The sequence below is a fragment of the Hyaena hyaena genome, unplaced genomic scaffold, assembly GCF_003009895.1.
Source record: "Hyaena hyaena isolate Hyena2069 unplaced genomic scaffold, ASM300989v1 scaffold_107, whole genome shotgun sequence".
Classification (NCBI taxonomy): domain Eukaryota; kingdom Metazoa; phylum Chordata; class Mammalia; order Carnivora; family Hyaenidae; genus Hyaena; species Hyaena hyaena.
The window spans coordinates 1,322,967-1,467,145 of NW_024080739.1; the positions used below are offsets into that span (position 1 = coordinate 1,322,967).

Consider the following 144,179-nt stretch of genomic DNA (forward strand, 5'->3'; position numbering starts at 1 on the left):
TATGTGTTTCTATTTCAGGGAGGTTCTTTAAAATTTTCTTTAATGTTGTTATTTTTGAGAGAGTGAGAGAGAGAGACAGAGCATGAGAGGGGTGGGGGGACAGAGAGAGAGAGGGACTGAGAATTCAAAGCAGGCTTCAGACCATGAGCATCAGCACAGAATCCGATACAGGGCTCAAACCCATGAACTGTGAGATCATGACCTGAGCTGAAGTTGGATGCTTAGCCACCTGAGCAGCCTGGGTGCCCCTTGGGGAGGCTCTTTAAACTGATAAGAACAGATACTACACTTGATCTTAGCCAAAAGGCTGAGAAGCGATCAGGGAGGCTCTTTAAAAGGGACTGTAAACCGCTTCTAGGTCACCTGGACATTGACCCTGCTATTCAGTCTGGCCACATTGTTATGGTCCCGGGTTTGCATGGGAATTTATGCTCACGCTGCGCACAAGGGGAGGCTGTTGACCTCCCATCCCAGGGTAGATATAAGAGAAAACATGGTGTGGAATTTGAGTCTTCCAAAGGCCCACAGACAGAGCCGTTTCAAACTCAAAAGCCTGGTGTGATTGTTACCTTTTTTCATTATAGGCAGAGCTTGTAGGTTCCAAATTCATGAGGATTTTTTCCTTGAATAGAATTTCTTTGGTCTTGTATTTTAGGATGCCTCCTTAAATTGATGAGAACAAAATAATGGAACATAAGTTAAAAAGAGTTTATTATAAAAAAGGCCAAATTACAACAATGGTAATAATAATTTATGAGGTCCATTGTATGTACTGGGCACTGGGCTAAGTACTTCCCTCATATTGTTGCACATAATCCTCACAACAGCCCTCATTTGGGATTCATTCTCTTCATTTTATTTTACTATTACTATTTTTAAAATGTTTATTTATTTATTTTAATAGAGAGAAAGAGAGAGAGAGAGAGAGAATGGGGGAGGTGCAGAAGGAGGGAGAGAGAAATCCCAAAAGCGGACAGCACAGAGCCTGATGCAGGGCTTGATCCCGTGAACTGTGAGATCATGACATGAGCCAAAACCAAGAGTCAGACACTTACCACCCGAGCCACCCAGGTGCCCCACTCTCTTCATTTTAGAGCAGATGGGGTGGAGACTTTAAGAGGTTAAGCACTTGCCCAAATCACACAGTGGGATTTCAACCCAAGCCACCTGACCCCACACCCACTGCTCTGAGCCTCCTCTAGTGAAAGAAAAAAAAAACACAACAATATTTTTCTGCTCTTAGGCACAATTTTAGCCAAGTTCTCTCAGCAAAGTAGCATTGTCTGCTACATTTTTGTCTACATGTTAGATTTTATTGGTATTATTATTTGGCTTATAATTTCTTTATAAGTAAATCATAAATATTTGTGGATGTTTTGGTTTAATAATTGTGTCAAAACTATAAGCCTAAGAGTTTATACCTAGTTTTATGTATTTGTGTGTATTTAAGTAATATTATAATAAAAATGGCTTAGGTCAACACTGGCAGCCCACAGTCTTAAGTCATTAACACCCTCAGCACATTAACACTGTTTACTTTAAATAAAATCCCTTAATAGCCTAAGAGACTGGACATATTTGATGGACCGGGAGTGAAGAGGTAACAAGGAGGCTCAAAACGGAAGGTGTGTTCAGAAAGAGGCCCGCGGCTGGTTGGAAGGGACTGAGGAGGGGTGGAGATCTATTTTCTCACAGCACCTTGAAGACCAGATTCTCCTCTCTTTTGGCCGCTGCTGTCGTGCTGGAAAGTCTGCTGCCAGTGTAAATGCCACTTTGTAGGCAGTCGTCTTTCCTCTAGCTGTTTTTAAGATACTCTCTGTGGTTCTCTATCTTCACAACTGTTCGTCCAGATGTGGCTGTGGTTCTCTTTCCACTGCACAGGACTCCGCGTGCTTCCTGAAAACTTAGGATTCCCATCTTTCATCAACACTGGGAAAGCCTTGGTAAAAACCTCTTCAGATACCATCCGTCCCTATTTCTGCTGGTCTCTCGTATTGTAGCCCCTTTCATTCTCTTCTCCCTGGTTCTTGACCTCTTGTTGATCTCACCATGTTACATTCTGGTTAGTTTCTCCAGATGTATTTTTCTCTTTACCCACATTCTCTCCTCGGGTATGTCCACTATAATAGTTAGCCCATTTGTTAGGATTTTTTTTAATGTTTATTTATTTATTTTGAGAGAGAAAGCATGAGCAGGGGGGTGGCAGAGAAAGAGAGAGAAAGAGAGAGAATCCTAAGCAGGCTCTGTGCTTTCAGTGCACATCCCGACACGGAGCTCAAACTCAAGAACCGTGAAATCATGACCTGAGCCACAGTCAAGAGTCAGACGCTTAACTGACTGAGCCACACAAGCATCCCAGGATTTCTTTTGGGTGGAAGAGAGAGGAATAGTTCATCATTTACATTTTTAAACAACTTTATTGAGATATCATTTATGTACAGTAAAGCACACCCACTTAAACTGTATTAGATGAATTCTGATTACTGTATATGCCCGTGAAATCCCAACCACAGTCAAAATACAGAACATTTGTATCACTAAGACTTTCCTTGTACCCCTTTGGGAAGTTTTCAGCAATTACTTCTTCATATATTTTTTCTTTCTCCTCTTCCTTTGGAATTCCAGCTATATGCGTATTGAAGATTTGAATATTGTTCCCTTGGGTCTCTGCGGTTCTTCTCAGTCTTTATTCTTTCTGTGACTCTGTCTTCGAGTTCATCGAATGTTTTTTCTGCCATCCTCAATGGATAATTGAGCCCACTTAATAAACTTTTTAAATCTCAGTTTTTGTGCTTTTCAGATCTAGACTTCCCCCCTCCCCCTTTTTTTTTTTCCAGTTTCCGTGTTTTGATTGAGAATTCCTACCTGTCCGTTCAATACAATACCATATTTTCCTTTACTTCTTTCAACATTTTTATAATAACTGCTTTCACGTCTGCTAAATTACACATCTGGAGGCATTCAGAGTCAGTTTCTATTGGCTGCCTTTTCCCCTGCATACAGAACACACTTTAATGTTTTTTTTTTTTTTACCACAAGTCTAGTAATTTCTGGTTGACTATTGAGCCCTATAGATGTACATTATGGCAACTCTAGATTCTCTTGCAGTCTTCTGAAGTTTTTTTTTTTTGTTTTTTTGTTTTTTTTATAGTTAGGCAGTTAACTTGTCTGTACTCCAGTGTTGCTTTTGTCATCTTTAGGACATGTAGCATTAAGTATCTCTGTTCTTATGACATCTTGTTGTTTCACCTGGCTCTTTGGGAGTTTTCCTGCTTTCTGTAATTCAGTGGCTAGTCAAGGATTTCAACATAGATGGAGGCCACTCTCTTTGGATTCCTTTGCTTCTTCTAGGGGTTCTCCTCTCCCTAATTTCTAGCTCTTTGGCTGGTTGAGGGCTCTGTCTCTGACCTTTCAAGCCTGTAAGATTCAACTTTCTGGCACCCAACTTGTGCATGTTTGGGAAGTTAACTCAGTTAAAAAAAAAGAAAAGAAAAGAAAGGGCAGCAAACTCACAGAAAGAGCCACACACAGCTTTCTTATTCAAGAGCTCATTGCCTTCTGGTTTCTGCCTACCTTTTCTCTAGGCCCCTTAGTGCCTCTTCCCACACATGCGTAGTTTAGCTCTTGGCCAGGGATTTGAGCAGTTTTATACTTCTGTGGTTTTTCTGCTGCCAGTACTTTTCCTGTAGATTTCTACCTACGTTTTCAGCCTTGAACTCTGATCTCTGGCACCTAATGGTAAGGCTGTGGTTTTCCATTTTTTTTTTTTTTTTTTTTTTTTTTTTTCACAGCTCGAGCTGTAAGGGTTGGGCCTCACCCTAAGTCCAGGAAGATATAAACTCTCAATTCGGAGCCCTTCCTCTGGCAGTTTTTTGAGATTAAACTTTCTTGCTTCCGTCAGGTTTTGGACTCTCTCCAGGGTCCAAATTATCTTTAAATAGTTGCCCTTTAAGAAATATTTCTTTAATCTTATTTTTATTATTGTTATCTATGGGAGGGCCTCATGTCAACTTCACTCCTCTGACATTTCTGGAAGCAGTCCATCTATTAGGTTTTTAATTTCAGTATCTCTATTGTTCATTTGAAGTTTTGTTCCATTCCTATCTGAGTTAAATCTCCCTGGTGTTCATGATAGTCTTTTTATTTATCACACTGTAAGTCTCTTTTGAAAAATGTATTTGGCCATTTTAAATGTACCTATTTCTGCTCTTTATCCAGTTAGTAGCCAATAATTACAGCATCTGAAGTTCTTATCGACCAAATTCCTCTTGTTCAACTTTTTATAAACAATTTTTGGGTTGTTTACTTGTACTTGGTGTCTAAAGAATACTGTGGCCTATTGTATTACATTAATTTCTAAGGCTAGAAGTTCCTAGGTGAGGCAGGTAGTGTAAATTTGTAGCCTAGTTCTGCTTGAGGCCAGGCTCATGATTATGGATTCCTAGACGGATACCTTCCTTTCTCATAATACAGAGCCGAGGACAGCCATATCCCCAGCTCTACGAATAGACTTTTCCTCCCCGATCCATCCTTTTGCTGACAGTACAGCTCTTTGAAACTCCTGGTTAGCAATAGGTTCAGTTATAGTTTCTGCATGCCTCCAGCTCAAGACCTCTCCTGTGCCACCACACTCCCAATGAATTTTAAAACTTAATTTGCCTGTTTACCATGAGAAATGAGATGAACTCCCATTATTGTCAGTTCCCACTTATTACTCTGGTTTTTTATTTTCTAATTGATTTGACTTTCTACTCAGAAAGGCTTTGAACAGAAAAAATTTAAAAAGAGTACAATAAACTCACATACACTTATATTTGTTGTTAACATTTTGCCTATTTGCTTGTGTGTGTGTGTGTGTGTGTGTGTGTGTTTGCCGAACCATAGTAAATTATATACATCATGACATTATACCCCTAAATACATTTTCATGCATCTCTAAAAATGAGGCTTTTGTTATGAAATTGTAGTACTATTTGAATACTTAACAAATTGTGTCAAGCAGGGCTCTCCAGGGAAATAGAACTAAGGGAGAGGGAGGGGGAGGGGGAGGGAACATGTATTTGTAGAGGGAGTAGAAGAGAAAAAGAATTGTCTAAGAAATTTTCCCAGAAAAATCTCTAGAACCAAAAGTCATGTGTTTCTAGACTGAAAGTGTCCACCACTAACCTAGCACAATGTATAACAAGAGCCACACCAAGGCACATTATTCCAATGTTTCAAATACCGGAGCCTGAGAAGATTGTGAAAACTTCCGGAGAAGAAAAGAGGTAACATTCAGTTCATCAGGAATCAGAATGGCATTATACCTCTTCACAGCAGCACTGTAGCTTAGGGGACAACAGAGTAATGCCTTCATATTTGTGAGGGAGAATAATTTACAACTGAGACTTCCATACCCAGCTAGACTGCCAAATGAAGACAGAAGACAGAAATGCCTTCTAAAAAGAAACTTTCTATTTACCATTTGAGAAAAAAGATACTGGAGGAAATATTAAACAGAAAGGAGCTAAGTCAAGAAAGAAGGTTGCCTGGGATGCTGAAATAGTAAATCTAAAACAGAAAGAGGCGTAAGGAGTTCCAGGAAAATAATGGCAGGAAGCCGTAAGGTGATAGTACCACCAAAGGTCCTCACAGATCTGAGGGCTACAGGGGGGACATCTCAATGAAAACTAAACTGATAAAAAAAAAAAAGGTAGTTGATTATATTTAGAGGCTTTTTAGAGTTTGTCAGGAAGTTTGGGGTTAAATTAGTGATGAATAAGTTGTAAATGGAGGAAATGAAAGACACTTGTACGAAAAATGACAAAATCATCCACTGGCTTATATGTAACTAATGGTTTCAATGTGTTACTAATATAAACAATGAATCTTGAACTGACCAGTGACGTGACTATAAAGGGAGGATGAGAGGGCTTCGTGATGGGGTGGAGGTTATGTATATGGCTGGCGGTGTATAGTGTAAAAAGCTAAATCTGCTATCTTCCATAGAATGAAACTAGTAGATACTGTTAAATAGATACTGTTTAGAAATACAAAGTTAAGTATCAGGAGAAATTTCTAGAAGAAATAAAAGTTGTTGTGTATGCAGAGCAGGAACCAGGAATACAATGGGAAGGGGTACTACTATTATAACTTTTCTAATACTGTATTTTTAAACTATGTCCCTGCATTAGTTTGATGTTATAATTTTTAATTAGAGATAAAAAATTCATTAATTACAGAATTTTAAATACTCTTTGTAATTAACTGACCATGACACATGGCAAGATGCATCATAGTATCACCATAGTGGTAAAGGTATAAGTATTCCTCGCCTTCTTCAGGGACAGGGTATTCCTCCACCTAAATTTGCACTGTCCCACGCAGTAGTCACTTGGCATGCATCACTATTTTAATTAAAATGAAATAAAATTCAAACTTCAGTGTTTTACTTTTGGTAGTCACATTTCCAGGTGTTCAATAGCCACATGTGGCTAGTAGCCGTTGTATTGGACCACACTGTCCCAAATCATTCTCAGATTCATCTCCTCCTCCCAGCTCATTGCCAGTCTTTGAGGCAGTGTACAGTAGTGATTGAAATTAATGCCCAGGAGTCAGACTCCATGAGCTCAGGCATGGGCTTCAGCCCCTCCTGGCTATGTAGCTGTGGGCACATCATATACCTCTCAGTGCTTCATTTTCCCCAGCTGTAGCATGGGGATAGTAATTGTACCAGCACCTTCTAAGGGTGGTAAGGCTAGCCTGTGATAATAGATTTAAATGAAATGCTTAGCATTGTACCTAGCCCAGGGTAAGCACTTGGGAAAGGTTACCTACTGCAGAGAGTATCATCATCATCATCGTCATGGTCTTCATTATCATCATGCCCTGCTGCATGTCTCTTTAGCCACTTCTGAGCTTACATGTAGCCCCATTGGGTAGTCTCCATACAAACCAACACTTTCTCCTCAAGAGCTTGTCTCTCTCTCTTTCTTTCTCTCTTTTTTCCCCTGCTCCAGGACTTCCTTGGATGTTATAGAAGTTTGCTCAGTATGGAGACACGCAGCCCATAAGTGCTGGGATTTACACCTCCAGGCAGGGGAAGCCCTCAACTGGAGAAGGATGGCCTCATTTGGAGAAGGATTCCACTTCCATTACTGGGGCAATTCTGAGGTGTCTTCTCCACAGCCCTCTAGAGGCCGCTAGTGGAACTGAGACTTATTTATCCATAGTCGGCCCTTATCCCATCCCTGTCTTATTTCCCCCTCCCTCACCTGTGCTTCTTGGGAACTTCTCCCAGCCTGCGTCCAAGTCGTGGTCTAAGGGTCCACCTGGGAGAACCAACACTGAGAAAATCATCACCATCACCACTGTCATCAATTCAGGATCTCCTCAGCCCAAGACCACAGTCTCACGGTACCTTTCCGACCGGTTTTCCCACCTTTTCCACTCGACATCCAGAGCCACTGAGTTTAATGGCAATGTGGAGAGATGACCTACCTGCAGAATGTTCTGTCGGTTCCTTCTTGCCCAAACGTAGAGGTTCCACTTCATCTGGCAGTAAAGCACCTTCGCAGATCCCCCAGAATCTACCTCACGGAGTCACTCCTGGATGCTGCTTACTATCCTTGAAACACACCATTCTCCTTTGTGTTTCTGTGTCCTAACGTGTGTTGCCTCCTCTCCTCTGACTGGAGTGATCATAACAGCGGTAATGGTTAGACACTTACCCTGAGTTCTGTGCCGTCTGTACTAATTAGTTCATTTAAGCCTCACAGTAACCTTATGAGGGAGGTTTTAATAGTCTCCCAGTATCAGAGATATGGAAACCACATAATGAAGAGTGGAGTTGGGGCACTCCAAGCTTGTGCCCCATACCTGGAAGGAAAGTGACATCATATACACCCAGTTAACTGAAAAGAAATCACCTTTACCAACTCAGGAGATAGAGGGGGTGGTGAAGGAGGGAGGAAGGAGAAAGATTACAGTAAACAGTGTGGGTGAGCTGCTGACATTCCACTCCATGCATATGTGCTTCCCAAGGGAGTGAGAGGAGGCAGGCATCTGCTTTATTCCCTGTTTTCCAGGATTCTTGTACTGGGAGCACGTGGCTGGACAAATGTGATCACAGGGCTTCATTATTCACAGTGTTCATATGACACAGGTGCCTCTCAAATGCATGCCAGTTACTCACTGAGAGATGGTACCTCCACCTCCCAGGGCTTTTCAGGGCTGACTTTGACTCTTCGTTATGAGTGGAGTCTCCAGTTCCTAATCAGTGAGTGAGGTGACACTCCATTGTCCTGCTTCCCCCCCCCCCCCCCCCCCCCCCCCCCCCCCCGCCATGTCCCGATGATCCTCCTTCCTTTTCCCACTTCCCCACCTGGTACACACCTGCTCATCTCTTCTGACGCAAGTTGAACATCACTTCCTCTGGAAAGCTTTCCCTGACTCCCCGGGAAGAATTTTTCCTCCCACCTGTGCTTTTCTGTAGCATCCTGCGTGTGTTTCTTTCAGTGCTTTCTTATGTTGCATTCTGATGATATGTTTATAAACCATGTTCCCCAGCTAAGTGGTGGAGTCTTCAATGGAGCCTTTTATTCCCTTCATTCCCCGATGTCTGTTTCAGTAACCTCCATAGCGGAGATTCAGGAACTGTCTTCTATGTTTGCTTGTCAGGAAGGCAGATTTCTGTGTCTTCCAGAAAAAGGAATGAGATAGATTCAGAATGGCTATTATAAAGAATCATTTATATTTCTTACAGAATCTGGAGCCCCCAAAATAATCTATTCTGTCTCCATTCACTTTCTGTGTCTTTGGTTTCTTTGTTTTTCCCACAAGGTCACTGTTTGACTGTCGGACTTTAAGAAGCCACTTTCTACAGGGCAGTGTGGTCTGTTGAGTTTTCCTCATTGGATCTGAGTAAATATATTTATGTTCTTTATTTTCATCCCCAGATTAAGACCCCTCCACCAGCCAGCCAAACCCCCTCCAAACCCTGAAATTGGCACCATTTCCGAAGAGTTTCCAAGTTGCCTTTATGGTTTTTTTATTTTTTAATCTTATGAAGGATGTGGTTTTTGGTTATGTGATTCTTTTTTAAGCCGCTTCATTTGTGTTTGGACTGATTAATAGAACAGCTCCCCAAACTTGGACAGAAACATCAAATTCAGAATCTCTAGAAGCACAACAGTAAGAAGCTAATTAATTAGTTCATGTTTTCCATATGAATGAGACTCAAATACACAATCACTGCTTCCTTGTTCTATCTTTCACCCTTGACTATGCTGGCAAACCTTGCTTTTAGATATAAGGGGATTTGTTGGGAACAAAAAGCATTTTCCTGTACTCCACCTGCTGGATGGAATGAACAAAAGCCTCCAGGAAAGGTCGAAATACTTAGCAAATATGACCTCAGCCCCCCCAAGTTTCAAGTCTGGATTACATTTAACAGTCCCAGGCCAGAAGCATGCGTGTTGATGCTGCTTATTTGTGTCCTTTGGCAGAGGGTCTAGAGAAGCGTTACAGTTCAGTACCCTAGGGCAGAGAATGAGGGAGAGAGAATAATTATATATATATAGTTTCACCTTGGTTATCTACAGATGGTGGAAAATGCAATCCACCTAACTGCCCTATTCCATCACTGGCCTCTACTTTGCCAGCTAGCCTCAATTTACAACATGCTCCCTATTCCTTGGTCACCACACTTGAGTCTCATTGGCATTGTGTTCCTTCCTGTCACGGGACTTTAGCACATGCTGTTGCCTCTATCTGGAATGTCCTTCACAACACACACTCCATCTATTTACCTAGTTAACTCTGACTCTTCTTTCAGATGGCAACTCGCTTGCCCTGGGAAGTCCTTAAGTAAGTTAACTCCCCTTGTTATATATTCTGAAGATACTGGATACTTCTCCTTTGTAAGCACCTGTTGCACTTAGAATTTTACATTTCTCTGCATGGTCCTTTGTATAAACTCCTTCCTAAAGTATGGTACACATATGGCACAAATGATATGTGGTACACATATGGCACAAACGACTTTGGAAGCAGTATTCAAATAAAGTTATGTGTTTATTTAATTAATTAGTTTTTTTAATAGTTTATTTATTTTTGAGAGAGACAGAGTACGAATGGGGGAGAAGCAAAGAGAGAATGAGACACAGAATCTGAAACAGGCTCCAGGCTCTGAGCTGTTAGCACAGAACCTGAGGCAGGGGTCAAACCCACGAACCACGAGATCATGACCTGAGCTGAAGTTGGAGGCTTAACTGACTGAACCACCCAGGCACCCCATTATGTGTTTATTTTAATGTGTATTTAAAAATAGGTACTAATAGCTTATTCTTTTGTGAACACTTTATCTTCCATTGGGCCTACCGTAGGTAAACTGTGAATCTACCATTCATAACCAGAGGAAGTAGAAGTGCAGTGATTGGTCCATAGGCATAGAGGCAATGATTTTGGAAGCAGTATTCAAATAACTTAAATTTGGGGGAAATGTTGATATGTTTCTCCTCACTAGAACATAAGTTCCAGGAAAGAGATCTTTTGTGCACCACTGTCCCTACCAGGCTTGGGGCATATTTGGGCCTTGATATGTGTTTGTTGAAAGACGTGACAAGTGATTGAATGAACGGTGTAATAACTCAACACACACCCCTCCTGAGTGATATCAGGCCGACCATAGATGAGACAATGTGAAAGAAGGTTGAGATTTCTCCTGAGGATAGTCCATTTGGATTGCACACAGTGGAGACAGATTGGATCTTTGTAGACTTAGAACGTTCGGCTTCAGGTGCCTCAGGGGTCTGTAAAGTCCCAGGGCTGTAGGGGACTTTTGCAGTTACCCTGCTTGGAGTAGTGCCTCGAGCATCCTGGGCAGGTCCTGTCCCAGCCTGGGCTCCCTGAGAAGCAGCCTCCGAGGTCAAGATTAGCCCTGCTGGAAGTCATTAGGGATTCAACTAATGAATCAACTCCTGGGGAAGGGAAGGGAAGGGAAGGAAGTAGGATAGGGCAGAAGGAGAAGTGAGACCATCTCAGTAGGAGCCTCGGCACACATTATGAGAAGTTCTGAAGTCGGAATAATCCTTTAGCGCTGTCCAGAGCTGAAGCAAAGGAGCCAGGCAATTAGGCCCCATGCAGACCATGGCAGAGGGGTGTGCCCTCAGGCAAGGCATCTCTCTTCACCTAAGCTGTCCCTGAAGGGTGCTGAAGGCTTCGTCTCTGGAGGGAGACCTGGGCAATGAGTCCCAGCATCTGCCACCGGTGCCTGTCCCGTCTCTGAATCCAGGAGTGGCAGAGATCAACTACTAAATGTGTCTTGCTTCAGCCATGGCTGGAATGGCTGTAGTTGTCAGAAGTTTTGGGTTTTTTCTACTTTATATTGAACCCAAACACCTTCCTTGTCAAGTTCTAAATCCTGTATTCATTTTGACTACTGGAGCAAGAAAACCAAAATAACCCTTGACCTATCTGAGGATAGCTAGAGCATCTGTCTCATTTTAAATCTCTTAACCAATCACACGTAGTTTCTTCATCTCTGTTATTGTCTGTGGTTTTCTGACCCCTCACTATTCATTTGCTGTCTTCTATATGACTTTTTTTAATTTGTAAAACTTTATTTTTTTTAATGTTTGTTTATTTTTGAGAGACAGAGACAGAGTGCGAGCAGGGGAGAGGCAGAGAGAGGGAGACACAGAATCCTAAGCAGGCTGTAGGCTCTGAGCTGTCAGCACAGAGCCCGATGCGGGGCTTGAACTCATGAGCCTTCAGATCATGACCTGAGCTGAAGTCGGACGCTTAACCGACTGAGCTGCCCAGGTGCCCCTGTACACCTTCAATTAAGGGATATCATATCCAACTAAGCTTGGGGGTCAATCAAAACTTTTACATCTGCTTCCAATGAATTGCTATCAAGCAAGATCCCTCTAAATGTAAGTTCATGAAAACAATCACTAGGAATCGAAGTGGAGACTCTAAAAGATCATTGTGAGCCCTATCTTATTATAATGTGTATAATTATGTTTATTGTAAGATAATTGCAAACTTTTATTATTCCTTTTTGTATACCAGATATAGTGTTAAAAATACTTGCATGCCTCCATCTCATTTGATCCTCTCAATAAGCCTGTGAGGCTGATACTGTTTGGATCCTCGTTTTATGGAGGAAGACATGGAGGGCAGCTAGACCGAATCATTTGCCCAAAGTCACCAAGTCAGTACAAGGAGGAACCAGGATTGCAACTGCTCATCTGACTCCAAAGCTACCTTCTTTCTCTATATATGTGTTACGCTGATTTGGGTTCATTTAAAATAGCAAATCATCATATTATTTCACTGAAAAGGATAAGATAAAATAGCAAATAGAAGACTTAACATTTACAGAAAGTACCTTGAATGTACATGATGGTCTTTGGAGAGAGGCCCAGGGGGCTTAGAAAATAGTGATTTTTTTTTTTAAAGGGAGTAAAGTCAAAAATATTGATGCCTTCATTGAGGGACTGTCTCCATCCTCTCCTACAATAAGCTTTTAAAGGGCAAGGACCACATTTATTCATCCATGTCTAGTGGAGCAGCTACATCATCTTCTTTACATTTTCTTTTGTCAGTCTATTGCCTGGCTGCTCCTAATGCATTCTTTGCCTTGTTTTTGTGACACGGCAGCTGGGCCCTGTAAACACTTCTTCTTTACCAGCTGATGTAACTTAGGGTTTGTCAGCAGAGGGCACTGGAGGGACACCTTAGGGGGAAGGGGCTTGTCTTTGGGGTTCTTGTGCTTTTCTCCTTGCTCCTCTGGCATGGTGGCCACCCGGCAGCCTCCTGCACAACCCTGGCTCTGCAGCAAACTGTTTCCAGAAGGTTCCATTATCACCCCAGTGGAATGCTCCCTGAGCCACCACAGTCCCTGGGCCACAGCCACCCTCTTCACCTATGAAGCTGAATCTCATCCCTGAGAGAAGGCCCTCTGTCAAGTTTCTTCCTGCTGTGATTAATTTCCTTCGCCTTGAGATAGGAGCCTCTCCCTACATCTGCGATCCCAGTATTGCATAGAGATCCCTTAACACCTCAGTAGTTAATCCCTTTTTATTAGTTAATAATTCTTGCCATTAGAACTTCTCTGTTCACATCGTTGGTGTGGTTTCAGTTTCCTGATCGGACTCTCACTGTCACAATGCTAGATACTCAATAAATGATCAACGAATGAATGTGTTGGTGAGAGAATTGAGGAAAAACGCTTCATTTTCACTTTATTGCTCTTGTTTTTTCTTGAGGACTCAACTGTATGGAGTAGCTGTCTGCCCTATCAAACTCTTTCCAAATGTTCAAGTTGGTTGAGAGTTACACATTTTCAAGAAATCTATAAAACCCATGTCTCTTCTTCACTTGGATTAAATATTCTAGGACAGTTTCTGGTAGCAGCAAGGGTAAGGAAGCCGTTTCTCTCCCATCTGCCCCCTCTGCACAACCACCTTGCATTGGTGATTTTATTGTATATTATCAGAAGTAATCTGGCCAGTCCTTAAACCTGCACTGTTTCCCTGGTCAGACCCCAGGCTCCTAATCCAAGTGTTGTGTTTTGAGAAAGCCATAGGTCATTCTGTTCATTTTTCCAGGAGCCTGCTGAACTCTCAGCATGGTTGACATCTCAGACTATGAAAGTCTTGTTTTTACAATCCAAACAAAGCAAGTTAGTATATGATGACAGTCCTATAATTTATTTTGGAGAAAAAAATTTTGGCTCAAGGCCTATCAGTAAAATAACCTAACATCTTGCTCTTCTATATCCCTGGGTAAGACTAAAAAAATTTCTCTTCAGGCAGGAAAATATGAAATATGAAAATCACAATGATATGCATCTCTGTCATGACTTGCACAAATTGCCTGTCTACACCTACATCCCCAAACACTGCGACCAAGTGAACCAAATCCTGAAATTGAACACACTTCCAAACAAGGAATGCCCAAGCCTTCATTAAGGCTCATAGAAAAACCCATCAAGGACATGGTGAAATTTGGCTTAGTTATGTGATAAAATAGACACTCGTGTTTAGCTGCTAAATGCGTAAATTTAGCCTGTGTGACAGTGGGTAGCTAAGAGGGAAGGAAGCAGTTTAGGAAATACCGCTTTCCCACATCACAGACATGCTCAGACCCGTCAGAAGACCACCAAACTAGGTCCTAAAAAGCATGCATTTTATAAAGCAAACCCACCCACCAGCTTCAGGCTTTGTGTGACCTGGTTTCTCTTTTTAATTTTATAACTAGGGTGGAAAGCTAACAGTGTAGTTTGTCATGGTCAATATATCAACCGCAAAGTGGGTACAATGTTACAGAAAGATCCCAGTAGGCATTCAGTACATTTCCCCTGTAACTTGAGAGACTGTTTGATGAATCACTAGGCTCCAGAGTGTCCTCTGTCAGATACCCACATCTCAAGCTCTTACATTCTCTGTCTGGATTTTAGAGTAAATTTTATGTACAATAACAAGGGAGTTTTTTTCCGGGGGTAGAGGATGGGTTTAAGGAGTGGAGTAGGAAGGAGGGGGTGTGCCACTTTTCACAAGCCATTGTTTCAGTTTTAATGGTTGTCCAACAAATACCTAGTGATTTTGAAATGGAAAAGATACAAGTCCCACTGCTAGGTTGGGCTTAAGTATTCCCATATTGTACTACTGCTCCTACAGATAATTTTTATTAATTTATGAAAGTGCAGTTTTTTGATGTGCCACTATTACCATACTCTTCAATATGACAGTGACACAAGAGTGCTTAGGGTTAGAATTCCTCTCCCCTCCACACCCCATGGCAGATAGGACAGCATTCAGATAAATATGGAAGACAGTGACTTCATTTACATGTTTCCCTTTTGCTGTCAAGGTCACCCATAAGAGGCCAATTCTCAGCCAGCCTAACCCTTTCAGACACTTAGGGCACAGAGTTACTGTTTTCATTTGGTTCAACAAAGATGAAAACTTTCAGATCCCTGTAGAAGAGACATTCCAGTAGCAATGGTGTTTATCTTATCACTGAGTTATGGATGGCAAACTCTTAGGTAGATGAGAGAGCAACTAATTGCCAGAAAGTGATGGAGGCTGGGGAGGATGCCCAGAGACCTTGGGCATCTAGCATTCTCCTGGCTCAGTCTACTTTTCCTGACTTGTTTGGAAATGGCTGTAGAGATGCCTGGATGGCTCAGTCACTTAAGCGTCCAACTTCAGCTCAGGTCATGATCTCATTGTTCGAGCCCCGTGTCGGGCTCTGTGCTGATAGCTCAGAACCTGGAGCCTGCTTTGGATTCTGTGTCTCCCTCTCTGTCCCTCCCCACTCATGCTCTGTCTCTCAGAAATGAATAAATGTTAAAAAAAAAAAAAAAAAGTAAAGAAGTGATTATATGATAGGAATTTGGGGGTCAGGGAGCAAGTGAAGTGCTTGAAGTGAAGACTGCAGAAATTGGGGAGGGGATGACCTCTAGCCCCAACAGTGACCAGAATTCCAAAGGAGGGGAGGGGGCCAAAGTCCTCTGGGCTGTGCAGACAGAAGAGCTTTGGGGGCAATGGAGGCAGCAGCGTGTGCATGTGGCACCGGCATCCTCACACTCATTTTGCAGGATTAGAAGCAAACCAACGAAAAGAACTTACCAGTCCCTCTGAACAGATGGTTCCTGGGTAGCAGGATGTTCCCCTTGTCTTTGAACAAACCGCATCTTTGAAAACACTGAAGTAATAATACAGGATTCTAATTGGGCCTCATCATCTTCGGGAAGGAGGCCAGTTGCTTTAAGCCAGTGTCTTTCAGAAAACTGTGGTCATGACCTATTAAGTTATGACCCAGTTTAATGCATCTTTGGCCAATATGTTGTAGTGGAAAGCAATAGAAACAAATGCTGCTCATATATATGAGCTATATATATATATATATATATATATATATATATATATAGCTTCTTGACCTTCTTTGTATCAGTTGTATGACCAAGGGTAGGCATGTGGTGGGTTGTGATGGAAAATATAGTTCTTACAGCAGATCAGACTCCAAAAAGCAGAAAATAGGGGGTTTAAAAGTGACTTTAAAAGGAAGAGGAGGGATTGATTTTGTCATGTAATTCGTAGAAGGAACAAACACCTCACAACACTTTTTAATACATGCACATGCTTGTGTGAGTGTACGTATGTGAGAGCCAGCATAAATGTGTGTGTATATGTGTCAGTGTTTGTGTGTATGATCTGGTGCCACAAGGTCTAGGCAACAGTATACTTTCTTCTAAGAATAAGAAGTCTTAAGTTTGACAAGTTCACTTAAGGAGATGTTGCGTAGTACGATAACAATTTCAGAAGATCTGATGGGCAAACCTATCACCCTTCATCAAGATGCTTGAGATGCAAGAGATAACCCTTTTGCCCTTGACTTAAAGTTGTAAGTCCTTAATTTTTGCCCCAGGTCATAGTATGTTTGCTTTAGCACAAACTGGTCAACTGTACAATAGTAGCATAATTTCTCATAGCTTGTACTATGAAGAAAGAGTGTCATTTAATTATGGTGCTTGGTTCTTTAGGAGGTAAATTCCCTGAATGTATTTCACTGATGTATCCCTAGAAAAACACCAGTACTGCCTTAGGTTTCCAAACACAGTGAAAAATGTTGCTACCTTAGCTTTTCCTGTCAGCCTTTAAGGTCTCCCATCTAAGTGACAAGCTCTGTGTGGAACACAAAACAGCCACACCTGATGGATGCCGGGGACAGAGCTTCCACAGGAATATGAGACATTGTGGTGTTCCAAAACTCAGAGACATTATCGTCTTTTAGTGGAACATTTATTAATACTTGTAAGGTGCCCAAAATAAAGAGACAGGGATGTAATGTGGCAGCTGTCTTCTTCATCAGAGGTCTGCTTCGCAGCCCATGGGCTCGGTTGGTTTAGGCAGTATGTTCTAACAAGGCTGGGGAGCTGGGCTCCATAATCTCGGACACAAAGCAAGGACCATCTTTAGTAACTAACATAGGATGCTGCAGTCAGTTTTTGGTTAGTACACACTGTTGGCCAGGGGAGGCTCTGATGATCATCCCTTCCAAGGAAATAGATCACTGCCACCTCCGTCTCCATATTGCAAACACTTCCAAAGCATAAATGCTCCTGATGCTGTACGGAATGTCAGGCAGTTCGTAACAGTTGGCCTGAAAATGAATCCACACGAGAGACACAGGACAAGCAGATGGCTATACCTCACTTGCTCAAGGAAAAGAGAGAGCAACAGGAACGCTCCATGTGTAAGGAACGAGAGTGTGTGAGGAGCTAGAATGGAGCAGGCGACTGCCACCTTACAAAATCTGACAGGCTCTTTCCCCAATTTGAAACTGGTCCTCCTGAAGCTGACATGGTTCTACAGTTGAAAGTCGTGGGTTCACCCAGCCATGTCCTCTGATACTTTCATGGGGGCTTATTTTACACTGGGTATTGCTAATTCTTCCAAAACCTGGGTTTCTGGGACTGGCTGTTTATTTAGCAGGAAACCACACAGTCTCTGTTTTTGACTCGACTGAAATAAATGAATCCACAGCATCTTTCATCATAAATATAATGCCCTGGGAGAGAATACAGCAGCAAACCAGACAGACAATATTTTCGGGTGCCCCAGTACACAGTACAGTGCCTGGCACACAGTAGGCACTGAACAACTATTCAGTGAACAAATATATGAATGGCAACCAGCTGGAGACTGGGAAGCCACAATAGTGTTTCTTCTAACTGCTTTGGGTCTTTGAAACCACAGGCTTCTGTCTCATCTGTTAGCAACATTTAATTTTTTCTTGGCCAGTGTTATGTTCGAATTTGATTCATACACTAAATATTATGGACCATGATGTATCTTAGATTTCCTCTCTGTGTATGCTTTTCTGGCCAAATCTTCATAGTAAAGAAATGTTAAACCACCCTGCACTATCCCCAACTTGCCTGGAAGGATTTATTAAAATAAAATAGAACTGTCTTATCCAAGTTACAAAAACAAAGTTCTGAAATGGTTTTTCTGTACAAATGCAGAATGATACTATTAACCATAGTGCTAACTTCGTTTGGTTCCTTAATTGCACCATATTGCTTTGAACTTTCACAAACTGTCTTTTTTTTCATCATAAATATGACAATCTAATTAATATAGAGTTACTTTTCTGTTAATAATGTCAGTTCCTTCGAGCATGAGCTAATATTCTTATCAGTTTTTATCCACAGCTACCCTATCGTTGCTTAAAAGTTCCCATATTCAAAGGAAAACTTGTAATAGCACAATTGAAAACGAAGTTCAATCTCTTTTTATAGGTAAATGCAGTATATGTAGTAGATAATTGAAGAGCTTCTGCATCATATCCTATGATTATCATTCTCAGTGGCTGAATGCTAATCAGTTAACTGCCTTTGAGCTATATATTTATAAATGTGATTAAAACATACCATCTCACAGTAAATTTAAATGGCTTATTAAAGACCTTTACATGGCAACAGTATCATATGTCAGAGATGAATGGTGTTTCTAATTTGCTAGCCACTTGGGTCAAGTTTACTTTAAGCAGGAAGCATATTTATACAAGTAATCGTAACACAAATGGTCTCTTGAGAAAAGCTGTTTGTGAGGGTTTAACATTTTTGAAGTATGCTTTCGTATACCTTCTAAATGGGTATTTTATAGGCACTGGGCCAAAGCGCCTCAAACCCATGTTCCTTAACGCAGGCATAACTGCTGCTGATGCCGCCTGAGTGTTCAGGAAGGCTTGTGGGTATGTGATTTTTAAGGGCAAGGTGAGAGAGGCTCGGGGGCCTGGGCCCCCCTTCCTTTGGACAGCTTGCTTCAGAACTCTGCTACTTAAAGTGTGGGGGGCGGCTAGGGAAAGCAGCAGCATCCGCAGCACCTGGGGGCTCGTTAGAAATGCAGACTGCACCCCAGACCCACTGAACCAGAACCCACACTCAAACACCATCTGCATGTGATTTGTAAGCATTGCCTGGGACCCCCAAAGCCTCTGCTTTCTGGGGAACAGGCACAAGTCATGGCATCCCTCTGTCTTTCCTTCTCACTTCTAAAATCAATCTCTTTGGAAGAAGATGTCCCCTTAGCCCACATTTCCTTTGTTTCTCAGCACTCCCACACCCCAGACCCAAATGAATTTGCCAGCATCTGATGTTTTTGCTTTTTATCAAGAAGACCCACCTCTCATGTTGTCCATCTGACATCATCCAGGAGCTTCCTCCTGCCAAATTATCTTGGGAAAGTCATGGCATTGGAATGACTCTGTGCGCTATGCATTTATTCTGCTTTGCTGTGGGCTGAGCCTCCCATCCTTCACTGATTCCGCCCTGAGAGCCCAGCCTTTTAAACTGTCCACCAGAACCCAATCTCCCCTTGCCATTATTTAATCCCTTTGTTCACCAGGGGGAATTTTCTTCATCCTAGTTTCTACTCATGGAACACTGCCTTCCCCTAACCCGGCCATAAGCTTCTCTGCTAATATTTGTGGGGTGTTGAAAGGACACAGGGGCATCAAGCCAGGTGTTTCGGGGAATCACAGACAGGATTTACTCAGTAGAGGGAATTGTATGCAGTTACTCATGACCCCGTGGCAGCTCCCTGAACACACTTCATTTGGCCCCACCTTTGCATTGAGAGGCTCAGCCTACAGCAGGTGCCCACAGGCAACCGGGCATCCACACACCCAGACCGGCCAGCCAGATGGCCCCTAGGAGCTATCTGATCCCTCTGTTCGAAACCGTGCTGGGGTAAAATGCTCTGCAAAAAAGTGAACTGGGCATTTAGAAGCGCACTGCTTACAAATTCAGGCTCTGTGGGCCAGGGGTTAGCGCAGCCAAAAGTCAGGGGAACAACCTGGGGTCAGCTGGGTGAGGACCCCCTCAGCCTCCTCTGGAGTGGTCGGCACCCAGAAGAGATTTCTTTAATCAGAGGAGACTGGCAGGGGGAGAAACAAAATTGCCTTCTGGCCATAGTGAGTCCGGGGACCGCGTTTGCAGCTTCCGTTCTTCTTGAGACCCACAAACCAATTCTTTTCTGCGTGCTTCTTGGATGTGTAGGTGTTGTAATGGTTTTCTTCCAGCCTTTCCAGGAACAGACATTCCTCACTTGGTGTCTGCTAAAAAGATACAACGGCAAGAGAGTAGAATTATTAGTGATTGGTTTTTCAATGAGGTTCCTCTGTTTACTAGCCTTGTGGTCCTGGGCGAGTTTACTGAAGCTATGCTTCAGTTTCTTCTTTAGGAAAATTGAGATACAAGTGGAACCTATATCTGAGGGTAGTAATGAGGACTTAGAATAGGACCCAGTGCATAATGAGCCTTTAAAATACATATGCCGTCGGGGCACCTGGGTGGCTCAGTCAGTTAAGTGTCTGACTTTGGCTCAGATCATGATCTCACAGTTCCTGGGTTCGAACCCCATGTTGGGCTCTGCACTGACAGTGTGGAGTCTGCATGGGATTCTCTCTCTCTCTCTCTCTCTCTCTCTCTCCTCCCCATCCCCCCGTCTCTCTCTGCCCCTCCCTGACTTGTACTTTCTCTATTTCTCAAAATAAATAAACTTAAAAAAAATAAGAGGAGCTAGCTTAGTGTTAAAATACATTTGCTGTTTTTTTAAGCTCCCCTAACATTTGCTGTCCTCAGGACCCTAAAGTTTCCCACAGGGTAGACCCTGAATGACCATGAGCATGTTAAGGGCAAGGCTGGTACTTTTGTCTTTGTAAAGTCCTGGCACATGGACATGACCATGAAAAATAGCCCAAATAGGTCAAACCAGACTATGATGTGGTGAGGAGTTTGAAGTTTAGGCTTGAAGAATAAATGAAAGCCTACTAATATTATTTTATGTCCTGATGATTTTCACTAACAATACCAGGATTTTTACCTTAGGGTTGTCATGAATATACACGCTTACACACAATGTGTCCTAATCATAAAACATATCCTGGAACTTGAAGTTTCTAAAAAATGAAAATAGCTTTATTTTTTCCTATGTATAAAAAGATCTACTTATACGAAGAACTGTACTTTTTAAAAATTACAACTTTAGTTTAAAAAAAAGAAAAAAGATTAAAAACCACCCCAAAGCCACCCACCCAGATATAGGGAGCCGGTAACAGTTGATGAACATACTTCCTCATGTCTTTACATATGAATTTACAGACAGACATAGATAAGGCCAAATGGATACAGACTGATGATATTATCAAAATGGCCTGGTATTTCTGCTTTTTCTAATGTTTGTTTATTTTGAGAGAGAGAAAGAGAGAGACAGAAAGAGACAGAGCACAAGCCAGGGGAGGGGCAGAGAGAGAGGGAGACACAGAATCTGAAGCAGGCTCCAGGCTCTGAGCTGCCAGCACAGAGCCCAGTGCGGGGTTCAAACTCACAAACGGTGGGATCATGACCTGAGCCAAAGTCTGATGCTCAACCGACTGACTGAGCCACCTAGGCACCCCTTTATCTGCTTTCTTTAAGTTTATTTATTTATTTTGAGAGAGAGAGAACACAAGCAGAGGAGGGGCAGACAGAGGGAGAGAGAGAGAGAATCCCCAACAGGCTTTGCACTGTCAGTGCGGAGACCAGCTCAGGGCTCAGACTCACAAACGGTGAGATCCTGACCTGAGCCGAAACCAAGAGTCAGATGCTTAACCAACTGAGCCACCCAGGCACCCCTGCTCTAATTTCTTTTTTAAAAAATCGAAAATAAAGCTATGAAAACATTCAGTCTCACAAGAAAATGCAAGTTAAAAATGATTTAACATGTTGGCTATAATATCTGCAAAGAACAGAAGGGTTTACGATGCTTAGTATTGGTGAGAACATAGGAGATAGACATTTTCCTGCACTGTTGGTGAGATACATTGGTGGAAATTTTGTGAGGGTAGTTAGGCGGTATGTATTACCTTTGACCCAGCAATTTCACGTGTACGAACTGACCCTTAGGAGATAGTTGGGCAAGTGTAAAACGGTATTTTCAATGATGGTCTTTACAGTACTGCACATAATGGTAACGAATTCGAAGCAATCTAAATCTTCATGGAAAGGCGATTGGTTCGGGTAGATAGTGGTTCATCTCTACAGTGGAATTGAGGACAGCTGCAAATTTATTAAGCTGGAAAGATTGCTAGAACATATTAAATATTACAGTTGGTTTAAAAATATCTACCAACAGTTACTGTTTCACTTGGAGTTCATCTGTTGGAGAGTGGGAAGAACCCCAGGAATTTGAACTTCCTATTCATCAAGATTTTAGAATATCTTTGTTATATTTGGATATAAAATACTTATGCTGTGTATTGACTTTGCTCCCATTCCAAGTCATGTGATCTCTGTATTATCTCTTCATCCACAGTGGTTGGTGATTCTCTTTCTGGTGGTTTCTAGGCTTGTTCTTCATTATTCTTTATTTGTGGGCATGTTTGTGTACTTGACTCTGAGCCCCACTTAGGGAGAGGTGGAGTCTAGTCAGCCTTACGGTCTCCCCCGCCCCCACCAGACACAGAACCTTGCAAATGATAGGAGCTTGCCAGCTAGGTGGTGAGTTTAACTTGATTCTTGAGATCATGGAAAGCAGTCAGTAAAGTTCCCGTTGACTAGTAAGGAACGATGTAACAGGAAGTTTCCTGCTTATTCATTTGTAGTCTAGGGCATTGACAGCTGGGTGAGACACTTTGGGTCATTTTAGAATAATACGGGGCCCAGCTGTAATATTTAAGTGGGTGACTCTGCTGCGTCTGGAGGAACTTATTCAGACATTGGTGTTTGATGCACACGGCCGGGTGTGGGAGGACGTAGGAAGTTTGGGACCTGTGTGGGCTGCCCCCTCCCCTGTAGGAAAGGTACCCCATGACACCCCTGAGTGGGTGTCAGGCCTGTGTTCTCTGACGAAGCTGAGGGCGGCCACGTCCCTCACCTGATGTTGCCATTGAACTAGAGCGGTTGACACACTCAGAATGGCCGAGTCACAGGCTGAGTCACAAGCCAAATCAGAGGTGCTCCATCCCTCCCTCCACCAGCCTTTGTCAGGGCTTGTTATGCGCTTGCTGCAGTGCCCACAGCTTGGAGAGGAGCAGTTGATTCATGACTATTTTAAAAATCATTTTCTTTTTTTATACTTTAGCATGCTTTTTTCCCCCTCAACTATTTGGGTGACATATATCCACTGCAGGAAGTTTGGAAAATACAGGAAGGCACTGACATTTTATAAAATCAGCCACTTACACCCCATAGAGATAAATGCATTAGTATTTTGATATATAACCTTTCACTAATGTTTTGATATATATATGTATATATGTCCTTTCATTATTAAATATAACATATTTCATTCTTTTATATAGGCTTTCATTAATAATATAAAATATTTCATTATTTTTAAAAATGATATGTCCTTTCTTTAGACATAAAAATTTGTATCAGGATAGATTAATACCTAGAACTGCGTAAGAGGATGAGGTAGATCTCTGAGATATTTTAGAAATTCTCATTTATTAATGGAAAAGTGTATCAATTATTAGGCATCATATATTAAGGTTACCCTCTGAGTATTTCAGGTGAAGTACAGTGATGGCCAGGACTATGGTGGGAGCCTAGAGGAAATTGGATTTGGGGTTCTTCCTCAGTATTTTTATACAAATAAAAGAAGCTTATAAAAAGTATCAAAACTGACTTAAAAGAGGAAAAACCGTAAACTGTAAATATAACCTAGGAAATAATGAGGAAAAGAAATTTATAAACTTATTATTTGTCTTATGCTCCCACTGATGGAGCACGTGCCTTTATCAGCAACATAGGCGGATGGGTTCCGTGCGTTGTCTCTCTGACCCCTCTTAGCCCCTGTATGTGGGAGTGACCATCCATTGCTGTCCTCATTTTAGACAAGGCTCAGGGTAGGCAAGAAACGTGCTGAAGTTGCAGTGAATTGAGATTCAGTTTTGAGTCCGAGATTCAGTGATTGGCCGGTTGATTGATTTTATGACCACGCAGCAGAACCACCTTTCAGAAAAATCTACTTCCAGGGGCTCCTGGGTGGCTCAGTTTGTTGAACATCTGACTCTTGCTTTTGACTTGGGTCATGATCCTGGGGTTGTGGGATTGAGCCATGGGACTGAGTTCCACATTGGGCTCTGCCCTGAGTATAGAGCCTGCTTGAGATTTTCTCTCTCTTTTCCTCTCTCTCTCTCCTCACCGCCCCCTTTTCTGACCCTCTACCCCACTTTTTGTCTCTGTCTTTCTTGAAAGGAAGGAAGAAAAGCAAAGAGAAAAGAAAAATGTGCCTCCTACGTAGCAGTCAAAGCCTACCTCCAAACCCTTTAATGTTGTCCCATTTGATACAGATTTCAGCAAACAGCCTACAGGAGGCTGTCCATTGCTCTGACCATCTTATCTCCTGACTTGTAGCAGGCATCATGAGAAACCAAACCCAACCCTTGGCTGAAGTCACAACTTCAGGAGACAGTTTTCTGTGCCCGTTGCCAGTTGGCAATTTGATGTAAGTTAAAGGGAGCCTCAGACCAGCCCATCCTAGCTGCCTTTTTTGTAGATGTCTACAAGAGTGAAAAAGAAGGGCTTGGCCAAGCCTCAGTGATCGGTTGTTAGGATAAAGAGAGAGGCTCATTGAAATTGAGAAATAATTTCAAAACTTGGGTCCATTGGCTTTAGTTCTGTTTCCATTGAAATCTCTTACCAGAGATACCAAAAGGGGCAGAATTAGATTGTCTGTTTCTATTCCTTTCTTACAAAGATCAGTATATGCTGAGTCAAAGCTGTATAAAACATTAACCAGGAGACAGATGGAGCAGAAGATGTTGAGGACTTTTAGCTCTTGAATAAACTTTCAGACTGTGCTTGTCAAGGACAGGGATATGGCTCATTTGTCTTCACAGCCCTCTGTACTTAGACACAGGAGGCACTTGGTAAATGTTTGTTGGATGGTGTATCTCATGCTAGAGTCTGGGCTCTGTAATTTTGTGAAAAACACAGAGAACACACTTCGAGTGTGTGCTGATGCTCAAGAAACGTGTTTGGAATGAATGAATGAAATGGGAGTAGGTATTCCGAAATGACTGACCGATGCGTTACTAAAATTTCAATCAATGTCTCTTCTGTGTCTCTGTGATAATTCGTTCGAGTCTTTTGAGAGAATCAAGGAGCTCTTTCATGTCTGAGCCTAAAATAAGGCAGGGTAGAGGGTGGGAATCCTGCTGGAAAAAATAACAAACAGAGACTAATTGCTGCTTTATACTTTGCATCACTCAACGTAACACGATTTCTGGAAACCTCCAACCCTGGTCGTGTCTGGAAGCATGTCAGCCTCATACTTACTGAGCCGTACAAAAGCCCGTCGGTGTCCATGGCCAAGTACTGGCCAGTCTCGGTACTCTTTATATACACCTCCCCCACGCTTTCCGCACTGAGCTGCAGCTGAACTGAAATAAAAATAACACGAGCAAAAGTAAATAAACACTAAACCTTTGCCGATAGGGCCTGGCGGCCAGGACAGTTAGCCATGGAAAATTCTGCTCATTCATTTTGCAGTGCCCTCAGGGATGAGCCTCAAATTAATCAAAACATCGAAATACAGTTCCTTTTTCTTTGCCCTCCAAAGAAAGCTGTCCTTTGGGAATTATGTTCTGGAGAGAAGGAGAGATGACGGCGGGCGTGCCCAGCACCCCCATGTTTGTTACACAATGACCCCTCATGCACTTCCTCTGTCTCTGTCCCCTGGCAGGAAATAACCATAGGGGGAGGCGACATTCGCTTTCCTAGGTGCTGTAGCGTGGGCAGCTGGCTAGCCTGAGTGTGTACTACTTCGATTATCAGCCTGCTTTGGGGGTGCCTTTTTATGGCCCCAGCCTGTTGGGCATGGGAGCTTCTTGTGGATAGGTTATTATTTTAAAAAATCTGATACCGCTAGCTTGCCATTCAGAGGGGGTTCCCAGGAAGTTGGGTTGGTTGGTGTATCTGAAACTCAGGGAACTCTCCCACAGTGAAATTCAGTCAACTCCCAGCCTCCGTGGTGGTCCAGCTGGGATAGAGGCAGAGGGGGACCCCAGCTTCTCACTGGGAAGACAAAGCAGTCACCTGGAAATGCAAGGATGGGACCAGTGGTCCTCACCCTGGGGTGATTTTGTTTATCAAGCGACAGTTGACCGTGTCCAGGGACATTTTGGGTTGTGCTGGCTGCAGTGAGGGTGATGGCACTGGTGTCTGGTACACAGAGGCCAAGGATATTATGACATGCTCTACAATGCACAAGGCAGCCCCCACAATAAGAAATTATTCAGCCCAGAAGGTCAGTAGTGCTGAGGTTGAGAAACTATGGAGTTCAGGGCAAGGGCATGAATTCCTCAGAGCTAGACTCCCCGTTTACACTGATTGCTACCCCAGAGGAGATTTACCCACTGCTGGACAACTAACTGGAGGGTGATACCCATTCAATAATTATTCATTTGTTCATTCTTCCCATGGTAGTTCTGGAGGGAGAGATCCTTTGATGGCTTGCATCTGAGAATCAAAGTTAATTTTGGACTCTCTGGAAAAATTTCTTTGGTCACTAGACTGTCATAACCATTGTTAGGAGTGAAACCTCCCTAAGGACCAGCGAGCATCCAGTTCTCTAAAAGGACAAGCTGACCACCCTCAAGGTCAGCTTATTCAGGGGCCAAGGGGCAGGGTGGGCTGAAAGGAACATTGACGTTTGCTTGGCAGATGGAGACTCCTCATTGCCTTTTCTTTGTTTTCATGTTTTATTTAATTTCTTTGAATAAGAAATACATTCGCTTGTGTCAGACTTGAAAACCGTGTAAGAGGAGATTTTGAGGATTCTCCCATTGCCTGTACCCCCCAGCCCTCACTTGCAGCTGACGGGGATACAGTGACAAACAGGACAGATGAGACTCTTGTCCTTCCTCCAGGGATACAGTTATTCTCAAGGGGTGGGGGAGCCAGAGACAAACAAGTAAACCCCTCCTAGATATATTTTATGTGTATCCTTCTAGAGAGAACTTATGTGTATATGAGCAAATACATATTATCCTGCCTCCCCCTTTTTCTCCAAATGAACGATATGGTACACATACAACTGTATACCTTGTTTTGTTTTACGTGTTTGTTTGCTTAGAAACTAACCAGAGATCTTTCCAGTTCAGTACTGAAAGCGTTAACCTCGTTCTTTTTGCCATTTGAATTGTGTTCTGCCATGTGGCTATACCATAACCATTTAACCACTTCCTTAGTAATCTGTCTGTATTTTCTCATTTCCCTCTGTTTTCTCTATCTTCTGATTCATCCCAAGGGTGATACACAGTTACATCACCCTTACCCAAGGTGCGGTTCTCTTTGGAGGTGTTTGCTACAGGCACTCGGGTCTCCTGTAGCTTCCCGTGGACAGTGGAGTTATCTAATTCACTGGAAGGAAACCGGAAGCCACTGATCTTTCCCACGGGTCCTCCTGACTTACTCTGAGAGGGTAGTCATGGGAGAATGGGCCAAAAGGCCACCATCCAGACCGGGGCCTCCCCTCTAGCCTCACACCACACCCCCCGCTCACTCACCTCGCCCCGCTCACTTAGCTCTCCTAACACATCAGGCTAGTTCCCACCTCAGGGTTCTTGCATGCATTCTACCCTTCATCCGGCAGTGTCTTCCTCCCAGTATTGGCAGTTGGTCCTTCTCTTCTTCCAGGCCCAGCCTGAAGCTCCCAACTCAGAGAGGCCTTCCCCACCCAAATCCCCTGTGACTGTCTGTACAGAGACCCTCCACTTGCTGCCCCTGCCAATGCCACCTCAGTCTTCACATGATCACCTGACTCAGTCCTTGGTTTGTTTCCTTCACGGCACTGTATAAAGCATACAGATATTTTTGCCACTTAACTGCTTACTGTTTTTTTTTTTTTAATGTTTTATTTATTTCTGAGAAAGAGAGAGAGACCGCACGAGCAGGGGAGGGTCAGAGAGAGAAGGAGACACAGAATCCAAAACAGGCTCCAGGCTCTGAGCTGGATGTCAGCACAGAGCCCGACGCGGGGCTCAAACCCACGAACAGCGAGCCCAAGTTGGACGCTCAACCGACTGAGCCACCCAGGTGTCCCTGCTGCTTACTGGTTTATTTCTGCCTCCCAGGAGAGTGTATCCCTGGGGAAAAGGGCAGGGATTTTCTCTGGCCTGTTCCTCACAGGTCTGCCGCACCTCACTCAGCGCCTTGCCCAGCGGTTCAGTCAATATATATGTGCCAAAGGAATGATGTTAGGCCGGTATTTGCAGAATGATTCCACTGGTCCATCATCAATAAGCCGTGCACTTTGAATTATGTTTCCAAACATGCTTTGTGGAGTGAAGTAAGAGGGACCAAGCTGAGAGCTTTACAGGCTCTCCCAGCAGCCAGCTGGGTGACCTTGGCAAGGCTCCTTCATCTCAAGGCCACAGTCTCTTTATCAGTATCCCCGGTAGGGTTTGTATTCAGTCTCTAAAGGTTTTCCCAGCTCTTAACAGTCTCTGAAAGCAAGTAAATGCCTTTAATAGCGATGCTGCGCACAACCAAATAGTGTGTGGCCATAAAAGGGAATGAAGTACTGATACATGCTGCAATGTGGATGGACCTTGAAAACATGCTCAGTGAAAGAAGCTGATCACAAAGGACCACATATTTTTATGACTCTAATTATGACTAATCTATGTCCTATCTCTGTGGGTCTTTCCATTCTGGAGATTTCATGTAAATAGAGTCATAAAAATATGTGGTCCTTCGTGATAGGCAGGGGCTGAGGAGGAAAGTGGAGAGAGTAAAGGGGCCATTATGGTTGAGAGGTGTAGGGTTTCTTTTGAGGGTGATGAAAATGTTCTAAAATTGATTGTAGAGATAGTCACAACTCTGTGGACATAAGAAAACCATTGAATTGTATACTGTAAGTGGGTTAATTCTATGGTATATGAATAATATCTTAATAACACTGTTTTGTTTCTTAGTACCCTGTATTTTCATTGGATTTTACGGTTTTCAGAGAAGTTGGACATACGTTTTTCTGTCAATTTATCATCATAGTCCTGTATGTTTACGAGAGACCAAAGGAAGGGGCTAACTGTGTAGTGATTACCTACAATGTGCCAGGCATTGTGCTAGTTTCTATTCTGGTATAAATCATGTAAAATAGTGTGGGTTCCAGAATCAAACTGCATGAATTCCAATACTGGCTTGGCTGTGTCTCTGCTGTGTGATCACTTGTCAAGTTACTTAGCTCTGTTACCTTATGCATAACGATAGTGCCTGCTTCATGGAGTTGTTCTGGGGATTAAATGATCTAATATATGGAGAGTGCCAAGGACCGTTACTGTCATTTCCGCTGAGCTGTTGTCATTGCTTCTCACGGCATTCCCTGGAGGAAGAGGGCTGTGGCTTTGTCCTATAGCTGAGGAGACTGAAGCTTGCTGAAATCATATTTTACTCAACATTATACTTATAATCAGGAATAAAATCATGACCAGCGCCCAGCTTTGAGTATTTCAAGTATCCTGCTTTTTCTTCTCCTTCGTACACATCTTGGGCTCTAGTGATGGGAAGGAAGGGTCCAAATCCAGCCAGATTCCCTTTCTTGCACCCCCTTGTGTTCAAACAAGATGTACAAGGTGGCAGACGGTAATCCAGGATCCCATTTGTAGCTCCAGAATGGAATGAGGTTGGGGCACCTGGGTGGCTCAGTCGGTCAAGCGTCTGACTTCAGCTCAGGTCATGATCTCACGGTTCGTGGGTTCGAGCCCCGCATCGCGCTCTGTGCTGAAGCTAGTTCAGAGCCTGGGGCCTGCTTCAGATTCTGTGTCTCCCTCTCTCTCTGACCCTCCCCTGCTCATGCTGTCTCTCTCTCTAAAAAATAAATAAAATATTAAAAAAAAAAAAGAATGGAATGATGTTGGTTGCTTGGGGCGTTTTTCCACCCACCACCCGTATATGTAGGTACTGATTCAGTCACATTGCAGACGATACAGGAACCCCACAGGACGGGTCCTTTTGGGTAATCAAAGAAGATTTTTTAAAAGATAGACTTTGTATTTTGGGGCAGTTTTCAGTTCACAGCAAAAATGAAGAGAAGATACTGTGATTTCTCATGTACCCCCAGCCGTCACACACATCCATAGCGCCCCTGCTGTCAACTCCTCCATCTCAGTGGCGCGTTGGTTACAACTGATGAACCTATACACTGACAGCAGTATTGTCAAGGAGGGTTTTTAAAAAGCTCTTCATTTCCTAGTTCCTTTGTGTTCCCTGCCTTACAGAGCCTGCGTTTGTGTTTCTGTGGGGGTAGCTAGAGCCGACTTTGGCGTCTTTGGACTCCCATCTTGGCCGTGTGAGGGCCTCACGGAGGTAAACACGAGCCAGGGCTGCTTGGCACGGGGATGCCGTCCTCGGCCGTGAGCCCCCACACCAGGGCTGTTGCGCTGGTGAGAGTTCGTCTCAAGAGTTTCCTCTGTAAATATTATTTCTCCAGGATGTCCAAGTTTCGTAGCTCATTTTCACTGGATTTCTTTCTGGCGAAGTTTCTTAAACATATATCCTCGGCGAGCAGGCCTGGCAGGAAGGAGTAACACCCAGCCCGGGCCGCTCGTGTAACTGAGAGGCGTCCAGCTCCCCAGGGTGACTTCATTCCAGTTTTCTAAACTTCCAGTCTCCCGCAGCTGCTGCCGAGAGCCGGGGGGGCACTGAAGGAGGGGGGGCCCGGCCCCACAGCCCAGCTAACGGGCCGCTCCTCCCTCTCGGAGCAGCGCCAGGGCCTGGGAAGCTCGGTCCACACCCGCTCACCGGCGGTCCACTGCGTGCCGGGACCGTGCCCCGTGCCACACACGGACCCTGCCCCCGGAGCCTGGGGGTTGAGACCCTGCAGTGATAAAGCCACACAAGAGAACTCCCCGCTCCTCGCTTCTGAGCTACAAGTGAACACAAGCGCAACGACTGCAGTAGAAACTCTTTCTTTCTCATGTATAGATATTAGGTATTATTAGAGCGGATATACCTACTTATGGGGTAGAAGCAAAGGCTCACAACAATGTGTGGTGAAAACAGCAAGTTGCAAGAGAATATTTCCAGTAAATCCTTGATGAAATTCTATAAAAAACACAAAACAGTGTGCATCGCTCATGACGATATAGGGAGTAAGATAGGAGAATGTGTATTAGATTCAGACCAGATTCATAGCAGTTGCTGCCATGGGGAGGGTGAGAAGAAGGGCTAAGTCTGGGGAGGGCCGGTGGGGGAACTTCCCCTTTGTCTTAGCTCTTCACTTCCCTACAAACACAGTTTTGTTTTTTTTTTTAAATATTTTTTAATGTTTATTCGTTTTTGAGAGAGCATGAGCATGAGCCGGGGAGGTGCACACAGACAGTGAGGAGACACAGAGTTCCAAGCAGACTCTCGGCTCTGGAGCACAGAGCCTGATGCGGGGCTTGAACCCATGAACCGGGAGATCATGACCTGAGCTGATGTTGGATGTTTAACCAACTGAGCCACCCAAGTGCCCCTGACCTTTCAGTATTTTGACATTTATTTTTGATAAATAGGCCGTTCCCAAGCCAGCACTCCCTAATGCATTCCTAGTAAAGACGCGGGACTCTGGATACTATTGGAGACCTGATGGTCCCAAATCCACCAAGCAAGCACTTAGGACTTCCTTGTAGCACATTTTTAAACAATGCTTTGTAAATCCGAGTTTCTCTGAGAAACTTATGTCTAGAGTATCTTTCAAAAAATTGTTGACGAGTCGGGGCAGAGAAGAGGCCGGCTGGGAATAGAGAAGGCAGGAGCCCAGGCAGGGGCAGGGCTTCTGTGCTTGTGCGGGCCCTGGGGGCTGTGTGAACTGGCGGCCTTAAAGCAATTTAAAAATAAATAAATAGGGGTGCCTGGGTGGCTCGGTCGGGTTAGGTGTCCGACTTCAGCTCAGGTCATGATCTCACAGTTTGTGGGTTCGAGCCCCGCATCGGGCTCTGTGCTGACAGGCAGCTCAGAGCCTGGACCCTGTTTCTGATTCTGTATCTCCCTCTCTTTGACCCTCCCCTGCTCACGCTGTCTCTCTCTCTCTCTCTCAAAAATAAATTAAAAACATAAATAAATAAAATAACAAATTAAAAAACATTTTTTTAATTAAAAACTGCTTCTGTTTCTTCTGCTAATTCAAAGGTTCCTATCCCAGTTCAGAAGTGTGGAACAATACGTACCCTGTGAACTAAATGACTTGTCTCATTTTTCGAAAAGTCCTTGCCCCTTTATCCTTGGGATGCGGGAGAGCCAAGGACCCTCCTGTCACAGAGAGCAAGTCCTAAAGTCCCTGCATGGGATAAAGAAAAGGTGTTCCTTCCCTTTTGCTCAGGTGTTAGTTAACCTGGTGGAAGGTGCTGGAAAAGGAAACTGAGCAGAGAATGTATGGCCCTAGAGGCCCGTTACCCCTGTCCTGCCTTATCAGCTTTTCTGGCCCCTGTCAACCCCCAAAGGGGTCACCTTCATGGATGCCTACGTTCAGGTCTACATGGTGCTTGTGTCAAGCCTGAGCTGGGCTATAGAGCATGGCAGCGGTCATCAGAGGCTCAGGTCATTATCTCGTGATTTGTGAATTTGAGCGCTGTGTCGGGCTCCACACTGACAGCTCAGAGCCTGGAGCCTGCTTCAGATTCTGTGTCTCCCTCTCTCTCTGTCCCTCCTCCACTCTTCTCTCTCTCAGGAAATGAATAAACATAAATTTTTTAAAAAATATTGAAATGTCATTTCCTCCTTCGTGGATCATGCTCCTCCCTGCCCTGTGTTTATAGTTTGGACCCCTTCGTGGATCGTTACTTGGAGGAGTCTATGTAGAGAGGAACCGAGACCTTCTGGGTGGATATGCGAGCCCCTAACTAGGCAGTCTACTTTTATCTTCTGCACTGCTGTGTCTGTATGTCTGGTTTTCTCTTCTCCCCAGTACCTTCCATTAGCTCTTCGCAGTACTTAATTTACAATAGCTGCACATGATTCTTACTTTCCAAAGATAGAAAGAAGCAAGAGGTGTTAGGAGCCTGCCACTACCAAGGTCATTGAGCTTTCACTGCAGCACAGTTCCAAGCCCCAGGCCGTGCCAGCGTCTTCCTCTCCTGCCCTAGGAGTTTGTATTTTAGTTTCATTTTCAGTTAATTGATTAATTTTTAAATGTACATCCAAGTTAGTTAGCATATACTGCAATAATAATTTCAGGAGTAGAATCCAGTGATTTATCCCCTATGTATAACACCCAGTGCTCATCCCAGTAAATGTCTTCCTTGAAATTTTTAAAGATAAGATTATAGCTGGTTAGTTCGGGGCGGGGGTGGGGGACAAATGAGTTCAGAGAGAGGTGCTTTCTGCTTTGGTAGCATGCCAGTGGCCTTTAAGCCTGCTTTCCACCTCTGCTCTCCAAAGAGAGGCCAGAAGAGATTACGTGCCTGCTTTATTCTGGGTTGGAGACTTCCCGTCCTTTGCCGTGTTTACCCAAAGTGAGGTCAGCCTCATTCAGAACTCGGTGAGGTTGTTTTATGTCAGTGGCATTTATAATTAAAATGTAACCACAAGCTGGGCTCCCAAAGCATTAGAGAAAGATGGAGAAGAAAAAGAAATTGAGTTTGTGGAAAAAAAATATCAGTGGTTTGGAATATATATATATATATATATATATATACATACACATATACACATCTATATATATACACACACACATATATATGTATATATATATGTATATATATATATATATGAAAAAGACTTTTCTAAGAATGTGTAAAGGTGTCTGCTTCTGCTACAGGGGCTGGAGAAAAAGGTGCCTGGAAAATTTTGATCTAGTCCACGGACTGTGTGATATTTAAAAAAAAAAGTTTATCTAGAAAAATCCCTTCTGTATAACCAGATAAGGGGTGAGTGCGGGAGAGGGACAGGGACCCCTCTGGCATCACATGGCACCAGGGTGGGAATACCCTGCTGAGGGGAGCATTTCTGCCTGAAGACAGGCCCTGCGGTCTGGCATGGGCAGCAGGGCCCAGCTCTGACCACCTTGGTGATGTGAAAGCTTTCTTGACTTTCAGCCCCGGCCGGGGAGGAACAAAGTGCCTTTACCATCAGGTGCCGAGTCAGAGTAAACTAGTAACTGGGAGTCTGGACTGCCCCCAGGACAAGGAGGCGGGAGGGAGCGCACCGAAGAGGAGTCTGCCCTTTATGAAGGGTCGCCAAGTAGGATTCCTTTGACCAGTGAACTCCAGTAGTGCCTTTAGGATGTGGTTTGACTTATAAATATTTGATTGGCACACACTTTGCTAAGGAACATTTCCATTTGTGCGGTGAGCACTGCCAGTAATCCTCCCCACACAGCCGTCCTGTGTGCTTGGGGAGGCCAGGGGGCATCGGTCACAGAGAAGGCTGCAGATTGGGGGTGCTCGTGAGCTTATTCTTCTCCAGCTCCTGCTGTAGGCATTCATCCCATCAAGGAACAAGTCAAGTCCCCTTAGCCTGAGAGGAAACTCCAGCAGAAAGAGCAGAATCAAACATGGGGCTCCTCCTTGCTTTGCCCAAGACAGCGCCCTCTGCTGGAGAAGTTACACAGGGCGGGACTTGCCCAGCCAGGAGCTCGCCACATTTTTTCTACATGCGAGCTCTTGAGAGCTCCAAACCTAGATAGTCCCAGCGACACTGAGATGAAGATAGGTAAGGTCAAGTTAGGAGGAAGGTCAAGTAAGCCTAGGCGTCAAATAAGCCAGGAGGAGGGTCAAATAAGCCTAGGGATGATAAGGATAATAAATAACATTTTTTGAGCACCTACTGTGCGCCTGGTGGTATGTATAACATTTTTAAGCTTCCTACTTTCCTGTGACATGGGAACTGTTGTCATCCTCAGAGGAAACTGAGGCATGTGGGGCAGTAACTTCCTCACGGTGACAAGGACCTAGTAGACAGAGACCTGGATCTACACCTACCTGACCCACACAACAGGCTGTGCGAATCCAGGATGTTTATTTGATCAGTTTGTGGGGCGAGACCACCATCACAGCATTGATGTCAGTGGCGGTAGTGGTATGTGGAAGGAACCTTAGTCTTAGAAAAGAGCTATAAATCTGTGCCACCCTTGCTGGTTACTAGTTGGTCACGGGTCCTGTTAACTCAGTGTTTGCAGAGGGATGACAGTTCATAACCTTGTGGGTTACGTGGAAATGAAAGAATCTAACACAACAGGATAACTGGGTGGCTCAGTTAGTTAAAGGTCCAACTTCAGCTCAGGTCATGATCTCACGATTTGTGAGTTCGAGCCCTGCGTCAAGTTCTGTGCTGACAGCTCAGAGCCTGTTTGGGATTCTGTGTCTCCCTCTCTCTCTGCTCCTCCCCCATTTGTGCTCTGTCTTTCTTTGTCCCTCAAAAATAAAGAAACATAAAAAAATGAAAAAAAAAAAAAAAAAGAACCTAACATAATGCCTGGTGTATATCAGGGACTCGATAGGTATTTACTGAATATATTTGAATTTATCTGCCATCAATACAGTGCATTCATTCATCAAATTAAGATTTATTGGGCATTATACCAAATCCCAGTTAATGGACTGGATGCAGAATTGCAGTGTTGAGCTGTAAGAAACAGTCTCCATCTTCAGGGAGCCCAATGGGGGAGAAAACCATTTATTGATCACACAAACAAATGTGGAATTACCACTACAGGGAGATATGCATGGCACACAGGTCACTCCTCAAACACCCTGTGTCTGAAATGGAAATGGTCATTTTTCCCTGTGCCTGTCCCTTCCAGAATCCTCCCTCAGAAGGTGATACCACCTGCTACTCATCTTCCAGAGGAAATCACTGGGGGTCACCATGGATCTTCCTACAACTTTGCCTGGCTTTCCTAGAGTGGCAGTGTAACAGATGGTCACAGCCTCCAGTGATGATCGCCTGTGGCCACAGTATGAGGAGTTGGTATGGGACAAACCAAGAGTTTCTTCTCTATGGGCCAGAGACTCCCACCAGTGGGGACCACTTACTCAGAGCTACCTTACAGTGGGCTGCACACATGCATCCATTGTAGGTATATACCACTTCAAGAGAGGCTTTGTGTGAGGTACTTGGAAACTTACTCTCTGGGAGATATGAGGAAGATAAGTTTTGGAAGCATCCCAATTTTTGCCAGGGCAGATCTGCTGACTGGGGACAAAGAGAAATTATGAAAAGAGTTATTTTTTTACCTTGTAGAACTGGACGGGGTACGGTTTTATTTTGTAGGATTTATGTGGATTTGCTTCAATATTTGGCCATTAGAAATATTCTTCTGATGCAAGTCTTAGAGTGTAGCTCTATACCTGTGACCACAGTCTCCACTCGTGTTCAAACTAATGACCAGGGAGCATCTGTGCTAATCATTTAGCCCGGGTCATCTCACCCTGTCCAACCCTACCTGTCCAGATTGATCCTGATTCAGAATAACCCTTGGCATTAAGATGGGCTGTGGCAGTACCGCCACTGGGCAGTAGAGGGCGACAGAACCACACCCAGTGGGTGCATCCATGCCAGGGAATCCTATGGCTGCAGGACTTTTCAGCCTTGTCAGACACACAGGAAAGTGATATTATTCCCATTCCCTGGGCGAGGAAGCTGAGTCTCAGTATTTTCTCCAAGATTAGACAGTTGGGAACACTGGAGACCTCTAAATTTCTAGACAGGAGAGGATAATTGTACGGGTCCTCAGGTTGAGAACTTGACGTTTATTTTTTTTTTTTTTAATTTTTTAAATATTTATTTAATTTTGAGAGAGAGAGAGAGACAGAGGTGAGCAGGGGAGGGGCAGAGAGAGGGAGACACAGAACCTGAAGCAGGCTCCAGGCTCTGAGCTGTCAGCACAGAGCCCGACGTGGGGCTCGAACTCACAAATGGTGAGGTCGTGACCTGAGCCCAAGTCGGTTGCCCAACCGACTGAGCTACCCAGACGCCCTTTGACGTTTATTTTGCAGAGTTCTTTATGCAAAATGGAGAGAATGATTGTTTAGCACTGCTCCTGACAGTGTGGGAATATGAATCCATGCTCTCCAACTCTAAATCTAGGGCCCCCTACGTCTGCAGATAGTATGTGGATTATCCCATTCTCCAGACATTGATTGACAGGTGCAGGGATGGATTTCTGCTCACTCACCCCACGTACTCTGATTTCTGTCCTCCTCAGTCTTTGTTCTTAGTTCTAGAATAAATAAATAGGCCAACACAATTCTGCATGTTGCCAGAGAGGCCCTGAATCAAAACCTGAATCTAGCCCATTGGCCTTCCTGGGAGACAGTGTTATAGAAGCGATGAAGGGAAGGTGCCCAGATATTACACTGTATTTCCACATGCTGGGTGACTATCTGGAAGTCTTAATGAGGGTGATGACAGCAGCAGCAAGAGTGATCCCCGTGTGCCGAGCCGTTCCCCTGAACCGCACACTGTGCCAGCCACTTTCCCTAGATTATCTCATTTCATCCTCCCAAGAAACCTGTGTGGCAAGTAATATTATTCTTATTTTACCCGTGAGAAAAGGGAGGCCAGAAAGCTTACGTAACTAGCCCGAGTCCACTTGGCAGAGTCGACGCAGCAGTGCTTGGAAGTAGCCCTCCTCACACGCGCCTCCCGCTTTCTTATGCTGCGTTCCAAGGGTTTCTGACATCGTAGGTCAGGCGGCCGAACTCACAGCACATTCAGAAGTTGTCCCCATGTTACATACCCAGAATGCAGTCCGTAATGCTAATGACGGATGACAACAGTGAAGCTGCATGCCATTTGTACTAAAATTCCAGTGCTTGGAAGTCCTAATTATTGTGTCTTGTTTTCTCAGAATGCAAGATTTCCCAGAAAAGCCAGCCTAACCCCGAGGAACACATCATCATCGTTGTCTTTCCCTTGGGATTCTTTGCACCAGAGAGCATCCCCATTGGTTCAGAAAATGGGTAAGATTTATCAGAAACATTTACAACCCCAGAGGCATTATGGGGCATCTGGGTGGCTCAGTAGGTTAAGCGTCCAACTCTTGATTTCTGCACAGGTCATGATCTCATGGTGTGTGGGTTCGAGCCCATATTGGTCTCCATGCGGACTGTACAGAGCCTGCTTGGGATTCTCTCTCTCCCTCTCTGCCCTTCCCCAACGTGGGCATGCTCGCTCTCTCTCTCTCTCTCTCTGTCTCTCAAAATAAATAAATAAACTTTTAAAAAAAAAAACCTAGAGGAAATAAAGCTTCTTTCCCTTGTATTGTGTGGGGCAGATCACATGAATTTTATAGCTTGCCTCACACAGTGGGCTACAGTCTAAGTTCATTTGTTTGCAGTAAATGTTACTTATACACATGTTTGATGTACTAAGTAGAGTCTTTTTTTTTACTCACTCTGGTACCTAGTTTTCATCAAATAGAAGGCATTCACTAGGCCTCTGAAGACAAACCACCAAAACAAAGCCTCTCCAAATCTAACCCCTAAGCACCCGAGGCTTGGATGTAAGCCTCAACATAAGCCTTCTTGCAAGGATCTGCCTGGTGGGTGGGAAGGAAGAGACGATGCCTTCTGGTCCATAAACGCCGGCTTCCAACGCCATGACCTTGGCATCTGAGAGTAGCATGAGCACCACTGAGAAGGTCATCTGTGCTTACAGGCTGCAACCTTTGGTGCATATCGCATGAATGATGAACACTCTCTGGTAAATAAACCATCACATCAAAGCCTGTATTTTGCCTTCCATTTTGAAGCTACTTCTGCAGAGCCTCGCCTTCTACCTGGGCTGTGATGATGCACCTCCTGGTTTCCTCTTTGCTTTTCTTGTCTCGATTCACAGTGTGTTTTAGCTGGTAGATCCCTGACCCTCTAAGCAGTAACTAGGGCTGGCTTCTGGCTCCTCTACAACAGCTAATGTTTCAGAGGTGCTCAGGGAATCCCTGTTAACATTGCAGCAGGACGCAGCCACCTCAGAGCAAACATCCACGCCACGGCAAGAAGTACTAAAGCAGAAGGGAAAGATTTTTATTCTTACATAGTCAGGAAGAGTCTTTTCTCTAAAACCATCCCCCCATCCGTCAGTACCATCTGAGAGCTAAGCTGGCGGGAAACCCCGGAAGAGCTATTCGGCATTCTGCTCCAGCCCCTCCCACCTTCCAGTTTCTGTAAGGTCTGGAGAATGACTTTACCTCTCCCGGTTACCACAACCCCATCCACAGGACACGCAGAACGAAAGCTGCATAATTTATGATGTGTAAGACATCGTGATTGTGAACTAGGATCTCACAAATCAAGCTCAGTGGAAACATGAGCTGGAGAGCCCGTTCCCATGAAACGGAGCCCACGTCTGGGTGTAGGGTGGACCGCCCCCGCCCTGTGTGGCCCCTCCTGTCATAGAACAGGCGGGGCCCTAAGCAGCCTTGGGGGCCCCGCCTTTCTTCACTAAAGTACAGAAGCCCCGAAGAGCCGAACACTGGCAGCCACATCTGATCTCAAGCAATTGTGTTAGGTCAACAGGAAGTCCTTCTACAATCTTGAAATAGGACCCCTTTCGGCAGCCCGTAGCTGTCACAGCTCCTTGTTTTCCACACCTACACCCTGTGCACGTTTATGTCACCCTCCCCCTGAGTGTGTCCTGCCTGAACGGAACCTTGGAGGAAAGGGTACCTGCACCCAGACGCCCTCCCTTCATGCACCCTTGACTCAGGAAGGCACCAGAAAGGCATGGGGCTACAAGAGAGATGGGTGCTTACTGTGCTGGTCGCTCCTGTCCCTTGTCCCATCCACTGTGCCATCGGGAAGGATCCTCAGGAAGTGGCCCCCGTTGCTACAGTAGAGGAGTTTGGGCTTCTTGTAATTCCCCGGAGGCAGATTGAACTTCTCCGTCAGGGCCGTGAAGGTTGTGATTTCCCCTTCAGCCATGGCTCAGTGGCTGCTGCTCGGGTGTGTTCTCAAGGCTGCAAGAAATTAGACAACCCTGTAGAATGTCCCACCAGCAAAGGTGTCGCGTCCCTTTCCGAGATGGGAAGGAGAGCCTCGGGGCCCGGGGCTCCTGCTTGGGTAGCAAACCACAACGTGCCCAGGCGATGCCCACAGCAAACGGGCCAGTGCGGTGGGCAGCGGTTAAGGAAGAAAGGTCGCTGGCATGGGAGGGACCCTCAGGACATGTCTAACTTCCCAATTGGCCACGACTTCGGACCAAGCTATGCATTTTTTAGAACTTCAAATTTAATCATTTGGCAGAGGGAGGGAAAAAAAAATAATGTTTTGGTCCCTCCTTCTGATCCACACACATCCTCAAATTAAACACTGAAGTTGTACTAAAATAACACCTGGGCTCTGGCTGAAACCCACAAAAGCTGAGAGGCCGGCACTGAGGTTTTGCTCTCTTCCTCCCACTGTTCTAGCCACGGACTGCCCGCCCCGTGCACGCAGATAGCTCAGATAGCCCGACCGGGGCCTGGAGGAAAAGGCATGCAGGCCTTTCAGACCGGCTACGGTGGAGGCAGCCAAGGGTTAATGTGTAACGGGAAATTCTGGGTGTGCTGGCGGGAACAGACCCAGAACCGGGGAACAAACACTTGGGGGTGTTATGCGGGGATTTAAAGGGCAGACACTGTCCCAAAGGAAACTGTATGAGACAGATCATTAGGGAGGGTCTGCCGGTCATTGCCTGCTTCCCTAGCTTTCCTCGCATCCTCCTGTCACACAAAGCAGGTGAGCCTGGCCCTTGTACAAAAGCCAGCTTCATTCTAGTTATTTGCTAATGAAACGTACTTACTGTGACACAGAAACCACCATATTGCACATTATACTCCTCTACGATCGTGTACACCCACTCTGGAGAGATTTATAGTATCAGTGTTAAAACACCTCAGTGACAGGAATCTAAGCTTTAAAAGCCAAACTAATAGGGGTGCCCAGGTGGCTCAGTCTGTTGAGTGTCTGACTTTGGCTCAGGTCGTGATCTGACAGTTCGTGAGTTTGAGCCCCACGTTGGGCTCTGTGCTGATAGCTCGGAGCCTGGAGCCTGTTTCAGACTCTGTGTCTCCCTCTCTCTCTGCCCCTCCCCTGCTCATGCTCTGTCTGTCTCTCTCTCAAAAATAAATTAAAAAGAATTTTTAAGTCAAACTAGTAAACAGAATTTTAAAACATCTTCTTGCCCCACCATTTAGGAGAACAAAGCGCTGGTGACTCCAAGGACACACAAGGAAGTGGCGAAAAAGAGCCGAGGAACTAGTGCAAGAACTTGCTTACAAGTGTGAGTAGGTCCTGATGGCGTACACGGATTATCGAGTGGCCTCATAATAGTAGTGATCATCAACATTAGCATTAACTTGTCATCTGGGCTACAAGTTAACTCAGGTCACCTTCATCGTTACTATTGGAGACAGATGCTCATATTATCCCCATTTTTTCCTAAAATGACACCAAGGCTTACAGACATTCGATGGCTTGTGCATGGCCTCCCAAGGAGGGGTGTTGAAACAAAGCATCACTTCCCTTTGCACCAGGAAACGGTGAGGTGACGTCACTGATACTGCAATACCATTGACAGAAGTGGGATTCTCCCCCCAGCCCTCGTCTGGCACGTACACCTGCCCCCATGGGCTCATTATTGGTTATGTTATTCATTTGTGACCCAGAGGTTGGCTGTCACCACCAACACCTTCCACTTTTGTCCCTGTCAACCTTCAAGTGGGTCTCCAGTCATCTCATTTCTCAGGAGACCCCTCATCACTGGGTGTTAGGGAGCACTGTGAACTTCACCAAAGGCCTGCCAGCCTCCCACATCCCCATGGTAACCATCCCTTCATCCGTTCGTCCATCCATCCATCCATCCATCCATCCATCCATCCAACCATCCGTCCATCCATCCATCCATCCATCTGTCCAACCATCTGTCCATCCATCCATTCATCCTTCCATCTATCCACCCACCCATCCAACCTTCTGTCCATCCATCCACCTATCTGTCCCTCCGTCCATCCATCCGTCCATCCATCCATCCATCCATCCATCTATCCATCCATCCCCAGAGCAACCTCATAAAGTTGCTCACATGGAAAGCAATTTCATTATAAATTGAGGCAACAATTTGAATAATTTGTCCTGGTGACTTTGGAATTACAGTTCATGCTGGAAGCATCCAATTGTTTCTTTTGCTCCAGGCATTTTAATGTCTGTAGTATGTGTCTTCCAGTCTATAGTCACATGAGCCACTCACTGTCCCCACTTCTAGCCATGATTTGCAGTCCCTCTGAGTACCCCTAAAGGGAATTTTGCATACACTGTATAAACTATATTTAAAGTGAGGACATCTCAAATATCCCCTTCACATGTGGAGAAACTCTGTCTAGATCTTTTCAGATAATACAGTGACAGATTGAAAGTGTTATTTGCATCTGCAGACTTTATCTTGTGTGACACATTATGTTTCCTTCCCAAGCCCACACTCTATCTTCCATCCCCTTGTTATTCATCCATAAGCCTCTATGTCTCTGGGCCTACCTTTTTCTCTCACATCTCTCTGTCTGTCTTTCTGCTCAGCCCTTCTTCACTCAGCTTCTCAATCTCCCTCTCATCCCACTCACTTCTGGATCCCCTTCTGATATAAAGCACTGCAACAGTTTCCAACTTTGACATCTTCACCCATCACCTCTCCATTGACATGCAACAGTGATCAGTTCCCCGTTCCTTCAAGTACAGCCGAGAGATAAAAAATATTTTTTGTTCCTTTGTTTTCCCAAGCACTCGCTAAGTTATATACTTAATTTGGTACAGGAGAAAATAATTATATACTGGTGGATATATATTTAGCATTTAACTGTACAAATAGCCATTCGTGTTGTCAGTCTTTGGTGGGCAGGCTTTTGTTTCTTGTTGTCTCTGGTTTCCTCAAGTGGAGGTCCACGTGCGCCCCTGACTGTGCATCAGGTGCATGTGAGGGATGGCCTCCCTTCTAGATCCAGCACCGTGGAGGAGTCTCCATTAAGTTGTTGTCTATGTGTTGGGTGTATATTTGGCTGTATCTGTTTGCATTCATGTTTCCATCCCTTTGGGATGAAGGGGAACAGATAGAACAGAAGGTTCCTCAGGGTGGAGGCAGCAGTCCTGGCCAAGGATTGTACCTGTGCTCACATGCTCATGTGTGTATAAGCCACACAGCCTGGACTTCACCACTGAGGAGCTCTCCCCAGATTAGCAACCTTGGGCAGAGACCAGCAGGCCCTCGGGTGTCCCCTCCTCTCCATCACAGTGCCATCTGTGGTTATAGAGTCACAATTCTGCTCTTTGCCTGCCCCGCATGCCCCCAGTAAGAGGGAAGTAATGGGGGTTGCTGTATGAACTTGAGATTACTCCAATGACCGTGCGGTTCACATCCGTATCTGGAAACCTCAGGGTTGGGGGTGAGGGAACACGTTAACTCCTGAAAATAAGCCTCTAGTCAACCTGAAGCTGACAGTCTGGGGCAGTGGGATCTGTGGATCAGCTGAAACATACAAAAAATGAAATCCATTTTTGTTGCTGGAAGAAACCCCAGAGGCACAAAAAGCCCTTATTTTTTAGGCTCTATTTACAATTTACCTACCTTTATAGCAGTATTTAGTCCTGATTTCCTTGCCTATTCAGGATTTGTTAGAACATAGGGATAAAGGAAGTCTATGACATGATAAAACCATTAAGCAGTAGCCTTTGTGGGCCCTTGGAGATTTTCACAAATTGCTCTAATAAATGAGTCCACTAAGAACATGAAATCAGGCATTAAGCATAATGGAAATTTATAAATTCTGCTTCTTGTTACTATTCTTTTCTCGCTGGCTATCATAGGTGGGGACTATCTGTGTGTATTTGTTGGGACATGGGAAAAATCAAGCGCAGTGGACTCCTTGTCATCACTGGGTGCTAAACCCAGCCCTTTGAGATTCAGGGCACTGGTGAGTTTTAGGGGAAAAGCCAGAAGATTCTCTTGACTTATCAGCAACACCAAAGTAAGGACAACACAAAGCTTATTAGAACATCTGTGGTAAGGCTGGCATGTTTTGTCAGCTGCAGCCACTTGAAGAGAACCTGAACTCTGACACACAAACAGAATGATAAATATATACTCTTGGTGGCAACACAAGAGTCATGTCTCAATCTGGGATGGTGAGCAGCACCGTACAGCCCCAGCTATGCACAAATCGATTCCAGGGACCTAGGCAACTCATTCACTCCTTCTGAGATGTTCCCTCTAATAATCCCCATCCTTTGTACCTCACAGAGTTGTCTGAAGGGTTAATAATCCTTCACAGTATTCGTAACAGCACTTGGAAAGTAGAAACATGTGATATGACCTACAGGAGATGCGAGTAACTAGTTACATTAAACTAGTGAAGCCTGGTGTGGTCTAGGTCAGTGGCTGCTGAATGCTTAATGTAATTTTCCAATTGGTATGAAAATAGAATTTTTCATTCCGTCTCATATGTGGGAGAAATTAGTTAAGCTCTTTCCCCCATCATGTAAGCTGCAAACACAGCAGAGAGGATGAAGGAAGTAAAGGTAAGCTATGGTTATGTAGCAGAGAATCCTGGTCACCACTTCAACTCTGTTCTCAGCGCATCGAGAGTTGTTGAAGTGACCTTTATCAAGTCCACTATTTAGGAGACATGTGTGTTCAGTTTGGCCCTGGAAACTAAACTAACAGGAAAAATTTAGGGTTCTAAGGAAAGGTCCACACTGATGTGTAGGTTTTTTTAAAAATTTGTAACCCCTGTCACTGCTCAAGTAATGCAGAATGCCCATGACGGAGAATATTTTACAAATATTCTACCAAATCTACAATGCTTCCAAAGGTAGATATATAGGCATCTGTCAAGGCAATGATTGGAAAAGTGTCCTCCGACCAAGCATATGTAAAATAGGTCTCACCTTTGCTTCCAAATAGGCTCTAAGTTCTTGCTCCCTGTCTCCATCAATGGCATCACCCAGAAGCATTAACCCTTAGTTAATATTAATTAACCTTACATTTTATTGAGTCAGATATGCATATTAAATGTTAAGAGTAACTACTAAAAAGGGGCACCTGGGTGGCTCTGTCGATTCAGCGTCTGACTCTTCATTTTAGCTTGGGTCATGATCTCACGGTTCATGAATTTGAGCCCCATGTTGGGCTCTGTGCTGACAGCATGGCGTTTTCTTGGGATTCTCTCTCTTCCTCTCTCTCGGCCCTCCCCCACTCATGCTCTCTCCCTCTCTCTCTCTCTCTCAAAGTAAATAAATAAACTTTTAAAAAATTTAGGGGCACCTGGATAGCTCAGTTAGTTAGGCATCTGACTTCAGTTCAGGTCATGATATCACAGTCAAGGAGTTCACACCTAGCGTTGGGCTCTGTGCTGACAGCTCAGAGCCTGGAGCCTGCTTCAGATTCTATATCTCCCTCTCTCTCTGCCTCTCCCCTGCTTGCATGCTGTTACTCTCTCTCAAAAATAAATAATAACCATCAAAATTATTTTTAATTAAAAAAAATAAAAAAAGAGTGACCACAAAAAAGAGAGCAAATGCAGTGATTCCAACCAGCAACTGGTAAGAATAAGGGAAATGAGGTTAAAAAAATCTGTACTTACCGAAAAGAATTAGAAAAAGAATAGAAGATCAAAAGTAGTATTCAAAATTAGGTGGCAGATATAAATCCAAATATATTTATATTTATAATAAATGTAAGTGGGATAAATTTACTAGCTACTGTATTTTTTTAAGTTTGTTTATTATCAGAGAGAGAGAGAGAGAGAGAGAGCAAGCATGAGCTGGGGAGGAGCAGAGAGAGAGAGGGAGAGAGAGTATCCCAAGCAGGCTCTGAGCTGTCAGCACAGAGCCTGATGTGGGGTTCAGTCTCACAAACTGTGAGATCATGACCTGAGCCGAAATCAAGTGTCAGATGCTGAACCAACTGAGCTACCCAGGCACCTTGCTACTGGATTTTTAAAAATTACACCTACACTCTGATTACAAGAGACATGTTTAAAACATAAGGACACAGAAAGAATGATCAAGGGTAAAAGGGAACACTGCATAATGATAAATAGAATAATTCAACAGAAAGATATAAAACTTTAAACCTGTGTATAATTACATAGCCTTACAGTCTCAAAATATATGAAACAAAAATTAACAAAATTAAGAGAACTTGGCAAATGCACCTTGATGGTGGGAGATTTTAGAAACTTTCTGTCATAAATGATAAAGCAAACAGACAAAAATATTAATAAAGGCGTAGATTGAAATGCATACTTAACAAGTTTAATTGAATGAACATATCAGGGAACCCTGCATCCAACAGTTAGTAAGCACTGTTCTTCTCAAGGATGCATGGAACGTTTTCGCAAACTGACTGTGTACCAGGTCATAAAGCAAGACTCGACACAGTAGAAGAATCCATTTTGTTCAGACTATTCTGTGGGGATAGTAGAAATCACTCCCATGCATCCCCTTAGTGACAAAGCCCTCTCACCTGTGCCTTTTTAATGTCTGTTAAAGTCATCCTCTCTTCTCCATTCTCACTGTGGCTGCTCACTGCAGATGCAACACCTTGTCTCACCGGGGCTGCTAAAGCCACACAGAGGGTCTGTCTTCTCCAACTCTGCAACCTTCCACCCACTTTCAATTCTGCTGCTAGTATCCTGTCTAAGGCCTGAGTGTAATCCGCGTTCTCCTGCTGAAGATCTGTGACCGTGTCATTGGGTTCTCTGCTACCATCAGGGTAAAACCCAGACTCCACCATGACCTGTGAGGTGTTCGTCTAACCTCCCTATTTTTCCTCCACCCCCTGCTCCCCCCAGTTTAGATTTTAGTTGATTTTCTAGTGCTCCTACAGCAGCCCTTCTTTTACCCTGTGGAAGCACTGGGTGTCGTTGCTATGTATGTTTCCCACCTAAATCATTCACTGGTTTCCCATTGCTCGTGGGATAAGGACTAAGGCCTTATCCTTCTCTCTCTGTAATGTATATAATGTTGAATCACTATATTGTACACTTGAAACTAATGGAATGTATGTCAGTTATACTTCATTTACAAAAAGTACAGTAGTTAAAGTTCCTATTTACTTAAAAAAATAAGTTCTACCTGCAGGGCTCTGAGGACTAGCCTGGGCTTCCTCCCCTGCCTCCTTTTCCCATCATGTTCTCTGCCCAAACTGGCCTTCCTTTTCCTTGAAACCGCTGTGCCCCTTTTCACCCTAGGCTCATTGCCTATACTGCTCCCTCTCTCTAGAGCGCTCTTTCTTGCTTTCCCTCTACCCTACTCGCCCGGTTAACTCCTACGTTTTGTTCAAGCCTTAGTTCTACTGCCAATTCCGCAAAGAAGACTTTCCTGACTTGGCTTAACTGGGTCAGGCTCCTCCAGTTCTCAAAGGACCATTTAACACTTCCTCAGTCCTCTTACTTCATTTTTTAATTACTCATTCATTCTTGTGATTATTTAATTAATGTCTCCCTTTATGACTGGACTGTCAGCTCCATAATAGTTCAAACCAATCTGTCTTGTTCACCATGGTCTCTCGGTGCCTGGCAGAATGCCTGGCATCTAATGGGCCCTTGATAAATATTTGTTGAATGAGTGAATAAATATAATGTGACTAAGATTACCTACCTGACTGTTTCCTTCATTAGTCCCGGAAACTCTGGAACAAAAGCTATGCCTTATTTTTTCTAGGCCTTGCACTTAGCATATGCCTCCACAGAATCATTGTCCTCTGCACGTTTGTTGATTGAATACCAGGCCAGTTCCTTCTTGGGAGGCTCTAGTGGAAACATGTTATCAGGGGACCTATTTAGTAGGTGGGGTCTTTGAGGTATTAACAGAGAGGCTAAACCAAGAGCCTAAATGTATTTTAAGTGGGTTCAAACTAGGCTGGAAATACTGTCTCTTAGTTTAAAGCTGACCCAGGGAGCCAAGGTGGCCTAGTCAGTTAAGCATCCGAATCCTGATTTTGGCTCAGGTCATGATCTCACAGTTGTGAAACCTGTGCTAGGGGTGCCATGGAGCCTGCTTGGGATTCTCCCTCTCCTCTCTCTCTCTCTGCCCCTCCCCCACATACTCTCTCTCTCAAAATAAATAAATGAACATTATTTTTAATTTAAAAAAACAGTCTTTTTTCCATCTTGTAGAAGATAACTTCTTCTTTGAAGGCAATATTATGGAATTTAAGGATCTCAGGGAAAGATCAGATCATTTAGCCTCAAGTCTGAGCTCTCTATCTAACCACGAACAAATTTATAGGGCCTAAAAAAGAATTCTAGGTATTCTTATTTCTGCCTGGGAGTGCCAGGTTGGCAGGAGCCCACTTCACAATCTCTGGTGAAGGAAAACTTGGCTGAAGAGAGAGAGACAGAGCATTCTTCTGTCTTTTCCCCCTCCTCTACCTGCAGTGATGTGAAGCAGGTCTGGGGAAGGAATGTAGCCGTGGTGGACTGGCGGGACTACCACCTTGGTTGCATCTCCCAGGCCAGTTCTGTTCCACGAGCTGCAATCTCACCTTCCAGAGCTGGCAGCAAGGTGTGGACATGGCCTTGGGGTAGGCTTGATAGTGTCATACAGGAGATGGTTCCTACAGATTGGTGAAAGCCAGTTTTTGAATATTCAGGAATTATGCAAGCTGGCTATTGACGTTTATTTTTGAGAGAGTGGGAAACAGAGTGTGAGCAGGGAAGAGGCAGAGAGGGAGACACAGACTCCGAAGCAGGCTCCAGGCTCTGAGCTGTCAACACAGAGCCCGATGCGGGGCTTGAACCCAACGAACCGTGAGATCATGACCTGAGCTGAAGTCAGATGCTTAACTAACTGGGCCCCCCAGGAGCCCCTGCAAGCTGGTGCTTAGACCATTAGTAGCTTGAAATCAATCACTGGTGAGAGAATGTATAGCACAGAAATTGGCAAACGCTATAAATCAAAGCTTTTTTTCTCTTTTTCTTGTCTTCTTTCTCTTTCTCATATACTTACCTTCCTTCCTTCCTTCCTTCCTTCCTTCCTTCTTTCCTCCCTCCCTCCCTCCCTTCCTTCCTTCCTTCCTTCCCTCCCTCCCTCCCTCCCTTCCTTCCTTCCTTTCTCTGATAGCTGGTTTACCAGTAAACTGCTAGACTCGGGTTTCAGTCCTGACTGGACACTCACTAGCAAACTCACTCAGTTTCACAGAGCCTCAGTTTCTTCATCTGCAGAATAGGACCCCATAACAGTAGCTCCCACATGGTTGCTCTAAGTGTTAAATGATGAGGCATGTAAAGCCCTAAGCCTAGCCCTTGAAAATCTGTAAGCATTCGTAGATGTTAGCTTGATTATCATTCTCCATGTCTTGTTGTCTTTTGCAAATCACCTGTGCTATTGATTTAGGATTGAACAAACTTGGTTTTTGACATTTAGTACTATTTTAGCAATATTTTAAAAATATCATTTTCTAAGTGATAGGTTAAAACTTGCCATTAGCACCGATGTGCGGTGATGCCCTCTTCTGAGCTGCTGAACGTGATATACTAGTGGCCATCCTCAGTGTGTTTCCTGGCTTTGTGTGTTACCGTCCCGGATGGCAGAGAACCTATAGATTCAGTAGTCTCTCCCTCCTGTTCTTTAATTTAGAATCTTTCTAATCCTCAAGAAGCCCCAAGTCACTGAGAATAAACTGTCCCCTGGCTTCCAGAATCAAATATTCTCTGAGGGAGATCGAGATGTCATACTCTAGATGCCAGCCATTCTACTCAGCACCTGCCACAGGCAGACTGCTGGGGAGATTTCAAAAAGAAAATAAGGAGAAAGAAAAGGAAATTAAAAGAAAGACCTCAAATCCCTAATCTACATTCTGAAATGCAACATGGTCGGAAAACTAGACATTCTTTCGTAAGTCACATCATGGCAAAACCTGACCCAGGCTGTCCTGAGACTACTTAGAGTCTTTATTTATCACCTAGGTGTTAATAGGTGTGTAATCTGGTGCGGAATCACCTCAGTGTTTGATTATAGGGGACTGCTCCGGACCCCATGGGAGCTGTTCCTTAACATACAATATATGCAACAAATTGCCTTTCTAAAATCCCCCAGATGCCTGGTCCAGAAACGTGTCTAGCTTTTCAGATAAGGGATTCCGGGCCTGCAGCACAAATAACAGTGTCTGTCTTTAAGGCAGTTAGAATCTGGCCGTACCAGGTCAGGAAAGCCGAGCTTCCAGTAAGGGCACAAATGCTTGGATCAGGAAGTGCACCCTGTAAACCCGGTCGGGCGGTATCACCCAACAGCTCAATCCCAGTCTTATTTCTCACGCTCGTTTATGAGGGAGTAGAAAACACAAGCAGACACACCCACATCCCCAGGGATCTCCACTATCCATTATTTGCTCACTGGGCTCTGGCTCTTTAATTCTCTGAACTGTGGCTTCTCCACTCCCAAAATCCTGCCCCCGCCCCGCCCCCCCATAGAGCATCATTCCATTGGAGGTCAGGAATTATTTTACTGCTTAGAGAAAACACTCCAAGAGGAACCAGAGAGCACTCCTTGGCATACTGGCATGCCGCGAAGGCCCCAGCTCTGCCTGATCTTTAACGGTACACCCTGGTCCGGAGCGACCCGCAGGCTCTTGGCCATGCTGAAGCCCCGCACACATCTTACCCGGAAGTATCCCTCCTACACACTGATGCTCTGAAGGCCCGGGCTTGGAGCCAAATACAAAGTGATTCTGCAGGAGCTCTGGCAGCCCTCCTCCCTCCCTCTAGCCAACCCCTACTCATGTGCCTCCCCAAATCTTTTGAAAATGTTGTGCAAGTTACAATCTCCAGGACCAGCCCACAAGGACATTCCTTTCTCAAAGCCAGAAGACCTTCTAACTCAAAGTAAGATGGTTTGTTTGCTAGGCCTTTTTTCTTCCCTCCTGACCTACAAATTTAGGCTTCTCCAAGCTTGGTCTTTTGAAGTAGGTGTTTGTTATCTCTTTGGAAATGCTGAGGGCTTGCCCTAACATATGTTTCCTTCCTAAAAGCCTATTCTGGACATACCCATAAATAATCAAATAAGCCCCTCAATAATAAAATAGTGACTTTTTCTGGAACATTTACTGTGTACCAGATCCTGTCCTTAGTGCTTTACATCCATTATTTTAACTAATCCTCAGAGAAGTTCTGTGAGATAGGCATGGCTTTTCTCTCTCTTTCTTTCTTTCTTTCTTTCTTTCTTTCTTTCTTTCTTTCTTTCTTTCTTTCTTTCTTTCTTCCTCTTTCTCTCTCTCTGTCTCTGTCTCTGTCTCTCTCTCCCTCCCTCCCTCTCTCCTTCCCTCTCTCTGTTTTTTCTTTCTTTTGTAGGCTGGGGAATCAATGAATAGAGTGATATCTTTTATATAATCATCTACCCTAGCCTGGTCATGTCCCAAAGTTTAATGAACTCAACAGGGAGGTTTGCCCTGAACTGAACTCAAGGCGTTGCTTTTTTTATCCCCAGTTTGCAGCTGAGGACACCAAGCCTCGGAGAGTTTAAACAGTTTGTCTAAGATCATACAGATAAATCAGTGTTAGAACTGCAGTCTGAAGGTAGGGTTTTCTGACTGTAGCGTCCATGATTTTAACTGCCAAAGAAATATGGGAAAAAGAAAAAAATGCCTTTCATTGAGGGATCCTTAGCTTCTCTATTCTGTTTATCCCCCAGTCCCCTGGCCCACATAACTCAGGTAGCCCCATCGACAGATGGTTGTGTCTCTAGAATGGAGTCTTTGCAAGTTCCTCCCCGACACAGAACTGTCCCCTTTTGAAGCACTATAATGGCCTCACCAGCCCTTTCCTGATTGGCCCAGTGACAGTCAAGTTGCTCTTGGCTTTTGTCACAGTAGAATCATTTGCCATTGCTTTTAAAGGGCTGCGGTGAGCTCAGAGCCCACTCTGGGAACCCAGTGGATAGTCCTACTTCAGACTGAGATGGAAAGGCTATGAAAAAGGGAGGTTCTCATAGAGCTGGGCTTTGGTTTCTACTCTGTCCTTAACTATTTGCATGACTGGGCAGGTCATTTAACCTCTCTCCTCCTCAGCTGCCTCTGTCAAATGAAGCTGATCTCATCACAATAGAGAAAGGCAGGCCTGGCAAGGGCCTCACATACAGTGAGTGCCTAGGAAATAGAAAGTGTTGTTATGGTTGTTAATAAGAGCCTATGTTAAAAAAACCAAAACTTTTTTTTAATGTTTATTTATTTTTGAAAGAGAGAGAGACAGAAAGAATATGAGCAGGAAAGGGGCAGAGAGAGAGAGGGAGACACAGAATCCGAAGCAGGCTCCAGGCTCTGAACTGTCAGCACAGAGCCTGACGCAGGGCTCAAACTCACAAACCGTGAGATCGTGACCTGAGCCGAAGTCGGACACTCTACCAACTGAGCCACCCAGGCGCCCTTATAGGAGCCCTCGATTAATTGCATTTTTATGGCCCTTGGAGTTCCACAAAGCAGTTTATGTGGGTAAGCAGGCATCTCTAGGTGTCTGTGGTGTAGATAATCCATGAGGTACTTTATAATCATTTTGTGTTTTTTATTCCTCCTAGTCCATGGGATAGGTGAACACTTTGTCTGTTTCTCTAGCCAAGAGAAGTGTGACCCAGAGAGGCTGAACAGCTTATCAACGCAAATCTGTGGCTCAGCCACGAGCGAAACCCCGAGTCCCAAGACATCACTGTATTATGTCACGCCTCCGCCGGGCAGCCCCATCTCCAAGGGCCCCGTGCTTATTCAAAACATTGAAAAGTAAAAAAAGACAAAACTCACATTTCTGCCAGACAGATGATATCCAGGCGTTTCTGGAAGAATGGTTACCAATCCCGGTGTGAGGTTTTGTGTTGAAGGTGCTTGGATACGAAGGAGGAATGTAAAACCCCACGGAGCTCGTTTCACATGTCAGGGTCTATTCTGGATCTTGAAAGTGGGCCTCGGAGGCCCCAGCTGTGCCCCAAGAGAACCGCATTCCTGCAGAGCCTTCCAGCACCAAGCAGGAGGCAAGGGGTGGGGAGCAGGGCCCAGGATTTCCAAAGGGACCCAGTGGGTGGCTCAGCCAAAGGGCAGAAAGACAATAATAAGCTGCCCCAGCGCCAGCCTTCCAGGGCTTAGTTTTTGCAGAGCCTACATTAGGACAGTATAAACCTTGTTTTCTTTTGCATTATTTCTTTTTAAGGACTTGGGCTATTTTTAGCAGTTCCTTCCACTTGCCAGCTCTCTTTGAGCCCACACCAAAAGGGACCATTCTCCCATCTCCCCAGTTTGCCCTGTTGCAGCATGCCTGGTGCTCCCGCGGTCCTGTGACCATGTCATCGGTATTCCACACACAGGCCTCCACACACCCCAGCTGTTGGCAGGAAGCAGGTGGGTTTTATGGGAAGGAGATGGAGTAAGAGAATATCACCGAAGGCTCTGGGCAAGGACTGGTATTTGATGAGGGATGAAAGAGCTTGGAAGTGTGTTGAAATCTTGTATCCAAGACGGCAAACTCAGAGATAAATCTGCCCCCGGTATCTGGCATCTCCAGGAAGGTGCACACGTATGTCCCAAACATAGATAGGTACTGGGAAGCTCGGCAATGTGCTCATCTCTCAAACGTGGCCTCTCACGGGAGTTGGCTTTCATTTTGGCAGGCAGTTCAAAGCATGGTTTGCTTTCACCCCTGCAACTCCTCATGGTTTCTCTTCTTGTTTATTTCTTTTTTTTACATAACCTTTCCAAGCCATTTATACTCCACACCATCCACTGCTCCCCCCTCATGCTTTTGAGATCAAAGTGCTACTTCATTGGGTGGGGTTGTTTCAGAAATGAAGAATTGCTACATTATTGGCCTTTGAGAGTAGATTAGTCAATAGGAGGTAAGAAGAAACGTCAGATGGACTTCTCCTTACCTCTCTAGGCTGCCATCTTTTTGTACATAATTTCTGCTGGCTTTCAAAAGCCTTACATTCCTTGGTTCCTCCTCAGTATTGCCAGGTTCAAGGGGCTCCTCTGCAATTCCATAAATCTAGACATTTAGATGGGTGTGGGGCAGACCGAAGGCACAACATTTTCCAATGTTTTCCAATATTGTGCTCTTTTTAAAAAACAATGTTTATTTTTGATAGGAGGGGCAAGGGCAGACAGAGGGTGATGGAGGGGCCGAAGCAGGCTCTTTGCTGATGGCAGCAAGCCTGATAAGGAGCTTGAACTCACAAACCGTGAAGTCATGACCTGAGCTGAAGTCGGATGCTTAACCGACTGAGCTGCCCAAGTGGCCCACCAGCATTGTATCCTTGACCCCTCAGTGGTGAGAACACCTTTTCCATAGATGTGTTTGTGTAGAAAATAAGTCAGTGGTGTTGTTTCTCCAAGACTGTTCTCCATAGGAGTAAGTCATTAGGTTGTCAGGTTTCACACTCTGTAGTGGGAGTTTGGTTGATCTGATTTGCAGAACTTCTCAACACTACATTTTTGACAACATAAGTATTATGTGAGGCAGGACATCTGCCTCCTTGTGCCTAATTGTGTCACGCCCCCACCCCCCCAACCCTGGTCTAGGGTAGCTCCCTGTACTTCCCTGTGTATACTTCCTGTATAACACTTAGGAAAATTTATGCCTATGTATATGTTTGCTCACTAGTTATTGACTGTCTCATGCCAACCTCCCCTCCCAAACACACAGACACATATACACACACTGGACTGCAATCTCATGAGGATCCACATTCAGGTTCGTTTTGCTCACATATGTTAGCACCTAGATCTGTGCCTCATATCTAGGAATTTTGCTCAATAAATATCCTTGAATGGTTGAATTCAAGAAATATTTCCTCAGAAGAGCTGTTAGGTTTAAAAAACCGAACTTAGGAAAAGTAATCCCTATGGGGAAAGGTGATATTTAAGTGTGGTTCCCTTTTGGTGCAGGTCTGGTTAAGTGTGGTGATGAGTGTTTGTCAGGAAACGCTGTTTGCCCAGGGAGTTGGAATCACTGTGATCCACACGGGGCTCATAGGGAATAGGAGGAGGCTTGCCACTTCCTTTTCTCTCATCTTCCCTTCCATCTATACATCCTTTGTTTCTTCCTGTATTTACTAAATGCTAATCAAGTATATGCCAGTCATGATGGGGGAGGGATAATGTCATACCTACCTCACAGGATAGGCGTGAAGATAAAATGCTGCCATTGTATTTACCGGCTTGTAAATACATTTATCGCCATTAACATTATCAGAAATATTTATGGAGCAACTATTATGTACTTTCTGCCTCAGAGTCTCCAGAATCAGGGAAAAGAATAGCATCACAGGGGGCTTGTGATGATTTATGTCCTCCGTTTTCTTCATATAGCATTTATTTGAAGAGCTGAGGAGTACATGGTGGCCCCCTGGTTTACAGGTGGGGACGGTCATCTAGCTAGAACCACAGTGAGGAAATGAACAAAATATCAAAATTTTGAATACAGACAGGATCAGTACTACAGAGTTTTTCTTTTGCCCCAGGCTCCTTATGTGACTTGGCACAGTACCATTGCCGATCCTGTCTTTTTAAAAGAAATTTGATTTTTTTGTTCATCAAGGATTGTTTTGCTCTAAGCTTGATTTCCTAAAAAAAAAATCTTGCACTAAAGGGGTAACTGGCTCACAGGAGCATGCAACTCTTGATCTCGAGGTCATGAGTTTGAGACCTACATTGGATGTAGGGATGACTTGAATGAATGAATGAATGAATGAATAAACCTAAAATATATTGCACTAAAATATTATTTATCTTGGTTTCTGAGTAAATTCTGCACCCGAAGCAAGTACCTCCCTTGCCTTGCCTTAGACCCAGCCCTGTGTGCCGGCCAACTTTCTAAACTCTTAGGTTCCAGTGAAAGGCTGTCACATTTGTGTACTTAGTACCTACTGTCAATGCCCAGTCCAGGCCACTGTCTTCACTTCTAACGTAGCCTCCTCTTTTGTCCTTAGCACCCCTCCCCCATCATCTTTATGCACAGAGGCAGAAGGATTCTTGAAAACCTACCTAAGCAGGGGTGACCTGCTTCCAACTTCCCGTGGCTTTTCATGTCCGTAAAGTAAGATCTGAATCCTTCCTGTGGCCTGTGAGACCTTCTGTGGCCTGGCCTGAGCTCCCTCCACTCCTCCCCTTTGCCCCTCTGCTCCAGCTGCCCCTCCAATCCTGTCTGCTCTTGGCTCCTTGAGTCCAGTGTGGTCTCTTCTACACACCTGCCTTCATACAAACCGTTCGCTTTCTGGCACTTTCTCCTGGCTGGCACCTACTCACTCTTCGGATGGTAGCCGAAGCCAGCTCCTCAAGGTCTTCCCGCACCTCGCCATCTAAGTTCTGTTCCCCCTACCCTCCATTATTCTCTTTTGTACTTGCTCTTCTTCGCTTCCCAGTGCTCCCCACCATTTGTGATTAGGTATCTATCCATACCCCATGTGCTGCTGGCCTGTCGGATGCCTTCCCCACCAGGAGACAGAAAGCGTCCGGAAGGCAGAAGCCATGTTTATGTACCGTCTTCTCCACAGCCTCTAAACAGTGCCTGGCACAGAGCAGTTGCTCGGGTTAGTTGTTGAATAAAAGGGAATGAGTGAATAAACCAATCTTCAGCATTCAAAATCTTAACCTGAGGACTCTGTCGCACACGAAGGGACTTTCGTGCCCTGTTCTGCTCTTTGTTGTCCTGAACTTTGCTCTTCTAGAGCCAGCGTTTTTCCCCTGGATTATTTTTATTGGAAAAAGCGAAGCAAATATAGACATAATTATTGATTGTCGCTCATCAAGTCTCGGCTACCTATCGCCAACATCCTCCTGGGAGCCTGCTGCAGGATTCCTGGGAACCACAGGAAATAAGTCCACTAACCACTTGAAATGCTTTTATAAAAATAGACCGGACTTGACCTTCTTCCTGTGGAAGGGCCTCTTTCCACTGGGCAAACATTGCAGAGAAATGTTATCTGCTCTTAGAAACCTCCCACGTCAGTCATCTCTCAGCAGGATTTATCTGGACTCGGAATCCTGTTCTGAAATCGTCTCCTGACTGCCTGGGTCATCAGGTGAGCAAATTGCTCATTTATTATGTCCGTGCTGTTGTTGTTATATTAAAATGACAAGATTGAAGTCAAAGTCTGGAGGAGCTATGGGGATATCCTGGTACACCCTGATATCCTGGAGGCCTTTCGCCCTCACAGAGGTTACCACCGCTTTCCTTGGACTTGAGTACCGTGTGCTAGCTTCAGCATTTTGATCTCTAGTACCATACTAAATTCCTTATTTTTTAATTTTACTTAAATTACTGTCATGTGGTTTTCCTTAAATTTAATTTCCTTATTTAAAGGAAGATGTATCTCTTGAGTATAATTGCAAAAGCATCCCATGCACAGAAGGCAGTCCTCAAGATAAATACAGTGCAAGAGCGGCTGTGGTTAACTTCTGCTCACGTGCTGTCTCCTGCCTCCCACCTCCTTTGCTTACAAAGAGAGAAAAGCAATTGAAAACCTAATTGCAAGTAACCAAAGCTGTCTCCTTGACTACAATCAAAATGAATGAAGGAAATTTCAAAAGGGGCTCCCTTTCTGTCTGCAGTGTTATTTAAGAGATCTTCATACCACTCAGAACTTCCATATCAACGGGGTACATGCCACTACTTTGGGAAACAAAGGGTCAATAGTTAGGGTGTGTTGCTTTACTGTTCTAGCAATTCAGCAAATAAGCAGAGGATGTCAGTCCCCTTAGAGGCTCTCAAATATAAAAGAGGGAAAGAAAAAAAAGGTTATACAGATAAACATCAATAACATTTTTTAAAGATTGTTCCTGATCCTATCAGCTGAAGAGAACTTGTGGGGAACCTGTCAGTTTGGAGTTATAGACTTTTACAAAGTGGCTCATATATAGGAATATTTCAGGTTTCCTGAAACTCAAAGACAGCTTTCTGCTTTGTTAGGTTTCTACATTGTTTGCCTGATTTCTATTTTGTTGCTATCTTTATTTCTAATTTTTCTTGTTTCTGCTTACTTTTAGTTTATCTTGCCCTTTTATTTATTTATTTTCATGTAGAATCTTGGATCATTAGTTTTAGTTAGAGCCTCAAAATTTTTTTGATATGAACAGGTAAAAATGAAAGTTCCCCTTTAATAATTGTTTTAGCTGCCTTCCCAAATTTCCATATACTGTATTTTATATACTGTTCAGTTTAAACTACTTTATCATTTCTCCTTTTTTTGGTGGATTGTTTCAAAGTGTGTTGTTTAACTGAAAATGTTTGCAGTTTTCCAGGACACCTGGGTGGCTCAGTTGGTTAAGCATCTCTTGATTTCGGCTCAGGTCATGATCTTACAGTTCATGTGTTCAAGTCCCGTATCAGGCCCCATGTACTGATAATGCAGAGCCTGCTTGGGATTCTCTCTCTCTCTCTCTCTCTCTCTCTCTGCGCCCCTCCTCTACTTGCTCTCTCTCTCTCCAAATAAATTAATTAAAAAATATATTTGCAGTTTATCCTAGATATATTTTGGTTATTGATATCTAAGTTAATTACATTGTGATCAGAGAATTTATTCCATATGATTTCAATTCTTTTAAATTGATTCAGGCGTGGTCTGAAGAATCACATGATTCCTCTTTGTAAAATTTCTATACATAGATTGTTTTATAATCTGCTTATTTATAACTAGACTTTAGTAAATACATTAGGATTTTTTTCTCATTAATAAATGTAAATCTCCATCTCCATTTGTAATGGCTACATAGGATTATAGGATGCCATTGTGTGGACATGCAAAGAGAGGGTTCTTATCCTCTCTCCTTTGTCACCATTATAAACAAAATTGCTGTTACTTCCCTGGGGAGGATTTATGGAAGTGGAATTACTGGGGAAAGCACATGCCTTTTGTTAAGGTTTTTATTCAGAATATTCAGAAAGTTTCTGCCTGTTATGGGTTTAAGTTCCATTTCCACTCCTTGACTTACATGTCCTTCCTTTCTGGTGTAGAGGTCTGCTCTTTGAAGCAGAGGAGAAATTGATTTGAAAGTTTCAGACCTGCTGACTTTGGTTTCAAAGTCACCTCATAAAACGGGAGCCTTGCTGCCTTTGCCTAAAGTTGCTCTGAGGATGCATTTTACCCTTCGTAGGATTTCACTGCCGGCGTTTCTGGACACGTGACCCAACCCAAGGCTTACTTTTCCAGTGTGGGCTTGACAGAGTCCAGTGGGCCTGGACTCAGGGGGAACAGAGTGCCCCGAGGCAGCCTGGGAGTTTTCTTCTGACTGACCCTTCCGCCCCTTCACTTCTTTGCTCCCCCACCCTTACTTCTCCGCTCTGACAAAGCAGCCCTGACCTCTGTCCCGAGCTCACCTCCTCCACAGATCCCAAGGTATTGATGACTTCGTTTAATCCAGCAATTCCCAGACCTCTGGTAAAATCACCTGTAAATGCTTTATGTCTGTCCCTTTAATCCATTGTAAATTTGTAAATTCCCAGTAAATTCTTGCAAAGGGGACCTCATCTCCTGCTTAGTAAATGTGGGGCCTGGCATGGAGCACAGTGTATTGATAGCAGTCGGTAAACCCTTACTGAAATAAGAACCCAGCTTGTCTCCCAGGCTGTGGTGAGTCTTGGCACAGCCAAATAAAAATGGCAGACAACTGAGAATTCTTGCTCATGTAAGCATTCCAAATGTCCTTGTATTTAAAATAACAGACAGCCAAGATACTAGCTAAGAGCTCCCTGTGATTCAGACTAACTCGTACCATCTCTGACTCATCCCTTTATAGATGTGTGACTGCCGGCAAGTCGCTAAGGTTCTCTGAATCTGTTTCCACACGGGCATAGTACCTGCTCCTAGGGCTGTTGTCAAGATCAGAGTTGATAGGAGCATGTAAAGTGAAATGCACACAGTATCTAGCAAGTGATCAGCTTTCCACGAATGGTATTATTAATGTCTTTAATATTTTGGGAATTCACAGAAGACCCAGCCTCCCTCCTGGGTTTGGGCTGTGGAACTTTGCCTCTTCTCTTGTGTGCTATGGGGGGTCATGCCGTGAAGGCTGCCTGGCTTTCTCTAAAGTACCCTTACTCCACACTAGAGGGGTAGGAGGAGGGAGATGGTTGCTTTGGTAAGAGGACTTTGCTTTCCTTTCAGGACTCCTGAAGGGTGAATAACCAAAACAGGATAAGACTCACCAGGGGTCCACAGGTTGACTGCTCATTGTTTCCTAATGCTGTATAATTTGCAAAAATTCTTCTGATTTTCTTAGGCCATTTGCATTCATTGGAATCACCAGAAGGCAAGGGCTGGGCATCTTAAGGGAAACGCATACTGTAACACTTAAGACCAGAGACTGCAGTTCACAAGACCTGGGTCCCAATGTGGATCTGCACTTATTTGCTGGGTGACTTTAGGCAAGTCAGCCCACTTCCCTGTGCTTTGAATTTTCTCATGCATTGAATGGAGATAATAATAATACCTCATAGGGTGGTCTGGAGGATTATTGAGATAATGTGTGTAAAACACCTAGCAGGTACTAAGGTGTCAGTGAATGTGAGGTGCTGCCATCATCATGCTTAATTGCTGTCATCACCTTTCCATCGGACCTAGCGCAGGTCCTTGCCTATGGCTCAGCTCAGGACTTTAAATGAATACCCACCCCGCAGAATATGTGCCCTATCCCGCCTCCTGCCAGAAGGTGAAATCAGAAATCGTAGTTCTGCAGATCCTAACTGTAGTTTGTAGCATTTTACTTTGAACAAGCTTTTGAGTCCCTGAGTCTGGGGCCCCCAGGAGCACATCTGAGTTTCTTACCTAAGCTGTGCCTTCTGTCACCAGGCATAGGGCATGGCTCTGCCTTTGCCTCCTGAGCTTAGTTCCTGAGTGGGTCCCCCCTGTGTGGGGATCATGGGAGGGCCCCTCCTCTAGGGGTTCGTATCCACTGGGCCTCAGTTGGGAGAATCTGATGCAGGCCAGATTGAGAACCTCTGGTCTGGGAAATCATTTCTTCCTACATCAAGAGAGAGAGAAGGGGGTGCCTGAGTGCCTCAGTTGACTAAGTGTCTGAGTTTGGCTCAGGTCATGATCTCATGGTTCATGGGTATGAGCTCTGCATTGTGCTCTCTGCATCAGAAAGGAGCCTGCTTCAGATCCTCTGTCTCTCTCTCTGCCCCTCCCCCACTCGTGATCCCATGCGTTCTGTGTGTGTGTGTGTGTGTCTCTCTCTCCCTCCCTTCCTCTCTTTCTGACTCTCCTCCTCTCATGATCTCTCTCTCTCTCTTTCTCATCGCCCCTCAAAAATAAATAAACATTTAAAAAATTTTTTAAAGAAAGAGATAAGAAATTGAGCATAGAAGGGAGAGGCCAGCTTGATTATTTTCCTCCTTTTTAGCAAAGTCATTGAACTATGTCCAAATCTACTCTCCTTGTTTTCTTTAAAAGCAGTGTCCTGAGGGACACTGCCCATTTTGATATGTTTATTTTTTCCTCTTTCTTTCCATTACTCATATTTCCTTTACTGAATTATTGTTTGTTCTTGCTGGGGGGGGGGGCGGTGGAGACAATAAAACAGAGGGTAAGGCACAATGAGTGAAGGTTCCAGGTCCCTGTACCCTTGTTCTGCTGTGTGATGCAGGGCAGAAGGGCCGCCTGTCTCTACAGCGAGAGGCGCAGGCTGCCAGGAGGCTCACCAGTGCACCGCGACTCGATTCGGATTGTTGCGAAGCTCTGGGTTAGTGATCGCAGTGACACGGGGTGGCAAGGCCCATCGTTCTCCACACCAAACCAGAAGCCAGTTCTCAAGGATAAACTGAGGCTTAATCATAGTACACAAGCCCATAATAAGATGAGATCAAGCCTCCAGGGTGAGGAAGGCCATCTGGTTTAGGACTGTACTGAGGTTCTGTTATGTTTCCGTTTCTCTCTGCCTCTTATTTTAATGGGTAAAGTTGTTCCCAACAGTTCACAGACTGAGGCACTCATGTATTCACTTGTTGAGCTTCCACATGTGCCAGCCACGAGGAGCAGAGTGGGAAACACGGCAGATGCATTGAGGACCTCCTGGAGCTCACACGCTGGTGAGGAAGACCCACCATAAAAGGGCTTCCCAGTGAACTGAGGGTTGCAGCGAAGCCCAGGGCACCATGGGAGTTAGATGATAGGGACCTATGGAGCCTGAGAGATGGGAAGGCTTCCCAGAAGAGATGGAGTGTATATTCCTAGTGAGTAGGGAAAAGAAGGTAGCAGGAAGAGCATGTGCAAAGGTCCTGAGTCCAGAAAAAGCATGTTTCACTGGGGGAAAAAAGAGTCAGCTATAGATGAGGAAAGACAGTGTGGCTGGAGCAGCTGGCAGGGTGAGCCTGTGCAGAGCCATGGAGACTTTTATCTCAAGGACTGTGGAAAACTACTGAACGATGCAGACTGGAGTATAACATGACCGGATTAGCTTTTTTTTTTTTTTTAATGTCCCTTGACTCCTTAATGAAGAAGTACGGGAGGAGAGGCAGAAGCAGGGAGTAGGTGCGGTAGCCCAAGTAAGCGGCAGCAGGACCTCAGATGGAGTGATAGATGTGGGCATAAGCCAACATGTGGTGTCCATTCTTCACGGCTTCCCAGCCAGGATATCTTGGATCTCAAGCACAGTAGCTTCCTCTGAGAGAGCTGGCAGCGTTCAGCCAGTGCATGGTACTGAGAGGTGAGATAGACTTGGATTTGAAATTCCTCACTGCCAAATATACCAGGAAATGTGATTTCCACATGAGCTGGTACTGCTTGGAGAATGTGGGGCTCACTGATCTTCAGTAGCAGATTCGGAAGTAAGGCACCGTGGTACCTTAATAAGATGACAGATAATGCGGGGAAGCCAGAGCACCTTCACAGCCTGGCCTGCTGGTCTGGGCATTAAGGACTATCGTCCCTGCTCCTGTTCATCCTGCAGTGACTCACCCAAATGACTGGACACATCATCTGTCTCTCACTTGCATGTGTATGACCTCAAGAACTGCATTTCCGAGTCATGCTACTATACTGTATGAAATATACAAGATCGTGTCATCTCTGAGAGTTTTAAGAGCAGGTCAGGCAGCCTGGGGGGTGGGGTGAGTGGACTAGCCAGCTCTCAAGATGCTTTCTGCTCTTATGACGCTTGGGGCTTAGTGACACCAGAGAAGATGGCTGAGGTCATTCTCGGGCACTTCATTCATTTACTCAGCAAATGCTTATTAAGAATCTGCTGTGTTCCTGGCTGCATTCTCAAGTGATGAACAAAGCTAGCAGTGTCTTTACCCTGTGGAGCTTAAATTCCAGTAATTTCCTGAGCACAACCAGTGACCCACACTGCTTCCATCTCTCTTGGTCTTAGTGTTGAATAAGAAGGCCCACATTCCCTGGCATGGGACCCTCCAGTGGCCTCAACCAAGAGTGAACTACCATTTTGCAAATGTGCCAAGCTCGCTCTCCCCTCCAGGCCTTTCAGTTGCTTTCCCCTTGGCCTGGAGCTCTCTTTGTCCACATTGCCTCCCACCCCCAAGATAGCCCTACTTCTCCTCCAGACTTCCCCTGGAATATTACTCAGATAAGCCATCCTGTACCACCAGCCCCAGGTCCGGGCCCAGCGCTGTGGGGTGGGGGGGTGTCCCTTATTCTCCTCTGTTTTTCACTGGTGCTTTGACTAAACTGTTTCTCCCTCTCAATTTTGCACCCTTAGGGCAGAGTCCTTGTCTCTGGTGCTCAGCTTTTTATCCGCAGTGCCTTGCACAGTCCTGGTACATAATATGTGCTTAATAAATATTTGTTGAAAGCAATGAGGGAGGGAGGGGAATGATGCTCTGTGCTGTATCAGTTTTGCTTCATGAAAAGACACGCACTGTGCTTAGAAACCCCTCATGAAGCAAAGGCTGAGAAACTCCGCTAATTAGCCACCTGCTATCCTGAGCCTAAGTATGAATATCATTTTTTAAGATTTTATTTTTAAGTAATCTGAACACCCAACGTGGGGCTTGAACTCACAGCCCTGAGATCAAAATTTGCATGGTCTACCGACTGGGCCAGCCAGGCACCCCCAAGTAGGAGTCTTTTTGATTGATTACATCCGTATGACATGAATCCTACACATTTTCTAAAACATTGATCTCTCCTGACCAAAACGAACAGATCAGAGAGATGATAAAACCAGGGAGAGAGATGAGAGTCACCACAGTCCCTGCATTCACCTCAGAGAGATGAGTTGAATTAATCTATTATTATTCATGAATTTATTCAACAAATACTTATTAAACACTATGATTTATGAGGCACTAAGGACTCAGAGGCAAAAGAAAAGCCAAGTTCCCTGATTAAGTTCCTGATTAAGAAAAGCCAAGTTCCTGATTAAGAAAATCTGAAGCAGGACCAATTCCTGTTTCCCTCTGTCAAAATCAGATACCCCCAGAAAGGGGAAGTACACCAGTACGCGGAGAGTGGTCTGGTGCCTCTGAGGAGGTAACATTGAGCTGCGACCTTCGAGGATGAGCAGGAGTTCAGCGGGCGGGGTCAGGGATGTGTGCAGGGCTCCATCCACCAGCTGGAGGAGACTGAGTGATCCCCACGAGCAAGCTGGCCCATTTTCAGGAAGAAAAGTCAGGATGCTAAACTTTCTTCCAGCTGTTAGTCCAGAAGAGACAAAAGACTCAAAAACAATTCACCAATGGGGGCCCGGGTGTGCCCTTGGGGCAGGTGCACAAGACTTCATGTAATCTTTTCAAAGGACAGATGCTTCTCTGAGGGCCAGTGCTGCCTCCATCCTGAACCTGTCCTCATCCTTACCAAGCTCAAAATCAGTGTTTCCTCCTGCAGTGTGTTGGCTGGAGCTGTTTGTGGCAGTCGCTGTGTTCTACCCAGCAGTTACAGTTATTTGCATCCAGTTTTTGGCCTCCCTAGTGACTTTTCAGCTTTGTGAGGACAGGCATTGGACCTTACCACTTCCCTTCCCCTGTGGACACACGCTTGCCTCGCGCTTATGGACACTCGGTGAATGTCTGCTGAAATTTATTAAATTGAATAACTCAGATTTCTGTCTAATACTTTGAAAACATACCTCTTTTAAAAATAATGTTGATTTGGGTCACGTTGGGTCTTTTTTTCTAATGTTTATTTATTTTTGAGAGAGAGAGAGAGAGAGCACGTGTGTGAGCCAGGCAGAGAGAGGGGGGACAGAGGATCTGAAGCGAACTCTGTGCTGACAGCAGAGAGCCCGACATTGGGCTTGAACCCACGAACTGTGAGATTATGACCTGAGCCAAAATCGACACTCAACCGAATGAGCCACCCAGGTGCCCCTGGAGCATAGAACTCTTGAGGGATACCCACACTTGGATGGTTCTAGTCAAGAACATTGAGTGCCTTGAGGCTTCCCAGTGGAGGGGAAAAGATAAGAAAAGAAAGTTGTGAGGGGCACAGAAAGAAGCAGGGTAGAGAGGACTAAATGGCTATTTTGGCTGTTTTGTTCTTCTTGGTGGTAAAAAGCCATTGAAAATCACCTTATATGTTCCCTTTAGCCCTGTGCCACAGATGTCTGTGTGTGCCCAGAGATTGCTGCTGCCTGGGTTTGTTGGTTGATTTAGGGGTTGGTTGGGGTTTCTTATTTCCTTGCTCATTTCTTCCTTTGAGTTCATTTTCCATATATACAGAATGTTTTTTCCTGATCAATCTAGATATATGCAGCTAATGTATTTTTAATGATCACTTAATTAGTATTTTTCAAGTTGAATTAGTGTTCAAACTGGAATTTACATCAAATAGAAAATTGGTATTGCTACTGAAAATATAAAACCAGTACGAGCTGCCACAGAACAGAATTATAAAAGCAAGTGTGATCAAAATATAGCATAGTAGGAAATTTTAAAAATAACAAGCCTATAACTATAAAGTCTAATTCGTATGTGCTGTCTTATTAAGTGCTTCCTAGGTTTCATCTCATGATTTCATATAGCGGCACTTCGACATAAATACTGTTATTCTCGTTTTCATAGATGAAAACACTGAGCTCTTGAGAAATTAAGAAATTAAGTAGGTCCCAGAGTTAGGAGGTCTTTCGATCTGGATTATTACTTTGGTTTTCCTTTTTGTTTGCGAATGGAATATGGAAAGAGAAATGTGTGAATTTCTTGGAGCTAAAAAGGAGAATAGATGGTGGGGCCAAATGTTATTAACTTTTAAAACATAAATTTATGTGTTAACTGTTTGCTTTTGTAAGTAATCTAACGAAGCATGGAAATGCAAAGCTGAAAAGCAAGGGTAGAAAGGAGCTGTGTACCGGAAGGGTTGGAGGAAAGCGCCTGCTGTTAGCCGAGGAGCCGCTAACCCTTGGCTCCTTGGGTCACCACGTGGGTTGGTTGGCAATGATGGCGCCCGAGTTGAGGATGAAGAGTGGCCCAGCAAGGAAAGGGTTATGTGGAGACGGAGCAGGAAAGAGACATGAGGGCTATGCTTCTCATTTGGCTGTAGCTTATTAACTAAACCAAAATTTATTTTCCTTGTCCCCTCGGACTAGGGTTAAAATCCTGATGGAGGCCTGAGGGGATGGTCCTCTGGGGCCTTTTCAGGGTCAGGAAACTCACATGCAAGCTACTTTGTTTACACCAGCAAGTCCAGCTGCATCGTGCAAGTGCTTGACCGGCCACTGACTCCCAACTCAAAACAGATGTGTGGGCTGCACAGAGGAAACCCACAGGCCTCCTGAGCTGGTAGCACTTGGTCTTGATGAGTTGGGGAAAGGACAAGAGATGGCTGGCACCAGGGGTGCCAAGAGGTGACAAGAGCAGCGACCTGGTAGACCTGGCCGTGTGCTGGCTTGAGCCACGTGGGCTCCCAGAGGAGATGCTCAGAAAGGCCTGGAAAGGCCAAGCTGCTTTTATGCCTGAGAATGCGAAATTTCTGTGTGCGTTGGACTGTGGGGTTCTGCACCGCCTTTGGCGGGGATGCGGAAGGAGATGAGGTCCCCCAGGCTAGAGAAAGTGGGCTTAGAACCAGGATTCCAATTGGAACTGCTCTTCTAATTTCTGCCCACATAACGTTTGTTTTTGGACATTATCCATATGGTAGATGGTGAAATAAATCTCTCGTAAAAAAATAAGTGGTTATCTAATAAATGATCAGGTTAATCATTATGTTAGACTTATTTCAGGTAATGTTTACCAGTTAGAAATGTTAGTAAATGATGAAAAACCAAGTCCTCCTTAAAGAACTGGGCACTTAGGAGCACCTGGGTGGCCCAGTTGGTTAAGCATCCAACTCTTGATTTCAGTTCAGGTCAAGTTCTCATGGTTTGTGGGTTTGAGCCCTGCATCGGGCTCCAAGCTTGACAGTACAGAGCCTGATTGGGATTCTCTCTTTCTCCCTCTCTCTGACCCTCCCCTGCTTGCGCACTCTCTCTCTCTCTCTCTGTCTCAAAATAAATAAACTTAAAACAACAACAACAACAACAACAACAAGAACCAGGCACTTTCACATACACTGTACCCAGTACATCCCAGCAAAGCCCATATCATCCATCTTACTTGAACAAATTATCTTGGATTCCATACCATGCTCTACTCTGTGAATTGATACCCACTTAGTAGATTTGCAAAATTGAATACTGTGATACAATTCTTCCTTGAGAAAAAGGATGAAATCAAGGCAATAACAATTATATCAAATATGAAGAACTGATTTTAAAAGACAGTACTACATATATATGCATTGGAAAGTGAGAGTACAAATTACACATACACACCCCCCACATATGCACACACACCCCCAAATGTGACAACGGCCATCGCTAAGTGGTAAGGTTGCAGGTGGTTTTTGTTTTTTTCATTATATTTTCCACATTTCCCTAAGTTTTGTATTATTTGCATAATTCCCTAAGTAGCAGGTATTATTTGTATAATTAGAGAAATTTCTATTTCAAAACTCCATTAAAAATGCTACATGTCACTGGCTGTTATATGGAAACCAACTTGACAATAAACTATTTAAGGGAAAAAAATGCTACATGTACCTCTTGCTGTAGTTTAGGAGTCAATACCTTGAATTATTGCTGAACGCTCCTCACTCAATGCTCCTCCTAGAAATATAGACCTTTTCCCCTTGAGATAAAATTGAAAATTTCTCAGTAGGGAGTACTTGCTAAACTTAAGATTCAAAATGGTACCCATAGGACAGGTAATAGCTAAGGGACTAGGCTTCCAATACCTCATGATATATTTAGCATAGAAAAAAAGTGATTTCTCCTTCTAGAAACATGGCCATTTTTCTGCATCTGACCTTTCTGTTCATGTGGCCCCTGTCAAGAGACTCTAGTTACAGGAAAGTAGATCTGCATTTGCACCCCAGCTCCATAGTCTACTCACTGTGGGACCTTGGCCAAGTCGTGTATAATCTTTGTGCCTGTCTGTTTGCCTGTAAATTTACAGGCTTATTTTGAGGATTGAATGAATGCATGTAAACTCACATTAGCACAAGCAGTAAATGTTGGCTATTACCATTATCTCCTTGGCTTGCCCCACTTGTCTTTCCCAACTATTATATGGAGAACATTTTTCTGATTTAGCTGGTGTTTTTTTTATAATTTCAAGGCATCCTTTGACAACCGGGCCTTCCAGAATGGCCCCAGGAAACTCTAAAAAAAGGGAAAGGCTTAAAATGTAGTTCTTCCTTACCTGCTGGCACACAGCTTATTTCCCCACAGAAGCTTCACCGTCTGGTTGAGCAGCAAACTTCAGTGCCTCAGGAAACCCCTGAGAGCCTGGCTGCCTGGCCCCATTGCTTGCTTCCCTCAATAAGCCCGTGCTGTCTTTAAGCTGTTTCTTTTGGCGTCTCTGACTCAGACTATCTTAGGTCATTCTGAGACAGGCTTCTCCTCCTTCCCTACTTCTACCTGCTGTCCTGGACATTTGTCATCTGTTGACTGCCCAGTATATGAAGCCACACCCCCAATTTGAGGGATTCCCAACCCCCCCCCCCCACCCACCCAGCATCTTCATCTGGCCCAACCCTTCCTGTGATATTGGACCACTGTGCCTTCCCAATGATTCTTTGGGCAACTCCATGTTCTCTGATTTCTTTTCCTGTTTACTCGCAGTCAGAATCAATTTTGGTTGCTTACAATTAAGAAGCCTAGCCAGTTCCTACTCTGGTATAAATCCTTCAGCTGTTAGTGCCCCAAACTCTCTGAGCTTCTCATGTCATATCATTTCTTACCACCCTACGGGTTATAACATAACTGTCTGCTCATCTTCCCCAGACTTTTAGCTCCCTGAGGACGAGGACTAAAGCCATCTAGATCCCTGCAGTATCTATCATGGGACACTACCTAGTCCATAGTAGGCCCTCAGCAAATGTCCCATGAATGAACAAGCAACAAACAAAACCTCACCACATAAGCGGGGACCAGAATAACTACAGTAGTTCCACTTGGAGAATCAGTTAGCTTGCCAGCTTTCTGATAACTTGGCACCATTCCCAGTCTGATTCTAGGGGAAGCCAGATTTCCTTTAGGCTTTGGCAAGGAAGAGGATATTCCAGCAGCATCTTGAGTGGGAGGGTGTGATGTTGGCCGCGTCTTAAAGTGGGTGAGTAATCCCCCAGGCAGCACTTAGCTTTAAACTCTGGCTTATAACGTGGTCATCTCCTGAAGCTCCCAGCTTAAAATGGAAAGTGGCATTACTCATGGTGAAGAGCAGACAATAAAAAAACATTTAGGTGGGGCCCGACACAATGGAGTGAGTATTCCCTGATGATGGATGAGAGCATCTCCGCCCTCAGCACCCTCAGCCCCGGCAGACCCACTCAGTCATAGCAGGGCTTTTGAACTACACCTCCAACTTAGCTCATCACTCAGTACCTTGCTCCTTGGGGTGTTGGAAGACACTGTGTTTCTCAGCCTACAGCAGGCTTAGAGGGAGAAAGTGCCCCTGAATCTGTATCAGCAGGTGGTATAACACTCAGTAGATGATCGCTGCTGGTACTGATAATGTTCTTTTACCCTTTTCCTCCACCAGCTTCTGCTTTTGTTTCTCCATCCTTTCTGTTTTTGTTTCTCTGTTAATCTCACTCAGCCTCCATATCCTTCATCCAGGAGTGATCCCTTACCTCTGACACCCTCTGAGCTCAGGCCACACCCCAGCCTCCCTTTCATGGTCACTACTCTCCATTACTGCCTTGTTTTTCCCTCACTTTCTTGGTGTTTGTCAGGTATTCCAAGAGCCCACTACCCAATATCTGACGTGTCATTTTCTCTTCCCCAGTTCAGAATCCGTGAGTTGGCATGCCATGAGGCAGAATGCACTATAATAAATCAATCTGCTTATAATGAAGCCTCATGGACAGATTGGGCAAGAGGTTATAAACTGATCCGGGCTCAACACCAGTTTCCAGTGCCCTAGCATAATAGACAAGCACCCACAAAAAGCAGAGTGGACCACAGGCCAGTCTTACCAACCTGGGCTTTGGGCAGCACTGGTGATAATTACAAAGGTAGTTCTTTTCTTGGAAAGAATATACCACCAGCTTTTCCAATAATAGGCCTCTTGAATTAGTTCACATATTAGATTCAGATTTTTTTTAAAGGATCTACTCTTGGCCTAAAGCATGAATTACTGTTTAGAGATAGATGATGGCATAATGTGTCAAGACTTTTAGCATTGTACCAGGTGGTTCTATAAGCAGTAATGCAGAGACTCCGCAATCATCAGTTCCTCCAGGGTTAAGAAAACTGTCACTTTTGATCACTGATGACTAAATTAACCTCAGATGATCATCTCAGGACATGTCTTAATCATTCATTTATTCAACACATTTAACAAGTAGCCTTCTGTGTGCTGGGCACATTACTGGATATCATAGAGGGTATGGTAACAAATAGGAGGCAAACCTTGCCTCCCAGGAACTTACCACCCAGCAGGGGAGGTAAACACACACAAATAACTCATGGGGGAGGGGGAAGGATGTGACAGATGTCACTAACAAGGCATCAGGGAGCGGTGGTTACTGGAGTTGGTATATATGCGGGACTAGGATCTCAAAAGGCCAAGAGCAAAGGCACATAGGACAGAGAATACAGCCTACAGCATGGATAAGGAACAGAGTTAGGAAAATGAGGTGAGAACCGGAATGAGAACACTTTGAGTTAAGGGTTCTTGGGGGGAGGGAGTAAGGCTAGAAAGACAATCTAGCCAGATCTTATAGCTCACTTCCTGTGTAGCATCTCCATTCACTTGTCCAATAATTATCTTAAAACTTAGGATGACCCAGATAGAACAGTTGATTTCCCCTACATCGTCCCTCAGCCTTTCTTCTTCAGGTATTTCAGATCTTAGTAAACGTCCTCAGTGTCTCAGCCGAAAACCAGAGAAGTCCTTTTCTGTCTCTCCTTCCCCAAGTGCTCTGATTTCTCACTCCAAGCTCTGTCCTCCATCTGACATATCTTCTCCATTACTACCACTGTGTTCCAAGCCATTGTTTCTCACCTGCCTCCAGTTTTAACCCTTGGCTTCCTACAGCAGCTTGCTTACATGAGATTGTATCATCTTGCTTGGGTAAAACCCTCCGGCGTCTTCCAAAAGATGGTGCCCCACAGGCTCATGATCAGGCCTTACCCCTCACCGCCCACCACCTTGCTCATTGAGCTCCATCTACACCACCAGCTTTCCTTCTCTTCCCTGAGCTCACCAAGCTTGGACCTGCCACGGCAGATTTGAATTTGCTGCTTCCTCTCCCCCAAACACTCTTCCCTCAGCCTGAAATGCTTCAGAACTCCAGCTTTTCCTTTATAGCACTTATCTGAAATGCTCTCTAATACCAATATTTATTTTTCTGTTTTATCACCACCACTTCTATGAATATGTGAGCACCATGGGAGCTTTGTCTTACCACCATCCCTTCAGTCCTTAGCACAATCCTAGCCCTCAAAGCTGCTTTACAGTTATTCATGGAATGCAGGAGGCCTGGGGTACACACCCAGAAATTCTGATTCTTTTGTCTGGACTGGAGCGAGGCAAAAGACGAGTTCATTAATTTGAATCTTTTAACCATATGCATATTTTTTTAACCATGTTATACCTAACACAATCCCCAGGTAGTTCTAAGTTTAAGACAGAGTTGACACCCTGCCCTCGAGAATGGAAATCTCTCTAGCATCTTACTATTCACAGTGGGGGCATTGGACCGGCAGCATAGGCTTCACCCAGATACTTGTTAGAGATGCAGAATCTCAGGCCCCACCCCAGGCTTAGAGAACCAGAATCTGCTGTTTAATAAGATACCCCAGGTGATTTGTATGTATATTAAAGTTAAGAACCACTGACCTAGCAGAAATACAGAATTCCTGAGGGTTACATTCTTTGAATTTGGCAGGATGTGTTTGTTATATCTGTGGGACATTGAGGTGGGCTTGTCGCTAAGACCATTGGAAAAGGGTTCTGAAGCCACATAATGAGAATTCAAGAGGAAATGGGTATCTTCACTAAAACACTCATTGAGGGTTGCCGTGTAGGGGCTTGGTGAGGGCATGAGGGGAGAGAAAAACAAGAGGGAAGGGAAGAACACAGGGTTGGTGGGCCACAGGAGAGCCCAAGGACGGCATCAGAGGGGAGCTTCGGTGTGCAAATGAGAAAAGAATGAGACTGATAAGGAATGCTTCTGAATTAAGTCAGGACAAGGGACAAGGTGAAGAAAGGAGTGACCCAATGTATCAGATGTGCAGAAAAGTCAGGGGACATAGTCCAAGAAATAACCATGAATTCTGCCTCAAGAGATGGGTGGATGGGGGAGTCAGGAGAGGGGAGGAGAGGCTTGCACCAGCGGGAGAAGCTGGGTGCAGTAGGTTCCCACCGCCCTCTCTGCAATGACTCTGCCTCCACCAAAAGAAAATTCATGTCTCCAGGAAGTAGAAAGGGAGAGAAGCATTTCTTGAATGAGAGACCTGAGAATGTTTGTCAATGAGAAGAAACCTACAGGCAAAGGGACTGAACTGATTGGAGATCCAAAGAGAATTGAATTGGTAAGACCAGGTCATGCAGCGGGTAGGAGAGAATCAGATGAAGAGTGTAGACTATACTCATGTGCTTGTTACCACGGAGACTGACCTCGATGGGTACAAGGGACAAATAATAGGCTGCCTTTGGGGAAGGAAGCCAGGTGAGCATGGGAAGGCAAGGAAAGCTTTCTTTTTTATTTAAGAAACACAAACAAAAACTAAGAAGAAAATGCCTGTGTGCACCCTACCCAGATTAGACATGTGTTAACATTTTCTCAAATGTACTTCAGATCTTTTCTGTGTATGAAATAAAGCATTAGAAAGTTGAAATTCTCTTTGTTTCCCTTTTACATAATATTTCTCTCTTCCTCTGAGGCGGCTACTCTTAGGAGGGTAGGGTGTGTGTGGTGCACATGAACAGTGTGCTCTTTGATTCTGCCATTGGCTTGCATTCACTCACCATCATATCAGAGATCTGTCCACTTGTATCCACCCATGCAGAGACATCAATGCATGTTATAGGAGTAAATTCTATACATAAGCTCTAATCTTACAAATAGCCTCCACTGTATTTGCATATATTCTGTAGGGAGAGACATTTATGTTAGCTTTTCACTGCATGCCTTGTACATGAAGATGTATATTTTTTACTGTCTTTTAAACTTTCTGAGTTTTTTTTTTTACCATGTGTATTTTTAACAGGTGTTATAAATAAGAAAAATTTATTTTCCTTAAAGGCCTGCAGATTAGTGTTTCTCAAAGTATGGTCCAAGGAACACCAAAATTAGAATTACGTGGGACCTTTGTTATAAATGCAGATTCCTGGGCCCGGCCTCAGACCTACTGGGTCTACACTATAATAATCCTCCTGGGAGATTCTTTGGCATTCTCCAGTTTGGAAAGTGCTAGAGAGACAGATGGTTCCTCTGAGAGGGGAGGAGGTGAAGGAAGTGTGCAGGGAAAGGAAGGGAGAGTGACGTTGACTGACAGCTCCTTTGTGCCAGGCACTGTGCTAGGACATGTTATTTGGAATGAAAAGGAGGGGGAAGTCCATGGGGATTTATCAAGATAATATGTGCAGGAAGTTCAGAAGTCCAGCAGAGGTGACCATGGCAGTTAAAAATAGACTGTGGAGGAGGCACCGGGGTGGTTCCGTCAGTTAAGCTTCCAACTTCAGCTCAGGTCATGATCTCGCGGTTTATGTGTTCGAGCCCTGCGTTGGGCTCTGTGCTGACAGCTCAGAGCCTGGAGCCTGCTTCAGATTCTGTGTCTCCCTCTCTCTCTGCCCTCTCCTGTGCACATTCTGCCTGTCTCTCTCTCTCAAAAATAAATAAACACTAAAATTTTTTTTTAAAGGTTGTGGAGTCAACAAAACTTCTCTGAGCTTCAGTTTCCTCTTCTACAATATATAATAGTACCTGACTGAAAGGAGTTTTATGAAGATCAGATGATTTAAGGCAGAATTTAAAACTTCTTAGGTGGCCACCGAATGAGGACAGTAGTGGTGGGTGCTGATGTTTAACCCTCCTTCGTAATCCATACGTACGCATAGTCTGGGTCATAGCCTGTTATTGAAACTACAGCTGAGGTACATAGTGACCAGATGCTGCTTTCCTATTCTGTGGATGGAGGTCTTCAATACGGAGCCCTCAGCCACTCCATTCTTTCCATGGGGAAATATGATTAACACATGCAATCAGATGTAAGACACAGGTTCTAGAAATGTATCAAAGTGGAAGTTGGGGAGTCCCTGTGTCTTTGGAGATGGGGGGCTGAGTCCAGAGGGTAAACATTGTAAACTCTAAGTGTAAATATACAGCTTAACATACACATGCCCCCTCCTAGCATGCACATGGCTCCAATAATCCCTGTGGAGGAGTGGAGTGTATGTTGGCCCAGGGGCAGCGGTAACACAGCAGATTCTACACCTCTTCCCCACGAGCACCTCTCCGGCATGGCCAGTGACTGGAGGACAAAGGAGCCAGAGGCAGAGGGAAAGTCTGCAAGGCTTTGGTGGGGGAGGGGGAGGTCTTGTCTGCAGACAAGGAACAGGGAACGATGATCCAGGGGTGCCCACCACCCTTCCTTCCTGTGTCCAGTTCACCTTTCTCCTGTGACTTGCCTCAGCCCGCACAACCCCAAATCTGTCCCCACAGCCAGAGGACAGTGGTCAGGACCCTTGGCTCAGAGGTCACATACAGAGGTCTGAGTCCTAGCTCTGCCTCTTAGGATCTGTGTCACTTAATTTTTTTTTAATAGGCTTTATTTTTTTTTTTATGTCTTTATTTTATTTTGAGAGACAGAGACAGAGTGAGCAGGGGAGGGTCAGAGAGAGAGGGAGACACAGAATCTGAAGCAGGCTCCAGGCTCTGAGCTGTCAGCATAGAGCCCAACGCAGGGCTCGAACCCATGGACTGTGAGGTCATGACCTGAGCCGAAGTCAGCTGCTTAACTGACTGAGCCACCCAGGTGCCCCGGGTTTATGTTTTTAAAGGAGTTCTTAGGTGCACACCAAAATTAAGAGGAAGGTGCAGAGGGTCCCCGTTTGCCCCTCCCCCAAGTGTGCAGTCTCTCTTGTTAGCAACATTCCCACCAGAGCGGTACGTCTGTTACAGTGATAGATCTACCCTAGCACACCATCCTTTCTAGAAGTCCATAGTTTGTAGTAGGCTCACTCTTGGTGCTGGGCATTCTTTGGGTTTTGACAAATATCTGATGGCACGTGGGTTTCTGCCACCACTGTAGTATCAGAGAGAATCATTTCACTCCCCTAAAAATCCATTCTCCTCCCCTCCACAACCTCCTGGCAACCCCTAATCTTTTTACTGCCTCCTTGCTTTTGCCTCTTCCAGAATGTTGCAGAATGGGAATCTTTTTAGATTGGCTTCTTTCATTCCATAACGTGCATGTAAGGCTCCTCCATATCTTTTCCTGGCTTGATAGCTCATTTCTTTTTATGTTTATTTTTGAGGGGGGGGGCAGAGAGGGGGGGGTAGAGAGAGAGAAGGACAGAGGATCCAAGCAGGCTCCATGCTGACAGCAGCAAGCCCAATGTGGGGCTTGAACTCAAAAACCGAGAGATTATGACCTGAGCCAAAGTCAGATGGTCAACCGACTGAGCCACCCAGGTACCCCGATAGCTCATTTCTCTTTAGTGCTGAATCATATTCCACCAGGTGGACATATTACCTTCTCATAGCCTCAGTCTGCTGTGCTCTGGATACCAGAGCTGAGAGAATTTGTAATAATGATAAGCAGGATTGTTCTGAGTGCTCGGTCGCAGCCACTCTCCTGAAACATGTGACATAGGAACAGCTGCCTGCCCCTTCCCTTAAAGATGAAGAAACTAAAGCTCAGGTGCGTTAAATAACTGGTCAAGGCCACAGATCCCAGAAGGGAACTGTCTGGAATTCGAACCCAGATGTTCTGACTCAGGTTTTAGTATTGAGGCTGTAACCTTCCAGGAACGTTGTTGCCAGTGTTTGGCACATAGAGAAAACATGTCACCAAATGTTACTTCTTACTGTTGTTACTATTTTTGCAGCAGAGCCATTTAAATCGGAAGGTCATGGTTCCTTTCTAAAGAGAAATTGCTTGTGCCTCACAAGCCTAGAAGGGAAACCAAAAGCCATGGTTAATGGAGGCTCTGAGTTGATATGAAGAGAGTACTGGTGGGGTTTTAAGGTATAAGGTACCATCTCCTGAGCACTTCCCAGGTAGGTTATCCCAGCCCATGCTGTACCCACCCGTTTTAGGAAGAAGAGCCTGGGAGACTCAGTTCTGCTCATCAGGCACCGTGAAGCTTCTCCCGGGTTGCAGGCCCCCGCCCCCCGCCCCCACCTCCCCGCTCGCACCGCAGCCTGGCCAACGTGTGCAGCCCCGGGCGTGCGTCACAGCTTGGAGGCAGCCTGGGAGCGTCTGGGTCTGTCCGGTGTCTGGCCCGAGGTGTGGGTGCCTTGGCAGCTGGCTCTAGCTCTCCCTCATCTGCCTGGTCACAGTACCGGGCAGGCAGCCTCGGCAGGGGCACACCTGCTCACTCCCTGTCCCCTCCACTTCCTTCTGCCCTGGATTTCCAGACAGAGTCAAAAATGGGTCCACATCAAATAAGATTTGTTTGCTCTCAGTGTCATTTTCCATTTATAGACCGCTTTCTCTCGGGAGGCACTGTCCTCCTTCCTCTGTCTCGGTTTTTTCTGGGTATTTGAGGATAAACTGCTGGTGGTTGTTTTTGAGCCCTGCGGTCAGCAGCCCAGCCGGTCACTCGTTCAGGATGTCTCCAGGGAGCCAGTAGTTACTCTTATAGGATTTATGCTAATTTCTGTGGCCTCTGAGACCTCTGTGGAGCTGGGGCCGCATGGCCGGTGTGTAGTGTTATAAAAGACATGTCTGATCGGGGCCAGCAGGGTCCTCCTCCACAGGCTCATCCTAGTGAGATGATGAGGATGACAAGAACGACGGTAAGAGCAGCTGCTGCTTAGAGCACACTCCTCTAGGTGCTAAATGGGAATCACTTATTCCTCTGACGTATATAAGTGCAGCTCTAACCCCTTGATACAGATGAGGAGATGAGCACACAGAAGCCAAGGCCATGGCTGACCACAGGGAAGTTGGGATCCTACCCACCTCTCTGGCCAAGCCTCCCCACACACCCCTTCCAGCCCTGGGCTTTAGCCACACCAGCTTTGGTTTGGTTCCTTGGATCACCGTGTTCTCCCACCACAGTTCCTTTGCACAAGCTCTTCCCCTTGCCTGGGCCACTTTCTCATCCACTGTACACCAAATCCTCCCTGACCCATCTTTCGGATGTCAACTGTGAATTTTTCAAGGATGCCCTACTGGACCTCGCTGGCAAGATGCCCCAGTAAAGCTCAGATAGCCCTGCCTGCCTCTCCTCAAGGGTTCTGGTCCAGACCGAAATCCTACTTTTATTTGTGCAATTTTCTGATTAACATCTGACTCCCCCTCCAGATCCTCAGTGCACAAGAGCCATGGCTTGAAAGTGCTACCTTGTACATAATTCCGCCATTACACTGCCTATGCCAGACTGAAATGATTTGTTTATTCATGTTTCTCATCCCTTGGTCTGTGAATTTCCTAAAGGGCAGCATCCTGGCCTTTTTCTAACACACTGCTCAGCTCAGTAAATATTTGGTGAGTTGAAGGGACAGGATTAATGGAACAGTGTACCAGGAGAAAGGGCCCCTGAAAACTCAGAACTCAGAGCCCCCAAAATACCACCATTGAGAATCCAACCCCCACCCTTGGAAATCTGGAGCGATGTTAGAGAGAAGGCTAGCTTTTTAAAAAAGCCGAGTTCCCTTATAATTTGGATTGTGGAATAGAGGGATCCATGACTCTCCCAAAGAAGCATCGTGTTACAGTAGTAAAGCCAAGAGAGGTGAAGGAAGAAAGCACATCTGCCTCTCAGAGGTTCATCTGAAGTTTAGAAAACGTCGGAGCAGAAGTAACGAGTGGACTCTCACTGGAAGCTGTGTTGGGATTTGGCTCCTCACGGCCCTCGGCCTTGCGTCATTTCCTTATCTCTCTTGGATGACCTCGCCTGGCTCGTTCCCCAGTGCTGTCATCGCTGACATTGACTCTGTAAATGTTGTGGGCTGGTTGCATGGAAACGCCCCCATATTTGGGGCTGGCCCTTTCCAGGCCCTGATGTCCTTGGGTCTGGCAAATGGGTCCCAGGGTGTCCATACCTGAGAGACGGGGTTGGGGAGCAGGGGGAAAGAGGGACAACTTCTGTCCGGGGGATGAGTAGGGCGAGGGGCAGGCTGTGGGTTACAGGCCTGGGGCTCACCCAGCAGAGTCTTATGAAGATAAGTAAGTGCCAGGTAACCGCAGGCTCCCGCAGCCAAGCAGGGCCCAGCCTCAGCTCTACCCACCCCGGCTCCAAGGAAAACACGCAGTTCTTTGGAAAAGCTGTTTGCTCTCGTCCTGCCTCCTCTTTCCTTTCGTAACAGATCATGAGCCTGTTCTTCAGAGGGTTGAAGAGCCCCTTTTAAGAAGTTAGGAACCATTTCTGAGGAAGAGGATTAACTAGTTGAATGTAATAATAGTAGCACGTGATAGATTAACAGTAATGTGAAAGAACAGTGAAGCCCCAGTGACCCGTTGTGCTGCTTCTGGATTGCCCAAGCACTTTGCAATAAAAACGCCACCTAGTTATCACACGGGATGGATTAAAGGGACACTACCCTCGCTTGTCCCCCACTGTGAACCTGCTCCTAGCGGGCTCCCTGGTGTATACATAAACTTTGCTTTGCAAATATTTGTTAAATTAATTCAGGAATTAACTGAGTGAGGCTAGCTTAAGGTTCTGATAGTTTTCCAGGGTGGGACAGAAAGCCTTCATCTTAAACATATTTCTCTCCAACGTAATGGCTAGTGGCACATAGAACTGTTTGCCTCTAGACTTATTTCCCACTGATCCAAAATGTTGAATGTCTTCCTGACAGTTAACAAGTTAAGTGGAATCCCACTGGTTTAAATCAGATCAAAGGAGGGTGTTTTATTTTTTAAAATAGCAGCCAAAGAGTCATTTTTAAAGAGGAGACAGAATCCTGTGTAACCTGAAAATGTAGCATAAATATTGAGAAAGAACGTCTTGGGGTTTCAGTGGCTGAGGTAGGAGACAGATGTGGTGAATTTGGAATTGGATATTAGAGCAGGTTTCCAAACTGAAAATCAGACTGCCCTTGGTGGGCTGTGCCTGGGATGGTGCCATGGAACCCCGGGTCCAGAAGAGGGCGCTCTGAGCTAACTGTGCCAATGGTGAAATAGCGAATCTCTACAAGAGTCTGGTTATGCTTTGTCTTTGCTTTTTCCTACATGTTTTTGTGTTCTCTGTAGGAATGAGAGAGATCCTCCCCCCACCCGCCCCCCGTGCCAACGAATCATCTTCTGAAAGTATAGCTAAACCGAGGATTTCACAGATTAAATACCAAACGCCAAGAGTATCATGTTTAAAAAAATATTTTTAACGGCCTTCAACCTCTGGTCTTCCTAAAATCTGTTAACAAATTTCCCACACCATGGGCTCTTTCACTTTGTTTAAATGGTCCCTCAAGAATTGGCATGTTCTTAGAATATCGACCCTACACATAGAAAATGGATGGTCAAAACAAGAAGGCTGGCCTTACTTGATCATTCTGGGAGTTACATGTCTGTGTTCTGTGTGTATCAAGTGAATAAATGAAGGGTACTTATCTGTGTGAGTTTTGGTACTTTCCCACAACATCTTGATTAAAAAGGAAGCTGTATATTTGTCAGCTTTAAGGCTTAAAAGATATTTTAAAGCCTTGTTTTCATTTACCAGCTTCTTTGGAAATACATTTTCTTCCCCACATTTTTTATTCCCAGGCCCTGAGGGAAGAGCAGACAGATTCAACAAGTACTTGGAGGAGACAGCATACTACATGCGGGCTCTGTGGCGGGCAAATGCGATATTAAGAATTTGTCATGTGGCAGGACTCGCACCAGTGCTCAGAGGCCAATGCCTGAGGCTCACAGTAGCACTGTTAATAATAACAGGAATTTGGAAGCCATGTGCCCCAGTAATGGAATGATAAAGTATACAGCCAAGCAAATACTGGGCAGCTGTAAAATAGAGACCTGAACATATATGTACATAGACCAGTGGAGGCGGGGGGAAGGAAGCCATAGAACAATATATGTGGAATTATTCTATAACTGATTTTTAAATGTTTTTTTTTTTTTTTTTTGAGAGAGAGAGACAGAGCATGAGCAGGGAAGGGACAGAGAGAGGGGGAGAGAGAGTCCCAAGCAGGCTCCTCAATGTCAGCGCACAGCCCAAAGCGGGGCTCAATCTCATGAACCATGAGATCATGACTTGAGCTGAAACCAGGAGTCAAACACTTAACTGACTTAGCCACTCAAGTGCCCCTGAATTTTAAAATGATATGTGTGTCTGTAGACACATACCTAGAAACCCGAAAAACTGATCAGCTCTAGAAAATGGGATGGGGTGGGTAAGGAGCAACTCACATTTTATTTTGTTTGGTCAGGTATTTTTCTAACTTAAAGGAAAAACCAGTAACATCTTTGAAGCCCTCTGAAAAGAGGGCACGAATGCTATCCACTCAGTCCTTTCCTACAACTCCCAAACTTGCTAAATCTATCCTCCTGGAGAATGTTTCCCACTCCCTCCGCCTGTGCCCTGAGTCCTCTTACTTCCCACAGGGCCGAGCATCCCAAAGGATGCCAGAGCCCCCACACTTCACAGTCCTCCCTGGTCCTCTGGCATCTTCCTTCTGCCTCACGCTTCTACCCACAGTGCCTGTGATCTCTTCCAACACCAGGATAGCACACTTGTTACCCATGACCAAGGCTGTATAGTTTGCTAGAGCCATATATTTCGTTGTGTTTATTCTTAACTGATTCGATGTTTACTACTTGGGAGATTTCACTTAGAAATCCTGCTCCCTGTCTTCTCTTTAACCACAAGAAGATCTGGCCCATAACTTCCCACGTGGCTAGAATTTAGTGGCAGCCTGAGCCAGGGTCTCCTCTGCTCTGTCTTGTGGCATCTCCTGGCCCCATGGGCAGTAGAGCTTTTAATTCCATTTTAGACCATTTTCCTCTATCTAGTTGCAGCAATAGCACCAGCTTCTAGGTCTTCTTCTTTCTCTTTAATTGCCCTTGTTCAGCACCCTGTCCTGGCTTCCTTTCCTTTAGCATCCTTTGAAGTCCAACATTCCTCAGGGGTCCGTCCTTGGTGTATATGCTCTCCTTGTCTCCCTGAGTACCCTTGTCTGCCTTGGGTTTCACTCATGTCTCCAAAATCCCGAAATGCCTCTGCCTTAATTAATGACAGTACAGTGGTTAGAAAGTAACCCAAACCGCAGACCTTAGTCATACTCCCTTTCCCTCACTACCCACAAGCCTCTCCTAATGATTTGACATAAATATTCCTTACATTGTCATTCCTTTCCTTCCCTACCATCATTGTCTTGAGTCAGGCCAGCCAAATTTTGACTGTTACCCAAGGCACTGCCTGCTAATTTTTCACTCTGTAGCTTCCTCTGAACTCACCCACAACATCTCCAGCCTTGTCCTTTGAAACCACAAGTCTGATTGGGCCTCACCCTTCCTTGTGTGTACTTCACTCTTCTTCACTGCCTGCAGGCCAAAGTCCAAACTTCTTAGTTTGGCATTCAAGGCTCTTTATGATCTGGTTTCAGCCTTCGTTCATTCAGGCAACAGACTGAGCACCCATGATTTGTCAGGACTTGAAGATACTTTGGTGAAAACAGGTCACGGTCTCTGCCCTTATGGGACCACGTTGTACCTGAGGCCTTATAGACTCTCCACCCCCAACATGCACACACACATTAAAGGACAAAGAAAAATTCAATATTGAGGAACTAAGAGAATGAAGGGTAAATCCAACTTTAGAATAAATGGTCAAGTAAGAGTCCTTGAGGAGATGACATTTAACCTGAGACCTGAAGGAAGATGCAGTGGGTAGCTATTTCCAAACAAAGTCCCTCTTTCTCATTCTGGCCTCTCTTCACTCCCTTTCCCTATCTACTCTGCACTCTACGTAGGCTGAACCACCATCTAGTGCTTGTATACACTGCCCTCAGGCATGCTTCTACCCTAACTGTGATCTTCTCAATGGGAGGAACTGCCTTGTTCATTTGGGTTCCCAATGCCTGGCATGTAGTAGGCTTAATAATTACGAGATGAAAAACTGGATGAATGAATGGATGGATGGATGAGTAGCTTGAGGGATGGGTGAGTGGGTTGATGGGTGGGCAGATTGATGGATACATGGACGGATACATGAGTGGGTGGATGGATGGATAAATGGATGGATACATGGGTGGGTTGGTGGGTGGGTGGATGGGTGGATGAATGGTAGATGGGTGGTAGATGGACAGGTAGATATGAATGAATAAATGGGTGGGTGAATGGATGGGTGGATGGGTGAGTGGATGATGGATAGATAGGTGGGTGGATGGATAGATGAGTGGGTAAAAACACACATCCTTAAAGCTGAGCTGGGTATATTATCTTTTGGGGATAATTTTATAACCAGCAAAGCTGAGCCTTTGACTTTGCAGGAGCTGACTTGTGTTGGAGAAGAGTGACTAAAAAGAATTCTCACTCAGGTTCTCTACCACTTTAGTTACATGTCAGTTTTTCTATCTAGTCATCCTTATTATTGTGAAATGGGCAAGTATTTTTTGAGTTGAAGCATAGTTGACATGCAATATTATATTAGTTTTAAGCATACAACATAGTGATTCAACAATTACATGTGTTGCAAAAGGCTGACCACAATAAGTACAATTACCATGTGTCACCATATAAAGTTAATGTAATATTTTTCGCTATATTCTGGGCAAGCATTATTTTCTTAGAAATTAAAAAAACCCAGCATTTTACACTTTTTCTTCAATAAACAGCTCTTAACCAGATCTTAATTCAATTCTAAGGGAATTTTTTAAGGCAGGAAAATGAGAGGCAGTATACACAGTGCTCAAGTGTCCAGCCTATGGAGCTAGCTTCCTGTGTTCAAATACTAGTCCAGCCACTCCCCACGGTAGATGCTGGGAAACCTCACCAAACCCTCTGTTTCTTTACCTGTAAAATATGACTAGTAACAGTACCTTCTCTCAGAGGGTGGCTGGGAGTATTCAGTGACACGTATAAGAGCACAGCACCTGAAACAAAGTTAGGATTCAAAAACTGGGAGGTGCCGCTCTCACAGGACTGGTGTTTCTTTAGCTTGGCCCATCCAGATGCCTCCCAAAGCTCCTAAAAGAATCCTAGCCAAAGCTGACAAAGGACATGCCCTTTGAGCTATTTTTCTGGTTGAAGAAAAGAAATTCTCTTGCTCATACGCTTCCTGACTCCACAGCAGGCCTATGGAAGTGGCCACAGACACAACAACACACGTCAGGCTTCATTCATATTCTGAACCTCTCCCTGCTCCCACTGCTCTATGTTAGGCTGACTCAAGGCTGTGCCGACCGGCCATAGACATGCCCAGGTGGCAGGCCACAAGTTCCCTGACACAGTATGGCTGTAGTTTCTCTCCATCTGTCTGTAATCTGGACTTCCTCACAAGACCTCAGCTCTTAGGTGGCTGAAAAACAGTGCAGTCTTGTCCAGTATAAGAATTTAAACAGTCCTGGAGCACCTGGGTGGCTCAGCCAGTTGAGCATCCAACTCTTGATATCAGCTCAGGTCACGATCTCCTGTTTCTTGAGATCGAGCCCCATGTCGGATTCTGCACTGACAGCATGGAACCTGCTTGGGATTCTCTCTCCCTCTCTCTTGTCCCTCCTCTGCTCATTCTCTCTCTCTCTCTCTCTCTCTCAAAATAAATAAATAAAGTTAAAATAAAAAGAATTTAAACAGTCCTGTTAGGCATTACTCTGCTCCTAAGATTCCCTCACCTTTGGCCACCCTTCTGCTCCTACTGGAAGTATCATCTAGAAGTAAGAGGAATGGGGGGAGGGGTCCCTTGGTCTCTCACTAGAAGAGTGGAGACCCTCATTCATAGGCCTCTGGGGCCCAAGATCTCAGTGTGGAGCCCCTTGCCTGCCCTATCACTGCCCACCCTCAGCCTTGACCACTCAAGTTGAGGTCCTGGTCTCTTTCGCTGCAGACAGAACTCAGGGTGGCTCCTTGGCTGACCAGCTCCTGCTGGCCATGGGCTCCTCGCCTCCCTGGCCAGGAGGTCTCCCTGTGGCCCCACAGCAGGGTCACCCCACAACAGCCTCTGGCTGTCATTTCAGTATCCTCATCATGTAGAAATCACAGATCTGGAGTATGAACTACACCCACTTGCCCCTGGATCACACTCATCCACACTCTCACCCCTCCAGGCTTCCCCAGGTCACAGGGCCAGCCATCTTGTGCTCAGCTCATCGGGATGTTTCCACGGCCAGGCCACCTCCACCCTGCACCCCCTCCCCCCAACACACACCTTCTTCTCCACCTCCCTCTTTGGAGGCCCTCATGGTAGAGAGCATCCCTGACACAGTGGTAGAAACACCACGATCTGTCTGCCAGACCTAGGCCTTGCTGTGTTAAATGGGAGCTCGAGCAATTTTGCAAGGCTTCTCTTCACAACTCTTGGCAGCTGAGCTGACTGTTCCCTTTTCCTTCTCTGGCTTTGTGTGGCAGGCCCCCTGACCCAGGCTCTGGGCAAGGAGGATCCAAGTGGAGCATGGTTTAAAGGCAGCAGGGTGGGGTGGGAGAGATCTAACTGCATAGCTTCATATTTGCTTGATATTCTCTCTCACACAACCATGCCTCTCCCAGGCCTACCAGAGCTAAAGGAATCTGTCTTTCAAGACACTTTTCTTTGTTTCATTCTTATATATGTTCATTCAACAACTGTGATTGAACACCTGACTTGCAGGTACTGTGCTGAGAACCAAGTCTGTAGCTGCCTCACACACGTAATGTAAATACAGTTGAACTCTGAATGACATGGGGTTAAACTGTGCAGGTCCACTTATATGTGAGTTTTTCCCATGCTACAGAAGTCAGAAGAAACTGGAGTAGCCATACTTATATAAGACAAACTAGACTTTAAAGTAAAGGCTGTAACAAGAGATGAAAAAGGGCATTATATAATAATTACAGGGTCTGTCCATCAGAAAGAGCTAACAATTATAAATGTCTATGCACCAAATTTGGAAGCACCCAAATATAAAACAGTCACTAACATAAGCCATCTTATCGATAAGAATGTGCTAATTGCAGGGCACTTTAATACTCCACTTACAGCAATGGACAGATCAAGTAGACAGAGAATCACTAAAGAAACAATGGCCCTGAATGACACATTGGACCCAGATGGACTTGACAGACATACTTAGAACTCTACATCCTGAAGCTATGGAATTGACTTTCTTCTCAAATGCACATGGTATGTTCTCCAAGATAGATTACATATTGTGTCACAAAGCAGCCCTCAATAAGTATAAAAGAATTGAGATCATACCATGCACACTTTCAGATCACAATGGTATGAAACTTGAAATAAACCAGAGGAAAAAGTCTGTAAAACCTCCAAAAACAGGGAGGCTAAAGAACATCATACTAAAGAATGATTTGGTCTACCAGGCAATTAGAGAAGAAATTTAAAATATATATGGAAACAAATGAAAATGAAAGTTCAACAATCTAAACCCTTTGGGATGCAGCAAAGGCCATCCTAAGAGGAAAATACACTGCAATCCAGGCCTATCTCAAGAAACAAGAAAAATCCCAAATACAAACTCTAACAGCATACCTGAAGGAACTAGAAGCAGAACAGCAAAGACACCTCAAACCGAGCAGAAGAAGAGAAATAATAGAGATCAGGACAGAAATATATGTGGATTTTTCCACATGTGTTTTATCTTCCTTATGATTTTCTTATTAACATGTTCTTTTCTCTAGCTTAGTTAATTGTAAGAATACAGTATATAACATATAAAATATGTGTTGACTGTTATTGTCATTCAGGCTCCCAGTCAACAGTATGCTATTAGTAGCTAAGTTTTTGGGGAATCAAATGTTATACATCGATTTTCAACTGCATGGGAGGCCAGCCCACTGTATTCTCCTCATGTGAAAAGATGCTCCACATCATTATCCATGAGGGAAATGTGGATTAAAACTCAATGGGATACTATTTCACATCCACTAGAAGAGCTATAATCAAAAGATGGATAGTAACAAATGTTGACAAGGATGTGGGGGAATCGGAGCCCTCTCTCATTGCTGATGGAAATGTAAAATTTGGATCGCCACTTTGGATGCCAGTGTGGCAGTTCCTCGAATGGCTACCCATAGAGTTACCATATGAACATTCAATCCCACTCCTAGGGATATACCCAAGAGAAATGAAACATATGTTCATACCAAAACATGTACATTAATGTTCATAGCAGCATTATTCATAGAGCCAAAAAGTAGAAACAACACAAATGGCCCTCAAATGACAAATAGATAATCAAATGTGGTATATCCATACGATGGATTACTATGAGGCTATTAAAAGGAATGAAGTACCAATAACATGCTATGATTTGGGTGAACTTTGAAAACTTTATGCTATGTGAAAGAAGCTGTCACACAGTACTCTATTTTGTATGATACATTTATATGGAATATCCAGAGCAGGCAAGTCCATAGAGGCAGAAAATAGATTGATGGTTGCCAGGGGCTGGGAGGGAGTAGAATGGGGGGCGAATGCTTCATAGGAGTGGGTTATTTTTAGTGTGATGAGAATGTCCTGAAATGATATAATGGCAGTAGTTGCATAACTCTGTAAATATAGTGAAAGCCATTGCATTGTGCACCTGAAGTGAGTGAATTGCGTGGTATGTAAATTATATATCAAGAAAGCTGTTAAAAGATGTGCTCATCTCTCTACATGAGTCTCTCTTTCCCAGTTCCTTAGGACTCCCAGGACAGATATGAATTCAACTTCCAGTTATTTTAGATTTTTCTCCAACACACTTTTTAGATTCAGTATTAGGTAGCTAGACATCAATTTAATGATTTTTATTTATTTTTTAATATTATTTATTTTTAGAGGGAGGAAGAGAGAGAGAAAGAGAGAGAGAGAGTGTGTGTGCACAAGCAGGAGAAAGGGCAGAGGGAGGGGTGGAAATCTTAATCAGGCTCCATGCTGAGCCCATCTTGGGGCTTAAGTCCTCCAGTGTGAGATAAGACCTGAGCCATAATCAGGAATCAGACACTCAACTGACTGAGCCACCCAGCACTCCTTTTTTATGATCTTTAAACTGTTATTTCCCCATTAGAAGGTAAGCTCCAAGAAAGCAGGGACTTATGTTTTGTTGATTGTTATGTCCACCACATTTAACATTGGGCATGGCACATGGTAGGGTCTCAGTAAATATTTGTTGAATGAGTGTCTACCTTCACGGAACTCACTTACCAAATGGGCACAAAATCCCAGCTAGGCATGAGATGACTGTGGGGCATCATTCCCTTAGGACGTGTCTACTGCAGCCTCATGGTGTATCCGTGAATGAATGAAACAGACATGTCTCCGCCCTGGGGGAACTCACAGCAAAGGAAACCTGTCCTGAGCAGGTTTAGCACTTTGATCAAACTGAAAATAAGTAATATCTGACATTCGCTGAAGGTTTACATGTACAGAAAGTGGAAATTTTGTTAAAGGTGGCCTTACTGGAGGTTTTGGGCAGTTAGGCTGATCTGAGACAGTGATGCAAAGAAAAAGAAGAAAGATTCTAAAGGATAGAGGGTGTGTGAGAAGGTCAGTCGAGAAAAAAAGAAAATGTGCATTTTCCAGCACATTTGCTGGTTTCGAGGACCAATTCCAAGCTGTGATTTTAAGTTCTTGTTGAGGTGGAGGGTAGTTCGAGAAAGGGGAAAGTGCCAAGTACCATCCTTCATGTCCAGTGTTGGGAAGTCTTTGAGAAGAGATATGAAGGGAAAGAGTGACTCAGTGGCTGGGAGGGGAGGGAGCAAGGGTGTTTCAAAGGGACGGGGAAGATTTCATTACAGTACAACAGGCTTCTTCACAATGGAAAATTATGGGAAGGATAGCCAAGGGGTCAAGAGAGAGGGCGAGAAGATATATGATGATGACACAGTTGGGAAACTGAGAGGCCAGCTTGTAGATACGCAGCCCATGGTGGGTGATGGAGGTTTTGAGGTCAAAAATTAAAGCAAGAAAACTCGTCCAGTTGACTTTTCGCACATATACAACCTCCTCGTTCCACCTCTCTCTCATGTTTTCATTTTAATACGTGGGGTTTCTAGAAAACCTGTAATGGGAAAGAGATGTGAAACAAGGCTTGGAACTGACTGAGACATGAACATGGCTCTTGCACAAGGCAAGGCAGAGTCAGAGAGTTTAGACATGTGGAGAGATGGGAGGAGACAAGGAAGATGTGGGCAGAATAAAGTTCAGGGTCAAGGATGACACCACAGAATCCAGCACATATTGCTAACTGGAGTTTGGGGAGAGGGAAAGATGGGCCAGAGATATACCCGAGACCCAGGAGGCTTATGAGCTAGAAAATAAAGATCTTGGAGGATCTTCCTAAAGGGATTGGCTGACTTTACAACTAGAAGACACACTCTCAGAGTTCAGGGCAGCTTGAAATTTGGAGTGAGCCCAGGTACGGATGAATGAGGCGAGGATTTCTTTATTCTTGAGATCAGTTGCCTCCATTGTGGTTTTGATTTGCCCAGCTTTCCACCCACCAGAAGGACCAGGTGACAAAGATGGCCCCTTTTGTTCAGAGGCCATCTTGTCTACTGATCAAGGGAAGAGATTTTGGCCCAGGAAGCTGCCCAGGCTCTGTGTCCCTCCCCATGCACACTGGCTGAGCTGCACTGAGCTCTGTGCCTCATGTGTAAAATCAAGGGTAATAAGAAAGGGCTGTTATTGAGATGAAATGAGACAGTAGAGGCAAAACTCCTAGCAGCATGGCACCTAAAATACTTTCCAAGTGTCAGAGGCAGTTTTCTGTGGGTATTTTACCTTCTCTAAAATCAGGAAGTACAGCATTTTTTTTCCATAGTGGTATGTAAAATGATGGTGTATATTTCAATTTATGGTCTCTTAAATTTAATGAAATAGGGAAGTAGACATCCAGTAAGAGGCAGTTGGGGTGTTTTGTGGTTATTCTACCTGTGCTAGATTCATGGTCCCATCAACGTCTAGAGATTTCATTCTTGACTGTAGCTGGCTGAGTCTTTTCCCTGTGGGACAGGAGCCTGGGCCCTGGAGTCAGCCCCACTGAGGGCATGTCTTGACTTGGCTACTACTCACGCGAGACCAGGGCCATGCAACATTACCTCTCTGAACCTCAGTGTCCCCCTCAGTGCAAGGGGGATAACAATATTACCCACCCTCCTAGGTTTATGTGAGGATTAAATGGCATAGAGTTCTGTAAAGTGCGTAGCACAGTGCTGCAATTGTATATACATTGAATAATGATGATGACAAGACTAATAATTAAGTAGTAGCACTGCCTTCTATAACAAGATCACATTTTCTAAAAAGTGTTATTATTCCTGAGATACTGGAGAGCCCCATCACAAAACAGCCAGCTTGGACTCTCGGTGGGCAGGGATCTCAAAACCCAAAATCAGCCCTCCTGCTCTGCAATGGTGTGTATCTAGGACTGCAGCCTCACCTTGAACCCTCTCCCCCACTGCCATCCTCCTTCCTGGGCCAGCTTTCCATCTCTCCAGCACTCCCGTCCTCAGGACTTCGGCACGTCTGGACACATTCATTTAGAAACTGTTTGCCTGGGAAAGAGGGAACACTCCTCTGCCTTGGAAAAGACCACCACAGACCCTGGCTGGGGTTTCTCAAGCAATTAGTGACCCAAGAGCTCCCCAGTGAGGTTCTCTGTCCTATCATCTTCCTGTCTCATCTTGCACACTTGCTCACTTCGCCCAGCTGTCTGCCTCTGTCCTTCAACGTGCAGCAGCCTACATGTAAATGCTTGTTTTTTCGCAAAGCCTTTTACTCTACCTAATGAGTCTGGCATATCAAAATCAGTCAAGGTTTACAATTATCACATCATTAACTCACACACCAGAGCCTCCCGATATCTTCAGATCTCCCTGGTGTTTCCCATCCAAATTCTCTATGGTCCTGAGAGGGCGCCTGGGTGGCCAGTTGGTTAAGCATCCAACTTTGGCTCAGGTCATGATCTTGCAGTTCATGGCTTTGAGCCCTGCATTGGGCTCTATACTGACAGCTCAGAGCCTGGAGCCTGATTCGGATTCTGTGTCTCCCTCTCTCTCTGCCCCTCCCCAGATTCTGCTCTCATTCTCTCTCTCTCTCCCTCTCATAAAGAAATAAATAAACCTTACAGAATTTAAGACAAACAAAGTTCTCCACGGTCCCGAGAATATTGCACAGACTTCCTCTGCAAGTGCTATAAGTAGGTTTTCCTCTGGAGAGCCTGTGCAGAGAGGCTCTGCCAGTTCCTTTCTTTACCCCTGATTATTTCTCTGCACTTTTTGAGGACAGAAGCCAGGACTACTGACTTTTCCCAGGATGGCTCTCTGGTAAGCCTTTCTTTTTTGAGGTGAGACCTGCTCCTGCAATCTGCCCTGCTCCACCTCTAAAAACTGGCCACCCTCATCGCATCAATCCCAGAGGCAGGAAAGCCCAGATTTTTATGTACGGCACTCCCCATAGAATTTCAATGTAACATGAGCGACTTTAGCATGGCATTTGATGAAAGGTTATTTTTTTTTTAAACTTTTATAATGGATTTTTATTAAGAATATTGTTTTTTTTTTTTTTTTTACAAATAGTTTATTGTCAAATTAGTTTCTACATAACACTCAGTGCTCATCCCCAAAGTGCCCTCCTTCATGCCCATCCCCCCCTCCCCCCCACATCCATCAGTCCTCAGTTTTTGTCAGCATTCAAGAGTCTCTCATGGTTTGCCTCTCTCCCTTTCCCCCACCATTTCCACCCTTATTCTCCCCCTTGGTCCTCCGTCAAGTTCCTCCTAATCCTCCTATACGTGCAAACATATGGTATTTGTCCTTCTCTGCCTGACTTATTTCGCTCAGCATAACACCCTCAAGGTCCATCCATGAAAGGTTATTTTTTAATAGTAGTTTTTTTAATGTTTATTTTAGAGAGAGACAGAGAGAGCGTGAGCAAGGGAGGAGAAGAAGGGGGGGACAGAAGATCTGAAGCAGGCTCTGCGTAGACAGACAGCAGCGAGCCCAGTGCAGAGCTCAAACTCACAAACCGTGAGATCATGACCTAAGCCAAGATCAAGAGTTGGATGCTTCACTGACTGAGCCACCCAGGCGCCCCAATGAAGGTTCTTTATCTTTAACAGCCACTGCTTTCCCCTCAAGGCCTGCTTATTATGGAGTTGGACCTGGGGCAGCAGCATGGGCCCTGTGGATGCCCCTTGGGGAAGCTATGGAATTAGGACTTTTCACTGGGTTTGCAAAACGACAGAATGACCCACATGGTCTTAGGAGCAGATCAAAAAAGTCCCAGCCTCTCAAAATGGGTTTGTGCTCACTTGGAAATCTTAAGGACATAGTGCTGTGTGCTGGCTGGGTTGGGGTTTAAGGCTGACATGGTGCACCACCAGGGTGGCATCGTTGAATCAGAGGTTAGAAAGCACGGCCTCTTAGACCAGAGTCCCCACATTTATTTATCTGTCTGTCTGTCTGTCTGCCCATCTGTGTATCATCAGACATATTCCCCCCCAAAATGTGGCATTTAAGCCAGGATATGGAAGACAGTGTGGCCTTGGAAAGATGTCTAGACTGTAACAAGATGGACCAAACTCAAGCCAGGGGAAGAAATAAAGCAAAGAAAGGCAGAGCACCTTGTAGTCCCTCCCAGGCGATAGATGGAAAGGAGTGGGCTTTCTCCGTTGCCGAATGCCCACACTGCAGAGGTTTTCCTTTGCGGGGGGGATCTGAAAGATCAAAGTGCCTTGTGCGGTCAGGCTTTGGAACCAGGGGCCACATTCCTCCCAGCCTTCCGGGGCTGGCTCCTGCCCGTCCACACACTCCCCTGTTCATGCCCACAAAGGCTGGAGGAGGCACCCTGGCTGGTCTCATGGAGGCTGCCTGTGCATAGCCCTCTGGGCAGCCACAACCAGCTCTTCCCCTTTCCCAGCCTCCCCATCCTGGCTCTCCCCCCTGGCCCCGCTCCCACGCAATAGGATGCCACAGAGGTCCTGCCCTTACTCACAAAGGCAGATCTGTCTGGATCTGAGCAGGGCAGGCCCTCAGGGGAGGGCCTGGGCTCCACTCTTCTCCCCTTAAGGAAACAGACAGGTCCAGTCCAGTGAGTTGGGGAGACGGTGTTGCCCTCGTTAAGTATCTCCTCGCAGGCTCAGGCAGAGAGACACCACGACGACTGTGTGAGAGGAAAGTGCTCTGCTCGGGGCACCTGTGTGACAGGGCTGTGTAAGAGGGGCGTGTCACCTCCTGAATCAAATCAGATTAAACCAGTCAGGGGATGCAATGAGCTGTTATCCAGTCCTTTCCCCTGTATCAGTCAAAACAGCGTCCCTTCGAAAACCGCCTGTTTCCTAGTTAATCCATGTGAGATGTGGTCACTAACCATTCTGCCTTTGTCATCTCTCAGAGATTGTGATTTGTAGAGTGACCTTGAGGTTGACTACTCTGGTTGTCACTGTCCCCATTCACTTAATATAGAGTGACCTGACAAAACCCAGTGAGGGAATAAAGGTGGAGTCATGGTCAAAGGCATGGGCTCCGAGGTCAAGATTCTTGGATTTAAATCCAGAACGTCAGTTAACCTGTACAGTGAGACCAGGGATAGTGTCCATCCCTCCCATATCCCTCGTGCTTGTTATAAGGATGCAGCAAAGTGGTGCCCCTGGGTGGCTCAGTCGGTTAAGTGTCTGACTCTTGGTTTTGGCTCAGGTCATGATCTTGCGGTTCATGAGATTGAGCCCGATGTTGGGCTTTGTGCTGACAGCATAAAGTCTACTTCATATGCAGTCAGATCACAGAGGACCTCCATGCCATTCTGAAGAGTTTGCATTCTTATCTGTAAGCACTGGGGAGCCAGTGGAGATTTCTGAGAAGGGAATTTGGAAGATGCTTCTGGTAACAACTTAGAGGAAAATGGCAGTGGTATGAGAGGGCAGAAAGAGGCAGAGTGGAGGCCGAGGGGCGTGGTGCTCTGTGTTTTCATCCCTGAAACATTCATCAGTCTTCAAGTTGTTGCTAAATGGTCGTCTTCTTTACTAAACTGTAAGCTAGTCAAGCTTACATATCCTCAGCACAGCCCCTGGTGCTCCATAAAGAGTTGCTGAATTGACACAGAAGGTCCTAAACTAGAGCCGTGAGAGTAGAAGGCAGACGATGGGTCCAAAATCACTTGAGGAGGACAATGAGGAGGATTTGACAAGTGATGAGAACTCAGTAAAAGGATCATCAGATGATGACTCTGTGTAGGATGGAGACAGGGATGGAGGGCTGTTTACTGATAGAATGGACGTAACCAGGAGAATCCCATTCTGGAGAGCAGACGTGAGCTACCTACGGTGTGTGTTGCATCTGAAATAAGAGCCACTCGTCCATATGGAGCTGATGGTGGGGCAGGCAGTGATAGTCGGGCTCTGCGAAGGGGCCAGACTTGGAGGCAGATGCAGGAGAGGGGTGAGGTGGGATCTTCAAGGGAGAATAATGTGGAGCCTGAGGAGGGAAGTGAACAGAGGCTAGCCTCATGGTCTCAGAGATCTGCAGTGTAAGACCATTCTCCCAGAGAAGCCACAGGAGGCAGGCCCAAAGGTCTAGGATTACAGCCTCCAAGGGGGATGCTGGCACTGGTCCACATTGTGCACAACTACAGAGGTTAAGCAGATGGAAAATGGAAGACAGAGCTGCAGGATTGGTCTCTTGCCTCCAAGCTTTGCTGTTCCAGCCACTTCTTACACTGCCTCTGAAGTCTTTCTTCTAAAGGAGGACGTGTGTGTGCCAATGCACCTTACATTGCTTCCCACTTCCTAGACAGTAAGACCCAAAGTCCTTTGCAAAGCATTTCAGTGACCCCCAACCTAGTCTAAAAAGCCCCACCTCCTACTATATCCTTCCCCATTTCATTGGTCTGGGGCTCTCCCTCTCTTTGTTGCATACCAGATACTCTCAGGCCTTCATGGTTAGCTTATGCTCTTCCCCAGTCTGGAACACCCTTTCCTTCCACCTGCTGCTAATTACAACTCTTCTTATCCTTCAATGCCTCCATGAAATGTTACCTCTATTGCAAAGCCTTCTGTGATATCTACAGTAAACAAGGTCTTTCCTTCCTTCAAGGACCTGTGCAGTGTTTTGCCTAGCTATTATTTCATTCTTTCTAAGGTTCCATGGGGGTGTTGGCTTGTCTCTCCCCTCCCCTAGTTATATATAAGAGCAAAGAACACACTGTCTTTGAATCCCCCACAGCACAAGCTCTTACACACAGAAGGCCATCATCCAGTACCAGCAATGCGTATGAAGAAAGAAATGCCCTAGAGCAGTAGATGCTGGCAGTTCTACCACTTCCAGTTACTTATTTGGAAATTGTGGAGTGCCTCATGGTTATTTGGCTTTAAGGGCTTACCCTATAATTAATACCTCGGCCCAGTGGTGGGCTGCCTTATAATCAAATGTGTTACCCATTATCTCTTGAGCCATTTTGATATTGAGGATACAGTATTGCACATACACTCATATTTTCCAGAGCATTTCTCATAGGTAGACAAAATGGGGCAAAAACTTGGCCCGGCCGTCACTAGTGCTTTATCATATGTGCTCTCCTTGATGGAAGTTTAGAGAAATCCCCACAGTTCCACCCGGGTCATAAGCATATTTCACGAGCTTTGAATTAGGAGGATAAAGTTTCCCAACACTCCATTTACAAACTCAAAAAGCTTCTCTTCACTCAAGCATCTACCATCTTCTGCCCCTCCAAACAGGCACTGGTGAAGTGAGTACACTGATTTGTTTCTCAATATTTCTCAACCACTTTCTGTCTGTAAGGAAACCATATATTCAAGAAATAAATTCAGCAAGATTCAGTGTGCACCTACTGTGTGCCAACAGTTGTCTGTGTTAAAAATGTACACTATACAAGTCAGGTTAGTTCTTTCTGCGGTCTGTGTTTTAGAAGTTAGATAGTTTCTGTTTTGTTATAGAATTCTGAGAGCAATTTAGGATAGATGTAGACAGTCCTGCCTTTTTTTTTTTTTTTGGCCTGCTTTGTTTTTATTTTAGGATAGACATTTATAAAACACAGCTGCCTAAATGCTAAATGCAGCTGTGAATAACAGCATTTAAATATATCTCTAATCCAACAAACCTGGTTTTTGGCAAAGAAAGGGGAAAAAAAGTTAATTGTTTTTTAGCACTTTAGTCTTACAAAGAGTAAAAGGGTAATATAGCCAGAGGGTATTGAGTGATTTTTTTTTTTTTTTTTTTTTTTTTAAGTTCATGTTACTTGGATCCTGCAGTGTAGGTTGGGAGGGAGTCTTCCAAAGCATTGAACTTTTGAGAAGACTCTTCCTCCATCTTTATAATAATAGTGATTACCATTTTACGAGCATTCCTTCTAGGCTAGGCAGATGCTAAAGAGAGCTTTACCTGATTTACTTCATTGTATCCTCTGGGGATAGGCCATTTACACACCAAGAAACTAAGGCTCAGAAAAGTGAATTTGCCTGGAGTCACACATCTGGTTAGGGGTAGGGTTGGAACGTATGCCTGGCTGCCTAATGTCAGGGCCCGCACTGTAGCCACAACTGGGATTTTTCTCAGTCTACCTGTATTGCAACACAATTGCATACTCGAAAGGTGAGTAATGATAAGACTGGGAAAATGGATGGTATGGTAACCTACATCTCCTTTGCTTGGATTCTGAAGGAGAGATGCAAAAAATATGCTAGTTGGCCTACCCCGAAAAGCCCCCAAGATAAGTATCTTTCTCTCTTTGTATTTCAGTATATAATGCTCTTCTCTCTTTGATAAGTAATGTAGTTATGCATAAAGGGTTTTGGAAGGAAGTTCAAGATAGCATTACTAACATGAGTACCACAAACTGAATATGCAATAATAGAGGGCTCATTAAATAAATTATAGGGGAATGCACAGCCACCATTAAGAATTCTATTTTAAAAGAATATAAAATGGAATGGAGAAGGCCTATGATCTATTGCTAAATGAAAAAGTAAGTTAAAAGCCTATAAATACTGATTCCATTTTTGTTTTACACATATACTTTCTATATGCCTAGATAGGGACAGACAGACAGAAACAGACATACATAAATACAGGAATAGGACTAGAAAGGTATCAATATTACCAATATTTTAATAATATTACCAATATTTTAATGATTTTATCTGGATAATGGGTAAGGTTTTTTCCTGATATTGCTTACATTTTCTATAATGAAATATATTAATGATGTAAAAGTAATTTTTAAGTAACTTATTAACCCAACAATTTCAGTAAACATATTGTTTTTGAGTATTCACTGTGTACCAGGCACTGTATATTCCAAACATTACAAAAGAATTATAGGGGTGCCTGGGTGGCTCAGTTGGTTGGATGTCTGACCTTGGCTCATGTCATGATCTCACGGTTCATGAGTTCAAGCCTCGGGTCAGGCTCTGTGCTGACAGCTCAGAGCCTGGAACCTGCTTTGGATTCTGTGTCTCTCTGCCCCTCCCTTGCTCACATTCTCTCTCTCTCTCTCAAAAATAAATAAACATTAAAAAATTTTTTAAGAAATAAAAACAAAAAAGAAAATCTACTCATATCCCTGCTTCACTAACATTTTGGATGATCTCCATCGGGTCTTTTTCAATGCAGTTTTTATTGTATTTTATTTTTTCAAAGTTTGTTTATTTATTGAGAGAGAGAGAAAGGGGGGACAGAGAGAGAGCAAGAGAGAGAGAGAGAGAGGGAGAAAATTCCAAGCAGTGCAGAGCCCCCAATACAGAGCTCAAACTCACAAACTGTGAGGTCATGACCTGAGCCAAAATTAAAAGTTGGATGCTTAACCAAATGAGCCACCCAGGCACCCCTCAACACAATATTTATAACAGAGTAGTCATAAAGGAGATAGCCCCTGAGACCCGATCATTAGGAGTTCATTGAGCCAAAAGGAGCCACCAGCCTGAGAGCCCTGACTTTGCCACTTGTACTCCAACATCACTTCCTCCAAAGTCTTATCTCCATTATCAGTACAAAGTGTCAAGGGTAGTACCTACCTCATCAGTCTTCTGGAGGATTAAATGAGTTGCTACACACCAAATAATAACTATTATTGTTACTCTGTGTAGAATTGCTACGTTGCCATTCTGTTTTGTTTTTCATCTACTTTCTTCCAAAGACTACAAATAGTTCTATTTCTCTTGGACAGAAGAGACCACTATTCAAGTCATTCAGGCACATAATGTCACCTTTGAACTTTGTATGTAGGTGAGATCACTGGGTCAAAGCCATTTGGCCTCCTATCTAAGGCAAAGCTGTAAGGGACTGAGAGAGCTGTCATGGTGTAAAGGGGCATTTATACACCTTTCAGAAAGCTGTGGGAGCCACTGTTGGACAAAGATCTTACTTAACTGGGTTTGGAAACCTAATACATATGGCTAGTTACAGACAATAGGATATCTAAACTCTACTGCTTATGTTTACCTCTTCTCTTTGGAGCCTAGTGTTCTCCTGTGTCTTAGGAGTGTGGGATATTGTCTTATGACTCTTTGTAAGGGGAATGTCCAGTGGCAGGCTACTTCCTGGAAGAACCTGCCTGTTTCTAGCTGTGGCACTGCCTTGCTCCAGCCTAGCCACCATCCTGTCCTTCCTGCATGATCCTGATGCCTCCTAACTCATGCCCTGCTTTCCATCCTGCCTCTCTTAAGATCTGTTCTCCACTCGGGACCCAATAAGAGTCTTAACACATCAATCATTGCATGTCACCCCCTAATTCTAATCCCTGGTGGCTTTCCACTGCCCTCAGGGAAAAAAAACAACAACAACCAACTTTCTGCATGATTCCATATCTCTGTGTAATCTGTTCTTCGCACACTTCTCCGTTTTGACCACATCTGCCCCTTGTCCACGATGCTTGAAGTATCTTGGCCTTCTCTTGGATTCTAGAACACACCAAGCACTTGCTCACCTCAGGGCCTCACTCCATATTCTTCCTTCCACAAAGAACATTCTTCACCTTACTCTTTGCATGCATGGTGCCCCTCATTCTTTTGGTCTTCTCTTCTGTGTCATCCCCTTCAAGAGGCTTTCCCTGTGCACCTAATTTTTAACAGCTTCTCTTGTTCCAGTGCCTTGTATGTCCCTTTTATAGAGTAGATCTTGACAAATTTCTGCTTACTTCATGTATTTATTTGTTGGCTTATTTGGTGTGTGTCTACATCCCCAGTCTTCCCTACCCTGTTAGAATGTAAGCGCTTCAAGGGCAGGACACCATCTTTCCCTTTGTTGCTGTGTTCTCTGGCAGAGCCCCTCATAGAGAAGGTGCCCAATAAACATGAAAGGAATGGACGGGGAGAGGAGGGAGGAAGCCTCCTAAAAGGGGGTGCTTTTCCAGGCAGCCCAGTCTCCCGTGAATGTGGGCAGTGTGTCCTGTTGAGCCCTAGCATTACTGTGCAAGGTTAAAAATAAAACCCCTGGGTGGAGTGAGAAGCCTTTAAGAGGATGGGGGAGAGATAATGAGGAACATGAGCAGCCAACGCAGGCCCGGCAGGATGTGGGACTGGCCAGGAAGAGAAAGGGACCTTGACTCCGGGGAAACACTGACTTTGGGGCTGTAATAGTCTGACGAATGTAGGATTCCTAATTAGTCACCAGAGGTCCTTCTCTTGATCTCCAATAGAAAAAGACTTTAAAGGGGCCAAGCTGGGATATGCTTGCTTCCATCCTACAACGAGACATGTTGAGAGATTTTCGAAGAGACGTTCTTTACAATTGCTGAAACAGGGGCCTCCACACCCCGCGTCTGACCGCCTCTCCATCAGAAGAAGGAAAGGCCAGGAGGTAACTGAGGCGATGAAGCCAGCTTTGGCTCACCCTCCCCCTGACCTTCCCCAGGGCCCATCCCAGCGTGGGATCTGAACCTCCCACCACAATAGGGCTCCAGCCAGACATCCTAAGGTATATCCGCCCTAAAGCCTTAGCTCAATTCTGGGGCAGCGTAAGGCGGGGAGGGTCAGGTCAGCGGGCCATTAGGGACAGCTGGGACGTCGCCTTGGAAACGCCCTCCCCCAACGTGCACTGCCTACATTTGGATCCACCCTGAACCAGCTGTGTGTTAAAGCCTCAGGCCTTAGTGGGAGGGGGTGAGGCATCTGGGGAGGGTCACAGTGGGTCAGGAAGGGGTCCACCGCCTTTAAGGAAGACCATCAATCTTCAGGCCTTCGTGAGAAGTCTGACAACCCAGAGGAGCAGCAGGCTAAAAATCCATAATCTAGACCCGGCCCCTGTGGTGCAAGGATGGGCCAAGCTGAGCGCGGGGGCTGCCAGCATCTCCTCCTTCAGAATGTGGCCTGGGCCCCTTCCCATAGTCCATCTCTCTGTGCTGCTCCAGAAGCCAAGGGATGTGCTCATGGTCACCTGGTGCAGGCAATATGTGCAAGCCTTTAAAACATTGATCACCAGTGGGTTTTTTCCATATCCACAGCTCTGCGATGGTCCAGAGGGCCACAGAGGACTGGGTATGGGGAGAGACAGCTGCTGCTTTACACACCACACTTAACCTCTGAGCTACTCTCTCAAGGCAGTTCTTGTAGAGAAGGAACCAAAGCCTAAAAAGAACCAGTTCCTCACCCAAGGTCACTCAGGAGGGAGGGGCGGAGCACTGGACAGCCCGGATGCAAAATCCAGCCCCCTGCAGACTGTCCCTTTCATCGCTGCAGTTGATTTTCAAGTGACATTAGCTCAAAGCCTCGGACCAGGGCCCTTGAGCAGAATTTGTGAGTAGTCTGTGTCCCTGGCCCAGTGGGAATCCCAAATCCACTGAGCAGAAGGAGCCTGCTGGGGTGACTCCATTAATTGTTTGTCGGAAACGCCCTCAGCCTAAAACTGCTGAACAAACGCCCTGTGTCTGTTCCATGCTTCAACTCATCAAGGGGTCTGTTGCTTTCTTGGCTAGTTCTTGTTTCCTGACATGAGGATTTTAAGTGCTGAGAAAGCACAGGGTGATCAGTGTCCCTTGCAACAGAAAAAGCTAATGGAGGGATGGCAGGACACCAGGCGAGCACCCTCGTGCCCCGGACCACTTTTTTTTTTTTTTTTTTTACATGGAATACATTCTTTACGAAGGCTTCCAAAAACGCCTTAGCCAGACTGGAGACCTGTCGGTAGCCGTAATTAATATTTTATTGGGCAAATACTGTGCTGTGTGTTGCATACTGAAACATTTTTGGTGCTTTCTATGTGTTATCTCGCTGAAATCTTAACACAACCCTATGAGGGAGCAGCACCTAGTGCTGATAATGGAGCCCAGTATGGACTTCTGGCCACAACCCCCAGCAAATAGCTGCTCCTGTTCTCTCTGTTTCATAGAAATGGGCTGGTTGTGTAACATGGCCAGGGCCATGTACCTACTGAGGGTCAGAGCCAGAATTCGAACCCAGTCTTACCCCAGAGTCTGTGCTATGGGCCATTTTGCGATCCTAACATTAGGCACCATAATCCGTCACCCTGAAATATGGGAAGGGTAAGGAGAGCAATGGGGGCAGACCTGGAACCGTGAGAAGAATCTTGGGCTTCCATGTTAGCTCTCTTTCAAAGAAAGTTAGGACTCTGCTTCCAGAGTCCTTAGCAAAGACATCCACGGCCAGCCGGGGAAAATGGCAGCAAGGTTTTTATGGCTAACTGAGTGGGATTTTGCCTTTGCTCCTATAACTTAAACGCCTTATCGCTAAAGGCCAAGAAGCCTGGGCCAACCCAGTCTGTGACTCTGAACCAGGAGAACATTCTCTGGGCTGCATACTTGCTCTGTGTGGGTTCCAGGGAAGGACTGGAGCCTTCATCTCAGCTCTCCTGCGGTTGCCATTTCTAAACTCTGACAGAGATTCTGAGGAAGGAAAAGAAGAGTTGCATTTTCTAGACGCTCTTTATGTCCCCAGAGGTATTGGTGCAACACTTTGCACACATTGATTAATCAATGCAAACTGCTTGTGTTCCCATCAGACTGATGGTGAAGTCGGACACGCGCCGGTCCATCTTATTCCATGGGTGTGAGGACCAGAACATGCCAGATCAATGTCTCCCTTCTAGGTGCCGGACATCACTTGTGTGCCTTCAATGCCCATCAGCCAAAGAAGGTATTCATCTCTAAGCATTAATAATACCAGTAAGCTAGGTTTTTCTAGGCAACCAAAGTGAGTTCTCTGAAGAGATGAGACTAGGCTGGCTAATCCAGGGCAGATGGCACATGGCATTGGGTCCATGGGGGGTGTGGTCCCCTAACTCAGGGTCACAGGCCCTGGATGCGAACTTGTCAGCTTTGCTTTCACATGTGATGCACCCCTTTCTAGAACTGTGAGGAGCAACAGAGTGTGGGAAATCCCACTGCTGTCCTGGGCCTGGGATTTCTCAATCCAAGATTTGATGATTCATTCATTCATCAGGCTGGTATTTATTGAGCACCTACTCAAGGCTAGGCTCTGTCCCGGGGATACAGCATGAAACAAGATGGATGAGATCCTGCCCTCATGAGGTTCCTCTTCCAGTGGGGAGGACAGGCAACAGCAAGTGTTAAAAAATTGACAAGATAGATACAGACTGGGGCAAGTCCTGTGACCAACACAGGAAAGGAAGCCTCTTTGGGGAGTTGCTGAGAGAGGTGAGGCCCAAGGATGAGAAGATCTGCTATGCGAAGAACAGGACTGGGGCTCCCGGTGGCTTAGTCAGGTAAGCATCGGACTTCGGCTCAAGTCATGAGCTCACAGTTCATGGATTTGAATCCCGGCTTGAGCTCTGTGCTGACAGTGTGGAGCCTACTTGAGATTCTCTCTCTCCCCTGTCTCTGCCTCTCCCCTGCTTGTGCTCTCTCTCTCTCTCTCAAAATAAATAAATAAACATTTTTTAAAAAACCCACCAGAACAGGGTAGAACATTCCAGGCAGATGGAACAGCAGTCACAACGTCCAAGAGGCCGGTAAGGACGTGGAATCACAGAGGAACAGAAAAGTGGCCAGTGGGACTGGAGTGGGTGGGAGATGTAAGAGGAGCTGAGTCAGGGGATCCTGCTCCCCGAGAGGTCCTGGGCTGCTTACTCACCTTCCTCCTGATAATCATCTCTCTTTTCCACAGTGTGCTCCACTTGCTCCAAAAACTCATCCTCATCCTTGCTTAGCTAAATCCAGCCCCTCTTCAGAAAGGAAAAGGAAGAGAGTTCTTTTTGTGGCAGGCGGGGCATATGCAAAGGCATTGCCTTCACTTTTGCATTGAGGCTCCTGTGTGGATTATGCCAACGACAGCTGGCACTGATGAGAAGTTTCCCAGTGATGGAAATGGCGTGCATGAGGTCGCGGGGTGCTCGGGCACCTGGAGGGCCGCAGGCCCACCTTGCCGCTGCTCCCATGAACTCCCAAATAAGGCAGCGTTTGGCATCAGGTCCTCTTCATTGCTCCTGTCACCCTGGTGCCCTCGGGGGTCTTTCCAGGCTCCCTGCCCTCCCCTCTCTCCCCTTCTCACCAGAATCTGTGCCATTCTCCGCAGCCCCCACAGAAGAATTAGTCTCTGGAATGCGCGCCTGCTCCTGCACCTTCAGGCAAAGTACAGCAAGCAGACAGTATTCGGAGGCCTCCCTGTGTCTCCAAACGCGGCCAAGCAGGGGGCTGCCTGGCCAACCCTTCCAAGCTGTCAAGCCTGCTCATTAACCTCACTGACAGGACAGAACTGTCCCTATGTGACCCTTCCCGATTGAGCCTTGACAAATCCCTAGACTGTGCTCTGTTGAGGGTCGACTGTGGCTAGAACACTTTGTAGGAAGTGTCCCGGAACTCCAGTCCTTGGGGGCGAAGCAGCCAACCCCAAGTGTGTGAGCTCAAGAAGTCTGAGGTCTTGCTGTCAGAAAGACCCATCGCTCAGTCATGGCCTTGATGTCTCTATCCCAGCATTCCCTTTGTCGAAAGGAGTGTGACGTATCCAGGATCCCTTCCTTCCCTGGACTCCTCTGGTTCTCATTTGAAAGACCCAAACTCTCAACATGGCTGCCATGGTCTGGTCCCTCTTCGGCCTTGCGCTCTGACTTCTCCCCTTTCTTCCCTGCATTCCTTCTTCCCTTCCTTCTTCCAGCCACACTGGCCTTTCCTCCACCCCTTGGCAACACAGCACTTCCTCACACCGTGTGACCTCTGCAGTACTTTCCCTCCATCTGAAACACTCATCCCTCAGCCACGGGATGCTCGCCCATCCCCCAAATCTCAATCCAAGCATCTTGAACACCCCAAAACGTTCCCAGATGCCATGACTGGTTCTGGTACTGCCTATGCTTTCCTGAGACACACAGGAGAATTACTGTGTGATTGAGTCTATGTCTGTCTCTAGCCTCTAGCTTTCGGGAAGGCAGGGGCCATCCCTTCCAGGCTATGTCACAGCCCTAGTATCTAGCATGCTCCCTGGCACACCTCAGGTAGGCAAATGACCCTCAAGTTCCCCCCATCTCAGTCCCCACTATCTGTCCTCTTTATCTGGCTGCCTCTTCCTTTCTTTACTTTCCCTTCCCTCCTCCCTCCTCCCTTCTCAATCTTGCTGCTCATTCATTCTTCCTTTCTGGGTCCCGGGCCTACCTGTGTATCCCACGAACACTGTTTACAGTCAGCAGAAAGAGCAGTCATGAGTTAAAGAAACAAGAATGTTGTTATAACTTGGCAAAATGTGTTGGCCTGCAACTAGATCACCCCAAACTCAGGGCCTGGGGATGAACCTGGGAATCTGGCTCCCACTATCATACTTTTCTAGGGCTCCTGTAACAAGAACCACACACTAGGCGGCTTAAACAACAGAAGCGTTTTGTCTCACAGTTCTGGAGGCCAGAAGTTCAAGGTCAAGGTATTGACAGGGCTGGTTCCTTCTGAGGGCGGGGAGGAGAAGCATTGTTCCAGGCCACTCTCCATGACTTGTAGATGGCCCTCTTTAACCTGTGTCTTCATGTCATCTTCCCTCTGTCCCAGTTTCCCCATTTCAGGAGGATGCCAGTCATACTGTACCCACACTAATGACATCATTTAAACTTGATATCCTCTGGAAAGGCATCTCCAAATAAGATACGTTCTGATACTCTGCAGGTTAGGACTTCAACATATGAATTTAAGGGGAGGACATAGTTCAGCTCCTAACACCTGCCTTCCACTTGCCCATCACCCCAACCTTTTCTGGTTTATTGAGTAAGAAAAAAGTATAAACGCACAGGGCCATATCATCTTCTGAGGAAATTATATGGGGGCCTGGGACGGAAGTGGACCAGAGAGGAATGTGAACCAGAGAAAGATACCCAGAAGCAAGAAGGAAAGGCTGACGTGACAAACAGGTAAAATTCCACTTACATGGAGGTTACATGATGGTGCTCTGGTCATTTGCTCATCCTGAGTTCATACCCCACATCAGCCACTTACTAGCACTGGGTCCTTTTCCCTCACTTGTAAAAGGTGGATAATGATTGCACCTAACTTATAGGATGGTTGTGAAGGCTGAGTGAGGGAATGGCATGAAGGGCTTGGCACTGTGCCCAGCACATAACGCAGTAGGTGGCACATGGGCAGTCGTTGATGTTATGACAAGTGGAGGGCTAGTCCGAGGAAGATGGTAATTCAGGAAGAAGGGGATGACAAGGAAGAGGTTACTGTCCCTGATTCAGGCGAAATGACTCTGTGTTCTCATTCCAGCAATGAAGGGAAAAGAATCAGAGCAATGGTCACACTTGGCTTTCCTCACCTGTGGCCCGTGGACCAAAGATAAAATCACCCGGGCCCCATCCAGTAAAGGTAGAATCTCAGGTCCCTGCGGAACCTGACTAAATCAGGACTTCTACGGGCTGGACCTGGGTACCTGATTTTTTTAAACAAGCTCCCCTGTGATTCTCATGCATGTTCATTTGCAAACTACAGGTCCTGGAGAGGTAGAGGTGAGTCTTGTCCGAAGCAGTCTCCAAACACCTCCACAGCCCTGGTGCAGGGGGTGGGGAGAACACACTCCCCATCACTAGCATTCCTTAGACAAAATCAGCGAGGTAACCTTGAGCAGTTATGCATAAAACATATCTCTGTCACATTCTCAATGTTCCCCTCAGTGGGGGGTTGTGCTGGCAGATAGAGTCTTTTCCATCACTGTCACCTACACTGCAGCACACATGGATTGCCCTTTCCTTCTCTCTCTACAACTGGAGATACCCAGTCTTGATGTGCAGCTTAGCCTAAAATGCCCTCTGACCTTAGGCCTGGAGAGTGTGAGGGGGATTCTGGCCCAGCAGGCTTGCCGTGACTTTGCCTGTATCTCTGATGCCAGGCACTATTTCCTTTCTTCATGGGCATCATCTGCTGACTGGTTCAGGAAAGCCTGAGGCCCATCTTGTCCCCTGTGCCTGCATTCATGTCTTGTTCCTGAAGACCTGGTTTCAAAGGCCATAGGTCCTCAAAGTGGAGATTCTGCCTGTGGGCCAAGCTGGGGTCTGGCTTTCTCTCTCACTCTCTTTTTTAATTTTTTAAAAAATGTTTATTTTTCAGAGAGAGAGCATGAACAGGGAAGGAGCAGAGAGAGAGAGGGAGACACAGAATCCGAAGCAGGCTCCAGGCTCTGAACTGTTGGCACAGAGCCTGACGTGGAGCTTGAACCCACGAACTGTGAGATCATGACATGAGCTGAAATTGGATGCTTAACTGACTGAGCCACCCAGGTACCCCTGGGGTCTGCCTTTCTTAGTAGAGCTTCCAAATCCTGGCCTACTTTTCTAGGTCTTCACATATCATCTGTCTTTGAATTCCTGTTGCCATTTTCCACCTGCCTCTTAGGATCCCCCCAGTGATCCAACAAAACATATGTGGCACATCAGGTAGGAGCACAGCCTGGGTATGACGTGTGGCTCTTTCACTTGGTAACTGTGTGAACTCTGGCAAATGGCCCAGCCCAGCAAGCCTCAATTCCTACTTCCCAGAGTTGTTATGAGAATTCAGCAAGGTCATTCATGTAAAGCAAAGTAGAGTACCCATCACATAGTAAGGGCACAGGAAACAAATAGTGTCACTTTGGACTTTGAAACAAAAGGACTTGTGGACAGCGTTTTCAGAACTCACTCTTCACTACTACTACTACTACTACTACTACTACTACTAACAAACATATAATACTCATAATAAGCCAGGCATTCTGCTAAGAGCATACCTCATTTGATCCTTTCAGCAACAAGGTTGGTGCTTTATTACCCCATTTTACAGATGAGGAAACTGAGTCACAAAGCCACAGAATTAATAGATGGCACAGTCTGAATTTGAACCCCCCGGCACCCGGCTGTAGAATCTATGTACTTGCTCACTATGTTAGGCTGCCTGTCTTAATTAGGGATATTTAGGAATCAAACATTTACTGTTCCCTTCCACCCTCTTCTCTCTCTGTAGACCAGTGGCCCGGATGCTTGCCCTTGTTCCCATACTTTGGACCCTGCCTCCCAGCTGAGTTGGACATCCTGTCAGTCCACGCCCATTCTCTGTTACCTGCCTACCCAGGTAGGTGCCCTCCCTTTTCTGTGGCTGAGTGGGGCTCAACCCAGTTGTACTTTGAAATGGGACCCCTTGTCAGTACTCAACGAACATTTGTTAATTAGTGAAAAACAGGGAAAAACCATCATTCGCCTACAGTTTGTTTCGTGTGTAGGCATCAGATTTACCTAAAACAGGGTATGTCTGGGGCACAAATGACAGATTCTTTTTCCAGTAGCTTAAATCAAGGAGTATTACATTAGCCAAGCAACACCCTTTTGATCAGGTGGATGGGGAATGCCTTCCATTCTGCACCATCCCTCCCCTTCTAGAAGGTAGCCCAGCAGGCCTAGCGGCTCCATGCTCCTCCATGGTTTACGAGTGTCCACGGAATGCATGTCAACAAAGTAAGGGTGCACACTCTCTGTCCTGGGGTCAGACATCCCTTCGCCTAGTGTAGATGGAACATAAGATGTCATCAACCATCACCCCCGAAAATATCATCATCAGGGTTGATGCTACTGGCCTATGACGTCAAACCACTTCGCCAACCTCATCGCTCTTCCATAAATCCTTTTTGGATCCAGGCAAACCACATCTGTATGTATGCACCAAATCTGGGAGAGAGTTTACAAGAAATGCTGTTTTCTCCCTTATTTGTGGATTCACTTGGCTTTGGATTAAGTACTTCATTTGCAAATCCATTTAGTCATACTAACAAAGGCAGGGTCCGCAGAAGACAGCCTCCAGTGTCCCCAGCTGTCCTCAGCAGCTCATCTGATGATCTTGCCTTCACATAGACAATCTCAAAAGGGGAATTTCCTCAGAAGCCCTCAATGACCAACACAAAGAAAACAAAGGAAAAGGGAATTTGTGACTGTGAATCACGGTCTCCACCAAATCCGCACTCATTCACCCAGACATTCCCAGTAAACAGCCAGCCAACCCTGCACCGGACACCACTCTGCGAAGCCAGGCTTATGTTTCTTTTCAGCCCTTTGCCACCAGCAGGCTGGCTCAGACCCACACAGAGCCCGGCTCGTCGTCCTCCGGTGGATGCTCGCCTTCCCACTGCTGCTTGCAGAACTACATCATAAACAATCACATCCCTGTAGGGAATGAAAGGGAAAGTGCCAAAGCAGAAAAAGAATGCAGCAGAGTGGGGGGGAGGGGGCTACAGCCACCGGAGAAAGCACGGAGTGTTTACATTCTGCTGAGTCACGGAGGGAGTTCTTGGACCCCAGTGCCCAGATAAGGTGAGTTCCTCTTGGCTCTCTGAGAAATGGCTACCTGGTGCCTGAATTGTCCCCCAGACCTGGAGGTCTGAATATACAAGTGCTCTTCTCTAGAAGCTTTGCATACGTTAGGCAGATAATAGTGACATGGATGTGGCTAGACCTTCCCGCTCCTTCTCGAGGGCCAGCCTGCAGGGGTACTGAGGTGAGGGTGTGATGCTCAGAGATCAGAAGGAAGGTAAGGGACAGCCCAGGTGAGCCACGGGGCCGTCCGAATACCAGCCTATTCTATTGTATTCAGCTAATCCTGTATTTCAACCCGACTTCTATATCATAATTTGGGTACAGTCTGAGGCGCTCAGTGAACAGACTTCCTGAGGCATTTGAATGTCCAGGCTCCCCGGGAGGGTGAGTGTGACACAGCAGGCTACTGCCAGCCAGACTTAACTAACCACAGATTTTGGCTGCTGCAGAGCGAAAGGGCTGTATCCAGTGCTTGAGTAAGTGAGAACATTCCGCCCCCTCCAGTCCTCATCGGCCTGGCAGTAGAGGAATTAAGGTGCTGGGGCAGCAGTGGTGCATGATTATTTTTACAGTCTCTAAACTCTAGGTGCTATTTTTACACGCCCGTGCCATCGGCGAGCCCGTTCCCCAGAGCAGCAGGCACCACGGTTTAAACCCAGCCAGAGGTGGGCTGGTTTCAGTAGTATCTGCTTAAAACATCCCACTGCCTTACATCTTCCTGATTCTATCCCCTCTCCATGTAATATTATCCTTGCACTCGGACACACACACACACGCACGCCCTCAGCTCTGCACATACCCTGCTCTTTCCTCCCCAGAACAGAGGCACAGATCCTTACCTGAAAACTGTGAAGGCTGAGGACTGTGCCTCTTCGTCCAAGGGCACCGGGGATCCACTGGGTGTCGTCTGCTCTGTGTCACTGTCACCGTGCTGCGGCTGCTTCCCCGGCAGCCCCACGCCGGCTCTCTGAACTGCTCTGTTACTGCAGCTCCGTGTGGGGAGAGGGGACGGGCCGTGGCACGCACATCAGGCTGCTGGTCCGCCTCCAGACACCATGCCACAGGGCCGGCTACCAGTCCCGCAGGGCTGTGTGGGAAGCAGGGAGGCAGGCTGGGGCGCTGACAGTGCCAGTCTCCGGGTCTCTCTCTGGCCTTGTTTATCAGCAGAGGGGACCTGCCCGCACTGACCCCACCCACAGGGACCTACATAGAGCTCTAAGTGCCCCCAACTCTGGACAGCCAGCAACAGGCAGAGCTATTGGCCAGCAGGGAAGGGAGGCAGAGACAGCAGACGGCAGCTATCCTGAGTGTTATTTTAACGTGGTTTGTATTGGGGCAAATGGCTGAGCCGAATGGACTACTGGCCTGTCTGAGCAGAATCCTGTTTATTTGGAAGCCTCAGTCACCAGGGAAACAGCAGGTCGTGGCTCAGAGACGCTCCTCTGGAATCGGAGGGCTGCCGGATGAAAGAGTCCTTTTCTGTTCTGTCATCTGGCATCCCTGCACAGGGTGTAGGTGTCTGCGTGTGGCAGAGTGTGTGTGTGTGTGTGTCTGTTTGTGCCATTCCTAGAGCCAAGCCTTGCAAAGCCATCCAAGGCAATGGCCGTCCAGGCTAGGGCTGGATGGGGCTGCAGAGTGAGTATTTCTTTACTTCCTGACCAGGGGTCAAGCCTGTCACTGCTGCTCCGGGCTAATGGATCCTCAGGTGAGCCCAGCTCCTGGAGCAGGAATTGCGTTAAAGGACCACATGCATCATCTTTATGCCACTGGCCAGGACAGGGTGAGGAAGGGAGGGGGCTGCCTGTACAAATAACTCTTTGGCTAGCAGGTAGGGAAGGAAGCTGGAAATTGGATTCAAAGGATATGGATCAGGAGGTATCTTTGAAGAGGCTGAATGGAAACATGATGAATAGTTTCCTATAACTGAAGAAGAGTCCTTACTCCTTATGTAGGCATTTGAGCCTGGGAGGTATGTGTGTGTATGTGTGAGTTTTTATGCAAGCGGCCCACCTACTGATTCAGATGGACAGGTACAGATTGACCTGTGAGTACTAGATATATGCTCTCTGGTCTCCACCTCCTCTTGGAAGGTGGAGGTCGGAGCCTGCTCTCCAAATGCATCATTTGGCTTCCAGGGAACCATTTTTGTGCCTTCTGAGATGAGCCTCAGAGAAGCTCACTCCCTGGAACAGGATGGATAAGCCATGGCTCTCCTAAAAGGGACTTGAAAAGTACAGAAGAAAATGATTTCACCACATTTTATTAATTAGAACTTCCATGAATTGCCACAGCCACATATTCAAAGGTACTCATAATTTGCTTTCAAAAATAATAATCTTTCTGGTCACCTGCACAATTCCAAAGGACCTTGTGAAGCACAGAAAGATCAAAACATTTTAGACCATCGTCTTCTCAATATTGGAGAATTATCAGACTAACTCCAGTGTGTGTGTTAACTTGCAGCCACCCAGAAAGATAGATCTTAAGGTTAGGAAACATTAAATTAGGAAGTTAAACCCATTAAATAGCACACTAAAAATTCTTAAGACAGAGATGGGGCTCAGGGTCTCACCCGGCGTGCACCCCTAATAACATCCTTCACTATGACTAAATGCAGGTGTCCCTAGCCCAGGGTCATGCCCTTGAACCTGCCCACACTGTGTGGGTGGCTCTTCCTGGGCAGCTTAGCTGGGATCCCAGTTCCATCCTTCCTAAAGGAGGTTAATGAGGGGCGCCTGGGTGGCTCAGTCGGTTAAGCGTCTGACTTCCGCTCAGGTCATGATCTCGCGGCTCATGGGTTCGAGCCCTGCATCAGGCTCTGTGCTGACAGCTCAGAGCCTGGATCCTGCTTCAGACTATGTGTCTCCCTCTCTCTCTGCCCCTTCCCTGTCACACTCTGTCTCTTGCTGTCTCAAAAATAAATAAACATTAAAAAAAAAAGGAGGTTAATGAGACTGCTAACGGCATCTTCCCTGGCAGCTGACAGGAGTGCCAAAGTGTGTGAAAGCACCTTGAAAACAGGTAACACAAGTGTAAGTCATTATTTTCGTTTTATTTCTCCATCCCATCCAGTTGTGAACTGCTGTTAAAAAAAAAACTACAAGGCTTTTCAGCAAAGATAATCTCTAGCTACTGATATAAATGAATTTCTTTCTTTCTTTTTTTTTTTTAATGTATGTTTATCTTCAACAGAGAGACAGAGTGCAAGTATAGAAGGGGCAGAGAGAGAGGGAGACACAGAATGTGAAGCAGGCTTCTGGCTCTGAGCTGTCAGCAATGAGCCTAATGCAGAGCTCGAATTCATAAACCATGAGGTCATGACCTGAACCAAAGTCGGATGCCTAATTGACTGAGCCGCCCAGGCACCCCTAAACTAATTTTTTTAATCTGGTATTCAGCAATGTTATTGTCCAAATACTGGGAAATAATGAATCCTCAATTCCTTATTTACTGTAATGTAATTCCCCTCAATATTGAATTTTTTAAAATTTCACTTTAACATCCCCCAGATTCCACGTTTATTTCAACTTTCATGTCAAGCATCTAAATTTATCTTTTAAATAATATACATTTGGATGATTTGAGTCCTGAGACATGATAATGTTAATGCTTGCTGGCCTGTTATTTAGCCTGGGAAGGGACTTGGAGATTGCCTCGTCTGCAGGTCTGGCCTCAGACTAGCCTTCCAGCTCTGGGTCAGGAAATAATAGCCGTTGGGGCTGTTCATTAAGCATCCATAATACTCTAGATTCTATACAGATCATGTAGAAGAAACCATATCTTCCCTCAAAACTCTTAGACCAGTTTTAAAGCCATGTCTGCAAGGATTAAAACCTATATGCAGGGGGATACCTGGGTGGCTCCGTTGGTTAAGCGTCTGACTCTTGATTTCGGCTCAGGCCATGATCTCAGGGTGGGGAGATCAAACCCCACATTGGTCTCTACCCTGAACACGGAGCCTGCTTGGGATTCTCTCTCTTTCTCCCTCTGTCCCTCTCCCCTGCTTGTGGTCTCTCTCTCTCAAAATAAATAAATAAACATTAAAAAAAAAAAAAAACCCACAACCCTATATGCAGGCCTAGTAAGACTGCAGAGGGTGGGTCTGGGAAAGGAAGAAAATGACAGATTTGCAGGACCAACAGAACTCCTGGTAGAAGCCTGGTAGTTATGTCCACAGAGATGTGGCCGTGACCACAATCATCCACACCTGACATGTTGTGGCCAGTTCTGGAAGTGAGATTTTTCTTTCCACATCCTAAGCTATTGACTCACAGCAGAGTGCTTCAGCAGTTGCTATCACAGAAAGTGCCTCTAAACCTCTTACGAGGAGTCTTAGAAGGGTGATAAAAGTAGAATGTGGCATTTCCTTGATCTGACTTACTCTGTGCTTGCTGCCTCTGAAAAGCAGACATTGCTTTTTAACTGCACCAGCATGAAAGGGGCAGCAGAGCATGATAGAATCAGCAGAATTCAAGATGCCCGTAATAACTGTTCTCTCTCTCTGGGCATAACATAGAAGCAGTGGCTTCTTGTGCCTTGAATCTTGAAGCTGACAGTCAATATTTGCTTTAACATTTCCCCCTTCATTTGTCCTGTTTACATAAATGATGCAGTTATTTGAAACACACACCGGAACACACTGCATTTTCTTTCTAATTCCATTTGACCTTGTTGGGACACGACAAATCCTAATCAGCTGACAGGAGAAATCAGATGCTGCACTATACTCTCTCCCCCAGCAAAGTATTTCCTTCTGTTTATGCCAAATCATGCAATTAAATGAAGGGCATGCTGCCCTCATGCTGAACCAACTGCCAGGATGATAGAGGGGAGGGATTTGACACAGAGGGCCTAGGGAAATAAAGCAGGCATTTACAGGAAATTGTATCAGTTGCCTGAGGAGACCTGAAAGCCACACAGGACAGAAACAGGACTCCATGGTTCTCAAGAGGGCAGTCGCCTGATCCCATGGTAACCCAGGAACCAGGGCTCACCCCACAGGCACCCTGGCTTTCCAGAAGTTTCAGGGGCTTGTACTTGGAAAGGACTAACCCACGAGGGGTGGGCTTCCTCTCTGTGGTATTAATCATCCATTGCCTCTTCTATTTTATGTTTTCCTTTTTTTTCTTAAAAATTTTTACATTTATTTCTTTTTTGAGAGACAAAGAAAGACAGAGCACAAGCCGGGGAGGGGCAGAGAGAGAGGGAGACACAGAACCCGAAGCGGGCTCCAGGCTCCGAGCTGTCAGCACAGAGCCTGATGGCGAGGCTCAAACTCACAAACTGTGAGATCATGACCTGAGCCGAAGTCAGACACTCAACTGACTGAGCCACCCAGGTGCCCCAATTTTATGTTTTCTTTGATCTCAGTTTTTATATTTTTATTTTAAAATATTTTGTCTCTTTTTTTAAAATGTTTATTTCCGAGAGAGAGAGAAGAGAGAGGAAGCACACAAGTGGGAGAGGGTCAGAGAAAGAACTGGAGACACAGAATTCGAAGCAGGCTCTAGGCTCTGAGCTGTCAGCACAGAGCCCAACGTGGAGCTCCGACTCACAAACCGTGAGATCATGACCTGAGCCAAAGTAGGATGCTCAACTGACTGAGCCACCTAGGTACCCATAAAATATTTTATCTTTAAATAAAAGTAATGCTTTGCACACGTGACAAAATGCACAATGTAGTGAAGGGTATGAAATGACCCTCACAAAGCCCCTCTCCCTAAAGAGAACCCCCATTAACTGTTTTCTGGATCCTTTAGTGGGGAAATGGCTTCCTACACCTGAATGTGTATATGCTCAAAAGCAATTTACGAGCAGTATCCTACTTTGTTATTTGCTTTTCATTTCATAACCGATCTTTGCACATTGGTCTAGTCCGTCCAAGCAGCAGTGATCCTGGGCTGCTGCACAGTCCTCCTAGCTGATTTTCCTGCTTCTACCCTTACCATCTATAGCTCATTCCAGAGGAACCCTGCTAAAAGATAAATCATATCCCTGATTGTTCACAGCTGTCCAGTGCCTTTGACTTGCTCTGAGAATAAAAGCTAAGCTTGCTACCACCACCACTTCCCTAAATCCGCCTCCTCTAAACTCCTTATGTTCTAGTCATACTACTCATCTTGGCCAAACGTAGTCCTGCCTTAGGACCTTTGCACCTGCTCTTCCCACTACCTGAACTGTCCACTCTCCGTTTTCTGTCCCTCTCTGTATGGCAAGCTCTTGCTTATCATTCTCGTCTCATTTCAGATCACCTCGTCCCTGACCACCTGCCCTAAAGCAGCCCCCATCCCTGTTCTTTACATCTGCCTGCTTTCTTTTCCTTCACAGACCTTACTGCCCTGGAACATTTTGATTTTCAGTGAGTTGTTCACTTGTTTGTTTCCTGTCTCCTCTGCCACACACACTGGAGTATAAACTCCACAAGGAAAGCAGGAATTTCACCATCACATCCCCGGTGCCTAGACCAGTGGTTCTCAAACTCCGATGTGCATCAGAAGCACCTGGAGCACTTCTTAAAACACAGATTGCTGGGCCCCAACCGCAAAGCTTCTAAATCAGGAGGAGGTTGGGGTGGACCCGGAAATGTGCACGGCTAACAAGTCCGCAGGTGATGGTGAAACTGCAGTCCCCCGAGTTTGACAAAGCCTGGCCCACTGTGGGTGTGCATATGTATTCGTCACATGAATGTAGTAGTCTGCACGTGAGGGACTGTCACCTTCTTGGTCATGGCGTTTCCACTTCATTCCTTACTTATATTTCTGACTGTAAGACTCCTCCAATTCTTTGTGACCAGAAGGTGCAAGTTTTGTCAGCTAAAGTGATTTATTAGCTCCACTGATTCATCAGCAGGTGAATAAAAATGTAACATGTTATAGGCCCAGGGAGATCCATGGGGCTCACATCTGGTTCTCTGCCTCAGCAAACCGCCAAACCAAAAGATACAATGACTCTCATTTGACATGTGACAGAGAATTTTGCCCAGAAGTAATCACTCAGGCCTCCCCTGTAATGGTTTAATAATTGTCCCCATGGCTTGAATTCTGCCTCATGCTTTGGAACATACATGCAGAGCCTACCTGGACCCCAGGTAATGACATGCAGGGAACTCAGTGGTTTTTCTGAGTCACAAATCCTCTGAGAATCTGACAAGATCTGTAACCCTTTTCCTAAACACACACACACACACACACACACACACACACACACACACACACCTTTTTACGTTTAATTCCTGGAAGTTACAAGATCCCCCAAGTCCAAATTCAAAACTTCTGATTTAATAATTGTCTATCTATGTGGCAGAACAAAGACAACTTGGATCCTTAGTTCAGTATTTAAATTCCTGAGAAATCAGAAAGCTAAATGTAAGAAGACAGACCTTAGAGGAAAACATGCATTCATAAGATTTAAAATCTTAGAATGGAGAATGCTTTTTGGAGTTGGACTTGAAACCCGGAAATGAAAAGAGAATAGTGAGATCAATTCCATAACATTTTAAATAATCCTACCCAGGAAAGAGGGGGCCAGAAATCCTCCCAGCTTCAGCTCTGTGGAGAAATCTAAGGATCCCATTTTTTCCATCTGTATTCTTTCCACTTGGATCATCTGGGTGGTCTGCAGGGAGTTCTGTGGGAGAAGACCTAAGCTTATCAGAGCAGACAGGGTGAGGCCACATCCTTCAGGAAAGCCCTGTCACGGGGTTCATTATTTAATTAGCCATGGTTGGGTTTTTAAACAACTTTGAGATAGAATTCACATGCCGTATAGTTCATGCATTTAAAGCAAACAATTAAATGGTTTCGGTATATTCACATGGTTGTACAACCATCACCACTAATTTTAGACCTTTTTGCCATCCCCCCAAAGAACCCCTATACACATTAGCAATTCCTCCCCACACGGCGTCCCTGTAGGGTGTAGGCAGCCTCCAGTATACTTTCTGTCTCTTGCCTGTTCTGGCCATTTCATAGAAATGAAATCATACAGTACGAGTTTCCTTCCCTTCCAACGCACAATGTCTCTGAGGCTCATGAGTGGTACAGCATGTATCTGAACTTCGTTCCTTTTTATTGCTGAGTAATATTTCATTGTGTGGATGTGCCACCTTTTATTTATCCATTCGTCAGTGAGTGGACTTTTGACTTGTTTCCCTGTTTGGGTGATGATGAATACCGCTGACGTGAACACGTATAGTTTTTGTGAGAACATATATTTTCATTTCTGTTGGGTCTGACAGTGGGTTTTCTCCAAGAATTTTACTTAGCCTATATAATTCTTTTGGCTTTAATTTTTTTTTTTTCTACAGTAAACTCCTGGAGAAGCAAGCAGGCTTGGATGCTAAGACCTCAAAGCTCTGTTACCTCCGGGCTGGGCCCTTCTCGGCTTCTAGGTAATCTGGGATCCGATCAGTCAGTCTCACCATGCCTCACTTGTCCCGCAGGATGGTGTGGGATTAATGATATCAGTCAAATAGGATCTGCTCTTGAGAAGATGCTGACCCATACAAATAGGTCAGTGTGCATCAAGGAAATTGCATACCCTCAAACCGAGGGCCTCACCGGCACCACAGGTGACAGTGTCAGATAAGAGGCCAGTGGCTGGATGTTAGGGGCACACGTAGTCCACAAAAATACTCACCACATTCTCAAGATTTTGGTTTTCTTTGAGATCAGAATTTGTTGCTTTCCAAATCCTACAAGGATTTCTGTCCTGTGAGGGTAGAAATGTCAGGCAGGGCCATCTGCCTAATGACGGGCAGCCAAAGGGCAGGTTGAAATTCTAAAGCCCACTTTCCAGCTAACATTTCCTCAAAATCCACTCTGCTTTTACTTAATAGAAAAATGCCTCACTCTTCAGAGCCCAGGAGGATCTCTTTCTGGGAAATCCATGCTCCCCAGACCTTCTTTGTGGGTTTGGGGTAGGTAAGTGTCTCTTTACCCTGAGAACAAACTAATAGAGGCACTGGGAGCCCCAGTGCCAAAAGATGGGTCCAAAATACCCGAGCTTCCTCATGCTCTTTGACCGGTCAACGGTGTTCCTTGGTCTTGGAAATCAGGCAGCCAGAAGCTCCGCTGGTAAGCATGTAAATGCCAAATTTAATAGGAAATAAGATGACTGGCATGCCTGGGTTCTAACTCTCGTGTCATCACTTACTAGCTGTATGATACAGGACAAGTAAGTTAATTCTCCAAGACTCAGTTTCTACATATGTTAAATGGGAGGATAGTGCCAGTATTTGCCTTGTAGGGTCATCGTGAAGGTGATGACCTGAGATGATGCCTCTGAGGCTGCAGCATACAGCTGGAGCTCAATTAATGTTTGCTACAATTATTGCATTACTTTTAAAATCAGGATTTAGGACTTCACATAGCCTAGCTGTCCTCTCTCAGGTATTTAGGAAGGCTGGGTTTCTAGTGGTCACTTACTTGGGCACTTGCTGTGTATCAGACACCAGAGAAGGGGGCAGGAATGAAGTCTAATTTACCCCCCAGAAATGTAGAATTCAAGTTGGGAGAGAAAGTAAGAGTAAAACTGCAGTAGTGACAGTCTTGGCCATCTGGATTCAGGGTGGAGATTTCAGAAAGGCTCACGAGCCAGGGAAGCCCTCAGGGGAGGCCACACTGAGGCTGGCCCTTGAGAGGCAGGATGGGTTCACATCCCAGAGCAGAGAGACACTCAGGTGCACAGGGCGAGGGACTGGGGAGGGGAGATCCGTGTGCACAGGGGCAAGGTCGGGGCCTGGGTGGGGCGTGGTGGGTTGTCTGGGCACTGACCAGAGAAAAGCCTTCTGGTTTCTTTCCCACTCTGGGGCCTCTAGGAATGAGATGCCATGGGATCTTTCAGTCACTTCTCCTCATAACCATCCTTAATATGAGACTTTCTGTCACTGATTTTTGTGGACTACAAGAGGGAGAAGTGATGTTGGAGGAGGAGTTTTGTTTTTTTTTAATTTTTATGTTTATTTTTGAGAGTGAGAGGAGGAGAGACAGAGCATGAGTGGGGGAGGAGCAGAGAGAGACACACACAGAATCAGAAGCAGGCTTCAGGTTCCGAGCTGTTAGCACAGAGCCCAATGTGGGGCTTGAACTCACAAACCATGAGATCATGACCAGAGCCAAAGTCGCCACTCAACTAGCTGAGCCACCCAGATGCCCCAGGAGTTACAAGTATTAATCCAAACCACCACAGAAGCAGCAACACAGAGTGGCAAGCATTGACCGTGGCTGCCCTGTGTCCAAACCCCTCCTCGAGAACCAGCACCTTGATTATCTCTGGGGACCCAGCCCTTCATTCCTTCCAGTCTATGTGGTTTGGGTGGGGACGAGTACACACCCATGGCAAGGATGGCCACGGTGCCCACACTGGTTCAGTGAGATGTGACACTGAGACTCAGACTTTTGGGAGAAAGAAGTGTGTGTTCTTCTAGGGTGGCTTCGCCATCAGGGTGTCAGCGTGGAGCTGCTGGTGGCCATCTTGCCACTGCCGTAGGTGAGTCTTCCTGGGATCCAATGACACAGGGATGCAGAGCCGAGAAACGCAGAGGGACAGAGTTGGAATGCTACCACCTGGGCACCCAGATCCCCCCATATACCAGAGCCTTTTCAGTTACATAAGCAAACACATTTCCTTCTTTTGGGCCAACTCTCTTCAAACTGGGTTTCAGTCTATTGTGACTGAAAGAATCCTGATTTATTGGAGTATCTTGGTCCCACCTACATTTTGTGGGCTTCTCCTTAGCATAGGTATTTGTAGTCCAGAGTCAGGGGGTGGGTGGTATGTAACAAGGGTTAGTGGCACGCATGTGCTAGTGATGGCGACGTCTGTCCACATCCCCAGACGGGCACAAGTACATGTCACGTGCTTGGGAGGGGAAACCGAGACTCTGTAAAATTTCCTTGGCTTTTCTGTCCCTTGACTCTGCTTACAGAGCAATTCTCCCCAAACCCTGCATTTTCTCCCTCTTGTTCTCAACCAAAGAAATGAGTTCAGGGATCTGTTAAGTATATTTTGCAGGGTTCTAAGAAGTCAGGAAGAAGTGTGGAAGCAATGAGGAGAGAGGAAGATCTGCATTTCCCACTTGTGTTCCCTCCCCCGCCACCGTTTTGTCCAATAATAATAAGGAATGAGCCGGCATCCTTTTATTTCCTATTTCATGCATCGCTTTTTAAAACTAAGATGAACTCGATTGCAATGGGATTTGCCTAATGATGTCTTGGAAAACATCTTGGATCTCAGCAAAGATAATTCAACTTGGTGGGAATCATTTCTCACTTCCCCGCTAAGAACTGGACCTACCCTGTTCTTTCCGGGAGCTTATTGGCCTTGGAATGAAAGGAGAGAGTACAGGTATTTTTAGCTACCATCTATCACATAGACTCAAGCCTGCCAGAGACCCAGATCAGGGAGGAGATGAGGAGGCAGCAAGCGCAAGGGAGAGCATTCGTGCTGGACCGAGCACAAGGTCTGTAGTAATGAGCCCTCAGAGAAATGAAAAGGAAGCACTCACCTCTTTGCTTTGGCCCCGGGGCACTTTCCTTCTGGGGCGAGGCAGCCACAGCAGCCTACAGCATCTACAGCATCTACCGCGACCTAACAAGAGCACTGCAGGCAGGCCACTGCGGGAGGAAGGGAGTTCCCATTCTCCATCAGAAGGGAGTGTCCTTCACCAAAAGGAGGCGATGCCCTTGTTCTCCTGGAGTTGAGGCTCTTGGTTCCGCCTGTCCTCTCTCCTGCTCCCTCTCTGGTGTGAATGGAGCTCCAGGGAGTCCTAAGAGAAGGGCTGAGTGCAAAGCACATGCCACACCCGCCCTGATACAGGTTGTTTTCCCAGCCGGGGGAGGGAGGCAGCCCTCTCCGGGGACCCCCACCAGTGCGGCTGATGCGAGTGTACCCATGAAAAGCCCAAGGACAGGCACTTATGTATTTATTTCTCCCGTCTCATGTGATCTTATTTTTGGACTGGACGTGAAAGCTATTTGGGGGCTGGATAGCTGCCAGGTGAAGGACCAGTATCTTATCCAAGTTGTCTCCATGCCGCTCTCTGAACCAGTTCCTGTTACCTTTCCCTGTACAAGGCAGAACTATGGGAGCTTGCCCTGAATCTTATTTTCATATATCCCAGCAGTTAGTCCACGTTACTAACTTTATGTCAACTAGTTTACCCACCTCCTGTGGGTTTTCACAGAGGACGAATGTAATGAATGATACCATTACTATTCTGTCTGAGGCTGGGGAACCTGATGTATAGTCAACATAGTATGGCCGTCACATACAACACTATCTTAGACGTAGACACCTGCGTATCAACACCGGGGTGGGAGCTTCAGACTTGGCAGGCTTTCAGGAGCAAAGTCAAGGAACAGAGCAAGACTGTAACACTGAAGGGCACTGATCCCTCCCCCCCTCCCCCATCTGATGGTGGTTTCTGCTTCTGACTCCCAGGGATATAAAACTTAAATGTTTAAGAGGCTTGGTTTTTCACCTCTGATTTTTCCTCTTCAGACATGAATGGAAAGTTTTGGAACATTCATGCCTGACAAATGCTGTATCATCGTCTTCACAATCATCACTTATTTATTAAGCTCTTGCTAAATGCCATTCATATGCTGAGCCCTTTTCCTGCCCTGGCTCATTTCTCCTCACAGCAGCCCTCTGAGGAAGGTAGTCGTGTCCCGACTGGACAGCCGGAGAAGCAGAGGCTGGGAAAGATGAAGCTGGCCAGGGAGAGATCCGAGCCCCACATCGGTCAGATTCCAGAGCAGGAGTTTTTGACCTTCCTTTTTGCTTACTGTGTGCTGAAGCTATAAATAACTGAGATTCCACTATTGTTTTCATATCCTAAGAGGAAAATAAAAAACCTCACAGCTGATTTAGATGCATGACTTCACCCCTCAATTTCTTTCCTAAACCCAGTTCTTGAAACGGAGAAAAAAGTTTTCATCTGTTTACAGTCCTGGGCCCTGACTCTAGATACAGGATAGAGAGGAGCCTGGCCTCCATTCTCCTTGAAGCCCATTTGTTATGAATAATTCACTGTGCAAACACATACACTCCAGAGAGGACCCGGCTGGGCGGCCCACGCTGGGCTCCCCACTCCATCGAGATGGAAGCGCCCTTTTCTCTCCATTACCCTGAAATAGAGCCCCCGAGATCCAACAGCTTGTCCAACACTGCCCCCTCAAGGCCACTAGGCTGAATTACCCCCAGGATGGCCGTCAAAACTAAACAAGGGGCACCCCAAGGATTGTTTTTAGAGAACTGCCTTCTCTAGGCACTCTTTCCTAAAACTGATTTGCCCGAGAAAGTGTCTGTGTTGGTAATAACCCTTCCCTTACTGGAAAGTGTACCCCTCACTCCACAAATCTTACTAAAGTGTCGTTACTCCAAATGTGAACATCTCCAGCTCCAGGTCCCCATACTGGAAACTTCCTTTAATAGTTTAATTCAGCTTCCTTTAATGGTTAATTAAGATATTTTTCTTTTTTTAGTTTATTTATTTTTGGCAGAGAGAGAGAGCGCGCAAGTTGAGGAGAGGCAGAGAGACATGGAGACACAGAATCCGAAGCAGGTTCCAGGCCCTGAGCTGTCAGCACAGAGGCCGACGCGGGGCTGGAACCCACAAACCGCGAGATCATGACCTGAGCCCAAGTCAAACGCTCAGCTGACTGAGCCACCCAGGTGCCCCAAGGTATTTTTCTTATTTAACAAAACTTGTTTCTTCTATTCCTTGAATCTGAGGGAAAGTACTGTGAAAGTGAATCATAGGAAATATTAGAAATAATAACAGATGAATAGGTATATTTTAAAACAATGTCACAGCTTGTTTAATTCGAATATTTACAGAATGCTGGGAGTTATTATCTTGAAGCCATATGAACCTAATGATAAACGTGTCACATACCAACTATAAGATGTAGGTAGAGGTAGCCTCATTTTTCAAAATCGTTTCAGAAGATACAGGAACAAAGGTGGTTGAAACCTGTTGTAGCCCAGGGCTGGCCATTGCCGACTGACAACAGATTGTTACTCATCCATCCAGCAGAAGTGAGCACCTACTATATGTCAGGCATTGTTTGGGGCGCTAGATAGAAACACAGTGAGCAAAGACTTCCACATTCCATGCCAAATTTTTACTTGCAGCTGCTTCTAGGGAGTTGAGTGAGGAAAACAGCTTAATTTAATAATTACTCAACTAAACTTCAGCTTGGATAAGTACTACTAAGGAGGGGCATTTGCTGAGTAGAGGGTGTATAATGGAGAGTGACAAGAAATAATGAGAATTGACTTTGTTCATGAAGGAGGTGTCAGGGAAAGTGCAGCTAGAGAAATGACATCGGAACCAAGAATCATGTAGAACGTCTATGAAAAGAACTGTGAAAACCCAGGAAGAAGGACCATTGTAATCTAGGAGGATTGACAGAAGCCGTTTTAGAAAGGGCTTTTTGCCCCAACACATGTAAACCCATCTTATAAATCAGGGGTTCTCGGCTGGGAGTCATTTCTTCCCCCAGGGATGTTTGGCAGTTTCTGCAGACGTAGTTGGTTGCTCTGACTGGGGTTGTACCAGTGGCATCTGGTGGGTAGAGACCAGGGATACTGCTAAGCATTCTGCAGTATACAGGGCAGCCACCCCATCAAAGCGGGCAGCCCTCAAAGTCAATAATGCTGAGGTTGAGGAGCCCTGTTGAAGAAGAGGGCAGGGCAGACCCCACAAGTGTCTGCAGTACATGTCGATTCATTTCTTCATTCATCCAACAAATACTTATTGACTGTGCACTATGTTCAAGACACCATTCTGGGCATAATGGAGGCATACCAGCTACCCCTTAGCCAAAACTGTCACCTCAAATGGCCTGCCTGGTTGTGTGCCTGTGACCCAGCCTAAAATTGTCACCATTCACATGGTGGCAAAAATGGTCTTATCATCTGGAGAAAGAAGAGATAAAAATATATGGGTATTATTAGCAAGTTGGTCACTCAAGCATTGTTTTAATAGTGAAACAACCTAAGCATCTGTCATTAAGGAAATGGTTACATAGCTCTAGTACCTCCATACACTAGCGTCCAATAAAAAGGAAAGAGGCAAGTCTCCTTGAGATGACACAGAAAATAACCATGAAGATGCTGATAACTGGAAAAAAATGGGAAATAGCAGGTAGAGTATAATTGATGTGATTTGTGTTTTTATTTATTTATTTATTTATTTATTTATTTATTTATTTATTTATTTTTGAGAACAAGAGGCAGAGTGTGAGTTGGGGAGGGGCAGAGAGAGTGATAACACAGAATCCAAAGCAGGTTCCAGGCTCCAAGCTGTCAGCACAGAGCCCGATGCAGGGGTTGAGCTCACAAACTGTGAGATCATGACCTGAGCCAAAGTCAGACGCTTAACTGACTGAGCAACCCAGGCGCCCCAATGTGATTTGTGTTTTTAAATTGGTTTATGTGTATGTTTGCATGTGCATGCAATTACTACAGAAATTGTCACAAAATGCTACTAATGGCTCCCTCTAAGGAACGGAAAATAACTCTGGAACATGTTCATTGATCACAACCCTCTATATAATTTCCTGCTTTCACATCAGGTAGAGTCTCTCCGGTGTATCCTCTCCATGACTACCAACATTCAACCACTCACCATCCTCTGGAGCTCCTTCAACTTCTAGGACAATACCCATCCCTTATTATTCAATACAAGGCCCTTCCAAACTTGCCTCTAGTCAGTCCTTCTAGGCTGTTCTTGGGGGCTGCTCTCCCTTACCAGCCTTGTTCCCACCCCCACCTCCCTGGAGCTTTGAGAGCCCCACGGTGGACTCCCGGGACTTTGTCATGTGATACTCTTTCAAGTCAGGCGCACCTCTGTGCCTGGAAAACAGTCTTCCTCTTTTTATACCTTTATTAGTCGGATAAAGAGGGTTATACCATGGTTATAAATAACCCCCAGATTTCAGTGACTTAAAATAACAAAACTTTACTTCTCATTACTGGACATCATCCTGTTCTTTTTCAGCTAAGCAGCTCTGCTCCACGTCATCCTTAATCAAGGACCCAGAGCTCAAGAGGTCAAGGAACTCCAGACCTCTGTGTTCAGGAAGGGTAACAGAGAGAAGTTGGCTACTAGTGTAGAACCTAGAAGCTACTTCTTTTCCCATTTCATTGACCAAAACAAATCCTATGGCCACATCTTACATAAAACGAGATGGAGAATTTATTCTTTTAATGTTTATTTATTTATTTTGAGAGAGGGAGAGCAGGGGAGGGGCATACAGAAAGGGAAAGAGAGAACCCCAAGCAGGCTCCGTGTTATCAGCTCAGAACCCGACGCGGGGCTCCATTCCACGAACTGCGAGATTATGACCTGTGCTGAAATCGGGAGTCAAACACAACCAAGTGAGCCACCCAGGCACCCCAAAAAGGAGAGTGTCAATCCTATTATTTTCTCATAAGATAAGGAGTCATAAATATTTGGGGAACCTGAATTCTATAATTGTTAGCTGCAATATTCTATATAAGTCCATTAAGTTATTTGGGTAATCATGTTCTAATAATCTGTATCCTTATTCATTTACCTGCTCACTTCTTCCTGTGTTTTTGCCAATCTTAGCTTCATATTTTTGACAGTACACTGTAAGATGTGTGCAAGTTTTATAGTCACTCTATCTTCCTTATGAATTGAATTTATTATTATGATGTATCTTTCTTTAGCTACAGTAATGTTTTTGCCTTACGATATAATTTGATATTAATGTATACTATTAATATTAATATAATTTTCATTACTATTTACATATTTTCCACCCTTTACTTTCAACATTTTTAAAATTAATGTTTAAGACCTGTTTCTTATAGATAGCATATAGTTTTTTTGAATCCAGTTTGATACTCTTTGGCTTTAAAAAAAATTTTTTTTAAGTTTATCTGTTTTGAGAGCGAGAGAGAGCACAAGTGAGGTAGGGGCAGAGAGAGAGGGAGAGAGAATTCCAAGCAGGCTCCACACTGTTAGTGCAGAGCCCAACCTGGAGCCTGAACATATGAACTGTGAGATCATGACCTGAGCCAAGATCAAGAGTCAGGCACTCAACCAACTGAGCCACCCAGGAGCCCCAATACTCTTTGACTTTTAATCGAAGTACTTTATTCATTTACATTTAATGTAGTTACTAATATATTTGGATTTAAATCTACCATCTTATTAAATGCTTGCATTCATCCCACATGTCCTATATCCTTTTCTTCCTCCTTTCCTGCTTGTTTTGGTGTTGTTGAATATTCTATATTTCTCTCTATTACCTTGGGAGTTCTACAGTTCTTTGATTATTCTTTAGAAGTTACCCTAGACCACAATATGTGTCATTGACTTCTCAAAGTCTAATGTTAATTAGTATTTTTATCTTCTTCCACAGTAATACAAGAATCTTAGACCATTTTAATCCCATTTACCCCTTTATTTTGAGTTATACATATTTGTTATATATTTAAAATTTTTAAATCTCCAATGGACATTGTTAAGTTATTTGCTACAGGATTCTTCCAATTAGCCTTTGCATTCTTTTTCATATCTTCCTATATCTATAACCTGTCATTTAAAATCAGTTTCCTTCTGCTTAAAGAACACGCCTTTAGTATCTGCTGCTGGTAAAGAATCCTGAAGAATATCTTCATTTCACTTTTCTTATTGTAGGCTGTTTTCTCTGGGTATGGAATTCTTGGTGTTCTATCAGCACTTTAAAGACATTTAAATTCTACTAATTTCTAGCTACTATTGTTTCTGTCAAGAAGCAAGATAACAGTATTCTTTTTTTTTTCTCCAAGTAATGGTAGTTGCTTTTAACATTTTTTCTCTTTGTCTTTGATTTTCATCTACTTTACCCTGATGTACCTAGGAGTGACTTTCTTTTTATTTATTCTGCTTAGGCTACCCAGGGCTTCTCGAATCTATGGCATATTTTTAGTCAATTTTGGCAATTTCCCGGCTATTTTTACTTTTACATATTGCTGCTGCTGTATTGTCTCATCACCTTCTAGAACTTCAGCCTTCACTTTATCTTCCATATCTCTTATTCTCTCACAGTGTTTTCCATCCTTTTGTCTTTTAATGTTTCATCGTGATGTTTCCTTCTAACCTACTGCCCAGTTCATCAATTCTCCCTTCAACTGTGTCTAGTCAGCGGTTAAACTCATCCACTGAGCTCTTTTGTTATTTATTATGCTTTTCAATTCTACATTTCTATTTGGTTGCTTTCCAAATCATCATTGTCTTTATTTTTTTAAAGTTTCTAATTCTCTGCCAGAATTTTTAATATTTTGTCTCTTTTGTATAGTCTGTGTCTGATAACTCTAATAACTGGACTTTTCTGGGTTTTTATGGTAGTTGTGTCTGCTGGATCTCATTCATATTATCTTATTTCCTTATATATCTGGTTAGTTTCATGTGTGCAGAAATTGTGTGTGAGAAATTGTTGGTAGAGGTAACATGAGACAGTATGGTGTTATAGTCTTCTAGAGAGTATTTACATTTGCTTCTGCTAGACCCTTGGAGATACTAGCAATCTAGGGTCACCTTAATCCAATTTGAAGAATTAAGCTCATTAACAGCTGAGCTGAGACCCTGAAAAATGTGGTCTGTTTCCTCTTCATCCAGCCTTTTTTTAAAAAGTTTTTAAAATGTTTTATTTATTTCTGAGAGAGAGAGAGAGAGAGCAGGGGAAGGTCAGGTAGAGATGGAGATACAGAATCCAAAGCAGGCTCCAGGCTCTGAGCTGGCTGTCAGCACAGAGCCCGATGTGGGGCTCGAACCCATGAACTGCAAGATCATGACCTGAGCTGAAGTCAGATGTCTAACCAACTGAGCCACCCAGGTGCCCCGTCTTTATCTAGTCTTAAGGTACAGTCCATTAAGGCCCTTGCCTAAAATGGGGGATTACAGGGCCTCCTCTCCTTTGAGGGGCACTGGATTCCACCTGTTGTCCCCTTACTATGCAAAACTGCCTACGTGCTGCTCAGTCTCTTAGCTTCTCAGTTATCTCTTCCAGAAGCAGCAAATATCCCAAGGACGAAAAGATATCAATTGTTGGGCTTGCCTCCCTAAATGCCCGTCTTTTCCCAGATCTTGGTTTGGCACCTCTTTATTATCTTTTTAATTGTTTGATACCTTCAGGTTTTGTTTTGTTTTTTTAAATTTTGTCCAGCCTTTGTGATTGTCTTCAGCGGGAGAGCAGGCCCCAACTATCTAGTCTGTTGTTACCAGATGGTAGGAAATATAAATGCAGGAAGAAGGCCAGGTATATGTGCATGTGCACACCTTATGTGAGAGGTGGGCACTGGGGTTAACCAGGGAGCATGAGCCTTTTTTGCCTTCTAGAAATGAGAGTCTTATGTTGCCAGAATTTTCCATTTTTTCCCAAAAGAAGTAGGAAATGCAAGCTTTTTAAATGTGAAATCACAATTTTCAATAGTGGCTACAAAAAAAAAAATTAACTCTCAAGAAACCGAGTAAGACACATTTGCAGTTCAGATCCAACCCATAGGACACCAGTTTGAAATATCTGAACTATAGGATGTATTGATGTATTGATGGGAGAAGGATGGTTAAAGATGGTCATCTTTCACTATTAACCTTAGCCTCCAGTAGTCCACAGTGCCTTGAATAAACCCTAGTCCCTCACACCAAAAAAAAAAAAAAAAATAAATAAATAAATAAAAATAAAAAATAAAATAAAATTGAAATAAATTTGTGTCTTTACTGAAATGTCTTAAAAATGCCAATAGGATAGAGTCTATTCATAATACCAACAAGGTTTCTGGAAAATCTCCTCTTGTCTTCCAAATCCTTCCCATGACAGCCCACTAGGTACCCCAATTCCCTTTAACTTATCTCTTGAATTCCCCCCAGTTCATCTCATCTCTGGCTCTCAGTCCCCTTATCCTTCCTCTTGCCTTCTGATCTATTCTGCTTTCCCTTGCAGGCAATTCCCCACCTTCTCTCGGGTGCGCTCACCAAGCCACCCACACACATAGCACCGCACGACTCAGAATCCCTTCCTGCGTTTTCCTATATTCCACACAAGAAAGGCTCCAAAACCTAGCTGCCAAGACTGAATCCTCCTTCACAGGAAGTGGGGGTAGGGAGACATGATGCTGTACATACTCTAAAAATCTGTATTTTTTCCCTGTCCCATCAGCTCTGCCATCTGGGATGGGGTGAAGCCAGGACGCGATGTCATTTGCAAAGGAAGCAGAGCCCATTTCCGGGATGCTTTGGCACCAAGTTGAGTTTTCAAATGCCTGTCTTGTCACTTACCTTCTTCTGAAAGGACAGGGCCCCCTCCCCCACCACCAATCATCTTGCAAATGGGGAAGGAGAAGCCAGAGGAAGAGAAATCAAATGTGGACTCTTTCTGATTTGCCTCATAATAGAAAGTTAGCAAAGCGTGTCAGAGAATAGAAAGTCTTTGATAAAAATAGCATCTGTTAAGCCTGAGACTCAAGCTGGAGATGCAGGGAAATGAAATTTATTCCTTCCTTGAGTGTTCCCCTACTAGTATAGCAATTCTGCATCCCTTGTTAATGAGGGAGGTTTAAAAGTCTGCTTTCTGTGACCAAAATGCCTCTCTTTCCCAGGGCTGAAGGTGGAGGAGGTGGTGGCCCAATTAAGGAAAGCTACCAGGCCTCGAAGCCCCCTCTGGCCAGTCAGGCGTGACTTTACCATTCTCACACCCACCCTTGACTTAGAGACATGGTGTCAAGGGCCCCACCATCCTGTGAGACAGGGGAGCCGGGAGAAGGTTTTCCAGGCTAGCCAGTATCGCTGACTCATCGAAGCCTAATTGATAATCACACCTGTGTAGTATTATTACTCTCCCCAAGGGAGGCCTCTGGCCAGGCAGCCCTTAGTAAAAGGGCAGAGAAAACAGAGGCTGGTGTCCTCTCCTTCATAAAGCAGCTCCTCACAGAGCCTGGGGCTTTCACATTTTCCTCTTGCTACTGAGGACATACAGAGGTATCCCCCTCAGCTCAGGATGGGAACCCCCAGATTGGGCCTTTCTCAGAGCACGTGCTAGAGCCCACTGAACTCTCCTCCTTGTGACTGTCATTCATGTCACCCATTCTTTGGGATCCTGCTCGAGACGGATGGTCCTTTACTGAAAAAGCTGAGCCAAGCTAACAGTAGCCGGGAAGTGATCAAATGGCCTTGTTAATGACCTGGGTTTTTAATGGTTTATTTTTTTGTTTGTTTGTGTTAATTGTGTTGGAGCACCTGGCTGCCTCAGTCAGCAGAACATGTGACTTGATCTCGGGGTTGTGAGTTCGAGCCCCACATTGGGTGGAGAGATTATTTAAAAACAAATCTTTAGAAAACATTTTAAAAATTACGATAAAGTATGTATAACCTAAAATTTGCCATTTTAACCATTTTCAAGTATGCAGTTCAGGGGCATTATGTACATTCATGTTATTGTGCATCCATCACTACCTTCCATCTCCAGAACTCTTTCCATCTTTTTTTTTTCTTACTTTAAATGCATTTTACTTTCAGATAACCTACACGATTTCTGTTTCTTAAAAACGCCTCTACTCCAAACATATCAAGGTCACAATAAATGAAGAGCTAAGATGACATCACCCACTTGTCTAAGTTCCAGTAGCACGGATGACAAGCAGCAGCAGTGATGACAACAGGTGACAGATCTAAAGTCATAGCCATATTTGTTAACAGTTTTCCATTTCTAAGCCATCCTTACAGAAAGTCACACAAGGAGGGGCGCCTGGGTGGCTTAGTCGGTTAAGCGTCCGACTTTCGCTTAGGTCATGATCTCGCGGTTCGTGGGTTCGAGCCCCGCGTCGGGCTCTGTGCTGACTGCCAGCTCAGAGCCTGGAGCCTGTTTCAGTCTGTGACTCCCTCTCTCTCTGACCCTCCCCTGATCACGCTGTCTCTCTCCTAGAAATAAATAAAACATTTAAAAAAAAAAAAAAAGAAGGTCACACAAGGGGCCACACCATCCTCACGGTAGCCCAGCCTGGCAACCGTGCCATCTGGCTTCGTGTTTCTACCAATAAAGAGCTAGTAGTTTTCACCGTTAGCAAAGATATCCTTGACTTGGATTCATCAAACGTTTTACTCTTTCTGGTCTCTGGTGTTCAAGTTTGCCTTTGGTTGAGTCCACATAGTCTTTGATGTACTTCCTGTAGGCTTCTGCTGTGAAGCTGATTTCTTGCAAGTGATAGTTCAGTGACAGTATCAACACCAGCGATGACTTTTGGTACCTTGGTTCTCTGAGTCTTTAGGAGAGGCAAAGCCATAAAGGAGCAAGTCACCAGTGTTACCCTCTGTCCTACTGACCGTCGTCACCTCCACCTCCCGGGGCTGCCCACCCTTGATCTCCCAGATCTTGACGCCTGAGGACTTAACGTCATGGTTGATGAGGTCGCAGTACATGATCACAGAGGCAGGTAGAGACAGCTGAGTGTGGCTTTAGGTGAGCAGGAGCTGGGAACCTGGAGGGAGTGGCCCGGCCTGGGGAGCAAAGCAGGGGGCAGGCTGAGATGCAGAGGCTCATTTTGTTATGGAAAACGGAAACTCCACACCCTTAGACAGCAGCTTCCATCACTCCCTGCCCTTGGCCCCTGGCAGACATCATTCTGCTTTCTGTCTCTATGATTTTGACTATTGGATGTGCCTCATATGAGTGGAAACAAAGAGTATTTGGGCTTTTGTGACTGCCTACTTGCACTTAGCATAAGGTCCTCAAGTTTCATCCATATTGTAACATGTATCAACATTTCCTTCCTTTTTTTATTTAAAAAAAATGTTTTAAGGTTTTATTTATTTTTGAAAGAGAGTGAGAGAGAGAGTGCAAGCAGGGGAAGGGCAGAGAGAGAGGGAGAGACAGAATCCCAAGCAGGGTCCAGGCTCTGAGCTGTCAGCACAGAGCCCAATGCGGGGCTCGAGCCCATGAACCGTGAGATCATGACCTGAGCCTGAGTCTCTCGCCTAACTGACTGAGTCATGCAGGCACCCCAACATTTCCTTCCTTTTTAAGGCTACTATTCCATTGTATGTATAAACCACATTTTGTTTATCCATTGAGCTATTGATAGTCATCTGGATTGCTTCCATCTTCTGGCAACTGTGAATAATGCTAAGATGAACAGAGGTGCTCTTTTCAAAATTGTTTTGACCTGTTTGTATTTTAACAGGACTCTTCAGGAAGACAATTCAAATGGTGGGATTTTTTAAGAACCCAAGAAAGCCAGTGAGAGCTATTTTTGATGGAGACTTAGTGTCCCTTGCATCAAACCTTGTCACCTGTATATGGGACTGCCCCTGGATATGTGTATTTTGCATTTCCTCACTGAAAAAGATAAAAAGTAACGTGGAGTGAGGGAAAAATGTATAAACAATGAACTTCCCAAGCCACTTGGCCATGGGAATTTTGACAGTTGGTATTTATCAGGCAGTGGCACTAGGAGGTGACAGAATGATGGAGGTACCAAAAGGCTTTGGGATTAAACCTGGCAGATATGTTTCCCCTACATGGGCTCCGAGCACCTTCTTGTTCTGCCTCTCTAGGGTCCCTGTTGATTCCCACTTACCCCTCCCTGAGCTCTCCCATATCTTCGAAGAACTTTTCGCTTCACCCCTTCACCACTGCTACATGCTCAAGACTTTAACAAAATAAAAGTGCAAAGCAAAAGCACAACCCCTCCTTTGAGCCCTGTCTACTTTCAGCTTCCACCCTCCCTCTCTGTCTCTCCTCCCCCCGCCACTCCCGGAAGCCTGTCTTGGCCATCCCCTTTCGTATCCCACTCCACTTCACTCCTCAACCCACTCTGCTCAGGCTTCTGCCCCGTGCTCTTTTTCCTCTAGGTTCTGATGGGACTTGCTGGATCTCCTGGTCTGAGCTTGTGATGGACCTGAGTCTCAGCCTCCTGTTCAAGGCAGCAAGAGCCTGGCATCCTGAGAAGTCTGAGCATGTAGCTTCTGAGGCAGGCCCTACAGTACTAAAAATACACATATATTTTTCCCCATTACACCCCATGAAGGTGTATGGTAACCCAGGTAAGGTGTATGATCCCTGGAACCACATCCTTACAAACTCAGAAACACCTCTGCAAAACACCTTTCAGACAGTGGAGCCTAGAGGTGAGATAATCCACTCTATCATCCAACAGACCTGGAAAGACCCCCAACTCTGCCACTTGCTACCTTGGAGACTATGGGCAAATTACTTCCACTCTCTGTGCCTCCTCACCTCACCTTGAAAATGGCCATGGCAATAGCACGTACCTTGTGGGACTATTAGAAGAAATGAGTAAGACAGTGCATGTCAGGTGATGAGCACAGTAGACGGGTCATAGGAACCATTTTGTAAGGAATACCTCTCATTACTACTTTTTGTGGGTGTAAGTTGACCTCAGTATCTAAGTCCATCTTGATTTTCCTACCCTTTACAGGTACATGAACACATGTGGCAAGACTAGGGGATGTATTACAAAACTCTCTAGAGAATCACTCATTTCCTAAGTGCTCAGAAACATTTAAAAGGGACGGCGTGAAAAACTACAGGGAGAAACATTGCATGGGAGCCTGAGAAAGATGGAATTCTCTAATGAGGATGAACATTCCTAGATGTCGGGAGATAAACCAGAAGGCACAAGAGTATGACGAACATGTGCCTGTGTGGTTAGCATCAGATAAGATGAAAGATCTCTGTTATGCAAGTACACAAACAGACTGTGTGGGGAAACAGCCACTGGAAAAGCTATCAGAACTAAAATTAGACAGTAGTCAACAGTCTGGCCACCAGAGGAGGCATCAACTGTGATAAAACTGTAGACCTTGTTTTAAAATAAGTAGAGATATTCCAGGAACAGATTGTAAGAGTACATGAATAGGCCTGTGAGTAGGACAAAATGGCTGAAGTGTAGGCAGAAATTGAAGGACACTGAAGTGAAATTGACACATATTGTTCCACCAATAAAGGCTTGAAGACAGCTGAGCAGAGAGTCTGGGCTCATGCCTGCCGGAGGGGCAGCCGGGAGCACGGGCGGCTCTTGGGCACTTGAAATGTAGCTAGTGGACATCGACAAAGTGCTATATTGAGGTGTAAAACACACACAGATTTCAAAGACTGAGTACCAGACATAGAAAGAACATAAAATCTACGAACAATTTTAAAAATATTGATCACATGTTAAAATGATAACAGTTTGGATATAAATGCTGAATTAAATAAGATATACTAAAATTAATTTTCCTGTTTCTCTTTCTTTGTAAATGTGGTTTCTATAAAAGGTAAAATTACACACATGGCTTATACTTGTGACTTGCTTTATATTTTTCCTGGGCTGTGGTGGTCTGGATACCTCTTTATTCCCTTTGCCCCACCCATATCCACACTGGTAGTAACCATGACCTTGGACAAGTTATTTAATCCATTAAAACTTTAGTTTCCTCATCTGTCAAAGAAGTGTTATACAAATTGAAGGGGGTTATTTATTAAAAATTTTTTTAAGATTGTAAATTCCAGTGTGTTTTACAGTGTGATATTAGTTTCAGGTGAACAATGTAGTGATTTTCAACACTTCTGTATATCACCCAGTGCTCCTCACAATAGATGTACTCCTTAGTCCCCATCACTTATTTTCCTCACCCCCCTCCACCTCCCCTCTGGTAACTGTCAGTTTGTTCTTTTTTATTTTTATTTTTTATTTCTAGGAGAGAGAGAGAGAGAGACAGCGTGAGCAGGGGAGGGTCAGAGAGAGAGGGAGTCACAGACTGAAACAGGCTCCANAAGCTTTTATATCATTGGTAAAAGCCATACTTAAATGACACTTAAGGCATGCAGTTTCTCTGAATCTACTCATGAGATTAAAACTTTGTCAGATTTCTTTTTTTTTTTTATTTTTATTTTTTTATTTATTTCTAGGGGAGAGAGAGAGAGAGAGAGACAGCGTGAACAGGAGAGGGCCAGAGAGAGAGAGGGAGACACAGACTCCGAAATAGGCTCCAGGCTCTGTGCTGGCAGTCAGCACAGAGCCCGACACGGGGCTCGAACCCACGAACCGCGAGATCATGACCTAAGCGAAAGTCGGACGCTTAACCGACTAAGCCACCCAGGCGCCCCCAACTGTCAGTTTGTTCTTGATAGTTAAAGAGTCTGTTTCTTGGTTTTTCCCTCCCTTTCTTTTTCCTCTAAAGGGGCTAGTTTAAAAAGCATTAGAAGAGTGACTTGCATATAGTAGGTATTCAACATATGTAAGCTATAGTGGGGGGTGGGGAGGGGGGATGTTGTTGTGATTTAATTCCAAAGAGCTGACAGTTTATATCAGTATCATTATGTATTTAAGGCAACAGTTGAGGATGCCTTCACATTCGACCAAATGGGAAAGGAAAATGTGCCCACCCTTTAGGGCAGCAATACTCGGCTGGGGCCAGTTTTGCCTCCCAGAGCCATCTGGTGATGTCTGAGATACGTTTGCTTGTCAAAACCTGGGGGGACAAGGCTGCTACTGTCTAGAAGATAGAGGCAAGGAGAAGACCAAACATTCTACAAAGTACAGCCCAGCCTCCCCTCCACACCCCAACAGGACAGAGAGAATCCGGTCAAAATGTCAGCAGTGCCCCAGGTGAGCAGCCCTGAGTTAGAGGCTCTTGGGTATTTACAGACTTTGACTGATTAATAATCAAGCGTCAGAAATGTGTGGCTCAGCGAGAACTACAAACACCATCCAGGTGCTTTGGGTACCCCATTCCCCCAACCACAGCAGCGGCATCACCACCCAGGAAGTCAGGAGAAACACACATTCTTAGGCCCCGCCTCTTCCCCTGAATTAGAATCTTCAGGGTGACCACAGATCTGTGGTTTAACAAGCAAGCCTTCCAAGTGATTGTAATATATTCTCAAGTCTCCAAAGCCTGCTTAGCTGACCGTGTCCCCAGGTTACCTTCTCCCGCACGCAGGTTGCACCCGACCAGAAAACGGTACATAAGCCCTGCGTAAAGCCGAGAGGAGACACTGCACGCTTGCGCCAGATTAACTGGGGACAGCGGGCACCAGCGCACCACCTCACACTCAATAATGCCACCCTTCTAATTTTGGGAGAGGTAGGGGGTAAAGCATGGTTCCAACTCACTCTGAGTCCATAGCGCCGCCAGGACTTTGAAATTGTTGAGTTCTGACTTAAGTCACTGAGGCGTATTCACTAACAAAGAATTCGCTGAATAATCTGGTTTGAACTTCTAATGCACTTCGCACCCTACAAAATCCCAAATCATGAGAATAAATAATTTCTGCCGCCTGGGGCAACTTTGAGCCAAGCACTTCGCACATCGCACACCTGAATGGCTCTTGGCCCTTCCTCTACCAGGCCCCTCCTGGTGAATGATGAGCACCTCAGGTTTCCCTGGGTCCTTTGTCAGGCAGATAAAATTAAATTCGTTTGGCAAACTTTAAGGATTAGAGCGGGTGTGTCACCGTTCAGGTAGTTTTCCATTTGAGCCACGAGGGGGCACCCTTCACTCTGCCTTGGGCGTCCATGGTCCCAGCAAAGACCCTGAAGGGGAAGACTGCCTGATCTAGTAGAGAGTGAAGGAAGGAAGAGGGGACTGTTACTTCGTTGGTAAGGTGGCTCAGTGGTGTGACTTTTGGGTTCGACCTCCGCCCGGAATTCTAGAGCCGGGTTTCTCAAGGTGTGGTCCCGAGTCTGGCAACATCAGCCTCACCTGGGAACTGTTACAGGCAAGCACGTACTGGACCACATCCCAGACCAGCTGTATCAGAAGCTCTGGGGGCGGGACCCAATGATTTCTGTTGTAACAGGTGTCTTCTCCCTCATCCCCTCCAGGTGAGTGTGGTGCTGGGTCAGGCTTGAGAACCACTGCTCTCCAGCATCTTCCTGAGATGCAAATCCATGTCGCTATCTGATCTCATCACACTTCTGCCGAGAGGTGAAATCTAAGAGCCCGTGTTTTGATGCCTGACATCTTCTTCAGGTCACTTACCTGAGAACACCTGAGGACACTGAGGTCAGTTGTTCTGCAGGCACGAGTGCAGTCCTTGGGCTCTGAGAGAGAGAAAGGAGTGCTAAGTTAGGTGTCAGCCCTTAGGAGCGTCCAGTCACCAGTAGAAGGTGGGGTTGCCGCAGAGAATCAAAGAACTAGGGAGCCCCAAATGGTGTGGTTCTGACTACATGGGGAAACAGTCACCCTGCAAAATCCCCGCCCCACCCCCCCGGTCCTTTCTTGCTTTTCTGTTCTCTCATACTCAGCCACTGCTGCAGCTCTTCCCCTTTCCTTCCCGCTCAGTGCCCACCCTCAGTTGGCCCTATTTTTTTTCTTTTCTACCCCTAAACTCCCACATCTCTTGTTCTATTCCCTCCACCGGTTCTGGTTTTGTTTTAAATCACAAAAGTCCCAAGGATAGTTTTAGCAAGGACAGATACCCCACAAGGCGGGCGCGGGGGGGGGGAGGGAGGCTAAGGGGGGTGTGTGTCAAGGAGAGAGTGGCTAAGGACAGATTTTGGTTCAAGATAAAGACTGAGAAACACCCCAGCGCACTGGACAGTCATCTTTCCTGTCCCGGTGCAGTGCAAGCCTGGGGCCGGGAGACCACACTGTGGGCTGGAGAGTGTGGAAGAAGCCTTTGAGGGCACTTGGATGTGAACTAACCCTCGCCAGGTGAGGGGGCTCAGAGGGAGTGGAAGGGAGGGAGGAGCCCGTCCAACCGTGTAGCAGGAAGCAGCTAGAGTATGAGGAGGCATATTAGCCTGTAGGGGATGGAGCATATGATGCAAAGTCGTGGGAAGTGAGGCTGGATGCTTCCCCAGATGGAGGAGGTGACAGATAAAGTTGGAGTCCATTCTGAAGCAGAGAACTGTGCATAAGGATGGATTACATTGGTATTAGGAAAGCATCCTCTTCTCAGGAGTCTCAGTGAAAAGGCAGGTCAGGTAAGAAGCAGTGGGGCCCGGAGGAGGCATAGTGAGTGAGCCAGAGCACCTGCCCACTCTAAAGGGGGCACTTACTGCACGAATCCAGACAATTATTGCCATGGGAAAATAGGGGGCCTGAAGTGTCAGATGTTACAAGGTCCCCAGAGAAGTCAGAACTCCGGACTTCTTTTTCTTAATGTAGAGTTTCTTCATTTTTAAAAACAGACTAGATATTATTTTAATTCGAGGTATATGGACACACACTTTGACATCAGTTTCAGGTGTACAGCATAGTGACTGGACGAGTCTGTATGCTGTGCTATGCTCACCACAGGTATACCACCATCTGTCACCATACAGTGCTGTCACCATGCTGTGACCATGTTCCTGGTGCTGTACCTTTCATCCTCATGACTTAATCGTTCCATAACTGGACTGTGTACCTCCCACTTCCCATCCCCCATTTTGCCCACCACCCTCAGCCTCTTAACCTCTGGCAACGATCAGTTTGTTAACTGTATTTATGGGTCTATTTTTGCTTCTTTTTGTTGTTGTTCTTTTGTGTTGTTTTTTTAGATTCCACATGTATGAAAATCACAAGGTCTTTCTCTGTCAGACTTACTTCACTTAGCATAATGCCCTCTAGGTCAATCCATGTTGTGCAAATGATAAGATCTCATTCTTTTAAGAAATTTTTTTAATGTTTATTTATTCTAGAATGATAGAGAGAGAGAGAAAGAGGGAGGGATGGAGGGGCAGAGAGAGGAAGACACAGAATCTTAAACAGGCTCCAGGCTCCGAGCTGTCAGCACAGAGCCTGATGCAGGGCTTGAACCCATGAACCGTGAGATCATGACCTGAGCCAGAGTCAGATGCTTAACTGACTAAGCCACCCAGGTGTCCTAGTCTCTTTATTTTTTATGGCTGAGTAATACTCCACTATTCATATATATCACATCTTCTTTAGCCATTGCATCCATTGATGACTACTTGGACTTCCCTATCTTGCCTGTTGTGAATAATGCTGCTGTAAAAAATGGTGCATATATCTTTTCACATTAGTGTTTTCCTTTTCTTTGAGTGAGTACCCAGTAGTGGATAGTACAGTATGTCTATTTTTTATTTTTCTAGGAACTTTGATACTGTTTTCCACAGTGGCTGTACCAATTTACATTCCCACCAGGAGTGCTCAAGGGTTCATTTTTCTCCACATCCTTACCAACACTTATTTCTTATCTTTTTGACACTGGTTGTTCTGACTGGTAGGAAGTGATAACTCATTGTAGTTTTGGTTTACGTTTTTCTGATGAAGAGTGATTTGAGCACCTTTTCATGTACTCGTTGGCTATCCATATATCTTCTTTGGCAAAAGTTGTTTTAAATTGATATTTATTTATTTATAGAGAGAGTCCGTGCATGCATGTGAGTGGGAGAGGGGCAGGCAGAGAGGGAGAGAGAGAATCCCAAGAAGGCCCCACACCTCCAAGATCAATCTTGGAGCCTGACGGGCTGGCTGGATTGCTCAAATTGTTGACATCATGACCCGAGCCAAAATCAAGAGTCAAACACTTAACTGACTGTACCACCCAGATGCCCTGGCAAAATTTTTATTCATATCCTCTGCATAATTATTTTGTTGTTTGTTTTAAGTAGACTCCATGCCCAGTGTGGAGCCCAGTGTAGGACCTGAACTCATGACCCTGAAATCAAAACCTGAGCTGAGATCGAGGTTCAGATGCTTAACGGACTGAGCTACCCAAATGCCCCTCTGCCCATTTTTAATCAGATTATTTGTATCTTCATTTTATGGGGTGCCTGGGTGACTCAGTCAGTTAAGCATCCTACTTTGGCTCAGGTTGTACTCTCACAGCTCCTGAGTTCAAGCCCCATGTCAGGCTCTGTGCTAACAGCTCAGACCCTGGAGCCTGATTTGGATTCTGTCTCCCTCTATCTCTGCCCCTCTGCCACTTACACTCTGTCTCTCTCTCTCTCTTTCTTTCTCTCTCTCTCAAATATAAATAAATATTTAAAAAATTGTGTGGGGGAGGGGGTGATGGGCATGAGGAGGGCACTTGTGAGGATGAGCACTGGGTGTTGCATGGAAACCAGCTTGACAATAAACTATTTTTTAAAAAATTTTAATAAAAAATTTTTAAATACGGCAGCCAATAAAAATTTTTAAATCTGAGCAAAGCTTTGGTTGGTCAGTTGACTTGTTTTGTTTTTTTTTTTTTTAATTTTTAACTTAAAGATTTTAATCCTTTTTTAAAAGTTTTTATTTACTTATTCATTTAAGTAATCTCTACACCCAACGTGGGTCTTAAACAAACTCATGACTCCAACCAAGATCAGGAGTTTCACACTCTTCTGGCTGAGTTAGCCACGTGCTCCTCTGACTTGGATTTTTTTTTATCTGGCCTGGGGATTTGTACCACACTCTGAACATACCAAAACTATTGTATCTTCTTAGTTTCCTTCCTCACTCTTTTCCTTTCAGTCTGTTTATTAGGAACAGCCAAGAAATAAGTATAACATTTATTGCACAACAGCATTGTACTCTGCATGATCCTCACCCAGCCCTGTAAGAATAGCTATTCCAGTCTTAGAGACGAGAGAACTAAGGCTCAGAGAGGTAGAATAACTTATTCCAGATCACACAGTAAGCGAGGAAGCCAGGACTCCAGCCCAGGCAGTCAGATTCCTGAGTCATACGCTTAGCCTGTGTGTAATATCCTTTCCTGTGTAGTTCAGTTACCAGATGTCAGTCACGGTTTTCCCTCTTCCAAGCATGAGTGAGATGCATGAGGTTGTGTTTATCTTCTTGTGTTAAATTACCCATGTGCTTTTTCCCTTGCCCACGCCTTCGTGTGGAATGTGAGTCTGTTCTTGTTGGCTTGACAAATATTGAGTTCCCGCAATGCACCCTGCAGTGTGCTGGGTACCAGTCATCCACCTTCATGAAATGGTTTTATTTTATTTTTTTCTCTTACTTATTGTTTAAGTAAACTCTACCACCACCGTGGGCCTTGAACTCCACCCGTCCCAAGATCAAGAGTCACACGTTCTACCGACTGACCCAGTCGGACACCCCCAGGAAACTCTTTTGATAGGAGAGGTGACAAAGGGAAACATAAAATCTCAACATAAAATGGGATGTCATCTTGGAATAAAGGCATCTCCAGGATGTGGTGAGATCACATAGTGAAGTCCTGCATATGGGGGATGGGGGAGGCCAGGGACGACTTCCTGCAAGAAATGTCCTGGGGACTGAATGTTGAGAAATTTGAGGAACAGTAAGGTTTTAGAGGCCAGCGCTGGAAGAGCCAGAGGGTGTAGGGTGTGGGCACAAGAGGGATCTGGGATGACAGGGTTAGACCCACCAGAGGACTGACCTAAAGGCCAGTGCCAGAGGGGCCGGCTTGTTGGGCTAAGGCACAGACCCCACAGAGAGAATACAGATTGGTCTGTGAGTGAATGGATGTGAGGAATGAACTGGAAGGCAGGAAGAGGGCCTTGTGAGACCTGGGCCTGGCACATGGAATGGACACACTACCTCTTATTGGTGTGGTGCTTATGAACAGGCCGCTTCGCCTTTGTGAGGCTCAGTTTCCATATGCAAAATGGCATTGGTGTCTCCCTCACGCAGTTTGGTGAGTGTTGCATAAGATGCCTGTGCCAGGTCTAGGCCTGTGCCTGGCCAGGGCAGTCACTTGAACAGTGTGAGTTATTAGCATTGGAGGCACTGCGTAGATGTTGGTTGAATGACTGGAAGAGAGCAATGGCTTACACCACCCCAGTGATACCCACTGGAGTTGGGAGATGAGGGCAGGAGCTTGAGACTGGCCCATGAGTCTACACGGCTCTTGAGGAGTGGGAAATAAGGGTTACCTTCATGTGAGCCGTACATACACTGCAGCTCTGTGATCAACTCCAGGGGAAGCTCTCGAGTCCCCCTGAGTGGCAGCCTGCCTCAGCTCACAAGTCTGACCACAGATCCTGCAGTTGAATCAGCCATAATGTGGTGCTGAGGCTGCTGATTTTCCCCACAGGGCTTGTCTGCACTCAGGTGAATCCAGCATTCCTGCAGGCTTCATCATTCCCTCCCGGTGCAGAGGCTCCAGGGGCAGCTGCAGCCATCTGGCACCTGGCACCGAGGAGCCCATCTGGTGGAAATAAGCGTCCCTTCGGGATGCGTGACAGCCACACTGGCTCCCGGATGGCAGCTGCTGCCCCTGTGTCCCTTGCTCCCAAATAACACAGAGCAGGACAGTCTCCCAGCCAGCTGGGTAGCTCCAGGGGGCTGCTGTCACCTTGGGGATTCCCAGGAAAAGAGAGAAAACCTCTGCAAAATGATCACAACCGTGCTTTCCATAGATGTAGTCCTGTTTGCTTAAGGATCTCAACTGCTGGGGCACATGTGAGTTTTTCTCCAGGGTTTCTGTGCTGGCGGCCGTGTGCCTTGATTCTCAGGCAGTAATGAGGGCCCCTGGAGGAAGGGACCTGAAACATGGAAGTCTGGCTTATTTTTTTCTGAATGAAATCATTTCTGTGACAGTGGGTCCTCCACTTACCTGTGTGCTAGATTCCTCTCTGTAGCAGGAAAACCCACGGGCCTGCAAGTTCTGGAACGATCATTAGTCAGCTCCTCAGGACTTCTCACAGTGTGACCTATAGACCACATGAATCCAATCACCTGGAGTGCTTGTTTAAAAATGCAGGTTCCGGGGCCCCTGGGTGGCTCAGTCAGTTAAGCGTCTGACTTTGGCTCAGGTCATGATCTCACCGTCCATGGGTTCAAGCCTGGCGTTGGGCTCTGTGCTGACAGCTCAGAGACTGGAGTCTGCCTCAGATTCTGTGTCTCCCTCTCTCTCTCTGTCCCTGACCCACTTGCTCTTTCTCTTTCTCTCTCTCTCAAAAACAAATAAATACTTAAAAAATTGTTTAAATGCAGTTTCCTTGGCTCCACCCCAGACTCATGAAACACACAGATCTAGGTATCTAGACCTTGGGTTGTTTGGACTGGAGTGTAATTGACATTCCATGTTGTGTCACTTTCATGATTCCATATTTGTACACATGGACCACCACAGTCCATCTAGTTCTCATATAAAGTTATCAAAAACTTTTTTTTTCTTGTGATGACAAGTTTTAAGATGTACTTTCTTAGCATCTTTCAAATTTGGGATCCAGTATTATTGACTATAGTCACCATGCCGTACATGTTATCCTGTGACTTCTTTTATAAGTGGAAGTCTTTACCCCTTACCTCCCGTCACCCATTGGTCACCATCATTCACCCTCCCCTCTGGCAACCACCAATCTGTTCTCTGTATCTAGGAGGGTTTTTTTGTTTTGTTTTGTTTGTTCACTGGTTTGGTTTTGTTTAGATTCTACATATAAGTGGACTCATACAGTATTTGTCTTTCTATCTGATTTATTTCACCAGTGGATGGCTTCATTTTTATTTTTATTTTTTATGAATATAATTTATTGTCAAATTGGCTTACGTACAATACCCAGTGCTCATCCCAACAAGTGCCCACCTCAATGCCCATCACCTGTTTTCCCCTCTCCCCCATCCCCCTGGCCACCCTCAGTTTGTCCTCTGTATTTAATAGTCTCTTGTGGTTTGCTTCTCTCCCTCTCTGTTTGTATCTATTTTTTTCCCCTTCCCTCCCCCGACAGTCTTCTGTTCAGTTTCTCAAGATCCACTTATGAGTGAAAACATGATTATCTGTCCTTCTCTGACTGGCTTATTTCACTCTGTGTAATACCTTCCAGTTCCATCAATGTTGCTGCAAATGGTATGATTTCATTCTTTCTCATTGGATGGCTTCATTTTTAACAAGTGTCTTTAACCTGCAGTCTCGAACACATTTACGTTAGAGAGCTACTGCGTAAATGATTCTGACACATCCTGACACTTGGAAAGCCACTGCTCTGCAACAATAAAAGCTGCCCTTCTATCTTGCAGACCCCAGATATTTTTTCCCTGACTCAACTAGGCTTCCCTCAGCAAATCAGAGAAGTGTTGGCCAACAGCACACAAAGAAGCAAAGAAAGTAGAAAAGCGATGTAATCTGAAGCCACGTTGAGGCTGAGGCCAAGAAATTGTGATGGAAAAACACTAAGCCTCCTCACCTTGACTGTGACAAAGCTTGGGAGGGTGAGATGGAATGTGTGAACTTTCTGAAAACTGTCGACACAATTCAGTTCTTTAGTGAAGGACTACTTGTAGTCAGCAATCTCCCTCTGGAGAAGAAGAAGCTGCTTCTAGACTTACGTGGCTTTGACTCCTCATGGCAGCCTCGGGGCAGGACGGTGTGAGCAGAGGGATTGGGAACTTGGATCTCAAATGTAAGATTCCTCAGCCCTGGCCATAGCCTGCAACATCTGACCTCAAGGGAGCAGAGGGGTGCAGTCCGCGCGTCTGAGCAATGTTTTAGGGCACATTTTGCTGCTGGCCCCATGGAGCCGTCACCCCTCTGTCCCCTCTCCCAGCAGTCAGTGTGAGCAGTCCCTGAAGGGCCAGTGCAAAGCCATTCTCTAAGGAACCTAGCAGGCCAGACAATGGCCACTCTGTTCCTGTGTTCACCAGCACCCAGGCAGTTAACCCAGAAACTGCCCTTGTGCCCTTGGGGGCAGGCAAATTTAAAAGCTCTCCTTTCAACTTTGGCCCAACATCTCAGAGGCTGAGAAGATGCCCTTTCCTCCCCCAAAGCCTAGTTTTTCCATACGCTTTGCCCACGAGGCCTTCAAGGGGGTCTCTTTTCTTCCTCTGCAGCTGCCGATCCCTGGAAATTTTATAGATCTTCAGAAGAATTCCCCTAGGAACTTTGGAGACAAGAGAAACCTATGTCCA

General features: G+C 45.2%; 1 protein-coding gene, 1 non-coding gene and 1 pseudogene across 4 annotated transcripts; all 3 read right to left on the bottom strand.

Annotated features, from left to right (window-relative positions):
* Positions 1–109: 109 nt before the first annotated feature.
* On the bottom strand, positions 110–319 carry LOC120234384 (annotated as a pseudogene).
* A 16,457-nt stretch (positions 320–16,776) lies between these two features.
* Positions 16,777–109,427, bottom strand: FGF1 (fibroblast growth factor 1). 3 transcript variants are annotated; one of them, XM_039236133.1, is made up of 4 exons: positions 109,225–109,427; positions 39,723–39,926; positions 25,325–25,428; positions 16,777–20,115 (listed from the first exon to the last, which is right to left on the bottom strand). In XM_039236133.1, the coding sequence occupies exons 2-4, from the start codon at positions 39,889–39,891 to the stop codon at positions 19,921–19,923; spliced, it is 468 nt and encodes a 155-aa protein (XP_039092064.1). In that variant the 5' UTR covers positions 39,892–39,926; positions 109,225–109,427; the 3' UTR covers positions 16,777–19,920. The 3 variants fall into 3 exon arrangements, with proteins under 3 accessions (XP_039092064.1, XP_039092067.1, XP_039092065.1); XM_039236136.1 differs by lacking the exon at positions 25,325–25,428 and having other exon boundaries at positions 20,028–20,112; XM_039236134.1 differs by lacking the exon at positions 25,325–25,428 and having other exon boundaries at positions 20,028–20,115.
* Positions 51,277–51,404, bottom strand: LOC120234383. The gene has a single exon (XR_005529066.1). It is a non-coding gene; the product is annotated as a small nucleolar RNA SNORA36 family (small nucleolar RNA).
* Positions 109,428–144,179: the final 34,752 nt, after the last annotated feature.

What these genes read in the sequence shown, in the direction of transcription:
- FGF1 (XM_039236133.1), bottom strand. Translation starts at nt 39,891, where the DNA reads ATGGCTGAAGGGGAAATCACAACCTTCACGGCCCTGACGGAGAAGTTC. An exon ending in GGACAGGAGCGACCAGCACA is followed by an intron (nt 25,429 to 39,722) that starts GTAAGCACCCAT and finishes TTTTTATTTCAG; the next exon opens with TTCAGCTGCAGCTCAGTGCG. An exon ending in ACGGGCTTTTGTACGGCTCA is followed by an intron (nt 20,116 to 25,324) that starts GTAAGTATGAGG and finishes GTATCTTTTTAG; the next exon opens with CAGACACCAAGTGAGGAATG.